The 141,757-nt window shown below is 33.3% G+C and overlaps 18 protein-coding genes, 3 long non-coding RNA genes and 2 pseudogenes across 28 annotated transcripts in view; 15 read left to right on the top strand and 8 right to left on the bottom strand.

Moving 5' to 3' along the window:
- Positions 1–4,036, top strand: part of LOC123203933 (putative D-cysteine desulfhydrase 1, mitochondrial) — a 5,168-nt gene extending 1,132 nt beyond the window's left edge. For both annotated transcript variants that reach the window (XM_044620421.1, XM_044620422.1), the window contains exons 3-11: positions 64–258; positions 359–469; positions 820–911; positions 1,018–1,110; positions 1,702–1,759; positions 2,192–2,305; positions 2,776–2,873; positions 3,547–3,765; positions 3,875–4,036. In XM_044620421.1, coding sequence (XP_044476356.1) covers positions 64–258; positions 359–469; positions 820–911; positions 1,018–1,110; positions 1,702–1,759; positions 2,192–2,305; positions 2,776–2,873; positions 3,547–3,724 — 939 coding nt within the window. In that variant the 3' untranslated portion in view covers positions 3,725–3,765; positions 3,875–4,036. The remainder of the gene's footprint in view (positions 1–63; positions 259–358; positions 470–819; positions 912–1,017; positions 1,111–1,701; positions 1,760–2,191; positions 2,306–2,775; positions 2,874–3,546; positions 3,766–3,874) is intronic.
- A 917-nt stretch (positions 4,037–4,953) lies between these two features.
- LOC123204450 (pentatricopeptide repeat-containing protein At1g73400, mitochondrial) lies at positions 4,954–7,151 on the top strand. The gene has a single exon (XM_044621107.1). The coding sequence runs from the start codon at positions 5,313–5,315 to the stop codon at positions 7,005–7,007; it is 1,695 nt and encodes a 564-aa protein (XP_044477042.1). The 5' UTR covers positions 4,954–5,312; the 3' UTR covers positions 7,008–7,151.
- Positions 7,152–7,295: 144 nt separating this feature from the next.
- Positions 7,296–9,597, top strand: LOC123204451 (UPF0481 protein At3g47200-like). The gene is made up of 2 exons (XM_044621108.1): positions 7,296–7,770; positions 7,860–9,597. Exons 1-2 carry the CDS (start codon positions 7,686–7,688, stop codon positions 9,290–9,292), a joined length of 1,518 nt encoding a protein of 505 aa, XP_044477043.1. The 5' UTR covers positions 7,296–7,685; the 3' UTR covers positions 9,293–9,597.
- A 2,913-nt stretch (positions 9,598–12,510) lies between these two features.
- On the top strand, positions 12,511–14,614 carry LOC123204448 (DNA polymerase epsilon subunit B-like). Of its 2 annotated transcripts, none has more exons than XM_044621106.1 (3): positions 12,511–14,015; positions 14,096–14,169; positions 14,388–14,614. In XM_044621106.1, the coding sequence occupies exons 1-3, from the start codon at positions 13,946–13,948 to the stop codon at positions 14,484–14,486; spliced, it is 243 nt and encodes an 80-aa protein (XP_044477041.1). In that variant the 5' UTR covers positions 12,511–13,945; the 3' UTR covers positions 14,487–14,614. The 2 variants fall into 2 exon arrangements, with proteins under 2 accessions (XP_044477041.1, XP_044477040.1); XM_044621105.1 differs by having other exon boundaries at positions 14,096–14,195.
- LOC123204377 lies at positions 14,610–15,436 on the top strand (annotated as a pseudogene).
- A 4,473-nt stretch (positions 15,437–19,909) lies between these two features.
- Positions 19,910–21,160, bottom strand: LOC123204376 (UPF0481 protein At3g47200-like). The gene is made up of 2 exons (XM_044620980.1): positions 20,679–21,160; positions 19,910–20,594 (listed from the first exon to the last, which is right to left on the bottom strand). The coding sequence occupies exons 1-2, from the start codon at positions 21,158–21,160 to the stop codon at positions 19,910–19,912; spliced, it is 1,167 nt and encodes a 388-aa protein (XP_044476915.1).
- Positions 21,161–21,521: 361 nt separating this feature from the next.
- LOC123204449 lies at positions 21,522–23,567 on the bottom strand. Its single transcript, XR_006499563.1, has 3 exons — positions 23,369–23,567; positions 23,207–23,266; positions 21,522–23,117 (listed from the first exon to the last, which is right to left on the bottom strand). It is a non-coding gene; the product is annotated as an uncharacterized LOC123204449 (long non-coding RNA).
- Positions 23,568–28,502: 4,935 nt separating this feature from the next.
- Positions 28,503–29,966, top strand: LOC123204375 (UPF0481 protein At3g47200-like). Its single transcript, XM_044620979.1, has one exon. It carries the CDS (start codon positions 28,503–28,505, stop codon positions 29,964–29,966), a length of 1,464 nt encoding a protein of 487 aa, XP_044476914.1.
- Positions 29,967–32,491: 2,525 nt separating this feature from the next.
- On the top strand, positions 32,492–36,136 carry LOC123204374 (annotated as a pseudogene).
- A 1,744-nt stretch (positions 36,137–37,880) lies between these two features.
- LOC123204373 (UPF0481 protein At3g47200-like) lies at positions 37,881–39,501 on the top strand. Its single transcript, XM_044620978.1, has one exon. The coding sequence runs from the start codon at positions 37,881–37,883 to the stop codon at positions 39,240–39,242; it is 1,362 nt and encodes a 453-aa protein (XP_044476913.1). The 3' UTR covers positions 39,243–39,501.
- Positions 39,502–61,659: 22,158 nt separating this feature from the next.
- Positions 61,660–63,219, top strand: LOC123204372. The gene is made up of 4 exons (XM_044620977.1): positions 61,660–62,412; positions 62,493–62,728; positions 62,839–63,019; positions 63,136–63,219. Exons 1-4 carry the CDS (start codon positions 61,660–61,662, stop codon positions 63,217–63,219), a joined length of 1,254 nt encoding a protein of 417 aa, XP_044476912.1.
- Positions 63,220–69,257: 6,038 nt separating this feature from the next.
- LOC123204869 (transcription factor MYB52-like) lies at positions 69,258–70,865 on the top strand. The gene is made up of 2 exons (XM_044621673.1): positions 69,258–69,938; positions 70,258–70,865. Exons 1-2 carry the CDS (start codon positions 69,824–69,826, stop codon positions 70,782–70,784), a joined length of 642 nt encoding a protein of 213 aa, XP_044477608.1. The 5' UTR covers positions 69,258–69,823; the 3' UTR covers positions 70,785–70,865.
- Positions 70,866–75,594: 4,729 nt separating this feature from the next.
- LOC123204457 lies at positions 75,595–85,634 on the top strand. Of its 2 annotated transcripts, none has more exons than XM_044621120.1 (8): positions 75,595–75,857; positions 76,534–77,748; positions 79,317–80,682; positions 81,819–82,098; positions 83,022–83,129; positions 83,214–83,492; positions 84,168–84,311; positions 84,823–85,634. In XM_044621120.1, the coding sequence occupies exons 2-8, from the start codon at positions 76,587–76,589 to the stop codon at positions 85,009–85,011; spliced, it is 3,528 nt and encodes a 1,175-aa protein (XP_044477055.1). In that variant the 5' UTR covers positions 75,595–75,857; positions 76,534–76,586; the 3' UTR covers positions 85,012–85,634. The 2 variants fall into 2 exon arrangements, with proteins under 2 accessions (XP_044477055.1, XP_044477056.1); XM_044621121.1 differs by lacking the exon at positions 75,595–75,857 and adding an exon at positions 75,972–76,206.
- Positions 85,635–86,378: 744 nt separating this feature from the next.
- Positions 86,379–93,500, bottom strand: LOC123204371 (protein Rf1, mitochondrial-like). The gene is made up of 2 exons (XM_044620975.1): positions 91,753–93,500; positions 86,379–89,445 (listed from the first exon to the last, which is right to left on the bottom strand). The coding sequence occupies exons 1-2, from the start codon at positions 93,356–93,358 to the stop codon at positions 86,675–86,677; spliced, it is 4,377 nt and encodes a 1,458-aa protein (XP_044476910.1). The 5' UTR covers positions 93,359–93,500; the 3' UTR covers positions 86,379–86,674.
- A 172-nt stretch (positions 93,501–93,672) lies between these two features.
- On the top strand, positions 93,673–95,432 carry LOC123204905. The gene is made up of 4 exons (XR_006499643.1): positions 93,673–94,434; positions 94,516–94,599; positions 94,687–94,785; positions 94,874–95,432. It is a non-coding gene; the product is annotated as an uncharacterized LOC123204905 (long non-coding RNA).
- Positions 95,433–96,765: 1,333 nt separating this feature from the next.
- LOC123204146 lies at positions 96,766–101,044 on the top strand. 2 transcript variants are annotated; one of them, XM_044620723.1, is made up of 4 exons: positions 96,766–97,367; positions 97,835–98,053; positions 98,619–99,001; positions 100,302–101,044. In XM_044620723.1, the coding sequence occupies exons 3-4, from the start codon at positions 98,861–98,863 to the stop codon at positions 100,767–100,769; spliced, it is 609 nt and encodes a 202-aa protein (XP_044476658.1). In that variant the 5' UTR covers positions 96,766–97,367; positions 97,835–98,053; positions 98,619–98,860; the 3' UTR covers positions 100,770–101,044. The 2 variants fall into 2 exon arrangements, with proteins under 2 accessions (XP_044476658.1, XP_044476659.1); XM_044620724.1 differs by having other exon boundaries at positions 98,488–99,001.
- A 6,573-nt stretch (positions 101,045–107,617) lies between these two features.
- LOC123204636 (organic cation/carnitine transporter 1) lies at positions 107,618–109,254 on the top strand. The gene is given in 4 exon segments (XM_044621407.1): positions 107,618–107,916; positions 107,919–108,038; positions 108,207–108,539; positions 108,745–109,254. Coding segments are annotated over 4 exon segments (921 nt in total). The 5' UTR covers positions 107,618–107,702; the 3' UTR covers positions 108,999–109,254.
- A 688-nt stretch (positions 109,255–109,942) lies between these two features.
- On the bottom strand, positions 109,943–113,429 carry LOC123204635 (methyl-CpG-binding domain protein 4). 3 transcript variants are annotated; one of them, XM_044621405.1, is made up of 4 exons: positions 112,366–113,429; positions 110,676–110,872; positions 110,506–110,554; positions 109,943–110,371 (listed from the first exon to the last, which is right to left on the bottom strand). In XM_044621405.1, exons 1-4 carry the CDS (start codon positions 113,209–113,211, stop codon positions 110,342–110,344), a joined length of 1,122 nt encoding a protein of 373 aa, XP_044477340.1. In that variant the 5' UTR covers positions 113,212–113,429; the 3' UTR covers positions 109,943–110,341. The 3 variants fall into 3 exon arrangements, with proteins under 3 accessions (XP_044477340.1, XP_044477341.1, XP_044477338.1); XM_044621406.1 differs by having other exon boundaries at positions 110,686–110,872; XM_044621403.1 differs by having other exon boundaries at positions 109,943–110,554; positions 112,366–113,424.
- An 815-nt stretch (positions 113,430–114,244) lies between these two features.
- On the bottom strand, positions 114,245–119,703 carry LOC123204920 (rhodanese-like domain-containing protein 8, chloroplastic). Of its 2 annotated transcripts, none has more exons than XM_044621726.1 (8): positions 119,309–119,703; positions 118,620–118,673; positions 117,394–117,543; positions 116,843–117,005; positions 116,323–116,414; positions 115,883–116,007; positions 115,289–115,561; positions 114,245–114,812 (listed from the first exon to the last, which is right to left on the bottom strand). In XM_044621726.1, the coding sequence occupies exons 1-8, from the start codon at positions 119,645–119,647 to the stop codon at positions 114,668–114,670; spliced, it is 1,341 nt and encodes a 446-aa protein (XP_044477661.1). In that variant the 5' UTR covers positions 119,648–119,703; the 3' UTR covers positions 114,245–114,667. The 2 variants fall into 2 exon arrangements, with proteins under 2 accessions (XP_044477661.1, XP_044477662.1); XM_044621727.1 differs by having other exon boundaries at positions 115,883–115,986; positions 119,309–119,702.
- A 696-nt stretch (positions 119,704–120,399) lies between these two features.
- Positions 120,400–122,259, bottom strand: LOC123204902. The gene is made up of 2 exons (XR_006499642.1): positions 121,138–122,259; positions 120,400–121,046 (listed from the first exon to the last, which is right to left on the bottom strand). It is a non-coding gene; the product is annotated as an uncharacterized LOC123204902 (long non-coding RNA).
- Positions 122,260–123,373: 1,114 nt separating this feature from the next.
- Positions 123,374–125,567, top strand: LOC123204602 (ankyrin repeat-containing protein BDA1-like). Its single transcript, XM_044621354.1, has 2 exons — positions 123,374–124,529; positions 124,604–125,567. Exons 1-2 carry the CDS (start codon positions 123,837–123,839, stop codon positions 125,429–125,431), a joined length of 1,521 nt encoding a protein of 506 aa, XP_044477289.1. The 5' UTR covers positions 123,374–123,836; the 3' UTR covers positions 125,432–125,567.
- A 2,667-nt stretch (positions 125,568–128,234) lies between these two features.
- Positions 128,235–129,523, bottom strand: LOC123204370 (ankyrin repeat-containing protein BDA1-like). The gene is made up of 3 exons (XM_044620974.1): positions 129,481–129,523; positions 128,509–129,029; positions 128,235–128,408 (listed from the first exon to the last, which is right to left on the bottom strand). Exons 1-3 carry the CDS (start codon positions 129,521–129,523, stop codon positions 128,235–128,237), a joined length of 738 nt encoding a protein of 245 aa, XP_044476909.1.
- A 243-nt stretch (positions 129,524–129,766) lies between these two features.
- Positions 129,767–131,540, bottom strand: LOC123204601 (ankyrin repeat-containing protein BDA1-like). The gene is made up of 2 exons (XM_044621353.1): positions 130,833–131,540; positions 129,767–130,732 (listed from the first exon to the last, which is right to left on the bottom strand). Exons 1-2 carry the CDS (start codon positions 131,457–131,459, stop codon positions 129,899–129,901), a joined length of 1,461 nt encoding a protein of 486 aa, XP_044477288.1. The 5' UTR covers positions 131,460–131,540; the 3' UTR covers positions 129,767–129,898.
- Positions 131,541–141,757: the final 10,217 nt, after the last annotated feature.

Raw genomic sequence — 141,757 nt, 5'->3', positions numbered from 1 at the left:
TGGAACTAGTGGAATCTGATATTTTTGGGTCAAATCTGAGTTAATTTCTTAATGATATTGCAGCGTGATGACCTTTCAGGCATGCAATTGAGTGGTAACAAAGTGAGGAAATTAGAGTTTTTGTTGGCAGATGCAGTGGCACAAGGTGCTGACTGTATCATTACCATTGGTGGAATTCAAAGCAATCACTGTCGTGCTACTGCTGTTGCTGCCAAGTATCTGAATCTTGACTGTTATCTAATTCTTCGCACCTCTAAGGTTAAGATCTTTCATATCGATATTTATTTAAGTTATGTGGTAGATAATATTCTAGAACAAGATATTTGTTGATGCAAAAGGATTAAAATTATTGCTGCAGGTTCTTGTGGACCAAGATCCTGGATTGACTGGCAATCTATTAGTTGAGCGTTTAGTTGGAGCTCATGTTGAACTAATCACAAAAGAAGAATATGGAAAAATTGGCAGTGTGGTTTGTCTTTTGCCTTTTCTTGGAGCAAATTCATGTTAAATCATGGCTAGTCATCTATTTCTATTGACACGAAGCAGTTTGGATGTAGGATATATTTCATTTTAGATGCTCATGTAATGCTTTAACTGTTTGTGTGGATTTCAAGTGGCTGAATTGGTTTCAAGTTGTCTTTCTGAAATTGTTGGGATAATGGTAATGTTGATTGATTGACAGGGCTTTTTATCTAAGTTGCGTCTTTCCAAATTCGGGCATTTGTATTCCTAGATCTTCTTGTGATATCACTTAATTAATAGCTTGTGATTGCAAGTATTGCAACATAATTTTGATGACCCACTACTTTTTGGTATCAGACTCTTACAAATATTTTAAAAGAAAAATTGCAAAAGGAAGGAAGAAAGCCATATGTTATTCCTGTTGGTGGATCAAACGCCTTAGGAACCTGGTGAGATGGGTTGCTAGCACTTCTTCATCCATTTGTTCTTGCAGCCAAATTCTTTGCTGACACTATCAATTGGTCAACATTCTAAATTGTCTTTTACTTTGTGCAGGGGCTACATTGAAGCTATTAGAGAGATAGAGCAGCAGCTTCTGATGGGGGCTCAAAAATTAAAATTTGATGATATTGTTGTAGCATGTGGCAGGTTCTAGTTCTACCCTTTTTCCCTTCTCCTCTCTGAACTTTTCTTCTTTTGCTTTGACTCTGGTAAATTAATTTAGGAATATGTGTGTGTGTGTGTGTATATATATATATATGAATGATAGGACGGATTGTGGACATAACCACCATTACCATCTGATTTTGCTGCCAGAATTTAAAAACTAATTAAGCACTGACCAAATTTTATGTCATTATTGTAACTTGATATTTATGCTTCAAAAGTGGACTGATGATATTTCATTCCTTGAAAGCTATAATTTAATTTTTTTCCTCAGTGTTGGCAAGCTACTCAATGCTGAACATATTTGGTGATTATTTGTGCTAGCAAGCAGATTTAAATGCTGTAAGATAAAACAACAAACAAGCCTTATGAATGGAAAACTAGGGGTCCATGAGCACTATTCTCAATTATAGTGTCATTTCCTATTGCATGGCCTTGCTAAGCCGTATTTGGCCTAGTGAGCGTGTATTACTCTATTGTTGCCTATAAATCTTTATAGCTGGCATGAGTACTTGCATCAATTATAAAAATGATTTCCTCAATTTGATTTTTTTTCTGATTCTTGCTTTCCAGTGGTGGTACAATTGCTGGGTTGTCATTGGGGTCATGGCTGGGAACATTGAAGGCAAAGGTATATTTTCATTAAAGAAATTATGGGTTTAATAATTGCACCCACTTTGGTTTGGCCTTTCACCTTGTTACCCTTGGGTTTTGTTTGCCACACAGTCTCCCCGTTGATTTAAGTATAGATGTGAAACATGTGAATAGTAGCACATAAAAATAAAAGAAACAAAAGTGAAACCTTAAAGATTTGTCTTTTAAGTATTAAAATATAAATGTTAAAAGAAATTTAATTTCTGTATATGTGCTTGGTGAAGTGATTTTTTTGGTGTTATATAATGATACCTATTGCAATAAAGAGACCAATGTGTCATACATTGAACAACGGACTGACAAACTGAGGCAGGAAAAATCAAAAAGGTTAAATTTTCGTTCACTACAGATTTATATTCTACTATCAACATGTCAATTTAATTTATTCTATGTTCCATATTCTTTCTAGGTTCATGCATTTGGTGTTTGTGATGACCCAAATTACTTCTACGACTTTATTCAAGGTCTACTTGATGAGCTCAATGCAGGTGTTAACTCACGTGATATTGTTAGTGTTCAAGATGTAAGTTTATTTTCAAAATGCTTTCTGAACATATATTGCAATGGCCTTTCGGTGTTCTATAGCTTACCTACTGGTCCTCTGGTTCAACAATATTAACATCATGTAAGAGTTAGTGATACCATCTACAATATCTAACATTGTGTAAGTGAAAAATGATGCAATTTGTCATTACTAATTTTTGTCATGGAAATCTTTCCATGTGGCAAAGTTTTATTTTGGGTGCCAAATTACCGGTCCCTCCAGCATGCAAGTTTTTCACATTTTTAATAATAGCTGAGCTTCATTGTTATGCCAACTTTTTACACCTACGATACTAACACAAGATGGAGACTGATTCTTCTAGTTTTACGTCATCTGTGTAAATTCTGAGGATTTGAAACTGCGTTTACCTAATGCATCCTCGAATATCGTTTATTCTTTGAACAGTCATATAAAAAGGTTTACTGATTTTAAGTGTTGTATTCCCACAGGCCAAAGGTCTGGGCTATGCAATGAACACTACTGAGGAGCTCAATTTTGTTAAAGAAATTGCTACAGCGACTGGTGTTGTTCTTGACCCAGTTTACAGGTACAATTATCTTATTCCATGAGACTATGACAATTACTAATAATAGCTCAGGCTTCAGCTCTCTTTATGGTGTTTCTGTGTGTGCATTGCATATGTTCTTCTTTTAATGTGAGGAACTTTCATACTGTATAAAGACTCATAAAGGGCAAAAATAATTATATTTCCTTCAAAGGGTGACCATATTTTGCTCATGGCTCTTAAAGAAGTTGCAGTGATTGACTGTGCAACTCAATGTTGAGTTGATTGTTTGAGTTTGCAAAATGGATCTTGTTTTGTCACTCCAATGGAGCTATTACCATTTAATAGGTTCCTATGTCTCAATTTGTCCCCCAAACTATGGAAGTATAGTTTTGAAAGTTTTAATTACATTATGGAATCCTCTATTATAACTATTCTTGAAATCAATTTTAACTAAAGCAGTAATCAGTGAATATTTGATGCTTGCATTTGATACTTGAGTAACTGCAAAACTAATGTCTCGGTAGATTGGCCCGGCCAGTGACAGTTTAGAGACCAAGCATTACTTTCTGAACCATGTCAACTGAAACTCATTTACTATATAACCCATTTTCCTCTCTGTCACTACATGAGAAATTTTCAACCATTCTTTGGTTGATTCAATCAATTTCTTCTGGTTGTAAATTAAATATTTTCTTGTGATTATTACTATCAGTGGAAAGGCTGCTTACAGAATGTTGAAAGACATGGCTGAGAATCCAAACAAGTGGGAAGGAAGAAAGATCCTCTTTATACACACAGGAGGGCTGCTGGGGTTGTTTGATAAGGTCAATCAAATAGCTCCTCTGGTCAAGAATTGGAATCGGATGGATGTAAATGAGTCCATTCCTTGACAAGATGGTATCGGTAAAATGTTCCAAGGCAAAAACAAAAGGTAGTTTTCCATATTAGCCAACTTTTTTATTTGATGTTAATAATTTAGATTGTATATAAGAAATTCCTGGACTTTTTTGTTTACTTCTTTCAACTTGTGGTTATTGCAGGTATAAAGCAAGTGGTGGAGCTAAAAATAAAACTTATATGAGTTATAGTAAAATATAGGGAGCCTAAAAGAGATGATAAAATATGGGGAGGTAAAATAAAATTTAGAATTTTTATTGATATTATATATATAAAACAAAACAACACTCGATTTATCTTGATCACCCAAAATTGAGTTATATTTCTTACTTTTTTTTGTTACAATGAATGTATTTGCTAATTTTTCATTTCTTTTGTTATACTGATGAAATGTTGTATAATTTATTTAAAAATATAAGATAATGTGTTTATTTACTAGGTTTTTATCTTTAATATAAACTTTACAAAGATTCTTATTCATAAGAGAGATCTTAAAATGAGTTCAAAACCATTTACAGACTACCCGCTATCGCCACCTGCTTACTATTTGAGCAACAAGACACCCAATGCATTGTTGCTCTACATGTTTTTTTTAATCTATTAAGTTAATTTAAACTAGCTTTGTTACCGCAAAATGATAATTGGCTTCAAAGGAACAAGGGGCAGCAAAGAGAATTTTGTAGTGAAACTAACTTCAAAAAGGAAATTCCGTTGCTGGAAATCAAATCCGGTTCTTCTGGGATGAAAGCCAGACATCCTAGCCACTGGACAACAATGGAGGAATGGAAATTGTTTTTGGAAAATAAATTTAAATCGTAACCAGAAAATTTTCTATTCGGCTCTTCCCTCTTAACTTTTTTGAATGGATTTGATATTTAAATAATGAGTAATGTTATGTATACTTATTTTTTGTACATAATTCATATACATAATGATGTATCATAATGTAATTAGGTGATTTGAAAATATGTGTCATCATATGATAAAGAAACATCTAATCACATGATAATACCCCATCTGTATATATAAATTTTGTATCAAAAATAGGTATACATAGTTTTATTGTTAAATAATATGTTGGGATAACTGAAGAATCCAACAAAGAAAAACAGTGCTTAAAATAATAAAAAAAAAAGATAAATTGTTGACGGTGAAAAAAATTGTTGAAGGAAAAGAAAAATTATTAGTGATTTTGATTTTTAGTTCCATAACACCAACGTGACGAGGGGATTTGGATTGAACCGAAAACCGATTGGAGATTTAATGGTTTAGATAGAATCTATCCCCACTTGCCGTTCTGGGGATTCTGTTGTCATTGTAAAAAATAAGGGGTTTTGTCAATCAGAATAACCAAAGGGGCTTTAACGTTATCCGTTTTCACAAAAGTCTTAAATCTTGTGATTTTGTACCCAAAATAATTTCGTCACAGTTCGTCTTCATCGTAAAGCAGCCGGCCAATCATCAAGTGAGTAACCCTTCTCCTTCCTCCCCTTGAACGCCGTTAAAGCTTACTTTTACTTATTCTTCTTCAATCGAAACGACTGTTCTCACTCTCAATAGCTGTTAATTACTATTTCGCTGATGAGGAGGCTTTGCCCATATTTATATTCTGCAAAAAGGATCCAATTTTTATGCGCAAATGTTTGGGCACTTATTGAAAATCCAACTTTCAATGTTTCATCTTGGAGCCTAAGACCATTACTAACAAACCCAGGTTTAGATTTTATCAAATTGCCTCCGCCCTGTAACCCGCGTTTGTTTTGTTCACAAATTGTGCCTAGTTCATTAGGTCAAACTTCCGAATTTGAATGTGAGGAAAGTGAAGCAAAAAACAAGGGTTTGATGAGTGATGTTGGAAAGTTGTATGAAATTATTGTGGAAAACTGTAATGGGTATGATAAAATGGAGAAAGCACTTGATAGTGTTGGTATTGAGTTGAGTACTGATTGTGTTGTTCAGGTTCTTCAAAGGTTGCATCTTGAAGAGAAAATAGCATTTAGATTCTTTATGTGGGCTGGTCGGCGGGAGAATTACGCCCATGAAGTGAAAGCCTATAATCTTATGATGGATATATTATCCAGTACAAAGTATAAGGTGAAACAGTTTCGGATTGTTTGCGATATGTTGGATTACATGAAGAGGAATGAGAAGAATGTTGTTCCTGTTGATGTTTTGTTAGTGATTTTGAGACGGTATACGGAAAAGCATTTGACTCATGTTCAGAAATTTGCTAAAAAGAAGAAGATAAGGGTGAAGACGCAGCCGGAGATCAATGCTTTTAACTTGTTGTTAGATGCTTTATGTAAATGTGGTTTGGTCGATTATGCTGAGGCCATGTGTAAGAGGGTGAAGAACAAGATCAAACTCGATGGCAATACCTATAATATATTGTTTTTTGGATGGTGTAGGGTTAGGGACCCCAAAAGTGGAATGAGGGTACTTGAAGAAATGATTCAAATGGGTCATACTCCTGATAATTTTACTTACAACACCGCCATTGATACCTTCTGCAAAGCAGGGATGGTGACAGAGGCAGCTGAACTTTTTGAGTTCATGAGAACAAAAGGTTCGACCATGTCTTCGCCAACTGCAAAAACTTATGCAATCATGATTGTGGCCCTTGTACAGAATGATAGAATGGAAGAATGCTTCACACTTTTGGGGCATATGATTAACAGTGGTTGCCTTCCTGATGTTACGACATACAAGGAACTGATCGAAGGGATGTGTCTGGCTGGAAAGGTTGAACAAGCTTATAATTTCTTGGAGGAGATGGGCAACAAAGGTTATCCTCCTGATATTGTTACTTATAACTGTTTTCTCAAGGTCCTCTGTGACAATAAAAAGAGCGATGAAGCGCTAAAGCTTTATGAAAGAGTGATTGAAGTTGGTTGTTTTCCAAGTGTACAGTCTTATAATATGCTGATTTCAATGTTTTTTGAAATGGGTGAACCTGATGGTGCATTTGAGACTTGGTACGAGATGGATAAGAGGGGCTGTGCACAGGACATTGATACTTACTGTGTAATGATTGATGGGCTTTTTGATTGCAACAAAGTGGAAGAAGCATGTTTTCTGTTGGAAGAGGTTGTGGACAGGGGATTAAAATTGCCATACCGGAAATTTGATTCTTTTCTGATGCAGCTTTCAGTGACTGGTAATCTCAAAGCCATCCACAGACTTTCAGAGCATATGAGGAAGTTCTACAATCCTTCTATGGCAAGACGTTGTGCACAGAATCAAAAGCGAATTAGTCGGAGCATAAGAGTGAAGTAAAAAGACTTGAAACTAATCCATTAACCAGTTTTGATTCAGTCTATAATGAGCAACATGAATGAATTGCCGACACTGGAATGCAATACTGATAATCTTGCTGCAATTTTTGGCATTGATCTTGAACAAATAATGCAATATTTTTCGTATATGGTGAAATCTAGTTAAATAATCATGATCAAACATTTTAATTATTAATAAAAATTGATATATTTTATAGAGAGGAATGATATAACTATAATGTATCTGATAAATTTTAATTATTAATTTGAAATTATGGGTTGTTGCAATTCGATGTAGTGTGATTTCGTTTGCAGCTTCATCATTTGGGTCATTCTACATGGCAGGCAATGGAACAGTTAAATTATTGTGATATAATTGATGCCTTCACAGATACATGTATTCTTACCCTTTTACTGAATATCATTTCATCTCTGCAAATTTGTCACTCAGTAGCTTGTCAGAAAAATGTATGTTCGATCCGTAATTCATTAATGAACGACAGCTTGTTCTTTTTTCACACTCACCGCCCTCTTAATTCTGCACTCCCAAATGGCTGGGCAGCATGTTTATTTATTGGAGTTAATGTAGGTCGGCTTAGACGCCTTAAATTCTTCTGGGAAGTTGATTGCAACTTGTAATGCGAATTCTGAATTCTTCTTAGAAGTCGGCAGCAGCTTGATGCATGGGACAGGGTTTGCACGTGCTGTAGTATTCTACATTCTTGAGAGAGGCGGTGGATTGTTTAACAATCCGAACTCACCAAGTATTTTCTACTTTCTAGGAACCCCTACCATGCCAGATTGTAATATGTAAATAAAGCTTTCTTGATTGTCTTTGTCATGCGTTTTGCAGGCACAAACAAGAAAGCAATGAACCCCGTACATAATCGGATTCCCATTCCCAGAGAAGTGTTAGAAAACAAACGGCAACAAATGTCGTCCATGGATGGAGCAAGTTCACGCCATTCGACGAAGGGCAAAGACAAAGAAGCAGTAGAGCCAGAAGAGCTTGCAGAAATCCCTATTACAATTTTGCCAGATAGAAACTCTTTGACGAGGTTTCGCATTGAAGATATGTTGAGAAATATCGAGAAAAAGAGAAATTCAGTTCAATTCTTCTCCTTCATGCGACCTAGTTTTACGATCAACAGTTTCTTTTCAAGGTATATGAAACCTGAGATTGTATCAATCGGTCCTTTCAATAGCAAGGAAAGCAACCATCTGCTTCAGTTCGAAGAATGCAAATGGTTCTTTCTTCACAAGTTCCTTCGCCGGTGTGAGAAAGACCACAGAGACCTGGAGAAACTTCTTGTGGAAATGCAGAGTTTAGAAGATCTTACCAGAGATTTTTACTCAGATTATAAGCAGATCTCCGAGATGCCGGTTGAAGACTTGATCCTGATGATGTTGCTTGATGGCGCCTTTCTCGTTGAGCTCTTGTGCTATCTCAGAAGAGACGATGATCCCATTGTCGTTCAGCCATGCTTGATTCCCGTTCTTGCTAGGGATGTTCTTAAACTTGAGAACCAACTTACTTTGTTCGTTCTCACGTCATTATTCGGTCAATCTGACAAAAAATTTATGAAGCTTGCCTTAGAATTCTTCAATCTTTACTGGACAGGACTCACAATGAGCTTACCGTCCGAACTGCCTAATTGTAGTCATCTGCTGGAACTATTTTACTGGAGTTCAGTTAAACCGCTCTCAGTCAACCATAGCGACGATCAGAAGTATGCATCTACACATTCCATGCAATGCGTCACGGAACTGAAGCGATCAGGAATCAAGTTCAAGCAAAGCAAAGAAGCTGAAAGCTTTCTGGATATAAAATTCAAGAACCGGATTCTCGAAATTCCAGCTATCACATTCAACGAAATGTTGAATTCTGTGCTCATAAATTGTGTGGCCTTTGAACAGTCTCGAGAATTCCGCATCAAGTATTTCAGTAACTACGTCTCTTTCTTTTCTTGTCTCATCAGCCAACCAAGCGACGTCTCGTCCCTTTTTCTTGATGGAATCATCTCAAAATTTTCTGAGGATGACCAATCCATTGCAGATTTCTTCAATAATCTTGGAAGAAATATCGGTTGTGTCAGATACAGTTATCTTTCAGTTGAAATCAAGAATGTTGAGGCCTGTTACAAGAGCGACCGGGCAAGTTTATTGCGCAATTATTTCACTACTAAATGGACAGTCCTCAAAGTTTTGGCTGCCTCTCTCCTCTTGGTGTTTACCTTCATTCAAACTCTCATATCAATTCTGAGTTACATCCGTGACTTGAAATAATGTGGTATTAGGATATGTGCCTCGAGTTTGTATTTGTATCCGTTGGTATCCATGGCAGCATAAGCTTTGGTGACATTATGAGTGTGTTTATGTCGTGTACCTGCTCAATGAAGTGGGACACCTGGGTAATGGTCAACCCCACTTTGTTGTGGCAGGTGCCTATGAATAAGTCTCTTAGATCGAGTTGTTTGTTTGTTTAGTTTGAATTAGTCAACATGGTTGTTGCTTTTGTTGTTGTTTTTGAGTTTTACATGCTTATTTGTAAGAAAAGTTGTTTAAGCAGTGAAATCCCAAACTTTCATCCACTAACTTTCAAAAATCCAAACACCCATCCACGATCAAATTTTTTTTAAAAATTTCAATTAACGTTAAGGGTAAAATTATTAGTTAGCAAAAAATTAAAATTTCATTATATTTTTCTCTCCTATATTAAAAACTTACATTTTAACCCCAACCTAAGGTTTGAAAAGTGATAAAACCCCCCCTAGGGTTTGTTTTGCTTTCTCCGACACCAATTTCTCGTTCCTCAACTGTCGCTGTCCTCCCTTCTCCTCTTATCTCTCTTTCGGTCTCTCTCCCTAGCCTCTTTGATCGTCTTCGGTTGGAGACAACTTAGACGAAGACGACATCTTTGTCTCTCTTATGAAGACACGTCGTCTTCTTTTGAGAGACGAAGACGCCAGACAAAGACCGCTCGTCTTTGTTTGAGATGAAGACTATTTCGTCTTCGTTTCTGGCTGAAGATGGCTGGAGAGGCCAGACAGAGAGATCAGAGGAGAGATAAGGGTGGAAGGGAGGACGACCGACGGTCGGGGAAGGAGAAATCGATGCTGGAGGAAGAGGAACAAACTCTAGGGAGGTTTTTGTCACTTTTCAAACCTTTGGTTGGGGAAAAAATATAAGTTTTTAAATATGAGGAGGAAATTGTGGTAAAACTTTAATTTTTTTTTGCTAAATGACCATTTTACCCCTAACGTTAATTGAAATTTTTAACAGAAATTTGATTGTGGGTGGGTGTTTGGGTTTTTGAAAGTTAGTGGGTGGGAGTGGGACTTCACTATACCTTGGGTGGGAATAAGTCTTTCGGCCTTTTTTTTTTTTTCACTTTTGGGCACAAAATTTTGGAAAGATGAGATATCTCTATACCTAATACCGAGTCTGTGATAGTACTTTTGAGAAAGCTGTAGCTATACATCATGTGCAAATTGCAGTAATCCTTGTTGCCCATAAGTAGCCATGCAAGCTGTAGAGTCATAAGCATTAATGTTGTTGATTGCACTAGACATTCTAATAGTGATTTTGTTATAAAGGTAATTACATGTGGATTTCCTCGATTGGATGACAGAGATAAGTCACTTGAGCTACTTGTAGCCTTGTAGGGCATGACTTCTCTGGTGCTGGTATACTAACTGAAGAGGAGACACTATCCTTAACATTTTTTGCCCATATTCAGTGCTGCAGATGTAGAATATATTAGTTAATTATGGTTTTCCCATACTTTTTCCGTAGTTCAGACTTGCAGATCTGGAAAAGAGAGCAATGAATGACATGTTTATTATACTCTCAGGTATTTGGTTGGATGATGAAGAGGTTAACCACAACCTATAGTACTTTTTCTTCCCCTCTTATCTTTGCTGCATTGCTTAATCATATCACTATCTTGTTCTTAGAGAAGGTTATGGGAGAGCTGGAGCTTGTCCTCAATGGTTTTAAGAGTCATGAGGTGGTTCCTTCTTTATTTGTATTAATGGGAAACTTTTGCTCTAAGCATGAAATGAACTTAGGAACAGGAAGAGGGAAGTAATGTGGGCTGACCTAATTTGGCATAAAAAACATATTCCAAGGCATGCTATTATCCATTGGCTTGCTATCAAACAAAGACTCCTTACTCAAAATAAACTTTTAAGTTTTGGAATGGTTAATGACGCAACGTGTGTGCTCTGCAAAAATCATGATGAAAGCCTAAATCACTTCTTCTTCCTTTGTGATTTTTGCCTGGGGGGGCAAGGGAGGGGGGATGTTGTTGTCCAGGAAGCAATTTTGGGAAAATGCTGCTTAAAATACAGTGCTTGACCAAACCATATTAATGAAACAGCGTTGGCATGGAGAGGAAGCCATTTGAAGTTTGTTATGGGAAAGTTATGTTTGGAATGTTTACCAAATTTGGAAGGAAAGAAACATCATAATTTTTCCAAGAAATGCTTACCTAGAGAAGTCATTGTGGAAAGGATAAGGTGGCTTGTTAGAGACAAAGGGGCAGGGTTGTCGAAGTTTCCTTCTTCTAGTGTCCATGTAACTATTGCAAAAAATTGGGGTCTTCCGAAATTGTATCAAAACTTTTCACTCTGAGAGTTCAATGTTTGTTTAGTTCTTGAGTGCAGGTTGACTTTGCTTGGCTCTAGTCTATCCTTTGTTGTGCCTTGGTCCTTCTCCCTGCGGTTCTACTCATTTCCTTTATTAGTTTTGTCAGTATTGTTGTTTCTTCTTCTGTTTTTGTCTGATCCAGCAGGTTTCCCTCCTGTGGCTGCTTCTGTTTGCTTTGGCTGGTTCATCTTACGGTGGAGTTTTCTTGCGCTGTGGAGCCTTGTTATCGGCCAGGCTGCCCTCTGTGCCTTCCTGGTAATCTGCCATCAGGGGTCTCTGTCCTTCAGCTCTGCCTGCTGCATGTTCCCTCTCCAATTGCTTTGGTGAAGCTGGGCTGTGTCTTTTGTTCCGTTTCTGGGATTCAGTCTTCTTCTTCTTGCTTCTGCTTTTGTGGTTCTTCTTTCTGGTCCGCTACTTGCTGCTGGTTTCTTCATGGATTCTGGGTCTGCAGCTTGTTGCTTGCTTCTTCTTGGTTTCTTCAGCTAATCAATGGTGGGATGGAGCTTGGGTGGTTTCTGTTCCCCTGTTTTTTCCCTGATGGGTGTTGATTCTGTATTCAGTGATCTGCAGTTTCTCCTTGGCTTTCTGTTAGTCTTCTTTCATCCTTCTGGCTGCATGGTTTGCCTCCTGTTTTGGCGAGAGTTTTCTGCTTCTGGTTGTCTTGGTGTGCTGCTCGGTGCTCCAGTGTATGGCAGAGAAAAATTTTGATGGATACCTGGACAGAGCAACTCTATTGCAGAACTACTTCCTGGCCAGCACCTCTGCACTCAGTTTAATTCCCAGCAAACCAACACAACAGCAGTAGTTTCCAGCAATAGAATAGGAAATACAATCAAGATAGTGAGTGAAAATACGTATTATCACTCACTATCTTGATTGTATTTCCTATTCTATTGCTGGAAACTATGTATTATCACTCTTCGCATGTGGCTTCTTTTTCATTTATGCCCCTTTCGTTCCTCATAGTCGAAGCCATTGTTGCTTCCTTTTCGGGTGGATATATGAGGCAGAATGCTCTTGGCCCACAGGGGTCTTTCCCTTATCCCCTGTCTCCCTTCCCACTGTAGAATCACGCAGTTCCCTTAGGTAACGTTTAATGGTTTCAACACTAGCCTCTAATCCTTCCATTCTCTGGTTCATTTCCCCTGTCTTAGAGCCTATGTGTCCCACCTGCTTCTTCACAACTGTCAACTCTTTCTCCACCATTTCCGCCCCACACTCCATCCTAGTCATGCTCTGATACCAAGTGATGGATACCTAGACAGAGCAACTCTATTGCAGAACTCCTTCCAGGCCAGCACCTCTGCACTCAGTTTAATTCCCAGCAAACCAACACAACAACAGTAGTTTCCAGCAATAGAATAGGCAATGCAATCAAGATAGTGAGTGAAAATATGTATTGTATTGAATACTTCTCAATAAAGTTTACAAAAATCAATTCTTCAATAAAATGACTATTTTCCAATAATACTGCAATTCAGTTACAATTTCAGAGATTGTATAATCTGCAAAAATCACAAATACACAACTGAAGCACTACTGTTCATGCTCAGCTTCCGAGAGACCCTCACTCTCCCTCCAATTCTTCTGTTTTGTACACCATACTTTCTCCTGCAGCACCTGCTCCCTTTTCTTCTTTTTCCTCAGCTACTCCCTTCTTTTTTCCCCAGGCTGTGCCATTTTTTCTTATTTCCTGTGGTTGGATTTGCAATAGAGTGATGGCCGCCTGTTCCAATTGCCTGCTTCCAAGTGTCTTTTCCTTTTTACTCTCTTTTTTCCTGCAAGAAATATATATATGAGTTCTAACAAATCTCTTCTGTGTTTGTGCTTTGGCTGCTGGTCTCCCTGGGGCCTTCGTGCTTCACAATTTAGATGAGTGTTTTGCTGGGCATATATTTTGGACTTCTGGTTTTTGTGTGTTTATTTTGGACATGTGCAGTAGAGACTTTGAGTTATGATCTGTATTGTTAAATTTTGGGTTTGTTGCAAGTGTTGGACATATATTTAGGTTTGCTTCGTTGTATGCTAGTGTTCTGCTGTCCTCTTTCCCGAGGATGGGCTTAGGCTATTTGCTTTTAGGCTTGTGTTTTGGGTGGAATGTAAATATTTACTTAAATAAAAAAACTTATGCTCTAACCCATTTAACCTATCCTTTCATTCCCTTTCAAGTCTCAAGTGAGGGAACTATTTTTCCATGTTATATCTCACACTGTGGCTTTTGTTTGGGCACATTAAAAGCAATAACGTGTACTATGAGTCGGCAAATAGCAGTTTGGCAAGTTAGGGCAAATGATTGCGGATCATCCACATTTAAAAGAGCGCAGTCGGTTCCTATTTATTCCTGGTCCTGATGATGCTGGTATATTAAAATGGCTACTTTGCTTTCTTCAATTCTGTGATGCATAAGATTATTTTTCGTGATAATTCTTGTTTTTACAGGTCCATCAACTGTTCTTCCACCGTGCGCTTTACCAAAATATATGACTGAGGAGCTTCAGAAATACATCCCAAACGTAATATTTTCCAGTAATCCTTGCAGGTTGAGATCACTGATCGTTTCAACCTCATGGATTCCTTTCTTTCTTTAATCTGTAAATGGTATTTGAATAATTGTTTTGGTATTGAGGATTCTGAGGCTGTTATGGCTTTTAGAAATGTGGTGTGTTCTGAATTAGCTATAGCAACTGATGTGTATCTCATTGGTATAATACGTTTCCTCTTTTGAATTCAGAATAAAGTTCTACACCCAAGGAATCCCGTTCTTTCACCAAGATCTTCTGTACAGAATGCGCCGTTCATGCCTGGTTCCTCCATCTCAAGAAGAAACTGAGGATCCTTTTAAGCATGTATGCTTCCTCTCACAACCCCACTCCATGACACCCTCAATACAAATGATTAAAGTTTGATGTATGGATTATAGGTGTTGTATTATTCGGCCAATATTTTGTAAGTTTTTGTTGCAGCGTGTTGCTACCATAACACTGCCATTGATACCTTCCGCAAAGCAGGGATGGTGACAGAAGCAGCCGAACTTTTTGAGTTCATGAGAACGAAAGTTTCGACCATGTCTTCTCCAACTGCAAAAACTAATGCAATTATGATTCTGGCCCTTGTACAGAATGATAGAATGGAAGAATGCTTCAAACTTTTGGGGGCATATGATCAACAGAGGTTGCCTTCCTGATGTTACGGCATACGAGGAATTGATTGAAGGGATGTGTCTGGATGGAAAGGTTGAGCAAGCTCATAATTTCTTGGAAGAGATGGGCAACAAAGGTTATCCCCCTGATATTGTTACTTATAACTGTTTTCTCAAGGTCCTCTGTGACAAAAATAAGAGCGATGAAGCGCTAAAGCTTTATGAAAGAGTGATTGAAGTTGGTCGTTTTCCAAGTGTACAGACTTATAACATGCTGATTTCAATGTTTTTTGAAATGGCTGAACCTGATGGTGCATTCGAGATGGCACGAGATGGATAAGAGGAGCTGTGCACAGGACATTGATACTTACTATATAATGATTGATGGGCTTTTTGATTGCAACAAAGGGGAAGAAGCATGCTTTCTGTTGGAAGTGGTTGTGGAGGATTAAAATTGCCGCACCGGAAATTTGATTCTTTTCTGATTCAGCTTTCAGTGACTGGTAATCTCAAAGCTATCGACAGACTTTCAGAGCATAGGAGGAATTTCTACAATCCTTCTATGGCAAGACATTGTGCACAAAATCAAAAGCCAGATCTGGCTGACCGACGTTCAAGAGTTGGAAAAAGAGACCATTGAAGCATGGTGATCCATCAGGAAAACTTTATTGTTGGCGATGACATTAGAGATTGAAAATTAAACCCTATGGGGGGAATGCTATTTTTTAAAACCTAATTTAGGAGGGAAACGGTTAGTTTTTAGAGGTTAAAAGAGAAAAAAAGATAAAATTTTAAGGAGTTAGAATTCTGTTAATTTTAATCGTTTATAGGTGGATAAATTAAATTTTCAAAGTTAATAAGAAAATTTTTGAGATAATAACATCCTTTGGGTGGGAAATAGTCCTTTGGCCTAATGAGAATTATATTTTGATGGATGAGCACCCCATTACCATTGTAATATGTCTTGAATTAAGAATTGATGAGGAAAATGACTTTCAATTTATCATGCTCTAGTAGTGGGCTTCAATTGAGCTAATTTGGTTTGAATTGGTGTTTAGTTTGATTCTAATCAAATTCAAATTGAAATTTTAATTAAGTATCTTGGTTGGATTTTTTTTTTATGATATTATTCATTTTGTTAGTGATACTTTTTGAATCTAGTTAAATAGTTATAATTAGTTTTTTTAGTTATTAATATAAATTGATATATTTTTTAAAAAGAAAATAATATAACTGAAATTTATATGATAAATTATATGATTTTAAAGGGTTTTGTGGTTCTTTTGAAATGATAACATAATGATTTAAACTTTTACAATTTTTATTATTACCATTTAAAAAAGAACATCACACTATAATATATCTCTATTACGTAACCATAGTGTAACAAATAATACAATATTTTTCCGTATATGGTGAACTCTAGTTAAACAATCACAATCAAACATTTTAATTATTAATATAAATTGATATATTTTATAGAGAAGAATGATATAACTATATCGTGCCAGATAAATTTTAAAATTTTAAAGTTTTAAAGTTTTTATAATTCTTTTCAAACAATAAAATAATAATTAAAAATTTCACTAATTTTATTATTACGATTTAAAATAAAATTTTAAAGGAGTAACATGTCTTCACTTAAAATTTTAAATGGGTAACATGATATAATATGTCTTCACTTATAATGTATCCTAACTCTTTTGGTGCTTGTCTTGATTCAAACTCTCATCAAGTTTGCTTACAGATTGGATATGTCTTTATTTATAATGACAACAATATCATGACACTTTATCGAACAAAATTTGATTGTAACATTTTTAAATCATTTAGATCAATTTTAACTCTCTGTGAAGTTATACGAGAATATATATGATTATGATTTATCATTTATATTACACCTGTAATATATGTAATCTTCCTTTCACAATAAACACTCATTTCATATTATATAAAAACAATACAATATGTATTATCTAAATTAAAGGATGATATATTAAAGGAGATAGGCTAAAATTTTTTTACACTCATAAGTTTTAGTAGAGTTTAAAGATTAATATTAAACACATACAATCTAATGAAAATCTTATAAACTTATTTACTAAGATATTACTGTTATTAACATTTAAAAAATTAATATATAACGTTGGTATATAATGACTTAATAAACAATTATATTAATTCATACCATTCCATTATAGAGAAAGATATATTTATTAGGGAAATAAATTTTTAAAATTTATTATATATCAAATAAAATATATATTATATTTTTTTTATTAATTATTCAATTACGTTAACAGTAATCATTAAAATTTTTACTTCTTAAAAAGGTATAATACGATAAAATGACACTATTATTGGTCAGTGATGTAACAAAAAATATAATATTTCCAGTTTCTAGTGAAACCTAGATAAGCAATCACAGCCGATCTTTTTAATTATTAATACAAATTGATTCTTTTTAAAGTAAAAATAACATAATTAAAAGATATATGATAATTTTTAAAATTTTAAAGGTATTTATAATATTTTTAAGAGGATAAAGAATTATCTTTCATTGAAGTTTAGTTACATTCTTAAAATTATATTTATAGGGTTAAAATTTTTTGTTAGAGATAGAAGTAAAATCCTTATTTTATAAATAATATTAAAAAAATATAACATTCATTATATTTTTCTTCCTAAGTTTTAAAAATGAATATTTCATCTCTATCTAAAATTTTCTAATTTTAAAAAGTAATATTTTTTTTCCCCCCATATTTTAGGGGATTTTTTTCTCCGATCACTACTTGTAGTGTCGACAATCTATTCTCTTCACCCTGGACCATTGGTCGACACACATAAAGTAGTGTGAAACTAATCTCTTCATTGAAGACGAAGAGATCCAATGACAAAGACAACGGAGAGATCTTGTCGTCGAAGAGACAATGAGGAGATCTTTGACGAAGAGATTTAGAATCTCTTTATGGAATCTCTTCGTTGTTGGATTTTTTCGTTTCCAATGAAAAGATCCATTTCAAGTCATTTTTTGTGCATTGACCAACGATTTAGGAAGAGAGAGGAGATCGTCAGCATCGAAGATGATGGCTAAAAGGGTGAAGAAAAAATTTGAAAGAAGAATATATAATTTTTCAAAGTTAAAAAATTTTAGACAGAAGTGAAGTTGTTAGTTTTTAGAATTTAAGAGAGAAAAATGAATTTTATATTTTTTAATATTATTAATAAAATCACGATTTTATTTCTAATTCTAACAAAAAAAATTCTAAAAGTAATTATATTATGAGCAATACTATGTGTACCCACTTTGGGTACACAAATATATACACACTCATATGTGTCATCATGTGGTTGGTTATTGTTTTATTCTTAATTCAAAATAATCTAATCATATGATGACACATATAAATGTGTACACATTTGTGTACCTAAAATGGGTACACATAATTTTATTGTTATATTATGGATAAAACTCTAAATTTTTTAAATCTCATCAATATAACTTAAAAAATGTAACTAAACTTGGGCGGACTATAATCCTTCGTCTTTTTCAAGACAATATCATAATAACTAAAATTCTTACTAATTATATTATTATTTTATGTCATTATTACTGGTCAATGGCGTAATAAATAATGCAATATTTCTTATAGGTTACACAATCACAATCAATCTTTTTAATTATTGATACAATAAATAAGGTATATATAACTAAACAATGGACCTGTGGTAGGAAATTCAAGAACAAACTATACTTATCTTGCTTAATGATAGAATAGTAGAAGCAGGTTAGGATAGATATTATTATTCAAGAAAAGATTATACAAAATTAAAGATATCCTCATTTGAAAGTCTCTCATGAAGATCTTTCAGAATTCTCAAAATGATAAAATTCAAGAAAAAATCTTACAAAAATTAATAACAAAAAAAAGTCAAAAGAGGCGCTAAGCCTGTTTCTTGTACGTGTTTTGATCAAAATTGATTGACATTGGAAGAACATAAATATAAATGGACATTTGTTAACGATAAAATTATATATATTTATTTTGAATATATAAATATATATAAATATTTATATGTGTTATTATATGATTAGATATTACTTTATTTTTAATTCAAAATTACTTAATTATGTGATGATATATATAAAAATGTATATAATTGTATATTTTACTAAATTGAGTGACAAAGACTTGATAATAATTTAAAAAAAACCCTGTATTTCAAGGATGGATAAATATTAAAATGTTGCAATATGCAAAATTACATTTTAGAAAGGCATAGCCATAAAATGTGAGCAATACCGTATGTGGAGTTGGATACAGATGAAGACAGTGATCGTAATTCCCCATAAGTGGAAGTGGAAACAGATGACTTTGATGAGTTATGGTAGCAACCAGCTGCAACAGAAACTTTCAAAATATTGGCCAATGATACAACATCTGTAATTCATATGTCAAACTTTAATCATTTGTATTGAGGGTGGTGGGGTTGGGAGAGGAAACATACATGCTCAAAATGATTCTCAGTTTCTTCTATAGACGGAGGAATCAAGCATGAACGACACAATTTGTACAGAAGATCTTGGCAAAAGAACATGAACTTCATTTTGTATTCAAAAGAGGAAATAAATAACATGTTAGATGAACTGTTATGTGCTTCGGTTAGAAACCTTTTAATTGGAAGATTAAGAGAAGATGGATCTATTCTGGTACTGTAGTTCTTATGAATTGTTGTTTTAAATAGTCAAAAATCAAAAGAAAGTTAATAAGAAAGAAAGAAACTTTAATTCGAGGAAAACCTTCAGCATTCAAATTAAATTCAAGAGAGTTGAATATGCTGAAAATTGTCTGATTTTTATTTATCTCTGCCAGACAACTCAAAAACAACTACAAACAAATAACTTCATTGTACAGGTAAGACAACATAAGCACACTCATAGTGTGACCAAAGCTTACACTGCCATGGACATCAACAGATATAGATACAAACTCGAGGCAAATACCCTAATACAACATTTTTTCAAGCCACAGATGTAACTCAAAACTGACATGAGAGTTTTGAATGAAGGTAAACACCAAAAGGAGAGAGTCAGCCAAGACTTGGATGACTGTCTATTTAGTAACGAAATAATTGCGCATTAAACTTGCCCAGTCGCTATTGTAATAGGCCCTAACATTCTTGATTCCATCTGAAAGATAACTGTATCTGACACACCCCATATTTCTTATAAGATCATTGATGAAAGATGCAACGGCTTGGTCATCGTTGGAAAATTTTGAGATGATTCCATCTAAAGAAAGGGATGAGACGTCTTCTGGTTGGCTGATGAGACAAGAAAAGAAAGAGACGTAGTTACAGAAATACTTTATGTGGCATTCTCGGGACTGTTCCAAGGCTACACAATTTGTGAGCACAGCATTCATTATTTCGTTGAATGTAATAGCTGGAATTTGGAGAACTCGGTTCTTGTATTTAATATCCAGAAAGGTATCAGCTGCTTGTCTTTGCTTGAACTCGATTCCTGATAGCTTCACTTCCGTTACACATTGCATGGAATGTGTCGATGCATACGTCTGTTCGTCGCAATGGTTGACTGAGAGCGGTTTAACTGAACTCCAGTAAAATAATTCCAGTAGATGACTACAATCAGGCAGTTCGGACGGCAATGTCATTCCGGGTCCTGTCCAGGACAGATTGAAGAATTCTAAGGCAAGCTTAATAAATTCTGTGTCAGGTTGACCAGACAATGACGTGAGAACGAACAAAGGAAGTTGGTTCTCAAGTTTAAGAACTTCCCTGGCGAGAATAGGAATCAAGGCTGACTGGGCAATAATGGGATCATCAATGACTTTGGAAATTTCGTCTCAGCTGGGATAGCACAAGAGCTCAATGAGAAAGGATCCATCAAGCAACATTATCTCAAGCAAGTCTTGACTTGGCATATCAGAGATCTGCTGATGATAAGAGTAAAAATCTCTGGTACGAGCTTCTAAACCTTTCATTTGTAGAAGGTGGACCAGGTCTCTGTTTTCTGCCTCACACCGGTGAAGGAACTTCTCAACAAAGAACCATCTGAGTTCTTCGAACTGAAGCAGATGGTTGCTTTTCTTGCTATGGAGAGGACCGATTGATACAATCTCAGGTTTCAAATATCTTGAATTGATACTCCAGATCGTGTAAGGAAGTTGCATGGCTGAGAGAATTGAGCTGAATGTCTTTTTTTTCTTATATTTGTCAGCATCTTTGCAACACGACGGCTCCTCAAAGAGATTACTTCTTGCAAAATTGTATTTGGCAATTCTGCATCCTCTTCTGGCACTACCGCTTCTTCCTCCTTGCCCTTCTTTGAATGGCTTGAACATTGCAGATTTCTTCAAAGAGCTTGGAAGAAATTCACAGTGTGTCAGAGGCAGTTATCTTTCAGATGAAATCAGGAATGTTGAGGCCTATTACAATAGTGACCGGGCATATTTAATCTGCAATTATTTCACTTCTAAATGGACAGTCCTCAAAGTTTTGGCTGCCTGTCTCCTCTTGGTGTTTACCTTCATTCAAACTCTCATGTCAGTTCTGAGTTACATCCGTGGCTTGAAATGATGCTGTATTAGGGTATTTGCCTCAAGTTTGTATCTATATCTGTTGATGTCCATGGCAGTGTAAGCTTTGGTCACACTATGAGCGTGTTTATGTGGTGTACCTGCACAATGAAGTGGGATACTTGGGTAATGGTCAATCCTACTTTGTTGTAGCAAGTGCCTATTTAGATCAAGTTGTTTGATTGTTTAGTTTGAATTAGTCAACATGGTTGTTGCTTTTATTGTTGTTTTTGACTTGTACAGACTTATTTGTAAGAAAAGTTGTTTAAGCTATTCCTATAAATTATTTAACAGAGATAAATAAAAATTAAGCAATTTTCATGATATTTTAACTCTCCTAAGTTTGATTTGAAGGTTGAAGGTTTTCCTTGAAGTAAATTTTCTTTCTTTCTTATAAACCTTCTTTAGATTGTGAATGATTCAAAATAAAAATATACAAAGAACTATAGTACCAGAAGAGATCCGTTTTCTCTTAATCTTTCAATTACAAGGTCTCTAACTAAAGCACCCAACAGTTTATCTATCTATAATCAATCTGCTTTTTTCTCCGTTCAGCCGGCGCATGAAAGTGCGACTTCTTGATTTTTTCCTCCCTCACCATCGGAATGGTTGGCCAATGCACAACAGTGCGACGAAGAGACAGAAATCTCTTCGTCGCACCTCCGTATGCCAGCCAGCCAGCCAACCATTTTGATGGTGAGGAACGACCAGCTGAACAGAGGAAAACACTTGTAAGTCGTTGGATGGTCACCGAAGAGGGAGGGAAGAAACTTATTTTAGGGGCAGGGGGAGGATGTTACTTTTCAAAGTTTGAAAAATTTTGGCATGGGTGAATTTATTAGTTTTAAAATTTAGGGAGAAAATATAATGAATTTTATATATTTTTTAATATTATTATTGAAATAACGATTTTGCCTTTAATTATAAATGCAAATTTTAACAGAATTTGTCACATAGTTGACTGTTTGAGTTTTCAAAAGTTAGCGAATATTAGTTCTGAATTACACTATACCTTGGGTGGGAAATAGTCATTTGGCCTTTGGAGGCTTTTAAATGAATGATTTTCTTATACTTAAATCACAGCCTCAATTATCCATAAACTAAATTTAAATCACACTCAACTCCACAGCCGCACAAAACATCAAATTAAAATAGGCCAAAGGACTATTTCACCCCCAAGTTTAAGTGCTATCCCAAAGTTACACCAATGAGGTTTGAAAAACCCAAAATCTTATTCATCCTTTAAAAATCACAGTTATAATTAAGGACAAAATAGTTATTTAATAAAAAATTTTAAAAATATAAGGTTTTGTTCATTCCCCCTCCTGAAATTTGAAAAATTAAAATTTCTCCCTTAGGATTTGCAAATCATGATCAGAGTTGTCAGAGATGGCCGTCTTCGGTGGTGTTGGCTCTTCTTCCAGGCTCAACTCTCTGTGTTGATCACTTCCTAACCACCGATGTAGGTTATTTCCTCTAACGATTTTCAAGTTGAAGGGGGTCAACCGTAATAAAACTTTAGTTTTTTATTAAAAGATGGTTTTAGCTTTAATCTTAACTAAAATTTTTAACGGATAAGTGAGATTTTGGGTTTAACAAACATCACGGGCGTGTCTTTGGGGGTAACACTTAAACTTGAATGGGAAATAGTCCTTTAGCCTAAGCCATTTTAATTTCCCCATAGGATTGAGCTAAATATCCTTCAGCTCTACTTCCATACAATCTATGATAACATTTGTCAAGTATTTAAATAAAGACTATAAATTTTGCTTAAAGTAAAAGCTATAATTAAAAGTTCTGTATCCCACTCACAGATTTATGCAGACCGAAAGTCAGTGCGGGAATTCCCGATGAATCTTCCTCCGTCCTCACCTGTTTGCACCATTTTGAAGCAACATGGTTAGAATTTTGGAAAATTCCCAATTTTAAACAGTGAGCTTTAACCCTAGAATTAAATCAAATGAAATGGAATACCCTATCTCTTTTCCTATAAATTCTTCCTTCTCTCCTTCTTCTTCTTCTTTTTCTTCTTCTTTTTCCTTCTTTTTCTTTTTCTTCTCTCCCCCCTTCCTCTCCTTTTCTTTCTCTCTTTTCTCTCCTTTCTCGCCTCTGCTTCTGTTTTTCCCGTAACGAAGAAGAAGGTAAATGCTTTGTTTAGTGAAATAAAGGAAACCCCACTTTGACCCCATACTTATACACAGTTTGTGATAAGCCCACAAATTTTCGCATAACATAACGTGGCTTTGACTTTTACGCAGCACAATTTACCCTTTAACACAAAATTTGGATATCTCATATTCTATAATACGATACGATATAAAAAAAAAAAACACATATCATGAGATATATAACTAATATGGTACAGTAAATGTATTATATAAAATTATATATATTATCGATATAAATCAATATATTTTTTAAAAAAGTAATAATAAAAATTTTAAAATTTTAAAGATATTTATAATATTTTTTAAAATAATAATATGTTAATTATATTTTTATTATTTTATTTATTAAAATTATATTATATAATATTTAAAATTAAATTTTTGATATATATATATATATATATGATATAATTTCCTATTTAACTACCATGATCAAATAAATTTTAGTGTTTTAGTTTTTCCATTTAGATTTCACATTCAATAATTTCAAGCCGCAATTATCGAATATCAAAGTCAAGATGGAAACGTATTCAAGTACTTTCCAACTGAACATCTATAGCCTTGCCTCTTGAGCAAAACTTAGTCTCTAAGATAAACCTCACTATTCTCAGGGTGAAAAGACTTGAAAATGACTCTGAATTTTTAGTTTGTTGGGTAAAAACTGAGTATGTTTGTACTGAGTATGTTTCACAACAGAATGGTGGTCCCCGTATCTCCCAATTATCCCAATTATTCCGACGCCTTTTGCTCTCAACTGATTCAGTTGATGGATTACTTGGGTTGTCTCCATGCATTTGCATTTTCTTCTTGGGCCTGCGATAGTAAACTTTGGTGATGGATAAATGCATTAATTTGAAATTATGGGTTGTTGCAATTTCATGAAGTGAGATTTCGTTTTCAGCTTCATCATTTGGGTCATTCAATGTATCTACATGGCAGGTAATGGAACAGTTAATTATTATGATCTAATTAATGCCTTCACCAGAAGCTGCAGTCAACTGCTCTAAGACACCGGAAACAAGTGCTTCAGCCATAATCAGAGAATCAAGTAACTGTTCGTACAGAAAAGAGAGCCGAAGAAAAATGAGTTTGTAGATGTGGTTGTAATGAACCGTGAAACGCTGATAAATATCCTTTCAATTCTTCATAACAAGCCAGCCAATATAGTCAACGTGAAGAGGGCAATTCTTAAAAGATTCCCCAACGACGTTGGGTGTACAAGTGTTAACTCAAAGAATTTATGTGACAGGATAATGGACATCAAATTGTCTTGTAATCAATTTATGTGATAGGATAGGCAACGCTACTTTCTGCATTGGGGCATATGAAAAGTCAAAGTCGTGTATTGTTAGTCCAAACGGTGCAAAATGTTCTTCAAACATGGGACCCACACGGTGCAAAATATATATGAATATTATAATACTTAATGTCAAATGTAATAGAGGCGACATAGGCAGTAGAGTAATGAATCACATTATCATGATAGAATATTCATCGCCAAATCAACCATCCAACTACAACCATACTTCAACACACCAACTTCAAAATTACTGCAGTTTTATCAATTATATTATAAGCAAGATCCAACCTATATGAGAAAATTGTATTATCCCCCAATGTGTGGTTGTTTAAATGTCTAATAGGTCAATTTCAGTTTCAACGGTAATTTTCAAGAAACCATGCGTGACAACACTCTATACTTAATCTGGGTATTACACCACCAATTATTTGGTTGTTTTTGTGTTTCAGCTGGTGGAATTCAATAACTCTTGAAGACCGTCAAGTCATAAACACATTCGGTTATAAATTTATGTCCTCTTGTTCAAATTCGAATTTTGATATTGAACTTTTCACTCTGTTTTATAGGTTTATTTAACAAACACGTTAATTTGATTCGTAACTGCCACATAACTCTGGAAATGTCATCCATGCACATGATTTCCCAGATGTTAGATAAGTTCTAGAGCCCTTTACACTATTAAATCCGGATAAATAAATTGTATTGTAAAAGGTTAGGATCAAGTAGAGGAATGTGAGGTAAAAGCAACTGCTTCCACACAGTAAGTGTTGCCTAATTTGTAAGGTATTTATATATTTCTTCGAGTAATAAATGCTTACAAATAAACATGGAGTTATATTATTTATTTATAGCATTGAATTCAAATCATAAAGTTTGTAGAAACCACGATTCCGTAGAATTATGAATTGATTATAAACGGAATTAATATTATTTATGAAACATTGTATAATATATAGTATTATAATATAATCTAAACTGAAATCTTAATTTTATGAAATAAAAAAATAATAAATAATTGAACTAAAATTTTAATTCTATGAGATAGAAAAATAATAAATAATTAAACTAGAATCCTAATATTATAAAAAATAAAAAATAAATATCATATCAAAATCAGACTCAATAAAAAATCAAATTTGATTAGAATCAAATCAGATAGAAATATTTTTAACAAATTTGACATACTATAGTTTCAATCACATCTTCAAAATGAATTTTTAAAGAGTAATGTTACACACAAAACTTTATACATAAATAAGACGTGTCATCAGATAATTAGATAGTTAAAAATAAAAAAATAACACTTAATCACATTATGATACATTATTATTTATATATAAAATTATGTGTAATTTTATTTATTTTGAAATTATATTTAACAAGCCGGTTGGAGGTTTTATAATCAAAATGGTAACAAATAAAATAAAATTGAAACAACGTAAAGAAAACTGTTTCATGAAAATTCGTCGGATAATGACAGTCAACGCAGAAGCAGGAGTAAATGATAAACTCATTTGTCATCTTCAAAATCGATATCCATCTCTATCAAACCCAACCAGAGAGATGGACTGAAGAAAAATATTACTTTCACTGTTTGGTTGTATTAGAAGACATGCATGGTTCCAACTTCAACCTCATTCTTCCAATGTTCAGTCACATGTTGGGCCCGTAACTGGTATGCAAAGTTCATAGCAGAGCATAGCCTCTTGCATAGAGTATTTTCCAGAAAAAATACCGCCGCCAAACGCAAACAAAGACCTTGACAAGAACGGAACGGCAATAAGTGGTGGAGAGCAGTCATAATTTTAGGACATTGGTCCCAGTTAGAGTATAATCTTTCCATATCATTTTTATGTTCTTTGAAAGGATCCTTTGTCATCCCTTAAGAAAATCATCTCAAAATTTATGAGGAAATAAACTACCGCATGGCATTTACCCAGATTAAATGTAAAAAATGTAACAAATCATTTTACTTATCACTCATAAAATTGAAAATTTTAGTAAAAAATTAAACATTTATTATAAAAAATCCACAATAAACATTTATTAATATAAATATGCTATCTCTAATTTCCTAACATTTCATTTAATACCCCATCTATTATTTGAAACCAAAATATTAATTTTATATATTATTATCAAAAACCCTTATATTTTCCTTATATTTCAGTTTACCCCCTAGTATATCATACACTATCAAATGAACCTTATATTTTTTTATAATATCAAAATGCCATATCTTTGCCTACATATTTTTTTAGCACCCTCATATATTGACTAATTTCAAAAAACCCCTTATATTTACCTAACATTTATTTAACACTCTCAAATATTGTCTTTTATCGAAATGCTTTTATATTTTTCTAACATTTCATTTAACACTTTAAATTTATCGAACATTTTATTTAACACCCTCATATATTGTATTATATCGAAATGCCCTTATATTTTCCTAACTTTTCATTTTCAAGCTTTATATTCATACACGGTTTAATATTAAATGCCCCTCATATATTTCTAATATTTTTTTAACACCCACTATTTATTTAACATTTCATTTAACACTCCCATATGTTGTCTTATATGAAAATGTCCCTATATTTTCCTAACATTTCATTTAAAACTTTTATATATTATTTAATATCATAACGCCCCCATTTTTCTAATATTTTTTTAACCCTTTATATTTATCTAACATTTATTTTACACCCTTATTATTTGTCTTGTACCAACATGTCCCTATATTTTTCTAACATTTAATTTAAAACCTTTTTACATTGTTTAATATCAAAATACCTCTATATTTTTTTAACATTTTAATTAACCACCTATATTAATCTAACATTTTTTTTTCACCTTCATATTTTATCTTGTATTGAAATGCCTTATATGTTTCTAACATTCCATTTAAAACCTTTATAAACTATTTAATATCAAAATGATCACCATATTTTTTAATATTTTTTAACCCCCTAATTTATTATCAAATATCCAAATGCCCCTTTTATATACTATATGAACTTAAATTAACAAATAAAATCAAGTTTTGAGTTAAGATTTGTATAAATACTTTTTTCTCACGAATTAATTTGTTTCTATTTGAATTCAGAATTATAAATTTTTTCTTTTTAAACGAATCTGTACTATCAAATATTGAATAAAAATGAAAGTGAGAATGAGAGTTTGAATGATGTGAAAAATATATGTAGGTAAGGGTTTATATAGAAGTTATAAATGGTAATTTTGGCATTTGAAAAAGTTTTGGGGCATTTTTGTGTGAAACTTTGAAAGTGGGGTATTATTACCAAAGAGATGGAGAAGGGGACATTTTTGCTTCATTGAGGGTGAAAGGGAGCATTTACTTAATATCGCACAGCTAGATTCACAATTTTTGGTAAATATGATTTTCCTTCCCCATATGGAAATCAATAAGGAGATTGATAACCCGCACGACAAATTCCCAAATGAAAATTCAATGGACTAGTTCACCAAATTCCCAAATGAAAATTCAATGGACTAGTTCACCACGTGGCATTATCTCATTCGAGCACCTGGAGACTAACAGCCCGAGTTATATATCATCTCTGGGATTATATATTCATAAAGCAATGGACAGCGGCCAAAATTCGAACGGCAACCCATGTCGTCCATGAATGGCGCAACTAGAAGCTATTCAAAGAAGGGCAAAGAGAAAGCAGAAGTGCAGCTCTCATCTATTGTAATCTACAGTGAACAGCCAAAAATCGAACGGCAACCCATGTCGTCCATGAATGGCGCAACTACAAGCCATTCGAAGAAGGGCAAAGAGAAAGCAGCAGTAGTGCCAGAAGTGGGTTTGCCAGAAGTAATCACTTTTACGAGCCGTCGTATCAAAGAGAAGATGGAAAATAACGAAAAAATAAGAAATTTCGATTTCTTCTCACCCACGCGACTTCCTTATACGATCAGGGGTATCTGTTCAAGGAATGTGGAGCCTGAGATTGTATCAATTGGTCCTCTCTATAGAAAGAAAAGCGACCATCTACTTCGGTTCGAAGAATACAAATGGTTCTTTCTTGCTAAGTTCCTTCGCCGGTGTGGGAGAGGCCGAAGAGACCTGGAGCGCCTTCTTTTGGAAATGCAGAGTTTAGAAGCTCGTACCAGAAATTTTTACTCAGATCATGAGGGGATCTCCGAGATGCCAAGTCAAGACTTGATTCAGCTGATGTTGCTTGATGGCTCCTTTCTCATTGAGCTCTTGTGCTATCCCGGCCGAGACGAAAGTCTCGAAGTCCCTGGTGATCTCATTCTCGTTCGGCCATTGTTGATTCCCGTTCTCGCTAGGGATGTTCTTAGACTTAGGAATCAACTTCCTTTGTTCGTTCTCACGTCATTGTTCGGTCAATCTAAGGAAAAATTTATGAAGCTTGCCTTAGAATTCTTCAATCTTTCCTGGAGAGGACCCCAAATGAGCTTACCGTCCGAACTTCCTGATTGCAGTCATTTGCTGGAATTATTTTACTGGAGTTCAGTTAAACCGCTTTCAGTCAACCATGGCGACGATCGGACGTATGCACCTACACATTCCATGCAATGCGTAAGGGAACTGAAGTCATCAGGAATCAAGTTCATGGGAAGAGAAGAAGCTAAAACCTTTCTGAATATAAAATACAAGAACCGGATTCTTCAAATTCCAGCTACCACATTCGACGAACTGATGAATACCGTGCTCATAAATTGTGTGGCCTTGGAACAGTCTCGAGAACGGCACATCAAGTATTTCTGTAACTACGTCTCTTTCTTTTCTTGTCTCATCAGCCAACCAAGAGACGTCTCGTCCCTTTCTTTCGATGGAATCATCTCAAAATTTTCCGACGATGACAGATACATTGCAGATTTCTTCAAAGATCTTGGAAGAAATACCCAGGGTGTCAGAAGTAGTTATCTTTCTGATGAAATCAACAATATTGAGACCTATTACAATAGCGACTGGGCAAGTTTAATGCGCAATCATTTCACCAATAAATGGAAAGCCCTCCAAGTCTTGGTTTCCTCTCTCTTCTTGGTGCTTACCTTCATTCAAGTTCTCATGTCAGTTCTGAGTTACATCCATGACTTGAAATAATGCAGTACTAGGGTGTGGTTCTCTGTTGGTCAAGGATTTCAATGCAGGTTATTTGCTCCTTCAAGATAAAAGTAGGCTCGAATTGTATTAGGCTCGTTGTTTATATTTGACAGCTGATCAATAATTTGAATGCTTTTGTAATTCATTATTGATCAGCTGTCAAATATAAACAACGAGAAACATGATCTAAATAATTCAATTTACTTAGAATCATAGATGACTTAAGAGTCAACTTTCTTCTGAGTATTATCAAGTTTAACATTAATAATTCTTAAACCCTTTGTTTCTTTTCTCCTTTCCTTTTTCAGTGGTAAGAAATTGATAAATTGTTATGACAATAGCAAATTACATCGGTTAATTAGTTGTGCACTAAGCCCATTCTATTTGTCTTGTGACTTACATACTTGTAGGACTAGAAAACATAAGATCAAAAGACTTTGGGTCCGTTTGGTTTGAGGTGCAAAAAAATTATTCTGGTAATCTATTTTTTATTATTTATACTATTTTGTTTAGTTTACAAGTAATAAAAAATTATGGTAATCTTTCATTACCAATGGTGATGTAACATGTAATATAAAAAATAATATGATTATTATTTTCATCTTAAGTATTAAAAAATTATTTATTATAATTATATTTTTATTTAATAATTTTTATGACAAAATTAGCCTTATTTTCAATAACTATAACAAATAATATAAAATTTTTTTTAGAATAATTATATTTAAGGGTATTTAAGTAAAAAAATATATTAGTATTCTTTTATTACTTTTAACTAAACATAATAATTATTTATACTTATATATTATCTAAACTAAATGATCGTTATATCTTATTATTTAGTAATTGATATTGAGTTTTTAAGTTTTGATTCTTTCGTAGTTTTAGATTTAAGAATTATTCAACATTGAATTGACTTAAAGATAAATGAAAAGGAAAATATAATAGGTTTGGTGGGTCGTCCAAAACTATAATTCTGCGTTAATGGAAGAGTGCAATAGAGGTACAGTTGCTGGGTTGTCAATGGGGTCATGGCTGGGAACATTGAAGGCAAGGGTATATTTTCATTAGAGAAATTATGGGTTCAATAATTGCGCCCGCTTTGGTTTGGCCTTTCACCTTGTTACCCTTGGGTTTTGTTTGCCACACAGTCTCCCCGTTGATTTAAGATTTAAGAATTATTCAACATTGAATTGACTTAAAGAAAAATGAAAAGGAAAATATCATAGGTTTTGTGGGTCGTCCAAACCCATGATTCTGCGTTAATGGAAGAGTGAAATGTATTGGAAATTCCTGTTTCAGACTCTACTTATTAATGGAAGAGTGCAACGGAAGAGTGGAATGTATTGGAAATTCCGGTTTCACACTCTAGTTATTACTGGAAGAGTGCAATACAACCGTTCCATGGAAGAATGCGCACCCATGATTCTGCGTGTGCTACAGGCAACGGATTGCCGGTTCCACAATTTTACTAATAATTTTTCATTCTCACTTTTATGAAAATTAATATTTTAAAAAAATTAACTAGAAAAAGTTGGAAATGTTTTTATGAATCATATTCAATTTATATTTTTTTTTGGATAATCAAAAAACTTGTTTGAAAATTAAATCTACGAACCACTATATTAAATATACATGGCCCAATCTACAAGTTTATTCCCTTCGACCCGAAAAGTAAAATTCATATTCTACTTTAATCATCCTTAATTTACTAATTAATCTAAATTAATTATTTTATATTATTATATAATTTAATATATATTAAAAAGGAAATTTATTATCCCTATACCCAAAAAAACAAAAACCACAATATTAGTGAGGCCTAAGTATAATTATATTGAACAGTATTGATGACAAATTGGCATTGAAGTGATAGTTATCAACCTAATTCATATGCATAATTTTTCATTTGAAGATAAAATATTTTTAATGAAATCGTTGTGTAAAAGTTATTAAATAGTTGACACTAAATTCATTCAAGAAAAATGATTTTATAAAATGTTTATCTCACCTACTCCATACAAAATTTATATGAATCAAATTCGTATATTTATTTTTAGTATATAAAATATATACATACATAAATATTACGAAGCATTAACCATTGGTATCACTCATTTTTAACTATTTATATTTTCGTCTCAATTAACTTTCAACGACGAATTATTTATTTATTGGGACAGAATTTTTCACTACCTTAATTAAATTTGTTGTGGTGACTTGTCAAGGTTGTTTGTTCCTCTTTCCTTTAGTCAATACTACTTTTGCCAGGAAGGTGCAAACGTTTCCCTTCAGGGGGGAATGTCTTAAAATCGTACTTGGCAAGTATGAAAGCAAACGGCTTTCTTGTCCTAAAATAGAACTTGACAAGTATTTTCTAGGAACCACCACTTTGCCAGATTCTAGTATATAAATGAAGCTTTCTTGATTGTTTTGGTCATGTGTAAGCAGAAACGAACAAAAAAGCAGTGGAGCTCTCATCTATCGTGATCCACGGTGAAGCGACAGAAAACGAAGGGCAACCCATGTCGTCCATGAATGGAGCAAGTTCAAGCCATTCGATGAAGGGCAAAGGCATGGAAGCAGTCGTGCCAGACAAGGGTGCTGAATTCCAAATGCAAGAAGTTCTCTCTTTGACGAGCCGTCTTATTGAAGATATGCTAAGAAATAGCGAACAAATAAGAAATTCAGTTCAATTCTTCTCCGCCACGCGACTTCCTAATACGATCAGGAGTTTCAGTTCAAGGTATATGATACCTGAGATTGTATCAGTCGGTTCTCTCCATAGCAAGAAAAGCCTCCATCTGCTTCAGTTTGAAGAGTGCAAACGGTTCTTTCTTCGTAAGTTCCTTCGCTAGTGTGAGAAGGACCACAGAGGCCTGGAAAAACTTCTTGTGGAAATGCAGAGTTTAGAAGCTCCGATATGCCCAAGTCAAGACTTGATTCAGATGATGTTGCTTGATGGCTCCTTTCTCATTGAGCTCTTGTGCTATCTCAGTCGAGACGAAATTCCCGAAGTCCTTGATGATCCCATTCTCGTTAAACCATTCTTGATTCCCGTTCTCGCCAGGGATGTTCTCAAACTTGAGGACCAACTTCCTTTGTTTGTTCTCATGGCGTTTTCTGGTCTACCTGAGGCAAAATTAATGGAGATTGCCTTACAATTCTTCAATCTTTCCTGGACAGGACCAAAAATGACATTACCGTCCGAACTGCCTAATTGCAGTCATTTACTGGAATTATTTTACTGGAGTTCACTCAAACCGCTTTCACTCAACCATAGCGACGATTAGAAGTATGCATCTACACATTCCATGCAATGCGTAACGGAACTGAAGCGATCAGGAATCAAGTTCAAGCAAAGCAAAGAAGCTGAAAGCTTTCTGGATATAAAATTCAAGAACCGGGTTCTCGAAATTCCAGCTATCACATTTCAACGAAATGATGAATACTGTGCTCATAAATTGTGTGGCCTTTGAACAGTCTCGAGAATGCCACATCAAGTATTTCGGCAACTACGTCTCTTTCTTTTCTTGTCTCATCAGCCAACCAAGCGACGTCTCGTCCCTTTTTCTTGATGGAATCATCTCAAAATTTTTCGACGATGACAGAAACATTGCAGATTTCTTTAGAGAGCTTGGAAGAAAACGCAGTGTGTCAGAGGCAGTTATCTTTCGGATGAACTCAAGAATGTTGAGGCTTATTACAATAGCGACCGGGCAAATTTAGTCCGCAATTATTTCACTTCTAAATGGACAGTCCTCAAAGTTTTGGCAGTCTCTCTCCTCTTAGTGTTTACCTTCATTCAAACTCTCATGTCAGTTCTAAGTTTCTTAATGCGGTATTAGGGTATGTGCCTCGAGTTTGTATCTGTATCCGTTGGTATCCATGGCAGCTTAAGCTTTGGTCACCCTATGAGTGTGTTTATGTGGTGTACCTGCACAATGAAGTGGGAAACCTGGGTAATGGTCAGTCCTACTTTGTTGTAGCAGGTGCCTATTTAGATCGAGTTGTTTGCTTGTTTAGTTTGAATTAGTCAACATGACTGTTGCTTTTGTTGTTGTTTTTGAGTTGTACATACTTATCTGTAAGAAAAGGTTGTTTAAGCTATTCCTATAAATTATTTAACAGAGAAATCAAAATCAGGCAATTTTCATGATATTCTAACTCTCCTAAGTTTGATTCGAAGGTTGAAGGTTTTCCTTGAAGTAAATTTTCTTTCTTTCTTATTAGCCTTCTTTTGATTGTGAATGATTCAAAATAAAAATATATAAGAACTATAGTACCAGAAGAGATCCATCTTCTCTTAATCTTTTAATTGCAAGTCTCTAAATAAAGCACCTAACAGTTTATCTATCTATAATCAATCTTCTATCATCATAAATTTCCAATAATGTTACTATGCTAATTTTTTACAGTCAGTCATCGACCATTAATCAAAGAATTGTTACTGACATAATATTGCTAATATGATACTATAAACTTTTGTGGGATTTAATTAGTAAGTGTTTTGAGTAAAAGCTCTTCCTGGGAAGGTGATCACGAATCATTTCACATGTGTGTTTTTGGTTGTTTTTATTTTTATTTAAAAAATGCATTTTGAAACTGCAGTTGTCAATTGTTTCTCCAAAAATCGCTTTAATTAAATTCTATAAAGTATAGAAAAAGACAATTTTAACTATGTGGAAGAATTTTTAATGGTGTCAAAAGTGTTTCCGGACAGATTTTGTTATTTGATATGTTGAGATTTATATTTTTTTTCCCTCTGATTTTGTATCTTGTGGCTACTTTGCTTTCAGGCTTCCACTTGCTGGAAATAATTGAGTTTTTACTGTATATTATTAATTAATAAAAAAAGGGGCATAAATTTGAGGTTCCAACAGAAATTCATTTTAAAATGTTAGGGAATGGGTTGGAAATAGTAGTGGTGGCTGTATATGAATCTCTATAGAAATTCAAGTTTGTTTGATATTTTGGAGGCTTTAAAATGAATGATTTTCTTATACTTACTAATATAAGCATACAGGCAGCCTGCCTATTCAAGGTGAGGCTTCTTCTGAAGCAGCGTTATATAGGGTTAGGCTTCTGTTGCTGTTCCAGAGGGTCTGTCGTGATCACCATTTTTCCAAATCTTCTTTTGTTGCAATCAAACTGAGAAAATCATCGTTTTTCTTGACAAGTTATACAAAATCAGCACAGGCTTTTTTTTTTCCCCCTGAAAACACCAGTGTTTTAGCAGAAGGCGAGATGCTTATATAGGGAATTTTTCAGGTTAACTAGAGAAGTATTTCCTGTAAGAGCTGCTATGCATGCACTGTCTTTGACATCAGAAGCATATTGGTAAATTTATACCCGCTTTTAGAGTAGTTTTGCATTGTTTTTGTTAATATTTAATGATGTATTGAAACACCTAGAATTTTTCATGAGAGGACATTTTTTTGGAATCTTGTTGTTTCCTATATCATATTTTTTTTCACTTTTGGGCACAAAATTTTGGGAAGATGAGATATCTTTATACCTAATACGGAGTTTGTGATAGTAGTTTTTGAGAAAGCTGTAGCTATACACCATGTGCAAATTACAGTAATCTTTGTTGCCCATGAATAGCCATGCAAGCTGTAGAGTCATAAGTATTAATGTTGTTGATTGCAGTAGATATTCTAATAGTGATTTTGTTATAAAGGTAATTACATGTGGATTTCCTCCATTGGATGACAGAGATAAGTCACTCGAGCTACTTGTAGGGCATGACTTCTTTGGTGGTGGTATACTAACTGAAGAGGAGACAGTATCCTTATCATTTTTTGCCCATATTCAGTGCTGCAGATGTAGAATATATTAGTTAATTATGGTTTTCCTGTACTTTTTCTGTAGTTCAGACTTACAGATCTGGAAAAGAGAGCAAAGAATGACATGTTTGTTATGCTCTCTGACATTTGGTTGGATAATGAAAAGGTTAATCACAACCTATAATACTTTTTCTTCTCCTCTTTTCCTTGGTGCATTTGCTTAATCATATCACTATCTTGTTCTTAGAGAAGGTTATGGGAAAGCTGAAGCTTGTCCTCAATGGTTTTAAGAGTCATGAGGTGGTTCCTTCTTTATTTGTATTAACGGGAAACTTTTGCTGGAAGCATGAAATGAACTTCGGAACAGGAAGAGGGAAGTAAAGTGGGCTGACCTAATTTGGCATAAAAAACATATTCCAAGGCATGTTATTATCCTTTGGCTAGCTACCAAACAAAAACTCCTTACTCGAAATAAACTTCTAACTTTTGGAATGGTTAATGACGCAAGTGTGTGTTCTATAAAAATCACGATGAAAGCCTAAAGTGATTTTAGCAGGGAGGGTCTGAGAAGCAATTTTCGGAAAATGTTGCTTAAAATACAGTGCTCGACCAAACTATACTGATGAAATAGTGTCGGCACGGGTGAGAAACCAATTGAAGTTAGTTACGGGAAAGTTATGTTTGGGAGCCATGGTTTACCAAATTTGGAAGAAAAGAAACATCAGAATTTCTTGTGATAATAATAATATTATTTATCTAATTAATAATATTATTTATCTCATTAATGACATTTTTTATTAATAATATTATTTATCACACTAATAATACTATCCATTTTATCAGCAAACTTTCAATAATATTTACGTTTAACTCGAATTTGATCCAATTGATCATGATATATTTGAGTCAAACTTTAGCCAATCTATATTTTAGCTTAATTCTAATATGATCTTATTACATCATAATCAAAAGTTCAAGAAGAGTCCAAGAATTGAACTACTTAGGGATTATATTTTTCCGTACTTAGTAAGAAAGTTGAGAGGGAACGGTGAGGAAATAAGATTAAGCAAGTATGAATGATTGAAGAAATATATCATATGATATGATATAAATAAAGATTATTGAGATATATTGAAAATTGGTGTGATTTGGTGAGATATACATATTGATATTTTTATTAAGAGTAGTGCTATATACATAACTTTTGTGTATAAATAACTATATGTTATTATATAATTAAACAGTTTAAAATTAAAGATAAAACAATATTTAATCACATGGTGATACATCATTGTTTGTGTATAAATTGTGCATAAAGTATTATTGTTTTATTAATACTTTAAACCCAAAACCCAAAACCCAAAATATAATTAAAATAATAAAACTATATGTACATATTTTTATTTATAATTTAAGTATACAAATGATATGTTATCATATAATTGAATAATCTTAAATTAATAATAAAATAACACTCAATCACACTCAATCACATCCTCTATATATTTAAATTATGCATAAAAAATATATTCATATAATATTATTTTAATTAAAACATATCCGGAGAAATTTAAAATTTTAATGGCTTTTTTTATTCTTTTAAGACAACAACATAATAATTAAAAATTTTACTAATTTTATTATACTTTTTAAAAGGCATAATATGATATAATATATTACTATTTCTAGTCAATGGTGTAACAAATAATGTAATATTTCCCGTACCTGGTGAAATCCAGTTAGCAATCACAACCATTACTTGGTCTTCTTTATCGCTGTTACTTTCCAGTTTCTACTACTGTTCCTTTCCCCTTAAGTCTAGACTACTTTTGCCACTTGCCAGGAAGGAGCAAACAACCTGCAAAGAAATTTCCAGGAAACCTGCATGGAAAAATTTCCCTTGAGGTGACAAAAAGTTACAAACAACCTTTTCCTTCAGGGGGAAAAAGTAATAAATCCGAACTTACCAAGTATTTTCTAGGAACCACTACTCTGCCAGATTATAATATATAAATAAAGCTTTCTTGATTGTTTTGGTCATGTGTAAGCAGACACAAACACGAAAGCAATCGAGCTCACATCTATTGTGATCCACGGTGAAGAGACAGAAAACAAACAGCAACCCATGAATGGAGCAAGTTCAAGCCATTCGATGAAGGGCAAAGACATAGAAGCTGTAGTGGCAGACAAGGGTGCTGAATTCCGAAATCCATTTTTGCAAGAATTAATCTCTTTTACGAGCAGTCGTATTAAAATAATGTTGAGTAATAACGTAAAAATAAGAAATTCAGTCCAATCCAACTCCGCCACGCGACTTCCTCACACAATCTGGAGTATCGGTTCAGAGAATGTGAAACCTGAGATTGTATCAATTGGTCCTCTCCATAGCAAGAAAAGCAACCATCTGCTTCAGTTCGAAGAATACAAACGGTTCTTTCTCGATAAGTTCCTTCGCCGGTGTGAGAAGAACCACAGAGACCTGAACGACCTTCTTGCAGACATGCAGAGTTTAGAAGCTCGTACCAGAGATTTTTACTCATATCATAAGCAGGTCTCGGATATGCCAAGTCAAGACTTGATTCAGATGATGTTGCTTGATGGCTGCTTTCTCATTGAGCTCTTGTGCTATCTCAGCCGAGATGAAATTCCAGAAGTCCTTGATGATCCCATCCTCGTTCACCCATTATTGATTCCCGTTCTCACCAGGGACGTTCTTAAACTTGAGAACCAACTTCCTTTGTTCGTTCTCACGTCATTGTTCGATCAACCTGACAAAAAATTTATGAAGCTTGCCTTGGAATTCTTCAATCTTTCCTGGACAGGACCCAGAATGACATTACCGTCCGAACTACCTATTTGTAGTCATCTACTGGAATTATTTTACTGGAGTTCAGTTAAACCGCTCTCAGTCAACCATGGCGACGAGCAGACGTATGCATCTACACATTCCATGCAATGCGTAACGGAACTGAAGCAATCTGGGATCAAGTTCATGCAAGGAAAAATAGTTGAAAGCTTTCTGGATATAAAATTCAACAATCGGGTTCTCCAAATTCCAGCTATCACATTCAACGAAATGATGACAATTGTGCTGATAAATTGTGTGGCCTTGGAACAGTCTCGAGAATGGCACATCAAGTATTTCTGTAACTATGTCTCTTTCTTTTCTTGTCTCATCAGCCAACCAAGAGACGTCTCGTCCCTTTCTTTCGATGGAATCATCTCAAAATTTTCCGACGATGACAGATACATTGCAGATTTCTTCAAAGATCTTGGAAGAAATACCCAGTGTGTCAGAGGCAATTATCTTTCCGATGAAATCAAGAATCTTGAGGCCTATTACAATAGCGACCGGACAAGTTTAATGCGCAATTATTTCACTACTAAATGGACAATCCTCAAAGTTTTGGCTGCCTCTCTCCTCTTGGTGCTTGCCTTCATTCAAACTCTCATGGCAGTACTGAGTTACACCCGTGGCTTGAAATAAGGGGGTTTTAGGGTATGGTTCTTGTTGTTTAGATCAATTGCCTGAATGCTTTTAGAAATGTCCATATGTGCTTGTTCAACATAACTTCCTTCAGTTTGTATCTGTATCCGTTGGTATCCATCGCAGTATAAGTGATGGTGACATTATGAGTGTGTTTATGTCGTGTCCCTGCACAAGAAGTGGGACACCTGGGTAATGGTCAATCCCACTTTATTGTGGCTCGTGCTTTTGAATAAGTCTCTTAGATTGAGTTGTTTGTTTATTTAGCTTGAATTAGTTAATATGGTTGTTGCTTTCATAGTTGTTTTTGAGTTGTTTGGCAAAGATAAATGGAAATTAGGAAATTTTCATCATATTCCAACTCTTTTAAGTTTAATTTGGAGGTTGAAGGTTTTCCTCGAATTAAACTTTCTTTCTTATTAACCTTCTTTTGATTATCGACTATTCAAAATAAGAATATATAAGCACCAGAAGTGATCCAGCTTCTCTTAATTTTCCAACTAGAAGGTTATCTAAATTTTATAACATGTTATTTGTTTCCTCTTTTAAATAAGAAATCGTGTTCTTTTGCCAAGATCTTCTGTACAGAATGCGTCGTTCATGCTTGATTCCTCCATCTAAAGAAGAAACTGAGGATCTTTTTGAGCATGTATGTTTCCTCTCCCAACCCCACCACCCTCAATACAAATGATTAAAGTTTGACATATGAATTAAAGATGTTGTATCATTTGGCCAATATTTTGTAAGTTTCTGTTGCAGCTGGTAGCTACCATAACCATCAAAGTCATCTTTGTCCACTTCCACTTATGGTACAATCAATTATATGGAATTATGATCACTCTCTTCATCTGTATCCAACTCCACAAACGTTATTGCTCACATTTATGGCTTGCATTTCTAAAAGGCCAAAGGACTATTTCCCAACCAAGTTTTAATGTAAAGAGAAATACATACCTATAAAATTTAAAAAACCCAAATACTCATCCGTAAGCTATCTTTTACTAAAATTTTCTATTAGAAGTAAGAATAAAATTATCATTTTATCAATATTCAAAAGCAACATTCCCCCCCTTTATTTTCTTTTTCTCTCTAGCCACCGACGACGATGTTTTCAATCCAGAAAACGTCGACCACCAGATCTTCATCTTTCTGATGCAAAAAAGAATCAATGAAGACGCATCTTCGTTAATTCCAGACGATTGATTTGCCTAAATTGATGAAGACTAGTCGATTCATTTGAAATGACAAAGACAAGCACCTTTGTTGACTCTTCTTACCGCCAAAGAGATGAAGAATTGGTGGCCAATGTTTCAAGGGTTGAAAGGGTCATCGCCAATGGTCAAAGATGGTGGCCGGAGAGGAGAAGGAAATAAACTATAAGTTTGGAGAGGGGGGAGAATGTTACTTTTGAAAGTTAGAAAACCTTAGATAGAGGTGAAGTTATTAATTTTTAAAACCTAGGGAAAAAATAAATGAAATTTATTTTTTTACTATTATTGATAAAATAACGATTTTATCTATGGGTGGGCATTTGAGTTTTTTAAACCTCGCGGATATGTATTGTTTTTGTATTAAAACTTGGGTGAGAAATAGTCTTTTGGCCTTTCTAAAATTTAAATTTGTATGTTGGATCATTTTAATATATATCCGTTGTTGAAATACATTGAAAGGTCCAAAAAAAAAAAATCTAAAGTTGTCTATTCCTCATGAGATTTGAAAACCAAAAAATTTGATTCCAAGCAAACAATTTTGAATACATGAATAAGTAATTCAAATTAAAATTTTACAAGTATGATAGAAATTCGAACCTAAGCTTTTTCTTTGAAAATTCTAATATTTCATTAATTTTGCTAATAACCAAAAGACTTATTCCCAACCAAGGTTTAGTATCCCCAAACTCTCATTCGCCAAGTTTTGAAAATCTAAATACCCATCTATCTGTTAAATTTTGATGTTACTATCAAGAATAAAATTATCATTTAGAGATTTTGTTTAAAGAAAAAATAATTTATCTTCTTTTCCTACTTTAGTTTTAAAAACTAATAATTTCCCCTCAAAAAATGCATCCTCCCCCTTTGGCGATTGTTCTTCCTTTGGCATATTATCAAGCCTACCATTAACAAGCTCTCACCCTCCCTAGTGGTTTTCTGATGAGGAAACGCAATGTCTGTCCTTTGTTTGATCCTCTTTGCTTCATCCTCAGTTGTCCACCTTTCGTTGTCCGTGTTTGAGAAAGAATGGCGGCTGTCAGTCTGAAAAGACACTGGAGAAAAGAAAGGAAAATATAAATCCTTGGGGAAAATGTGAGTTTTCAAAACTTGGATAAGGGGAAATTATTAGTTTTTAAAAGTAAAAGGGGGAAAAGTAATAAAATTTAACTTTCTTTTATATTTTTATAAATAACGATTTTATTTTTAATCCTAACAGAGAATTTGAACAGAAATATAGGTATTTGAGTTTTCAAAAGTTAGTGAGTGTTAGTTTGGGTTTACACCAAACCTTGGGTAAGAATAAGTCTTTGGCCCTATTTTTAATGTGGGATCTAAGTTTTATATTTTGTATTTTAGATCTTAACATATATACTACCATACTCTACAGTCTTGATGCTCGTATACCCATATAACTAGTTGTTGAGATTGGATTCCAAATAATATAAACATTAAAAGAATTATATTTGAAAAACTAACCATTAAAATTAAAGAACCCAAAATCATATAAATTTCATCCTAAAAACCCATTGTTTTGATTGTGGGATTATGCTAACTCAGTGGGGCAGGTTCTTGGAATTAGTTTTAAAAAATGCTGAAAGAAAGGATGGTTGCTTTAAGCACATTGCTCATAATTATACTTTAAATTTTTCTGTTGACGCATTTTCTTTTTAACAGTTTACAATTTGCCTTCTCTTGCTTATCACCTTCATGCGTCTGTACAGATGAATAAACTCCTGATGACAGATTCCATTAACCTAAAGCCCCCTTTTGGAAGTCATCTTTTTTTTTTTTGGTTAACTAAGAACTAGCCCGCACTGGTTTAATAGGTAAATTCACAGTATAGTAATTAGATTTACAACTATTGTATTAGGTAAATTAGAGTTTTATAAACGTGACAAAGACTCGAATCCAGATATTCTCTGAAACTCTAATATTTTATCAGTTTTGCTAACTTCTAGGGTTTCTTTTGAAGTCATCTTGCTTCTTCATTTTGGTGCAACCCAACATATTTTATCAGTTTTTACTAAGAATTTGTTTAAGCTTTAATGAAGCAATTTGTAACCAATCTATAAAATTAAAAAAAAAAAAGATTTCCATACAAGTTTTAAATGAAATATGAGCTAAATAATTTGAATTACTTGAATCGTGAATGACTTAAGAATCAACTTTCTTCTGAGTATTGTCATGTTTAATATCAATAATTCTTAAACTCTTAGTTTCTTTTCTTTTTTCCTTTTGTATTGGTAAGAAATTGATAAATTGTTATGATAAAAGCAAATTACTTCAGTGAATTAGTTGTGCATTAATATATGTTTTTACACAAAGATGATACACAATAACTTTAGCTTTGTGGAACACTCCATGGCATGGAATTTGTCCATTTTGTCTTGAAAAATTGTATTTGGAGGTTGTAATACCCCTCTCTAGATACACAGAATATGATCGAAGAGATGTGCATGACTTACTTTGTTAATTAAAGCAACGGATAATTAAAGTATGCAATTTAATGCTTATACAAATACGTACAAAAAGTGCAATAAATTAACTGAATATATATTAAAAACAATTGTTCACAAAACTATGTCTGAAATCGTTATCACAGCAAATCAATGCATAAATTTCCATAATAACTGTACTAAAATCCAAAATACATGAATGGAATAGTAAATAAAAAAAGACAATTTTGCCCCTTACTCTCATATAGTTGCTTACTGGACCACTATTAACCTCGATCTACAAAACAATAAAAAAAAATGCATGAGTAAAAACACTCAGTAAGATGGTGTTCTCTAGACACCTTGCACAAATCATAAAATTGAAAATATACAGTTCCTTTGGTGAAACTCAGTGTGATCACAACCTAGTACTCTCATGCCCTAACACAGGTCATCCACAAAGGTACTAAGACCTAAGTTGATCTCTGCATATCTGATGCCCTGGTGAAAACATATAATACCTTATGTATCTACTCATTATTGTGCCTTGCGCATGGGGTTGGATTCGAACCGAGCCAGCTTGAGCTCAGCTCGAATGAGCCCGAAATAAGCGAGCCCTAGCTGAGCTCAAGCTCGAGCTACTCGCCAGATTTTTTAATTAAAAATTTTGATACAAAACGATATCATTTTGATCAATATGTATTAAAACGACGTCATTTTAATAATGAAAAATGAGTTGAGCTGAATTCGAATTGAGTTCAAGCTTGGCTTTTACAAGCTCAAGCTCAAGCTTGAGCTCAAACTCGAACTCAACTATACGTGAACCGAGCCGAGCTCGAGCTCGGCTCAGCTCAAATCCAGCCCTACTTGCGTATATACCATACAACCTATTTAACTAGTTAGCTATGATAGCTTGATCACACAGGGAAAGTCTGGTCGTAGTCTCTCCCTTACCACATACACTAATTACAAAACGACTATCTAAAAACCATCATTGGATGACCCCTACCACAGGTATATATGTGATACATCTTACTGACCATGTGAGGAACTAAGTGAAAAGGTCATATTCCTTATCATGCGTACCTAAATTGAATTGAACCATGTGGCTAATGTGTCTTGGTGTTGAGTGCATAATGCCTCTCATGGGTATCTCTCATATAACATTACTGCTTTCATGTATCTGATCACTTACGCATACAGTTGATGACTATATAGATATATACCACTTTTCTTAACTTTACTGATCTAAACTCGGATCCAACTCGGTTGGGGTTTGTATTGCCTTTCTCATAGTCGGGCATCTCTTCTGTCTCTAACTATTATATCTTATTTTGCTAAGGTCGTCTTCTATAGTCTTTTTTCCTCTTCCTTATCTTTGCACTTAGCTTAAGGGGAAAATGGTCTTTTTCTAATTTTCAATGTCTACACGAAGGTGTACTAAAGCTGCAGCCCCCATGTACTTCTACAAAAATACAACATCCATTTTTGAAAAGTTACACACGAGCATATGTCTCATATCACATGGTTGTGTATTTCTCTCATTCGATAAATGCGTGAAAAACAAAACTTTTTTACTTTATAAAAGGGATACACAGGTGTGTAGGTTACCTTACATGACTGTGTATTGCATTCTGCACTTTGTCCCCTACGGGTTTCTTCACATTTCAGCTCATCTTTGGCAATCCATCCACATACAATAGGTTATAACATGTCTCTAAACAATTATACCAACTTTTCTCTAAACATGTATACAACCACAACAATCCCAAATCATATTATCATCATCAAACCATACTTTATTGTAACTAACATGTCTTCAAGATTTATAACATCAACAAAGCATAATTGTTACACAGATTAACATATGTAGGAACATTATATCTCCATTAGATCATTCGAAAAACTAGCATTCAATATCATAGAGCGTATATTACTTTTAGTCAAAGTTTTAAACAACCAAGAGGAGAACCAACTTGTCCTCTGTAGATTGCTTTAGTCTTCACATGGCTGCAACTTCCCGCGATCAACAACTTCTTTTGGCAACCAAAATCTCTTCCCTCTCTCCTCTCTCTTTTGGTGTGTGGTTGGGTGCATAAAAACAATGAAAATTTGGTTTACGCCTCTTTTTATATTGCCTTCTGGATGTGACATATGGGCGTGTATACTGCTATACATGGGGCATGTATTGCGATACCCAACTAAGGCATCATTCGATTTTGTCATGATTCTTATCTTATTTCAAATTCAAACTTTGTTGACGATGCACGATTGTGTATACTTACCTACAAAGGAGTGCATCCCTCTAGAAATCCTCAATAAACTTAATTAAGAACAAATGAAAAAACAATAATGCCCTTTGGGCTTACCTGTGGGTGCTATAAAGGTAAACTTTATGAGCTCATTTTGTAGTGCATTTCTTCTTCATGCTATTGATAGAATTTTTTACTACCATAAAGGTAAAGTTTTTTTCTTTTTTCAACTAGGAGATCAATATCATAATGGAATTTTGATATGTTAATTGCAAATTGATATTGAAGCTTGGTTAGCTGTCTTTGTCATGCTACACTTTTTATTCTCATTTAGAGTAGAATTTTTATCCTTTGATACTTGAAGGTTGGGGCACACTTTAGAAGTAATGTAGTAGTGTGTGCTGTAAAGGTGTTGTATTCCATCAAAGGTTAATATAAAAATCCGCCATTAAAGGAATGTATCCATGCCAACAATTTTGATATCAACATCTTTATCTTCTACCTAATACCGACCACAATCTCTAAAGTGAGTTTCACTCAAACCAGTATTTCACCTTTAAGGAGTATTTGGTTTGGATAATAATTTATTATCAAAATTGGAAACTTACTTTAAAGATATATTATTTAGATGATTACTGAATATAAATTATGACTATATTTGATAAAATTGATAGGTATAAATAGTTATTGTGTTTGACTAAAGGTAATAAAAGTATACTAATATATTATATTACTTCAATACCCTTAAGTATAATTATTTTAAAATATTTTTATTATTATTTATTATATAAATTGAAAATAAGATTATTTTTTGCTCTAAAAAAATTAATAAATAAGAATATAGTTATAATAAAATTAAAATTACCTTGGTAATATTTTAATATCTAAAGTAGAGGTGATAATCAAATAACTCCTTATATTACTTGTAATCACCATTAGTAATAGAAAATTATCAAAATTTTCATTACTTATAAATTAAATAAAGTAATGCAAGTAATAAAAAATAGATTATTAAAGTAATTTTTATTATCTCTCAACCAAACGACCCCTTATAATTTTCTTCTTAGTTTTCTCAACCAATTGGCCTCTTTGATTGTAATAATCAAAATCCTGATTGTCATTTATGTTCCCCAAGTGTCAAGATTGTGACGATAGTTGATTTTTGGAGTGGATTCGAATTGAATTGAGCCCGAATTTAGCTTGACATAAAGAGAGTTGAATTTGAGCCTAGGTTTGAACTCGACGAGTTTTGAAAGTTTTACGCTTGATATGACAGATGATGCACAAACTTGACTTGCATGGGCTTGATACTATATATACGAGGAAAATGTTATAGTGACACCAGTTAATTAAAATAACATTGTTTTATTTACATACGTAAACCGCTCATGAGGCTATCAAGCTAAACACCCTTTATGACTTTAGTTTCAGGTTTGCATGGCCAATTGGCCAAAATGACATAATTTTATTTGCATATTTGAATCGCTCATGAGCCTATTGAGTTGAGTCCCTTGTGCCTAGAGCTCAATAGAGTCATATACTCATGGCTTGAACTTAACCTGTGATTGCTTGTTTCAAATTCAAACAAGCCCAAGTAGCAATCGAGTTTTAACCAATTTTGCATGAATTCACCCTTAATAGCAATAGCCTAGAAAATACATATTGTTGTTTGATAGTTAGGTGTACCGTTATTAAGTTAGGAAGCAAAAGGAATCCATCTGAATGGTTCATAAGTTGGTTCCTGGCAGTTTTACAGTTGAGAAAGATTCACAGACCTGTAGCTCAGAAATCCTCAATCTTTTATGTGGTGACTTGACTTCAATCCTGAAGAAAATTAAGAAGCTTATCGAGAAAGAAAGATTAGTTGTTGTATGCGAAAATAGTTATCTAAGAATTGTGTTGATGCTGGTTAGGTAGATTAGTTCATAACAACATTCAACTTTATATTCCTTGCAGGTGTTAGTTTTGTTTGCCCAGAAAGACGAATCAAACTTAGAATATGTTGAGAATTGGTTGAAGGGATGTGTCTGGCTGGTAAAGTTGAGCAAGCACATAATTCCTTGGAAGAGATGGGCAACAAAGGTTATCCTCTTGATATTGTTACATACAATTGTTTTCTCAAGGTCCTCTGTGACAATAAAAAGAGCGATGAAGCACTAGGGTTTTATGAAAGAATGATTCAAGTTGGTTGTTTTCCAAGTGTATAGACTTATATTATGCTGATTTCAATATTTATTCTGCCAACAAACTTTCACCAACATCTACAGCAAGCTTGAATTTGATTCAATTGGTCATAATGGATTCTAGCTAATCCATATTTGAGTTTAGATCGAATCCAATACTATTACATCATAATCAAAAGTTCAAAAGATATCCAAGTATTGAACTAGTTGGAAATTATACCTGCCGGCACTATGAGAAAATAAGATCAAACAAGTATGAATAACTGAGGAAATGTTTTATATGATATGATATAAATAAAAATTATTGAATTATATTGAAAATTGGTGTGATATAGTGAGATATACAATATGTAAGGGATGACATAATTGAAATATATATAATCAATTTTAAAATTTTAAACGCTTTTGTGATTCTTTTAAAAGGATATCTTTTAAAAGGATATCGTAATAATTAAAATTTTACTTTTTAAAAGACATAATATGATATAATATATTACTATTACTAGTCAATGGTGTAATAAATAATATAATATTCCTTGTATTTGGATAGTTCAGTTAAATCAATCACAATCAGTGCTTTTAATATACGAGTAATATTATGTGTTTATATTTTTTATATATATTTTAAATATATAAATGATATGTCATAATATGATTGAATGTTACTTTATCTTTAATTTAAAATTATCAAATTAAATAATATTATCTTTGTATCTTATTTATATATAAAAAATATATCCACACATAATTTTATTATTGATATACTGGCCCCATGATCTTCTTTATAGCTGTAATTACTTCCAGTCAATACTACTTTTACAATTTTTTTTTTCTAACCCCACAGCTACCGTTTGCAATTTTTTACTGACCAAACAACAAAAAAGAAACTACTTTTGCTAGGAAGGGGCAAACGACCTCCAATGAGAATGAAATTTCCAGGAAACCTGCATGGAAAAATTTCCATTAGAGGTATAAAAAAGTTACAGCTTTCCCCTTCGGGGGAAAAGTAATAAATCCGAACTTACCAAGTATTTTCTACTTTCTAGGAACCCCTACTTTGCCAGATTATAATATATAAATAAATCTTTCTTGATTCGTTTGGTCATTGTAAGCAGACACAAACACTAAAGCAATGGAGCTCTCATCTATTGTGATCCACGGTGAAGAGACACAAATTGAACGGCAACCTATGAATGGAGCAAGTTCAAGCCATTCGAAGAAGGGCAAAGACAAAGAAGCAGATGTGCCAGAAGAGGGTGCTGAATTCCTACTGCAAGAAGTTATCTCTTTGACGAGCCGTCGTATTGGAGATGCGCTGAGAAATAGCGAACAAATAAGAAATTCAGTCCAATTCTTCTCCGCCACGCGACTTCCTAATACGATCAGGAGTTTCAGTTCAAGGCACATGATACCTGAGATTGTATCAATCGGTCCTTTCCATAGCAAGAAAAGCCACCATCTACTTCAGTTTGAAGAATGCAAATGGTTCTTTCTTGATAGGTTCCTTCGCCGGTGTGAGAAGGACCACAGACACCTGGACAAACTTCTTGTGGAAATGCAGAGTTTAGAATCTCTTACCAGAGATTTTTACTCAGATTATAAGCAGATCTCCGAGATGCCAAGTGAAGACTTGATTCAGATGATGTTGCTTGATGGCTCCTTTCTCATTGAGCTCTTGTGCTATCTCAGCAGAGACGATGATCCGATGATCGTTCAGCCGTTCTTGATTCTCGTTTTCGCCAGGGATGTTCTTAAATTTGAGAACCAACTTCCTTTGTTCGTTCTCACGTCATTGTTCGGTGAATCTGACAAAAAATTTACCGAGGTTGCCTTGGAATTCTTCAATCTTTCCTGGACAGGACCCAGAATGACCTTACCGTCCGAACTGCCTAATTGCAGTCATTTACTGGATTTATTTTACTGGAGTTCAGTTAAACCACTCTCAGTTAAGCATGACGATGATCAAATGTATGCATCTACACATTCCATGCACTGCGTAACGGAACTGAAGCTATCAGGTATCAAGTTCATGCAAAGAAAAAGAGCTGAAACCCTTTTGGACATAAAATTTAAAAACCGGGTTCTCCAGATTCCGGCTATCACAATCAATGAAATGATGAAGACTGTGCTCATAAATTGTGTGGCCCTGGAAAAGTCTCGAGAATGCCACATCAAGTATTTCTGTAACTACGTCTCTTTCTTTTCTTGTCTGATCAGCCAACCAAGAGACGTCTCGTCCATTTCTTTCGATGGAATCATCTCAGATTTTTCCGAGGATGACCAATCCATTGCATATTTCTTCAATAATCTTGGAGGAAATATGGGTTGTGTCAGATACAGTTATCTTTCATTTGAAATCAAGAATGTTGAGGCCTGGTACAATAGCGACCGGGCCAGTTTAATGCGCAATTATTTCACTACTAAATGGACAGTCCTTAAAGTTTTGGCTGCATCTCTCCTCCTGGTGCTTACCTTCATTCAAACTATCATGTCAGTACTGAGTTACAGCCGTAGCTTGAAATAATGCGGTATTACGGTATGGTTCTTGTTGTTTAGATCAATTGCCTGAATGCTTTTAGAAATGTCCATATGTGCTTGTTCAACATAACTTCTTCGGGTTTGTATCTGTATCCATTGGTGTCCATTGCAGTATAGGTGATGGTGAAATTATAAGTGTGTTTGTGTGGTGTACTTGCACAATGAAGTGGGACACCTGGATAATGATCAATCCCACTTTATTGTTGCAGGTGCAATTGAATAAGTCTCTTAGATACAATAGTCGCAGTTGTTTTGAGTTGTATGTGCTTATATGTAGGAAAAGTTGTATAAGCTATTCCTACAAATTATTTAGCAAAGATAAATAAAAATCGGGCAATTTTTACTATATTTTAACTCTCCTTAGTTTGATTTGAAGGTTTGCCTTGAAGTAAACTTTCTTTCTTTCTTATTAACCTTTTTTTGATTGTTAATGAAATAGAATCAAAATGAAGTTAATGTTATTAATGTTGATAATATTAATTGGAAGAAAATTGAGTTTGATTGAGAGTTTTTGAGAAACATTTGGAGATAAAGAGGAAAAATTATTTGAAGAGACAATAGATCCAAAAATAGCATTTGTGATTGTTGTCTTGGTTGCCATAGATACATAGAAAAGATATAAAGAGTGTTGTTAGGGTAGGATTTTGATAACATAAAAAATTAGGCTTAAATTGTCCTTTCATTACCGTTGATCTTATATAAATAAATATTACAACAACATCAGTCTTATCATATCATACATTAATAATAATTAATCTTTTCCTCAATTCTCTCCCAATTAATATTATCAACATTAATTTCTATCATCATTAATTGTCAACTATTGAAAATAGGGAAACATAAGAACTACAATATCAAAAGAGATGCATAGTCTCTTAATTGGCCAATTAGATGGCCTCTAACTAAAACACATAACTATTATCTATAGTCAGTCTTCTATCATCGTATATTCCCAATATTGTTACTATGCTAATTTTTTACACTCAGTCATCGACCACCAATCAAAGAATTTTTGCTGAGATAATGTTGCTAATATGATACTATAAACTTTTGAGTAAAACCTCTTCCTGGGAAAGTGATCACGAATCATTTCAAATGTGTGTTTTTGGTTGTTTTTATTTTTTATTATAAAAAGTGCATTTTGACTAAATACTATGTATAGAAATTGACTGCAGGTGTCAATTGTTTCAACAGAAATTACTTTAACTAAATACTATAAAGTATAGAAAAAGACAATTTTAACTATTTGAAAGGATTTTTAATGGTGTCAATTTTTTTTTTTAGGGTAAATAATGTATATATAGACAAAAACATCGGATCTACATTAGAGAGTTTGGGAACAAATTAAGCTTGCTTATCCTATTTAGCGGTAGAATAGTAGAAGCAAGCTAAGACTAACATCACTATCCAAGAAAAAACTATGCAAAGCTAAGGATGTCCTCTCTTAATGGTCTATCAAAGTCCCAACAATGATAGGGTTCAAGAGAAAGCTCTTACAAGAACTAAAAGCATCAAATAAACCTAAGAGGTCCTAAGCCAGGACAAACTATACAAAAAATCATTTACATCATATTGCATAGCAAAACAACAATGAAAAGGTTAATGACTATGTCATTGGCATTGCTAGGACAAATTGAGGTCACTTGAAGATCAGGTAGATGACAGGTACTGGGATTGGTCTGAAACAAGAAATTAAGAGTCATCCAATGATCTGCTTACTTTGACAAAAAGGAGTCTGTTGTAAGAATTTTCCAAGATAGTGTGAACCAGGCAGCAAAGAAAATGGTTTGTCCTGTGGGAAGAAGCTGCTGCACAGGAAACATAAGCAGGAACTTGGGACCGCATTTTGGAATCAAGATAGCGTAATTAGGAGCAGCAGACAGCGCCATTTGCTATTGGAAATTGACAGATTTAATCATTTGATATGTTGAGATTCATATTTTTTTCCTCTGATTTTGTATCTTGTGGTTATTGTGCTTTCAGGCTACCATTTGCTGGAAATAATTGAGTTTTTACTGTATATTATTAATTCATAAAAAAGGGGGTTAAATTTGAGGTTCCAACAGAAATTCATTTCATTGGATATGAAAATGTTAGGGAGAGGGATGGAAATAGTAGTGGTGGGTGTATATGTAGCTCTATAGAAATTTAAGTTTGTTTGATATTTTGGAGGCTTTTAAATGAATGATTTTCTTATACTTAATAATATAAGCATACAGGCAGCCTGCCTATTCATGGTGAGGCTTCTGCTAAAGCAGCGTTAGATAGGGTTAGGCTTTTGTTGCTGTTCCAGAGGGTCTGTCGTGATCACCATTTTTCCAAATCTTATTTTGATCTCCTCCGCCTTTCATGTCTTTTTTGGTTCACATCTATGAACAGGAAAAGTGTGGCTTTGTTTTGGTGTTGCACAGAGGCGTACTGTTCAATCTCTAGCTGGGCAAAGAGGGAGAAGATGGGTCATGGGTGTGATTTCCCAGTTGGAGGATGGCCACTTCTACTTGGAAGATCTCACTGCGTCAGTAGAAATCAATTTGTCTAAAGCAATGTCCTTTATCTACTTGTATTTTTGACTATTTTATCTTTTTCTAGAATTAGAATTCACTTTATATGTTTGTACGACATTCTGTGATGCAATCAAAACTGAGATAGAAAATCATCATTTTTCTTGACAAGTAATACAAAATCACCACAGGCTTAATTTCAGAAAACACCATTGTTTTAGCAGAAGGCGAGATGCTTGTAGAGGGAATTTTTCAGGATAGAGAAGTACTTCCTGTAAGAGCTGCTATGCATGCCTTTGACTCTGACATCAGAAGCGTATTCATAAATTTATACCTGCTTTTAGAGTTTTGCATTCTTTTTGTTAATATTTAATGATGTATTGAAACACCTAGAATTTTTCATGAGAGGACATATTTTTGGGATCTTGTTGTTTCCTATATCATATTTTTATTCACTTTTGGGCACAAAATTTTGGAAAGATGAGATATCTCTATACCTAATACCGAGTTTGCGATAGTAGTTTTTGAGAAAGCTGTAGCTATACGCCATGTGCAAATTACAGTAATCTTTGTTGTTGATTGCAGTAGACATTCTAATAGTGATTTTGTTATAAAGGCAATTACATGTCGATTTCCTCGATTGGATGACAGAGATAAGTCACTCAAGCTACTTGTAAGGCATGACTTCTTTGCTGGTGGTATACTAGCTGAAGAGGAGACAGTATCCTTATAATTTTTTTGCCCATATGCAGTGCTGCAGATGTAGAATATATTAGTTAATTATGGTTTTCCTATACTTTTTCTGTAGTTCAGAGTTGCAGATCTGGAAAAAGAGAGCAATGAATGAAATGTTTGTTATACTCTGTGACTTTTGGTTGGATAAAGAAAAGGTTAATCACAACCTATAGTACTTTTTCTTCCCCTCTTTTCTTTAGTGCATTTGCTTAATCATATCACTATCTTGTTCTTAGAGAAGGTTATGGGAAAGCTGGAGCTTGTCCTCAGGAGGTGGTTCCTTCGTTATTTGTATTTATGGGAAACTTTTGCTCTAAGCGATACAACCTATCTTTTAATTCGTTTTCAAGTCTCTGGTGAGGGAACTATATGTTCCTGTGTTATATATTACACTGCGGCTCTTGTTTTGGCATATTAAAAGCAATAATGTGTAATATGAGTTTACAGACAACAGTTTGGCAAGTTAGGGCGAATGATTGCAGATCATCCACAGCTTAAAGAGCGCAGTCGGTTCCTAATTATTCTGGGTCCTGATGATGCTGGTGTAAATGGCTACTTTGCTTTCTTCAATACTCTGATGCATAAGATTATTTTTCCTGATAATTCTTGTTTTATCAACTGCATGTGTATGGTTTTAGAATTTAATCATGTTTTATAAGTCATCAAAATTGCTGACATCAGAAGAACATAAATATAAACTGACATTTATTAATTCCTTCTCACAGATAGTTTTAGGCGATAAGAGTGAGCAGAAGGCATTCAAATGCACTGGAATTACTTGTTTCAATCCTGGTTCTTCTCAAGTGACTGTACTTTTGTAGCATATCATCCATGTACTCAGGAAGTTGAGTTTTCAGCCTTGTGAGTATAAAAGGAACCTCATTTCTTTTTTAAGGTTGAGTAGGCAACATGGAAATTGAAAATAATATTTATTGTAGTTTAACCAAATTTTCATATTGAATATGATACAAACCTGGAGATTTGGCTTAAAAGAGATGGTCGCTGCTCTTCAGTTTCCAGAATTAACACCAGTATTCCCAACCAAGTTCAAGCACTCTGGAACAAAGGAAGCAAACATGAAAAGATGTATTGAATTAATGTAACTCACACAACAATGAATAAAATGATATTTGTATTAAACAATTTTTTCAAAAAATGAAATACAATAGTTTGTCAATTTGTTCTAGCACTCCATTTACATAAACTCTCTGAAATTTATAAAGGAACAAAATGAAAAGGCGATTTCAACAAAGTTTTTCTCCCGAGGCTGGAAACTCTCCTCTTTTTGTCCTCAAATTTCTTTTCTGCCTTGCTTTCCTCTTTCTAGGCCTATATCATTGCACTCCTCAAATTGCCTTGCCAATCTTGCCCTGTCAGCTCAGCTCTGAAAATCCCAATGGTCCCAACAGTTTGTTGCACCGATTGTTGCCTCTCTGTTGTGCCTTCATTTGATGAGTGTTGGTTTGCTGTTGTTTCATTAGCTTGTTGGTTGTCATCTGTCATCTCCCAGCTACTGCCATGTGTTCTAGCCTCTTTTTTATCTTTCTTCCTACATACAACTTAGTCCTAACATTTCCCCACCCATTCAAAAGCACCCGTCCTCAAGGTGCAATTAAGAGATAAGTTGGTTGGGAGTTTTATATGATTCCCAAGAACTTTTGAAATTTAGAAGATGTGCCCATTTAATTAGAATTTCTAAGTCACCCAGTGGGAAATATTGATAGTCTAATTCCCTCTTCAGTTGTACCACTAATTCAACTTTTTATTCGAGCTTGTTGGCTGATCACCAAGTCCATAAGAAGAATCAATAAACAGTTTAATTTTTCCAATACTGCAAAACATCGATAGTGATACCAAAGGCTTTCGAAGTAAACCAATAACACTTGATGAAAGATTAACAAACAAATCATAGGATTGATGGTTTTTGCACTTGTGAGGAGAATAATGAACGCTTAAATTTTTCCAACCATACAATATAGGGAGAAGACCTTCAACGATCATTTGATCGTGACCAAGTTCATGAAATGTGTATCCTTTACTCTTCGTTGCTAAAAATAGCTCAAACCCTTATGCAAAATTCAATGACTGAAAGCAATGCGTCCTAACTCTGGTGTATATTATGAAATTTAGAAAATGATCAGATTCCTTAAATTCTTTCAAAATCATCCATGCTTCCTTCAATCGATTTGCCTCAAAATCCCATTTACAATAATATTAAACATAATTATTTGCGAAACAAATCCATGCATTTGTGAATTCCTGAATAACATCATGACATTATTCGTAAGCCAAAAGACATATTTCCACTCAAAGTTTGTTGTAACGCCAAATTAGCACTACTAAGTATTAAACATCCAAACTCCCACCTGTAAGTTGTTAAAATTAATAAAATCAATTAGTTTTAAGAGTAAAATTATCATTTAACTAGTAATATATTAAAATAATAAAATATTATCCATCTCTCTCAAGATTAAAATTTAAAATGTTACATTTTTTTTCTTAGGGTTAGTTTTTTTCCTCTCTCCCTTTTTCGATGTCATCTCTAATAGGCCTCTCTCTCCCTCCTTTTTTCTTCCCATTTTTAGGTATTGTCTTTGGACGAAAATGAGTCTTGGCTAGAGAAAATAAATAAACCCTAGAGGGAAAAATATAATATTTCAAAGTTTAATGTTAATGATAAATTGTTAGTTTTTTAAACCTAAGGGAAAATAGATAATATTTTATTATTTTAATATATTATTGGTTAAATAATGAGTTTTCTCTTGAAACTAACTGGTAACATTAATTTTAACAGCTCACGAGTGAAAGTTTGAGTCGTAAGAGAAAGAAGAAAAAACCTATGGAGAAAAGTGAAATTTTCAAAACTTAATTCTAGGGGAAAAATTGTTAATTTTCCCGACCAAATGAGGAAAATGATATAAATTTTTAAGATTTTAGGGTTTAGTGATAAAATGATGATTTTACTCCCTATAACTAATGTTTTTAGTTAAGCTTAATAGTTTGTGGATAGGTATTTGAGTTTTTAAAATCTCGTGAGTGTATATTTGGAAATAGACTAAACCTTAGGTGGTAATAAATCTTTTGGCCTTATAAAATTTTTGATGTGGCATCTTATATACTAAGCCTTAATTTATTAAATATATCCCAATGAACTTGCCTGTGCAATTATGTTTTGTGGCTATTGTTCCAATGATAGGCTACCTCAGTGGTGTATGTTCTTAGGATTAGTTTTCAAAAAGCCAAAACACTATTCTCACCCAAAATTTAGTGCAACGTTAAACTCTCATCTGTTGAATTTTGAAAATCTAAATACTCATTGATTTGCTAATTTTTTTTGTTATTGTCAAAGATAAAATTGTTATTTAAAAATAAAGAAAGAAAAATTTATCTCTTTTTTCTACTTTAATTTTGAAAAATACAATTATTCTCTTAACTTAAATTTAAAAAATTATTTTTTCACTTCCACTATATAGGATTTTCATATTTTAGAGTTAACAACCGCTCATTCAAAGTTTAAAAGATTGCACTTACACCTTAAAAAGTTTATTCTCTCTTTCTAACAACTTTTTTTCTCGACAATTCACTTTAGTACATCATCAACCCATCAATGACACCTCTTCTCCCTCCCTGATGGTTTTCAATGGAAAAACCACTAAAAATCTAGTCAAAATAGTTGGAATTATTGCACAGATTTGGGGAGCCTCTTTGACACTTGAAGCTCCACTAATTTTGGGGAATATATCATCTGATAGTGCTTGTTGTACAATGAAGAGAACTCTTGAATCCTTTATCCAATTGTCCTCTAACACCTTTTGTTCAACTTTCGAAGAACTAGATGTCTCTTTTGGAAAACTGAACTCGAATTTGACTATATCCCATAAATTTTGGGATTGAAAAAACATTCTCATTTTAGTGCACCAATAATCATATTTGTTATCAGTGAATATTAACACTAGGATCGAGACAGATAGGTGACTCATATTAGCCATAAAGATAGATTTCCAAGAGTGATTGAACCTAGAAAAGTAATAACTGTGTATAACTTAATATACATAAAAAAAAGTTCCCAAGAAAGACTAGTGGGGACAAAGTCTCTTTTAAAACCAACCTCTTGAGATAAAACTTCTAAATATGCATATAATCAGAAAAATTACTTACTAACCTAAATCAAACTCTGATACTATTGTTAGGAAAATAAATAGAATAAAATTTTTAATGAAAGAATCTATAAAAATAGAAATTTCTATTAATTCAAATGAAGTATGGGAACTTGATTACTCCGCGAAGCACTCACAAATATAGAAGAGAAAATTTTGTTGAAGGAAATTTTTGATTGATGGATGATTTTGCAAATGAAGTAACATGCCTATTTATACTTTGCATAGGCGGTTTACATACAATTAAGAAATGGATTTTACTTAGGCGGTAGGTTCATTGATTGGCTAAGTGTTGGCCATTTCTTCTTTTGACAAATGCCTCTACTAACTTGAAGATTAGTGGCCCTTATGTCTCTCAATGCATCATGTTTATCAAACATCAATGAAATGCTGACACTGGAATGCAATAGTGATTGTCTTGCTGCAATTTTTGGCCTGGATCTTGAACTCGAATGAGCTTTTGAAGGTGTACCGCAGCATTGTAGAAAATAGATGATTCAGTGTAAGAGTTCCTATCATTTCATATTTTTCAATTTCATTTGCACATTCGTTTAACAAGAAGAAGAGATACCCAGCATACATTTATTTGTGTCTGGCTTTGGGGGGTTCATGTTTAACTATAAAATTGGTCAATATCGAAGCAAATTATGCAATATTTCTCTTATCTGGTGAAATCCAGTTATAAACAATCCTAACCACTCGTTTTAATATACAGGCCTCATGATCTTCTTCTTCGCTGTTACTTCCCAGTTTCCACTATTGTTCCTCTCTCGTTCAAGTCAATACTATTTTTGCCTGGAAGGTGCAAACAACCTGCATTGAAATTTCTCCCTTGAGGTATCAATAAGTTGCAACCTTTTAATAAATCTGAACTTACCAAGTATTTTCTAGAAACCACTACTTTGCCAGATTATAATATATATATAAAGCTTTCTTGATTGTTTTGGTCATGTGTAAGCAGACACAAACATTAAACCAATGGAGCTCGTGAAGAGACACAAACAACCGGCAACCCATGTTGTCCATGAATGGAGCAAGTTCAAGCCATTTGAAGAAGGGAAAAGACATAGAAGCGGTAGTGCCAGAAGAGGGTGCTGAATTCCGAATGCAAAAAGTTATCTCTTTGACGAGCCGTCGTATTGAAGATATGCTGAGAAATAGTGAACAAATAAGAAATTCAGTCCGATTCTTCTCCGCCATGCGACTTCCTCATACGATCAGCAGTATCAGTTCAAGGCGTATGATACCTGAGATTGTATCGATCGGTCCTCTCAATAGCAAGAAAAGCGACCATCTGCTTCAGTTCGAAGAATGCAAATGGTTCTTTCTTCATAAGTTCCTTCGCCGGTGTGAGAAGCACCACAAAAAGCTGGACAACTTTCTTATAAAATGCAAAGTTTAGAAGCGCACCAGAGATTTTTACTTTGGTCATAAGCGGATCTCCGAGATGCCCAGTGTTAGAAATTTATTGAGCCCCATAAGTGTTAAGAAATGTCCAATTTACTATATTTATATACCACTCATATATATATATATATATATATATATATATATATATATATATATATATATATATATATATTGAGTTTATTATATATAAAACTCTTTTTTGCTAAAAGATTATTTCCCACCCAAATTTTAACTCAATCCTAAAGCACACTTATGATAGTTTAAAAACTCAAACACCAATCCATAAATTAATTTTTATTACAAATTTCAATTATAGAAAAAAGTAAAATAATTATCTTATCAATAAACCCTAAAAATTAATGTCATTCCCCCCTCTCCCCCTCCCCCTCCCCCTCTCCCCCAAGTTTTAAAAACTATTACTTTACCTCATTTTCAAAGTTTGAAAAATTAAAATTTCACTTCTAGGGTTTGTTTTCCTTTTCTGACCACCATGATTTCGACTGATGACCGACATTTTTCACCCATCTTCCATCTGACCATTATGGACGATCACTTACCACCCCGAAAGACAATACTTCGTCGTCGTCCAAATCTAGATATTCAGATGCTTTGTCCAACGTCATCATCCTTTATTAGAGAAGATCAATTGACGATACTAGGGGAAAATTGGCGAACGCCCTTCATCCTTCATAGGAGAAGAATCGTCGGTGACCACCGGATAGGAAACCTATAAATTGGGGGGGCGGGGGAAGTGAATTTTTCAAAGTTAAATTATGGGGGAAATTTATTAATTTTCTAAATTAAAAGGGAGAAATAATATAAATTTTTCGGGTTTTAGAGTTCAATGATAAAATGATGATTTTATCATTGCCTTTAATGAAAATTTTTAATAGAAGTATGTTTGGTTTTTTGAACGATCATTTTAAACTGTTAAACCCACCTATTTGGTTTTAACCTCTAATGCCATATTAGAAATTATATTGTACCAATAAATGTGGAAATTGAAACTTATATTATATATCACTTATTTATACATTAATTTTATTAGATATGAAACTCTTTTTATAGTGTCCAACACTAAGTTAGGACTTGATTTAGATGATGTTGCTTGATGGCTCCTTTCTCATAAACGATAACATAATAATTACAATTTTTCTAATTTTATTATTACCTTTTAAAAAGAAATAACATGATATAATGTCACAAAATGGTGTAACAAATAATATAATATTTCTTTTATCTGGTGAAATCTTCTAGTTAAACAATCACAATAAATCCTTTTAATTATTAATACAAACTGATATATTATCACTATCAGTCCTTTTAATTATTGATACAAATTGATATATTTTTTAAAAAGGGAATGATATAACTATGATATATTTGATAAATTTTAAAATTTTAAATGTTTTTGTGGTTCTTTTAAAATAATAATATAATAATTAAATTTTTTCATAATTTTATTATTACTGTTTAAAAAGAAATATCAAGATATAATATGTCTATATTATTGATCAATAGAGTAATAAATAATGCAATATTTCTCATATGGTAAAATTTAGTTAAAAAATCAAAATCAGTCATTTTAATTATTAATATAATTTGATATTTTTTTAGAGAGTGAATGAAGTAAGTATAATGTATATGATAATTTTTTAAAATTTTAAAGTTTCAATGATTCTTTTAAAATGATAGCATAACAATTAAAATTGTTACTAATTTTATTATTATAATTTAAAAAGGAATAACATAATATAATGTTTCTTCACTTAAAATGTATCATGACCCTCTCGGTGTTTGCTTTGATTCAAACTCTCATAAGACTCATTCGCAGATTGAATATGTTTTTATTTATAATAACAACATCTTCGAATTATTTAAATTGATTCTAGCTCTCCATGAAACCAGCATAAAATGCATATAATTATGATTTGTCATCTATATGACATCCATAATACATGTAGTTTTCTCTTCACAATAAACACTTTTTTGTATTATATGAAAACAATAAAATATGCATTGTCCAAATTTTTTTGCACTAATGAGTTCCAATAGAATTGAAAAATTGATATTAAGCAAATACGATATAATGACAACCTTCCAAACTTATTCACCCAGATACTATTGACATCAACATTTAAAAAATTAGTGTATAACATTAACATGTAACAGTTCATTAAACAACTAAATTAATTCATATCATCTCACTACAAAGAGAGTGATATTAGTTAAAAGGAGCAAATTCTTGAAATATGTTATATACTAGCCAAAATATACATTGTACTACTTTTTCATTTATTAGGTTTTGTTTCACTAGGTTTTTGTAACACATTCAACATCACTTTATCATATATCAAATGGTTTCGTTCTTTTATTTTTTATTTTTCTTATTAGGTTTTTCCTTAATTTTTTTTATTAGGCTTGGGCAGCAACATTAAATTTTGGACAGTGGAAACAGCTGATGTCTGTGCCCCCCAACCCCTGCTTTAGACACACACTTCATCACTTGCGATATAAATTTTACACAGCTTTCGTTTCTCATCCTTACACTCATCAATATATTTTTCAATATTTCTTTTTGCAATATTTAATTATTCAATTATGTTCGCAACAATTATTAAAATTTTTATTTATTTTATTATTACTTTTTAAAAAGTCATAACATGATATAATATGTCATTATTATTGGTCAATGCTGTAACAAATAATATAATATTTCTCGTATCTAATGAAATCTAGTTAAACAATCACAAAGGTCCTTTTAATTATTAATATAAATTAACAACCTGCAATGAAATTTCCAGGAAACTGCATTGAAAATTTTCCCTCGAGGTATTAAAAAGTTACAACTCTTCCTTCATTTCAGGGGGAAAAAGTAATAAATCCGAACTTACCAAGTATTTTCTGGGACGCATTTCTTTGCCAGATTATAATGTATAAATAAAGCTTTCTTGATTGTTTTGGTCATGTGTAAGCAGACACAAACATTAAAGCAATGGACCTCTCATCTATTTTGATCCACGGTGAAGAGACAGAAAACAAACGGCAACCCATGTTGCCCACGAATGGAGCAAGTTCAAGCCATTCAATTAAGGGCAAAGACGTAGTAGCTGTAGTGCCAGACGAGGGTGCTGAATTCCGAAATCCATTTTCGCAAGAAGTAATCTCTTTGACGAGGCGTCGTATTGAAGACATGTTGAGAAATAGCGAAAAAATAAGAAATTCAGTCCAATTCTTCTCCGCCATGCGACTTCCTAATACGATCAGCAGTATCAGTTCAAGGTATATGATACCTGAGATTGTATCAATCGGTCCTGTCAATAGCAAGAAAAGCGACCATCTGCTTCAGTTCGAAGATTACAAATGGTTCTTTCTTGATAAGTTCCTTCGCCGGTGTGAGAAGGACCACAGAGACCTGGGCAGCCTTATTTTGGAAATGCAGAGTTTAGAAGCTCGTACTAGAGATATTTACTCAGATTATAAGCAGATCTACGAGATGCCAAGTGAAGATTTGATTCAGATGATGTTGCTTGATGGCTCCTTTCTGATTGAGCTCTTGTGCTATCTCAGCCGAGACGAAATTCCCAATGATCCCATTCTCGTTCAGCCATTCTTGATTCCCGTTCTTGCCAGGATGTTCTTAAACTTGAGAACCAACTTCCTTTGTTCGTTCTCACGTCATTGTTCGATCAACCTGACGATAAATTTAAGAAGCTTGCCTTGGAATTCTTCAATCTTTCCTGGACAGGTCCCAGACTGACGGTACCGTTCGAACTGCCTAATTGCAGTCATTTACTGGAATTATTTCACTGTTGTTCGGTTAAACAGCTGTCAGTCAACCATGGCAACGATCAGACGTACGCATCAACACATTCGATGCATTGCGTAACGGAACTGAAGCTATCAGGAATCAAGTTCACGCAAAGAAAAACACCTGAAACCTTTCTGGATATAAAATTCAAGAACCGGGTTCTCCAAATTCCAGCTATCACATTCAACGAAATGATGAAGACTGTGCTGATAAATTGTGTGGCCTTAGAACAGTCTCGAGAACGCCACATCAAGTATTTCTGTAACTACGTCTCTTTTTTTTTTCTCGTCTCATCTGCCAACTAAGAGACGTCTCGTCCCTTTCTTTCGATGGAATCATCTCAAAATTTTCCGACGATGACAGATACATTGCAGATTTCTCCAATGATCTTGGAAGAAACACGCAGTGTGTCAGAGGCAGTTATCTTTCTGATGAAATTAAGAATGTTGAGGCCTATTACAATAACGACCGGACAAGTTTACCGCGCAATTATTTCACTACTAAATGGAGAGTCCTCCATGTCTTTGCTGCCTCTTTCCTCTTGGTGCTTGCCTTCCTTCAAACTCACATGTCATTACTGAGTTACAACCGTGGCTTGAAATAATGTGGGTATAAGGGTATGGTTCTTGTTATTTAGATCAACAACTTGAATGCTTTTAGAAATGTCCATATGTGCTTGTTCAAGATAACTACCTGGAGTCTGTGTCTGTATCCATTGCTTATACTGGGACAGAGACATTATGAGTGTGTTTATGTCGTATACCTGCACAATGAAGTGGGGGCACCTGGGTAATGGTCAATCCCACTTTATTGTGGCAGGTGGATTGAATAAGTCTTTTAGATAAAGTTGTTTGTTTGTTTAGTTTGAATTAGTCAACATGATTGTTTTTGAGTTGTACATATTTATTCGTAGGAAAATTTGTTTAAGTTTTTCCCATAGTAGAGATAAATAAAAATCAAGCAATTTTTATTACATTCCAACTCTCTTGATTTTGATTTGGGGGTTGTAGGCTTTTCTCGAACTAAACTTTGTTTCTTTCTTATTAAGCCTTTTGCGATTGTCAATCTATTTTCTCTATTTCGTCCAATTACACGATCTCTACATAACAGTTTATCTATCTATCATCGTAAATTCCCAACAAATGAAATGGTGAAAGATTAGCGAAACAATAGATTGAACAGGTTTAGGAAGCAATAATGAGTATTTTTCAAGTATTTCTTGGTTATACTTGAAAAGAAGTTTCTTTAGTTAGTTGTGTTGGTTGTCAATTTATTCAAAGAAAAGAAGTTCTTTTGCATCATTATGTCGATTACTGTTAGAACACTCCAAAGATGATACACAGTAACTTTAGCTATGCGGAATGCATCATGGCATGGAATTTGTCCGTTTTGTAGGGTTTGCACGATTTAATTTGGTATGATTTGATAGCTTTTTTTTTAAAACAAAATAAAAAAAACCGTTTAAAAAATTTCTAAACAAAATCAAACCAAACCAAACTTTAAACAATGGTTTGAAAAAATTATAAATAAAACCAAATTATTTCAAGTTTCAAATCAAACTAAATCAAATCAGACTGAGAAAATATAGTTTAGTCTTATTTGAATTACGGTTTGAATATATTAAAATCATTCACTTTTAAATAGATATTATTTGATAAAATTAATTGAATTATAATTTTTTAGAACATAATATAAACATATAAAATAAATGTGAAATATATATATAATATTCATGTAAAGAAAATGAAAAAATAAATATAAAAAAAGTTATATACTTAATTGTTTATTGAAAAATTCTATCAAAAATAGCTATATATATGTAATGTTAAAAAATACGAATTATGGTTTGGTTTGGTTTAAAAATAACTCAAATTGAAAACTGTTTTTAAAAAATTTATCAACCCAAACTAAACTATTTTACAATCAAAACAAACTGTAATTAAGTTCGGTTTTACAGTTTGAACCAAATTACGCAAACCCCTACTATTTTGTCTTGAAACATTTTTATTAGGAGGTGAGCTTTGTGATCACATTACATAAATCCGACACTTCAGCCGAAAAAAATGGTTTTGCAGTGCATTTCTTCTTGATGCTATTGATAGAATTTTTTACTACCATAAAGGTAAAGTGTTTTTTTCTCTTTTCAACTAGAAGATCAGTATCGTAGTGGAATCTGTATATGCTAATTGCAAATTGATATTGATGCTTAGTTATCTGTCTTTGTCATGCAGCACCTTTTTTCTCATCTAGAGTAGAATTTTTATCCTTTGACGCTTGAAGGTTGAGGCATACTTTAGAAGTACTGTAGTTGTATGTGATGTAAAAGGTGTTATATTCCATCAAAAGGTTAGTATAAAAATCCCCATTTAAAGGAATGTATCCATGCCAACAGTTTTGACATCAACATCTCTGTCTTCTACCTAATACCGCCCACAATCTCTAAATTGAGTTTCACTCAAACCAGAATTTTACCTTTATGATTTTCTTCTTAGTTTCCTCTACAAATTGGCCTCTTTCATTGTAATAATCAAAATCTAGGTTGCCATTTATGTTCCAAGTGTCAAGATTGTGGCGATAGTTGATTATGGGGTGGATTTGAGCAAAGGTGAGTTCAAGTTTAGCTTAGTATAAGGAGATTTTGAAGGACATAAGCTCAAGTTTGAGCTTGAAATGATAAGATTTCATATTATAGATACGAGCAAAAGATTATAATAACACCAGTTGATCAAAACAACGTTATTTTATCAATATACATAAACTATTTATGAGCCTATTAAGCTAAACACCTATATGGCTTTAGTTTGAGCTCGACTTGCATGGGCATAGCTGGCCGAAATGATGTTATTTTATTTGCATACTTGAATCGCTTGCGAGCATATTGAGTTGAGCACCCTTGTGCCTAGAGATAAATAGTGTCATATACTCATGGCTTGAGCTTGACCTATGATTGCTCTCTTTAAGCTCAAAAGAGCTGAGCTAACAATCAAGTTTGAGCTAAATCGATTCGAATCAAGTTGAGTGATAGGCTATAAAATAGATATGGCAGTTTGATAGGTAGTTGTACTGTTCTTGAGTTAAGTTTAAGAAGCAAAAGAAATCCATTTGAATGGTTCATAAGTTGGTTCCTGGCAGTTTTACAGTTGAGAAAGAGTCACAAACTTATAGCCTCAGAAATCCTCAGTCTTGTATGTGGTTACTAACTTCAAACCTGAAGAAAACTTAGAAACTTATGGAGAAAGAAAGATTAGTCGTTGTATGCGAAGACGGTTAGCTAAGAATTGTGTTGATGCTGGGTAGGTAGATCAGTTCATAACAACATTCAATTCTATGAAATAGAACATTGTATTCAATTCCTTGCGGGTGTTAGTTTTGTTTGCCCAGAAAGACAAATCAAACGTAGAATATGTTGAGAATTAGCTTTAGAAAGTTGAGAGAATTTGAAGTTCTTGTAGAAGTAAGGCAACTAACTCTTCGGAAGTCTTAGATGTAAAGTAGGTAGAATAGGTAAACAGTTAAGAGGGAACAGGCTCTATTATTATCATATGAAAGCTTACTAATGGTTGGGATTATGGTTGCCGAGTGACAAATCCAATTGTGTATAAAAAACTTAATTTTCACCTAATTTTTTTGTATTATTTGTCATTTCATATTGCAGGATTTTACCAATATATATAGATTTGTAGTATTTTATCTAATATGCTTATCGTATTATACTGGTTTTTGATACATTTTATTGTTCTCCATGCGTATTGTATCATATTATATGATGTATATAGTGTATCGTATGATACCAATAACTGTAATTAAGATTGTCAACCTACTTAGAGCAATCTAATAAAAATATGTTGGGTTTTGATTTATTAGCTTTTCTTTTTTGTAGAGTCAATTTTGAGTCTAGTCCAAATACAGATTGATTTGAATCTATAATGATTAATTCGAGTTGGCTTAAGATTTTGTTAAAAGGTTATTAGTGAAGTTAATAGTATCATCAACAAAAGGAATAATTTTATCAATGAAATGAACAATATTATCTTATATAAATAGTACCATAGAAAAGGAATTTGAACTGAGTTATTGAACTTAAACTCTAATTTGAATCCAGTTCGAATTGAGCCTTAGTGTTTTTCAGATAGTAGTATGACATGATTGGATCCTCCATCACATTAACGGCAGATAGGGTTACCATAGGAGTTGTAAAACCACCTTGAAAGTAGGTAGGTGAGTCATTTATTGAATCTATTTATAGTTCATAGTTATTAATAATGAAGTGAACATTTATGATAGAAATGCTGACAGTTGAAGAAAAGTGTTTATGTCTAGTAGTGACAGTTACGACCAACAAGAAAGGTGGCAGCAGGGGAAGGCAAGGCAAGGCAAAGCAAGAGGTGGTGGGTGAAAGATGAAAGATGGCTTTCTCTTGCTACTTTTATTACAAGCAATATCTCCTACATTTGGTATGAACGACAATGGTAGGCCAACAGTCAAACCAAGACTCCTTTTTTCTTTTCATATTATTGTTGCTTATCATAATTTATGGAGAAATTAATTACAAAATAAAATAGTATTAATTAAGGTGAGAGATCATTAATTCAAAATTATCTAATTATATGACGATACATTATTTAGTTATTCAATTAGACACTCAAAATTAAGTGTATATACTTTATTGATAGCATGTAATATTGGCTTGGGTAACATGAACTTTGGTGAGATTCTAATACCTCGAAAACTTAAGTTCCTTGCGAGGTTCGAAAAGCATGAATTGGGTTACATTAGACTAAGTCGAGTTTGGATATTGTTTAGTTCGAAATTGATTTGATTATAAAAAAGTTAGCTCAAAATTGGATAGAATTAAATAAATTGAGGTTCAAGTTTGGTTTGAAAATTATTTTATTTTAGATTCAATTTGAGCTAGTTTGAACTTAAACGCTCTAATCAGTTTAAACTTGATTTTTTTTATAAAAACAACTTTAATCATTATTTCGAATTCAACTTATTTGATCTAGGTTTGAATGGTTTGGATCAAATTCAACAATGACTTAGGGTGTAAGATCAAACTTAGGATTGTTATTAATGGAATAATTAGTGTCTCATTAAAATTTTAGAAATTATTATTATTATTATTTTGAAATTTAGAAACATAAGAAGAAATTTCAAAAGTTCGTTAATTCTACATATTTGATTTAATAAATTTCTGTTTTGACTATTGATTGAAGATTTTTAACAGAGTCTTTTTCAATTTGTTGACTACAAAAAGTTGTGCAATAATTAATTATTTATTTTGGATAATTAATTGTTTATTAGAGATTCAGTTAATTTCAATTTTAAGTTACTTTCTAACCTGAGAAAAGTAACAATTAAGTATACTTAAGCTAACTAATTAGCATCATGATTACTCTAAATCAAATTTCAAAACCATTAAAATCATGTGGTATTTTTTTTTTCTCCATGTTAATTAATAAATTACTACAAACAAAAAGCTTGAGGATTCTCTTATTTGATTTTTTTTTTATTTACATACAATTAATAGTAAAAACAAAAAAATTATTAAATTTAAAGAAATATAATGTTTGAAAAAAATAAAGTTTTGATGTAATAAATTAATTAGATATTATTTAATCCGGTTGAAACTTAAAACAATAAAATTATGTGCATAAATAATTATGTGTCATTTTGTAATTGAGTATTGATTTATCTTTAATTTTTAATTATCATTTAATTATATAATGACATATCGTTTAATTACTTATATTAAAATATATTATAAAAAAGATTAAAAAATACAATTAAATTGAAGTGAATGCCAATCTAACCAATTGGGTAGGATTCAAGTTGCTTGAATTTGGATTAAATGACCCAAATTTGAATGAAAGATTTAAGTTTTTTCGTAAAAATAGTTGAACTCGAATCAATTCAAATATTAAAGTTTGAGTTTTTTAAAATCAAATTTAAAATAAAATTATTTTCAAATTAAATTCGAATCTTTATTCATTAATCTTAAGTTAATTTTTTTGAATTCAAATCAATTTAAATTAAATTTTATTTAGGTACAGTATGAATTGAATCTGATGGTATTATAATTAAGTTTGACTGAAATTAGTCTCTTCTCCACGTGCAAAACAGAGATTAATTAGCAGCAAAACTGTTAGCTAATTAGGTTTGAAAGTTGATCATAAAAAATGAAGTCAAAATTTATACGTATGAAAACAGAAGTACGTACCTTCTCATGCATCTTTTATATTTAATTATTATTTTTAAATACATTGCATTTACATCATTGTGTGCATGAAATTAGGGTTAGATTCTATCCAAATCAAACTTAATTATAATCTAATTTTAGATTAGATTGAATTCGATTTAAAAATAATTTAATTTTAAATTTAATCAAACTAATTTAATCTTAAATAATTAAATAGTTCAAACATGATTCATTTTATAAAAACAAGCTTAATTTTTTGATTAAACTTAAATAATTCAAATTAAATCCAACCTAACACGAAATATCTTAAGGTTTATATGTCCACGATTAATTTAAAAAAAAAATCCATTAAGTCATGAAGTTTCAATGTAATTTTGCACATTATTTTGATAAATTATACATCAATTTTTGTATTTAAATTAATAAGTGACAAGAAATAACAAAAAATATATTTAAAAGAAGTAAGGTGTAATAATAATAATAATAATAATAATAATAATAATAATAATAATAATAATATGAAAAAAGGTGGGTTATAAGTAGGTTAGAAACTAGCAGAAGATGTTGAAAGCAGAACCAAATTCACCCTACCAAGCAACCTCTCCTTCTCAATCTCATATAACGGAAAGCACTTTCTCCTTCTCTATATCTTCCCTTTGATCTCAATTTCCTTTCACTTTACTTGTTTCTCTGATCTTCCTCTTCTTTCTCTTCTTCCACTTTGATCCAAAACCCTAAAACTTTCCTACATATATATACATGCATCGCCTGAAACTCCCCTCAAACCCCGTTTAACCTTTTAACTCTTTGATTATATTGTCAAGATCTTAGTGGGATTCTGGTTGTTCTAGATTGATTGAATTTTGAATTTTTTTCAGTACATAGAAGCATCACTGATGTATCTTTCCTCGCTAGGTTGCTTCTTTGATCTTTGTGTTGTTAGGTTATAGATATAGTTGAGTTTAATCTAGCTATTTTTAATCAAGTTCGATCATCTTCTTCATTGGAAGAGTGCAGAGGCATCGTGTACAGTGAAAGAATTAGAGGAATATTGATTAGGGTTTTCTACAGTTTGATTGATCTTCAGCTGCCTGTGTGAGATTATTTCTACATATATGCATATATCTATGTATATGTATTGAAGATCAAATGTGCACCAGAGGACATTGGAGGCCAGCTGAGGATGAAAAACTTCGAGAGTTGGTGGAACGTTATGGCCCCCATAACTGGAACGCCATAGCTGAAAAGCTTCAAGGCAGATCAGGTAATTAGTTAATTAATTAAATTTAAAAGTCCATTTCATCTTATTTCCATATTTTCTCTCTGTGTTAATGAATAATCCACCAGGGTTTGATTCAAAATCAAGTTAATTAAGCAAGAAAAATTGTGATTAATTTATGCGCAATGATGGGTATACACCTTAAGTACACCAAATGTATAAACAAACGATGTATTATTATGTGATTAAATATTAATTTAAAATCAATCAATCATATAATCATATATCACATATATATTTATTTATATGGTTTTATTATTGATTTGTTAATAGTTGTGATTATTATTATTATTATTATTATCAGGGAAAAGCTGTAGGTTGAGATGGTTCAATCAACTGGATCCAAGAATCAACAGAAGCCCTTTTACAGAAGAAGAAGAAGAGCTTCTTTTAGCTTCTCATCGGATCCATGGAAACCGCTGGGCGGTGATCTCGAGACTGTTTCCAGGACGAACTGACAACGCTGTGAAGAACCATTGGCATGTCATCATGGCTCGAAGATGCAGAGAAAGATCAAAACTTTCCGCCAAAAGAGCCGCCCAAACTCTCCTAAATAATCATTACAGCTTACCTCGTATGCATCCTCATCATCATCATCTTCAGCATTATCAAGCACCAGCAGGTTTTAATATAATTGAAAACAATGGAGATGAGAAGAATCGAGGAGTGGAGTTTTACGATTTTCTGCAAGTGAACACGGATTCAACCAAGAGTGAAGTGATTGATATGTGTAATTTTGCGAGAAGGGATGATGAGGAAGTCAATCAAGAAGCGAGAGAGCTGCGACGAAGCTCGCAATTTATCGATTTCTTATCGGTAGGACGAGATTGATTAATTGATGTTCAGAGCTGTAGCTATGTAGAATTTTGATGGAAATTGTCTTGGAGAGGAAGATGACATGCCACTGGAAACGAAAATAACTTGCACTTTCGTTTCCAGTGGCATGTCATCTTCCTCTCCAAGACAATTTCCATCAAAATTCTACATAGCTACAGTTCTGAACATCAATTAATAAACTAACTATAAAATGAAGTTCAATTAGTTATCAGAATGTGACAGAAGAACTATAGATGTATTATATATTTATGTTATTCATTTTGATTGCATGTAGGTAGAATTATATATGCATACAGAGATATATGAAGAAGAAGAAGTTGTAGTTTGTGTTATATTGTAAAGAGCAATATTATTTACACTCAGTTTTGGGTATCTAATTAGATACTCAGATGATTAGATATTATTTTATTTTAATTCGAAATCATTCGATCATATGATGATATATTATCATGTGATTGAATGAATATTCAAATTAAATGCATATAGTTCTATTGTATTGTAAAACCGAGTCTTTTAATCAAGAATGTCAAGCTGAGGATGAAATCAAGAATTTTAATCTCTTGTCTCTTGGAACTACCCATCATCTGCATATAAGCTGGTTGTTACATAATGACATATTAGTCATTTGATACTCATTATAAGTATGAGCAATACTATGTGTATACAAATTTTGTACATAATTTAGATATATAAATGATTTATCATCATATGATTGAGTGTTATTTTATTTTTAATTCAAAATCATTCAATCATTGATGACAAATCTTTCATGTATCCAAATTGTATATAAAAAAAGTGTATACATAGTTTTATTATTATAAGTACATATAAAAACTAGAAATAGAACTGATGGTGATATAGAGTTATATCCTTGTAATGTTACTAACTGTTTATGTACAGCCATCTTAATTAAAGGAGAAATTGTTTTCCTTCATTTTCTTTGTTTCCTTTTGAGAATATGAACCTGAAAGTAAAGAAAATTTTTTCATCTTTGGCATATATGAGACCGTAGTCTCTCTATTCAGTCAAATATGTGTTTGGATCGGGTAATAATTTTATTATAAAAAATGAAAGATTATTACAAAGATAGATTATTTAAATATTACTATATAAATTATCATGTATAAATAATTATTGTGTTTGATTAATAATAATAAATAAATACTGAGATACTAACATTCTTTAATTCCCTTAAAAGGTAATGAGTATAATTTAATATTCTGTTTTTCTAATTAACATGTCTTATGTTAAAGTATTAAATTTACAGTATTTTCTAAAATATTTTTCACATTAATATAATTTATTAGGATTTTAATGCCCTTAAAAGATTAACGGTATCAATTAGTATACTTCATGCCACAAAATGTGATATTTCGATAGTTCTTGATATTTTAAGTATCCCCTAATTCTTTCATCTCTAAAGGATTTTCTTGAGTAATTACCCAATAAGTAATCGAGTCGATACAAAAGGCCTATTTGGCAATTTCCTTCTGGTTTTATAGTATAATTATTTGGTTCTTATGTCTCTAATTTGAGCTTTGGCTACCAATGCAATAGAAATTAATATATGCAAAGGGCTACATTTAGTCCTCACATGGGATAACCCATGCGGAGATGTTGCTTAGTTGGCTCTAAGAATACATGAGGTATTAAGGGATTTTTACAACTAGTAGCTTAAACTTTTATCTCTTATAGTACTTTTTGCACATGTGGTATCACAGCCACCAGGGTTTAAGTCTCATCGAGAGTGGGAGTAGGCACATATGCAAAGTAAAACCCATATTTAATCCTCACGTGGAATCCGTATAAGGTCTGAAGAGATTCCTCTAATGCGTAAGCTTTTAGCTCTAATGGTACCTTGTGTCCATGAATCCAAATAAGATTCATATTAATTTATTTATATTTATTAATATCTAATGTTTATACATGAAATATTATTGTTTTTTTAAGAAAAAAAGTATGTGTATTTATAATAAATATAATTCTTTTAGTTTGAATGATGATGTGTTATTATATGATTAAATGATTTTGAATTAATGATAGATATATCATGATAACACATCATTGATATATCTAATTAAATGTTCAAAACTAAATGCAAATTATTTTATTAAGAGTCATGCTATATATACAAACAATGTACATAATTTTGTACATATGCAATAAATGTCACTATATGATTAAATAATTTTAAATTAGAAATAAAGAAATAATCAATTATATGATGATATGTTATTAGTTATATATATAGTTTTATTATTTTATTAAGACCAAAAGACTTATTCCCACCTAAGGTTTGGTGAAATTTCAAACTTCTACTTGTTAACTTTCAAAAACTTAAATATCTACTATTATGTTAAAAATTACTGTTATGGTTAAGACTAAAAATATTATTTAATTAAAAATTGATTATATATTCTCTAGTTTAAAAATCTAACAATTCTGTCCTTTCCCCTTGTAAGGTTTAAAAAGTAACCATTTCCTTTTGGCTAGCTTTTATCGTTACTCTCCTTCTCTAGTGCTCCCTTTTTCCTCTAGATTGGTACAAACAGAGCATTCAATTTCATCGAAGCAGGAAATAAGACGAACCAATCCCAATCTCTCAACCCTAATGACAATAGACGGTGCACGAAGGAAGATGAATGAAGGTAGACGATAGATGAAACCCAACCCTAATGACAGTTTGTCTTGATTTAAAACCCACTTATAGGTTTTAGATCCAGTTATTGTTCCTCAACGAGGGACAAAATTAGTGATGTTAAAAGGGAGGGGGAATACAGGAGAGAGAGAGAGTGTATTGGGAGGAAGAGAGAGATAAAAAAAAGTTCATCGAAAAATCTAAAAAAAAAACCTTAGGGGGAAAATAGTCACTTTCAAACTTTAAATAGAAAAAAAAATTTTGTATTTTTAAACTAAAAGGGTAAAAATATAATAAATTTTTATTTTTTTAATATTTTAAACTAAATAACATCTTTACTTTTAACTCTAATAATGAATTTTAATGAAAGAGAAGTATTTGAAAATTAATTGATAAAAATTTTATATTTCACTTTACATTAAATCTTTTTTAGAACGGAATAGCATATTACTGTGGAATATACGACATGGACTTCCCTTTACATTTCAATTTTACCTTTAAACCAGGCCCACCAGGGCCCAAATCATCCAGTGCCGCACATTTAAATTGATAAAAGCATCGTGATTTGAGTCAAAGCAATAGTGACCCTTGGATCATGTGACTAAATACACTTAACACCACTAATCACGAGGCTAACACCATTGTAAATGACAAAATTATTAGTTTTACTTGAATATTATTTTATCTAAAGCATCATTTTCTACACTTTTAACCCAACATCATTAAGCGGATAAATTAGACAATAACTTAATCACGTCATTATTGTAAATAATTAATTACACGTAATTAATTATTTTTCATCGTGACCGTCCATTTCATGATAATTAAAAATTAGTAAAAAATAACCAAGCACGGGAGGGGTACTAGTGAGTCAATAAATGTTATTATTACTAGGCTGAATTCTTTTTCTACCTAAGCTTTCATAAACTAACATTTGTCACCCTTTAAATTTGAAAATTTTATTTTCCCACCTATCATCCACTTTATTTCTTTCTTTTCTTCTTTACTCTTTTTTAGTATCTTCTTAATCCCCCCTCACCCTTCTTCCCCCTCTTTTTCATCCCTCCTTACCATTGGCATAACAATTGTCTCAATAGTGTGTTTCGAAACCAAATTCGACTTTAATTAGTTTTTCATAGGTCATTTATGATCTCTAATTTTTTTGTTGAGAATTCTTTCATAACTAAAGATTATTTTTTGTATCAATATTAATGATTAAATATACTACTTATTTGAGGAGTTATAATGTTGTTTTTCAATTTTGTATGGAATATTATATATAATAAAATTTTTCCGTGTTTTCTTGAAACTATTAAAGTTTGTATGGGTGACTTTTGCATATTTAATTTACTTATTGTTATAAAAAATTAAAATACAATTTGAGGTGAATTTTGATTGATTTTAAAAAATTAACTTTAACCATTTAACAATCCAATATTATCAATGAATAGATGGTATTAGATTGGTTTCAATTGAATAAAAAAACCAAAACTTAAGTTTTTTTTTTAGCTCATAGACTAATTAATTAACGATGAGCATATTTATTAATTGATATCAAATCATAACCGATTGTATGTTAGATTCAACTTTGAAGGCTATTAAGAGGCTAGATTCAATCTCATTAGCTACTAATAATCTTTATTTAAGTACAATCAATGTCATTGTAATGAAGCCTCTATGGGTTTTAAACGATAATTATGAAAAAACGATTGTCCAATGAAACTTCTATGTGATTGTACATAATTGATGTTCTGTTGATGTATGCATAATTGATTGATGATGTTGGTTATATGGGCAAAAGACATGTTGTCAATAATTTAGAGAAGACAAATGCATGGGTGATGATGGTGAGTGGTATAGATGACAAAGTCGTAAAGGTGCCAATCGATTGATGATGAAGATCAATGGTATTTCCATAATTCTAATAAAATTAAGACAAATTAGTAATTGACATACATATTAAGTGTTTAGGGTAGTTTTTTAATTTTACTATAAAGACAAATTAGTAATTTACTGTGAAAGTAAATGGTTCTATTAATGGAACTGGATGATAAGGAGATAAATAACTTTTCAAACTTAATGGAAAGAAATATTATGTCATCAAAGTTCAGGGTGGAACCGTTAGTGAGCCTTGTTATTGGTACTATGAATGATTTTCGAAGGCATTTTGTTCTGGTCCCATTAACACCAGACTCGAAGTCACCTGGGGGAGAGAGAAATAAAGAGAGAGATGGAGAGAGTGTGTGTGTGCAGGCCAGAAGCGAAAAATTATATTCAAAACTCCAACTCAAAAAATATGCACATTGAAAAAATATTACGTAAAATTTAAAAAAAAATTCTTGGAAATTTATTTGTAGTTTATTTTGATGTTATTGTCCATTTTGTGACGGCTATGGGTGCCACAAACATTCTCATTTCCTCTTCGATCTGTAAGTGAATTCATTTCGACGTGATTAACATTGGTTTTATTCCTTTTTTCATGATTTTGAATCTGGGATTGCGTTTAATTTTTTATTTGGTTTTGATTTGTGAAAATGGGTTTGAAGCCTAGAGTTCAGGAGGCTTAGGGTTTGAAATTTCTAGGGTTTTGCTTGGACGGGTGTGGATAAGTGGATCTTTGCATCAATGGGATTTGATTTGTGGGGCTTCGCGGAATTTTTATTTCTGGGGTTTTTGGGTTTGGCGAGAAAATGTGCGAAATGGGAATGATTTATTGTTTTTTTATTTGTATTTTGAGATTTGTTGGAGACGTTGAAGCCTCATTAAAGGGATGTTTAGGTAATTTAGAGTGGTAAAATTGTTTTTTGCGTGTTTTAAGTTTTGAGTTGGGTTTTGGAGAAGATTATGATGTGTTATCTCTTTGGTGTGGATAAAAAATTGTGGGAAAAATAGTAATAATAATATTATTATTATTTATAAAATTTGAAACAAATACACACTTTGGTAATGTTGTGAGTTACTGTTTATCAGCCTTGTTGGATCAGTTTCTAGTTCTGCAGAAGCCATAACAACAGGAAATATGTTTTTATAAGGAAAGAATACAGCATTAGGAAATAACATAATCGGATTTTGATATATCATAATTTTCTCTGTGGGGTGTTTCAGGTTTGGTGCATTCTTCATTCTAGTGCCTGCTTTAACAGTGGTAGTTGTTCACGATGGCAGACACAGGCTCAGTTGATGTGATTCTGGAGTTTTTGAAGAGAAATCGCTTCACAAGAGCTGAGGCAGCTTTGCGCAGTGAGCTCAGTAACCGCCCTGATTTAAATGGTTTCATTGAGAAACTTAACTTTGATGAGAAAGACTCAAATGAGGTGTTGGAAGAGAAAAATGGGGGCAAACCAACAAGTGAGAATCAAGGTTCAAGTTCACGAAATAGTAGTGAAGTTTCAAAGGAATTGATTGTGAAAGAAATTGAGTATGGGGCTGGTAGAAATGGGTCTGAAAGCAGATGGAGAAATGCTGCTTCTAGTGGGGAACGTAATAAGCCTAATGAGGCTGTTGGGGCTAATGAAAAGAGCTTCACATTTTCCAAAGGTGCAGGAGACACTGTGATGGATTTGTACTCTTGGAACAATTACAGTTCTATCAATGGACCTTCAGATTCTAACCGAAAGGATGGTGGAAGTAGTAACAATAACTTCCCAGAGCTTCAGATTCCTGAACAGTCAAGATACCATACAAGTGAAGTTCCTGCTTCTGGTGAAAAGAGGACTTCATGGGTGGAAAGTACTAGTAAAGCCAATGCAGAATCCAAGTACGAAAAAATTCAAACAAATGAATCAAAGGTTGTTGATCAGCAACTTAAGACTGGTGTTACATACTCCAAACAGAGATTTGGGGACAACCCTTGGTCAAGAAATGAGGAATCAACAAATTCATCTTCAGATTTGTGGAAAGACTGTTCTGTCAAGACTGTGTTTCCATTCTCTAAGGGGGATGTGTCTACCAGTTATGGCATCATTGCTGCTTCGGACAAAAAGGAAGGCAATAAGAAGACAGATACAGGTGATGTGCGAGCTGCTATTAAGCAGCAGGTGGATGAGGTTGGAAGAGCTTTGTACTTTGGGAAATCTCAGGGGAATTCTGAGCAGAAGAATATGAGCAATGTAATTTTTCCTCTAGCTTCTGATAATCCCAGGGAAGAGTTCCCTAGGCTGCCACCAGTTAAGCTGAAGTCAGAGGACAAGTCATTGAATGTTAATTGGGAAGAAAAGTTCGAGCGCGATGTACCAGGTGCAAAGCTCTATAGTGCTGATAGTACCTTACATATAGGGTCATTTTTGGATGTTCCTATTGGACAAGAAATCAACTCTGCAGGTTTGTCATATGATAAATGATTGGATATGCCTAGTTTTTTTAAACAAAAAATGCTCATTTTACTGTCTACTTACTGTATTTGGTAGATTACATAGAGCACCTTTCATTTACTTGTTTCAAACTGTTATTATCTTCCTAGATTTCTGACTTGGTGTTTATTTTGATTGAAAAAGTTATATTTATGGCTCACTTTGTTACTTCTGAAAAAGAGAAAATGTATGTTCTATTAAATTCTTTTCTTTGCATATAGTGCAGTCATCTAATTCATTGCATATGGTTTCAAAAAATATATTGTGGGTTCTTGTGAATGACCAAAGAGAAAGAGAGAGAGAGAGAGAAGGGAAGCATAGGCTAAACCTTGCTTTAAACAACATTCCTGATCAACCTCTGAACACCTGCTTCAATCCACATGCCACCTAGAAAAAATAAAAAAAATAGAAAACCTCAAAATATTATTCTTCCATGCTGCCAAAGTAGTTTTTTCTCTTTGGTTGTTTCCTATGAAGTTTCAAACTTGTTATTTAGGTTTTATTTTGGCATCCTTTCTTCTGAGATTGATTTTTATAAATGAGGATTAAACCAATCTTTGATTCTTTTGTTCAATTATATTTGAGTTATATGATGCCTAGGACTCTCACACCAATGGCATGCTCTTATAGTTTTTCCTCCTTAAATATCCTTATACCATTTTAGAGTCTTTTCTGTGCTCTTCTTTTATTGTAATCATTAAATGGGCCCCTAAGACCTAAGTTCTTTTTTTCAGCTCTGGTTGTATTAATTCTTAATCACCTCCAAACCAGCTTCCCCTTGCAAAATATCCTTTAAAAGTGACTTAATATCATTTATATTTATTCTTTCGGTAGTACAGTAATTATTGTTGACACAAAGTTATTATGCTTGCATCTATGAATTTCAAGGTATTGTTTCTTTTTTATGGTGTTGTAAATTAAGTTCTTTTTATTTATTGAAATTGAACATCTAAATGACACCTCTTGGCCTGTTCATTGTTTGATTTCTGATTAAATTACTTGTTTAGCCTTCCTTTCCCCCTAATCTTATTGTTTTAATATATAATAGAAATGGTTAAAAATGAAAGGGCATACTAAGCATGTATATTCACTAAATGATTTTCTTTGTATCTTATCCTGTTAAAGGACATTGTTTCATCTTCTATATGTTCACTCGACATTTTATATTCAATATTTTGAGACTTCCATTAAATAAACGGATCTTCATAATTGCATCTACTATGCACTTATATACTGCATAGCAAATAATAGTTGATGGCATATTACACCAGTTAAACAGATGATTTTTTTAGTTGTTATGGTACAAAAATAAATAAATAAATAATAAAGATGTGTGGCACATTAGTTGTCAGTAGTTGTTCTCTCTTAGGTTTGTATGGGACATTTTTAAGCAGAAGCATGCTCACTTGTTTGCTCCAGATTATTAGAGCTTTATGAAAAAATTTTATCTTCTTTCAAAATCCTGCTTTAGGATATTTTCTACCTCTAAATTTTTTCTGCAGTCCTTGATGGAATAACTTCTCATTTTTGATGACATAGGTGGAAAGAGGACTGGAGGAGGCAGTTGGTTATCTGTTAGCCAGGGGATTGCAGAGGATACATCTGATCTGGTTTCTGGTTTTGCTACTATTGGTGATGGTTTGAGTGAATCTGTTGACTATCCACATGAGTATTGGGACTCAGATGAATATGATGATGATGACGATGCTGGATACATTAGACAACCTATTGAGGATGAGGCATGGTTTCTGGCTCATGAAATTGATTACCCTAGTGACAATGAAAAGGGAACAGGACATGGGAGTGTTCCAGATCCCCAAGATAGAGGTCCGGCAAAAGATGAGGATGATGACCAATCTTTTGCTGAGGAAGATTCATACTTTTCTGGTGAACAGTATTTTCAATCTAAAAATGTTGAACCGGTTATGGCTTCAGATGATCCTATAGGGTTGACAGTGACTGAAATATATGAGAGGACTGAAAAGGATTTAATAGATCAATATGATGGACAGTTGATGGATGAAGAAGAGTTGAATTTAATGCGCTCAGAACCAGTCTGGCAGGGATTTGTTACTCAGACAAATGAACTGATTATGTTGGGGGATGGAAAAATTGTGAATGAGTATGGTGGACCTCGGTTAGATGATATATGCATGGATGATGATCAGCATGGTTCTGTTCGGTCAATTGGTGTGGGAATCAACAGCGATGTAGCTGAAATGGGAAGTGAAGTACGGGATAGCTTGCTTGGTGGTAGCAGTGAAGGAGATCAGGAGTATTTTTGTGATCGTGATGTTGGAATTGGTGGTTCCAGACTGTCTCATCATGAATCTGACAAGAAATATATTGACAGAGCAAGCAGGGATATAAAGAAAACAAGTAAACAAGATTCCAGTAAATATGTGGTTATGAATGATAAAGGAACATGTGCACAGGTGAAAAATCTTACTGATGTGGGATTTTCGTTTCCTCCCCCACTAAGAGATGGGCAGTTGGTGCATGCAAGCTCTAGTAAATCATTATGGTCGAGCAACTGTGATCCTGTTACTAGGAATGAAACAGATGAACAGTTGAATGCATTGATGGGGCCTGATGACATGCTTGCAACACGGAGGCAAAAAAGCAGTGATTCTTCAACTGTTAAAAGTTGTAGGGATGAAAATAATGCAAGTGCTGTAAGATCTGAAAATTCTTCTTCCTCAACATTTTCAAATTACGGTTATAATGAAAGAGAGCATGCCAAGAGAGAAGGGGATGAAAAAATTAGTGCTATAAGGGAAGAAGATCCAGGTGCCTCACTTGAAGCTGAAGAGGCAGCTGCCGTCCAAGAGCAAGTGAGGCAAATAAAGGCCCAGGAGGAGGAATTTGAGACTTTTAATCTCAAGATTGTGCATAGGAAAAACAGGCATGTCTCCTAAAAGTACATTTTACTTGTCAATTACTTGGTCATGTTTTTTTTCTGGCTGATTTTGCATATATAGTTGCTGGATTTACATCTAGATTGAACTTTAAATTGCTGTTGCATGAAATTTATGATTTTCTTTTTGCTATTATTTCATTGATTTAAATTGATATACTGTGAAATAGTCTCTTATTTTCTCTGGCTTCCTAACTCATCAGCAGCATCCTTAAGCATCTCTGATAATAATTTACCATTAGTGTTGTACATTCTGATGATTGCCGGATGGGCCCTTGCTGGTTGTCTATTGTACCCCTTCCTTTTACCGTTAACAAAAACTTTACAAAGCACCAAGATTCATGCACTTACTAGTCTACCTTGAAAATAGTGATAGAGATGTTATAAGTGGAGAAAGGATGATACGGGTTTACTTTCTTGGTTAGCTAATCATAAATTGAGTTGCCTTGTTACATCTAAACCTATTGTGAAACATTCATTCTTTGGATTTGTATTTTCCCATTTTTGCTGGGGTTTTCAGGAGCTTTCCAGTTCGGTGAATAATATTTTGAGGTTATATTTGCAAAAACATGAGAAATTTTTATTTTTGAAATAGCAATGGAAGTCTTCCTATTGGAAGTAGTTGATTTGTAAATTTTCTAAGGAAATATGATATGCAAACTTTTATTTATTTATTTTTTAAATTTCAAGGTATTGTGTAGATGTATTACCCCTTCTCTGATTTTCTATTTTCATTGTGCATATTTAATGTACATACCTTTCCCAAATTTCATCCTTTAATATGGTTCAGCAGCTTCTTGAGAATAAAAGGTAGGGCTGTGCTTTGCGCTGGCAAAGAGGACCCTCTCCTGCAGGAGGGAAAGGATGCTTTAGAAGTGTTTAAATTATTATCTTTCATTTTTATAAGTACTCTGACAAATTAAATGACTCTTCTATACAAAAATACTTTTCTCTTCAAGTGTTGTCATGTAGACTCTGGTGAAAAGAATTGCTTAATAACATTTTAGATGGAAATCCATGCATTGTGTGATGACAGTTGCGCTTTTCATATGGTAAACTGCTGCTATTAGCTCGTTCGATTTCAAAGGACTTTTTTGCCTAAAGTACTTGCTTTTTGTTCTCAGAACTGGTTTTGAGGAGGACAAGAATTTCCATGTTGTTTTAAATTCTGTAATAGCTGGTCGCTATCATGTTACGGAATATCTTGGATCTGCTGCTTTTAGCAAAGCTATACAAGCACATGACCTGCATACGGGCATGGATGTTTGTGTGAAAATCATAAAAAACAACAAGGATTTTTTTGACCAGAGCCTTGATGAGATAAAGCTTCTCAAGTATGTCAACAAGCATGATCCTGCAGACAAATACCACCTTTTGCGCTTGTACGATTACTTCTACTATCGAGTAAGTAAGAGTAATGCTTTGTTGTAATGTCAGTGCTCCTTTAACTTTCTCTTTGTCCATATACTAGTGCTAATGCCTCTCTTTTGTTTTTAACATTTTCTATATATCTATTAACATTTCACTTATCACTGAGAATTGGGGTGAGATTTTTCTTACATGCTAACATCAACAACACCTTGGGTTGTCTTGACTAGTGTAAGGCGTTTTGGTTTCAACAAAGAGGTAATGGGCTGAACTCTCCCTTGGAGCTGGCAAACTTGGGATATAATATCCTGCTTGTTCTTGATGAACAATATTTAGGGTCTTGCAGAAATCCTCAGTTTAGAATTAATTTTCTTACCAAAGGTCAAGGCAATAGAGGGTATCCAAAAGAAGAGCGAAAATTCTAGTACTGATCTCCCAATATGTGTGGTTTTGTAGTGCAGACTTTCAAGACAATACATCTCACTACTTTTTTCCCAAGCTTGATAATCTAATTTTTCATGAGTGCTCTAATAGTTTTCCAAAGGTTTAAGGACATTGTTTGGTTAATGTATGATCATTCTCTCTCACATCAGGGTTCTAGTATATTGCATTTTATTCTTGCATTTATTGGAGAATGGTTATTAAAAAGACATGAAGATTTCTGAACTGATTGAAACTACCTACTGCTATTTGTCATTCTCTTACCGCATGCATGTTTCTAGTAATTTGCTTATTTGCTGGAGGTGAATGGTTCTTTGAGCAAAGTTATATCCTATTGATATTCTTAGCAAGATGTGGCATCTATCTAAGTTTTAAGGTTTAGGGTTTAAATTATTCTGTGAGAAGTGCACTAGTATGTGATTCATACATTGTCTAGTCTTTTGTTTGCTGAAGTGCTACTAGATGAGCCTGTAGCTCATGGTGAATTAACTATTTTCTGACTTCCTGTTGTTTTGCAGGAGCATTTGTTAATAGTATGTGAACTTTTGAAGGCAAACTTGTATGAGTTTCATAAATTTAATAGAGAGTCAGGAGGGGAGGTCTACTTCACAATGCCAAGGTTGCAGGTCAGTTGGGTTCCATTTTCAATGACAAAGTTTATATTTATTTTTCCTGATGTTTTTTAATCTCTCAGAATATTTTCTCTGCAGTCAATTACAATCCAATGTTTGGAAGCTCTTCAGTTCTTGCATGGTCTTGGCCTTATACATTGTGATCTGAAGCCTGAAAATATATTAGTGAAAAGTTATAGTAGATGTGAAGTGAAGGTCATTGATCTTGGGAGTAGCTGTTTTGAGACAGATCATCTATGCTCCTATGTTCAATCAAGATCCTATCGTGCTCCAGAGGTTATCCTGGGGCTTCCATATGATAAGAAGATAGACATATGGTCGCTTGGCTGCATATTAGCAGAACTTTGTACTGGAAATGTAAGTATAATAAGCCTTTCAGGGACTAATTATTATTATCATTATTATTTCCTTCATTGTGTGTGTAGTATAAATCATAAGATGCTATAGGTTTCTTATGCGACAATTTGATGGCAGTAAAGGTGCTGATGAGATACCAATTATTCATGGTCAGAAGTATTGTAACCGGCTGCAAATTTTTGTCCTAGAGGCTTTTCTTTTTTAAATTTTTTAATCTTCTCTTTTTGGAGAATATAATTTCTGATGGTTGGAGTTCATTAATGAAATACTGATGTGTGAAACTAATTTATTTGACTCACTTGAACTAAATTTTTTGCTGAAATGCTGTTTGTTAGGTTATTGTTGCATTGATTTGTTGTTATATGGCCTCGACAACAATGCATGTGTTTCTTGGGAATAAATTGTGATATTGATCCTGAAGTTTCTTATCTAAGTGAATTACATGCAGAATTGAATTCAAATGTGATTCTTGCATTTTCTGTTTTGAATATTTTTCCAGTCAGGGACTCGGGATTATCTGAAGTATATATATCTTCTATTTGCCTGTGTAATTTACAAGCCGGTTGAAATGCATGATACAATGAACATATCTGTAGTTATTTCAGCTGAGTTTTTATTGTTATTTCTTTTAATATTAGGGCAGTTTGGTTATGACTAACATGTTCCTGGATGTAGGTCCTCTTCCAAAATGATTCCCCTGCAACGTTACTGGCACGGGTGATTGGAATCATCGGCCCCATTGAACAAAACATGCTTGCCAAGGGACGGGATACATACAAATATTTTAGTAAAAATCACATGCTTTATGAACGGAATCAGGTAACCACCTCTCTGGTTTTGAATAATTTTGTGAATATCTCATTTTTTTTTTTTTGTACTTTTTTAAAATTCTGTGAATGTGAATGTCCTGAACTCTCTTATTACTCTACTTACACACTTGTTTTAGCAATCAGTCTAGGATAGATGACAGTATAGTGCCATGAGGCAAATGAGACATTTAACAGCTTCTTGCACACCTGCCACATTCTAATTAACCTTAGAGGGGGAAAAAAAAAAAATCAAAGATAGCATTTGAGGGGACAAGATATTTTTATCTGGATACCTGTTTGATGGAAGCTTCAGTTGAAGTGCGATGATAGAACTCAATCTTGCAAGTATTTATTTTGTTTTATGTAGCATTTTCCTACTAATTGTTTGCTCAAGTATTATGTCATATTTGTCTGACGTTATTCCGGCATTTGTTCGATACAGCAATTCTTTAACAGTGCATGTCTTCTCAAGTTGTATTTTCTAAATAACTCGTTCCTTGCCATGCTCTTTAATATTTCAGGAAACCAACAGACTTGAATATTTGATACCAAAAAAGTCGTCCTTACGGCACCGATTACCAATGGGGGACCAAGGCTTTATCGACTTTGTAGCTCATTTGCTTGAAGTGAATCCTAAGAAGCGACCTTCTGCATCTGTGGCTCTGAAGCACCCATGGCTATCATACCCTTACGAACCCATATCAGCTTGAACCATCAGAAAACTCTCTTGGTGAAGCATTTTGCAGCTGCCCTCAAGTGTTTTTGGGTTTTGGGTGTTGTCTCCATGAGAGGGAAGGAACTGCATTTGATTACTAACTCAAAACCGGTCATCTGTTTAAAAAAGTGATCTTCAAAGGTTTTTTTTGACCCTACACACACACACCAACACAAAGCAGTTGAATGGTGTGATTGAATGTTGGTGATGTATCGTGTAATTTCTCATTAGTAAGAGTGTAATCTTGCACGTATCGTGTAATTTAGGGATTCCTTCTTTGCACTTTGTTTGATGTGGAGGTAGGGGAATCTTGCATCTTGTTGTACATGATGTGTGATAATTCTTTTAGGTTATTTAGTAATAGCTTGTGAAATACCTGCTGCTTGTCGAATTTTGTTTGGCTTTTGACAAGATTTTACTGCTCTGTATCACAAGTTTGGAGCAGCAAGTCCAGTAAGAACCTTTCATATGTGCCTTCTCCGCAATTGTTGTATCGGCAGGGCTCTCTTCTGGACATTATTTGGCATCATGCCATTATCCGCCTAAAAATTTAGTTGACATCTTTGAGCTTTGGCCTTATTATAACCTGATATGAAACCAATGTAAGATTATCTTTCAGCTTCTGTTTCAATTATAATTCATAGATTCTTATTATACAGTATTGAGAAAAAGTTGGTGGGAACAATTGTTTTGAGATGGGTTGAGTTCAATAAAACTATAAAGTTAAAAAATAAATATTAATTTGTATATTAATGAGTATATTTAATATTATTTGTTTATGTAATAAATAATCATTAAATAATGTATTTAGCAAATATTTTGTCTTGAAAAAAGTTTAAAGCATTTTTTTTAAATAATTAAAAAATCCCTAAAAAAACTAGAAGTTTTTAGGATTTAAAATAATTATATGAATATTTTTTAAAAAATTTTGATAACTCGGTGATTTGATTGCTTTGACACTACGGTTTAGTTATAATATAACACTATCTATAATTTAATATTGCATCAATCCAACCTGATAATTAAAACAAGTTTTTATCATGACTCAAACCCAATAATTGAATCGATCAAAACCAATTGAAACAATTGAACCAACCAGTCAGAGTTTTAAATCAGCGATAAAACTATGTGTACCCACTTTGGGTATATAAATATGTACACATTTATATGTGTCATCATGTGATTGAATAATTTTGAATTAAGAATAAAACAATAACCAATCATATGATGACACATATGAGTGTGTATACATTTGTATACCCAAAGTGGGTACACATAGTATTGCTCTTAAATCAATGCTTCAAATTAAATGATTTTGTTAAAGAGCTGAAACCTTACATATACATAAAATCAAATTCAAACTTTCACACAAATCAAACTTTTACTGAATCTTCATCATGTTAATCATAAATAATTCATAAAATCTTTCCTTGGCTTATACCCCAAGTAGCACATATCTGCAAAAACTATCAAGTGTCATCTTTGCCTCATGGCAGTATACTCTCAGAATATACAGAACTTGCCGCCAAAAAGAACCAATAAGAATGATTAGAGCAATAAGGTAAGTAACCAAAATTGAAATAAGAAAAAAAAAAAATTGTCATGCCGACTCCTTGTTGGCTTTTTGACAGGAAAAGAAGTCATTTCCTTGTATAGACTCATTGCATTCTCCCAATTTCCTGGTTCTTGCGGTTGGCATTGATCAAAGTACTGTATTTAATGTCAATCTTACACCCATTCTTCTCCATAGAAGTTAGTAGCTCACTTGCTTCATCATATCTGCCGATCAAGCAAAAACCTTCCATCAAAGTGGTATAAGTTTGTGTGTTTGGTTGCAAACCTCTTCGACTCATCAATTCTAACAACTCATTAGCTTCCTCCATCTTCCCCGCCTTGCAAAACCCACTTATCAATGTATTGAATGTCACTAGATTAGGTTGCAAACCTTTCTGAATCATTAGTTTCAAATACCCCATAGCTTCATCTACCTTCCCCACCTTGCAGAGCCCACCTATCAGAGTGGTATATGTCACCACATTCGGTTGCAAACCTCTTTGAGTCATTAGTTCTAGATACCTATTAGCATCCTCCATCTTCCATTCATTACAAAACCTGTTTATTATTGTATTAAAAGTCACCACGTCAAGCTGCAAACCTATCTCGCTCATAAATTTTAACAAACCATCGACTTTGTCCATCTTCCCCACCTTGCAAAATCCACTTATCAATGTATTATACGTCACCACATTAGGCTGCAAACCTCTTTGCTTCATCAATTCCAACAACCCATTAGCTTCTTCCATCTTTCCCACCTTGCAAAATCCACTTATCAAAGTAGTAAATGTCACCGCATCAGGCTGCAAACCTCTTTGAGTCATTAATTCCAAACACCTATTAGCATCCTCCATCTTCCCCACCTTACAGAGACCGCTTATCAATGTATTAAACGTCGTTGCATTATGCTGCAAACCTCTTTGCATCATCAATTCCAACAACCCATTAGCTTCCTCTATCTTCCCCACTTTGCAAAGCCCACTTATCAATGAATTAAACGTCACCACATCAGGTTGCAAGCCTCTTTGACTCATCAATTCCAGCAGCCCATTAGCTTCCTCCATTTTCCTCACCTTGCAAAGTCCACTAATTAATGTATTGAATGTCACCACATTAGGCTGCAAACCTTTTTGACTCATTAAGTCCAATAACCCATTAGCTTCCTCTATCTTCCCCACCTTGCAAAACCCATTAATCAATGTTGTATACGTCACAACATTGGGTTCCAATCCTCTTTGACTCATCATATCTAGCAACCTATTAGCCTCCTTCATCTTCCCCACTTTGCAAAGCCCACTTATTAATGTTGTAAAGGTCACTACATTTGGTTGCAAACCTCTTTGACTCATCATTTCTAACAACCCATTAGCTTCCTCCATCTTCCCCACCTTGCAAAATCCACTTATCAATGTACTAAACATCACCACATCAGGTTGCAAACCTCTTTGAGTCATTAATTGCAAATACTGATTAGCTTCCAACATCTTTCCCTCCTCACAAAGCTTACTTATCATCGTATTAAAAGTCACTACATTAGGCTGCAAACCTTTTTGAGTCATCATTTCCAACAATCCATTAGCTTTCTCCATCTTCCCCACCTTGCAAAACCCACTTATTAATGTTGTAAAGGTCACCACATTAGGTTGCAAACCTTTTTTACCCATTAATTCTAACAACCCATTAGCTTCCTCCATCTTTCCCTCCTTGCAAAGCCCACCTATCAATGTATTAAATGTCACCAGATCAGGATGCAAACCTCTTTTAATCATTGATTTAAGATACCTGCGAGCTTCCTCAATCTTCCCCTTCTTGCAAAGCCCATTTATTATTGCATTAAAAGCCATCACATTTGGCTGCAAACCTCTTTGACTCATCAATTTAAACAACCTATTAGCTTCCTCCGTCTTCCCATCCTTGCAAAGCCCAATTATTAAGGTAGTAAATGTCACCGCATTAGGTTGCAAACCCATATTTTCCATCTCCTTAAACAAGAGCTCAGCCTCCTCCAAATTTCCAACAAAACACCAACCGTAAATTAGAGTGGTGCAAACAACCACATCTGGCTTAATTCCCATGCCCCTCATTTCCGAAAACAAATCTTTCGCCTTATCTATCAACCCATCTTTACAAAGACCATCAATAACACTACTATAACAAAAAATATCAGGCTTGCAGGTATCACCGCCTTCACCATTTCCATTAGTCATTTCTTCAAGTAATTTAAGGGCAACAGATGTTTTACCTGTTCGACACAACCCATACATCAAAGTTCCATAAGTAATCTCATTAGGTCTAACCCCAAAGACAATCATTTTCTTCAAAAACTCCATAGCCTCCGTACTCCTATTCTCCAAGCACAAACCTTTAATCAAAGAAGTCAAAGTCACAGCATTTGGGTCAAAACCCAACCTCAAAATCCTCCCAAAAGCAACAAAACCATCACAAACTCGACCCCCATGACAAAAACAATTAATTAAGATATTCAAAGTAATTAAATCCGTCAGCAACCCAATTGAATCCGCTCTCTTGTAAAGCAAAACAACATCTTTATAAAACTTATTCTTAGCAAGGGCTCCAAACAACAGACTGAATGATGACGTGGGAGGAGGGGGTTTCATTTGAATCATGTATCTAAAGAAATAGCGCGCTTCATCAAGAGTAACGTTACCTTCTTTACAATCTTTATGAAGGAATTTATTAAGCTGGGATACCTTACGTGCTGAATCTTCTGGTGTAGTTGTAGTTACTTTACCTAGTTTTCTGAATGATGAACGAGAAGAAGAGGAAAAACGACGAATCGAGCTTTTGAGCACCATTTCTGCGTCGGCGGCGCCTTGGGGATATTTCGGAGGTTCAAACAGGCTCAGTCTTATGTCTGTTTAAACCATCTTATAGCTTTACACGGAGAGTCACATTTTCACTTACTAAGACTGAACACTACCTGAACTTCAAAAACGGATTTTCAGCCCCTTGAATTTGAGAAGTTCAATATTCGTCCATTAAGGCTGAATAACTGGTTACTACCTGAACTTTAAAAAACGAATTTTCAGCCCCTTGAATTTGAGAAGTTCAATATTCGTCCATTATCTACCACCCCTTGAATTTGAGAAGTTTCAATATTATTCCATCATCTACCTCTCGTTCAGGAATCACCACTATTGCTACAAACATTGCGCTTGCAAGCTATAGCATGCTTCAAGAATCAGAACCCTTTATAAATATTTTATTATCTGATAAATTAAACAAAATAACATTAAAAAATAAACAATAGATTACAAAATTATCTCACAAACCAAACTCAAGAATACTGACAGACTAAGATTGTTTTGATTGTATCAACTTTAGCTGAAAATGTTTCCTCTCCTCGATATATATCTTCATGTCCCTTCAAATTGATTACTCTTTCTAAAGCAATGTTTTTGGAATTATACTAAATGTCAATTTGATGAAAGCGGTGATCCGGTCCAATTAATAGTCCGATCATTTGATTGGTGCGCATATTAATTAATTATTTAAAAATAATATTTAAAACAATTTTGTATGTTTAATCATTAAATATATTATCTAAATTATTTTAACCTAAAATAAACTTAGTTGACGTTATTTAAGCGTAAAATTTATATATGAGATCATGTGTAAATCCCACTGACGAATTTTTGGCCAAATCATATTCAGGTTTGTACTCGGTCTAACCATACGAACTGTTTAGTTCAATCAAGTGTAGTTTCAAAAACAATTTTTCAATGAACCGTAACTATTTTTCTTAACAGGTGACGGTTGAAACAATCATACTAGTTGGTCGGATCCGGTTTTTAATATCACGCTCTGAAAGCTCCATCCACCAAACTCTTCCTCGAATTTTTGTGTTTCTTTCATAAGTTAAGAGTGAATAAATCTCTTGAACTGGCTTGAAAGTGTGCGATATCTAGATTCAACTACTGATGGCACACAATGCCTTTGGAAAAGAAGTAACCAGCCTGATACTAGAACTAAAATTTCAATTTCAGCAAGAACAAACTTAAAACTGGAAGCAAATCCATATGAATTTCTAACTAGATTCTCCAGGAAAGAGGTGCATAGAAGGAGATCCTACTGTAAAATAAGACGTTGTAATTTGCATGTGCTTGACACTTCTATATACATGGTGGTATGAATATTGGGAAAACTGTGGCCATTGAGTTTTTCTTTTTGAAGCAAAGAGCTAGTCCTGTTAGCCTGTAAGTGTATGCTTCAGACTGGGAATCATCTAAGAAAACTTCATACATTCCTCTTTTGATGCGTGTTAAGTGAAATTAATTTAAGCGTTGAATAACATTAAACCCAAAGCTCAAAAATGTCAAATAAAGAGAGCTCAGGTGATACAACATAACAATTGCAGAGAAAGGCATACAAATGAAAGGGTCTCCTGGCTTTGCTGCTCAAAGTTTTGATATAGATAGAGCAGCAAAATATTTTGTCAAAAGCCAACCAAAATTGAATAAGCAGCAGGTGTTTCATAAGCTCTCACTAAATAACCTAAAAGAATTGGCACACATCATGTACAACAAGATGTAAGATTCCTCTACCAACAAATCAACAAAATTTCATCATTAAATTATAAGCTAAAGTAACCAGAAGAAAAAGTTGCTGGTCTAGATTCAGAAATTCTCCTCTTTGTAAACGGTTGGTTAGGAAACGAAGTATCAGTAGAAAATCAAAGCTCTGCCATAGAATTTCACCATCTATATCTTTTGGAACCAGATTTCGAGAATCCAAGAGCTCAGCTCTATAAGCACCAGTAGAGGTGGTGTTAATCATCCAAATGACCTGCCATCAACATTCCTACACACCATGCTACCATTTCGTTGAAAAGAAATTTTGAGCCCTTGCCATTGACAGGTGTCTCAAGGTTAGTGCTCCAAACAACAGTTATCTCTTCTCAATTGGTGAGCCAGATTGAGAACCAGAAAGCATTCTCACCAAGACTATAAAAGCCACAGGTGTGTGTTCTCTCTTCAACTGATAGAGAGGCCTCTTTGCAACAAGTTTTGGCTTTCTAATTTTCCAAGAGATATGAATAAGGAAAGAACAATGTAAGAGCTGGACAATTTGAAAACATTAAAGCTTGGTGTCTCATTCTCTGCTGGCAATTTTTGTTCAAAGTAGTAATCTCACAAGCACTGACCATCCATCAAAGTGGTCTAAGTATACGTTTTTGGTTGCAAACCTCTTTTAATCATCAATACTAACAACCCATTAGCTTCCTCTATCTTCCCTGCCTTGCAAAGCCCACTTATCAATGTCCTAAATGCCACCAAACCAAGGTGCAAACCTCTTTGACTCATCAATTCTAACAACCCATTAGCTTCCTCCATCTTCCTCACCCTGCAAAGCCCACTTATCAATGTAGTAAATGTCACCACATCAGGTTGCAAACCTCTTTGAGTCATTGTTACAAACAACCCATTAGCTTCCTCTATCTTCCCCTCCTTGCAAAGCCCATTTATCATTGCAGTAAAAGTCACTACATTTGGGTGCAAACCTCTTTCACTCATTAATTCCAACAATCTATTAGCTTCCTCCATCTTCCCTACCTTGTAAAGCCCACTTATCAATGCAGTATATGTCACCACATCAGGTTGCAAACCTCTTTGAGTCATCATTTCAAACAAACAATTAGCTTCCTCCATCTTCCCCTCCTTGCAAAGCCAATTTATCATTGTAGTAAAAGTCACCACATTAGGCTGCAAGCCTCTTTCACTCATCAATTCCAACAACCCTTTAGCTTCTTCCATCTTCCCGACCTTGCAAAGTCCATTTATCAATGTAGTAAATGTCACCACATCAGGCTGCAAACCTTTTTGAGTCATTAATTCTAAATATCCATTAGCTTCCTCCATCTTCTCCACCTGGGAAAACCCATTTATCATTGTATTAAAAGTCACAGCAGTTTGCTGCAAACCTTGATTTTCCATCTCAATGAACATGCGCTCAGCCTCCTGCAAATTTCCCAGAAGACACCAACCAAAAATTAGAGAGTTGCACACAACCACATTTGGCTTAATTCCCTTACCCCTCATTTTCAAAAATAATTCTTTCGCCTTAACTATCAACCCATCTTTACAAAGACAATCAATAATACTACTATAACAAAAAATATCAGGCTTGCAGGTAACACCGCCTTCACCATTCCCATTAGCCATTTCTTCAAGTAATTTAAGGGCAACAGTTGTGTTCCCTGTTCGACACAACCCGTTAATCAAAGTTCCATAAGTAATCTCATTAGGCCTAACCCCAAAGACAACCATTTTCTTCAGAAACTCCATAGCCTCCATACTCCTATTGTCCAAACACAAACCCTTAATCAAAATATTCAAAATCACAGCATTTGGGTTAAAACCCCATCTCAAAATCTTCCCAAAAACAACAAAAGCATCACAAACTCGACCCACATTACAAAAGCAATTAATTAAAATACTAAAAGTAATAAAATCTGGCAACAACCCAATTGAATCCACTCTCTTGCAAAGCAAAATAACATCTTCATAAAACTTCTTCTTAGCAAGAGCCCCAAACAACCAGTTGAATGATTTAATTTGAGGGGCAGGTTGCATATGAATCATGTAATCAAAGAAATAGCGTGCTTCATTAAGAGTGAATTTACCGTCTTTCCATTCTCTTTTAAGGAATTTGTCAAGCTGGGATACCTTATGCACCGAATCCTCTGGTATAGTCGTAGTTACTTCTACTTGTTTTGAGAATGAAAAAGGAGAAGAAGAAAAACGACGAATCAAGCTTCTGGGCACCATTTCAGCATCGACGATTCTGGGTTTTTTGGGGTTCAGGCTGGCATGATGATTTGAAGGTTTACATATAAATACTACAATAACACCGGGAATAGGTGGGATAAATGTATTTATCTGAAACCTGTAGGGTTTACAGTTATTTTACAGAACCAAGGGCGAAATCAGTGTTGAATTCGGTTTGATAATTTTGTTTCGTATTTATTAAAATAATACTATTTTAATTAATTTGTATTAAAATTTTTTTAAACACGTGACTTTAATAAGTTGAGCAGTATAAAATTCGAACTTTTTTCGATTCGTACAAACTTACTCAAAATCCTCTCTTTTCTCGGTCTTCAACCTTGACACCAAAAACAGTCCCATAAACACTATCACCTTTGCTCCACTGGTTTCACTTACTCTGGAACTCGAACCGGACGTATAATTCCACTCGCTAGCTCATAAAACGCTACGTTTCATAGCTCGATCACCTCCCTCTCAATGTCAATTTCAGTCTAGGGCATAACAAAAAAACCTTCACAGTTCCACAATGACGCTTCACTCTATCATAATTCAAAAGCTCCTGAGCACAAACGCCAACCTGGGTCGGCGTGTAGCGGCCCGCCATTTCAAACAGTTCACTTAGGGCATGCGTAATGGCATGGCTGTAATCGATTGGACAAAACCCTAATTTGTCTCCGAAACGCCTGCCACTTCATCTCTCTGTTGGCGCAACGCCAAGCAACGTTTATGTTAGTCAATACGAACCCTTTGTTCGACGAAATCATACTCCAAATAACCAAGAAGATCGGGTGTTATAACCCCAACATGAACGCACTGTGGCGAATGGGGGATTTTTGACAACAATTCTGGATTTATATATTTTTTTTCAGGTGGGTGAATCTGCAAGCCATCAAAAGGCTTGTGGATACTGATGAATTAAAGATGGAGAGTCTTTCTATTTCAAAGTTACCATTCTCTTATTACCCCCTGAGGGACGCGAATTCATTAAACAAGGAATTGACAAATCGCTGCTGTTCCAGGAGGCATATTATGATCAACTTAATTTGCAAGACACAGCAGCTTGTTCAGCGATTCGGGTACTCTCTTATATATTACATCCCTGTGTTCTATACTTGTAACTTGTACTGTTTCTGATTATCGTTTTTCGATCAAGCCAGTTCTGTGATCACACTATTGGTGTCAGTGTCCCTCCATCTCGATAACTTCCAATGAATTCAAGATCAGACTTACTTCTTCTCCAGGTGACACTACAATATCATGGTGCAACTGAAATAGTATACACAAATGCTTATTTTTCACTTTGTCAATGACATTTATTTATTCTGCAGTCAGATTTGTACTCCTCTGTGGATGGGGTCTTAGTTAGAAATAATGCGAGAAATAATCCTTTAAATCCTTCTATCAAATTAGGACCTGAATTTGAAAAGGTGAAATTTTTTCTATGACCGATAATTTTTTTATTTTCGAACAGATTGCAGTTATTATGTTCTGAGTTTTTATTTCTTTCTTTCTTAGGTCAGTGACTTCCTAAGTCGATTTAAGTCCATTCCTAGCATCAATGGCTTGATAGCTTGAAAGTGGCCTGCGATGTCTGGTTTGGGGCTGGTATAATGCTCAAGGTATTAATTTCATACCTTCTGCAGCCGTGTCTTTTTACATATGAGGTCTTCAGATCAATCCCACTCGGACGGAGGCTGGGGCTTTTCCGGTTTCAGACAATGGAGACTAGTACTCTCATTGTAATTTTGTCTCTACCACCGTTTTATCGTTTTTTTTCCTTTCTTACTTTTCATGGAAGAGTAAATATCTTCGCTAAATCCGGGACGAAACTAGAAGTTCCTGATGGTGCAATGCTGGAAAACAAGGTAAATAACTGAAGTAGCAAGGCTATGGGATGGGAGGGTGTGGCGGAATCGGTTCATATTCCAGTTTCTCAGGGGATCAACGACGACGCAGACATTTGAGAAGGATCTCTTTCAAAGCCTTTATGTTACAATTTTGACTTCATATCACCATTGGCTTTGTAGCTTTCTTGAATGTATAAATTTATGTTGAGGACTCATAAAGAAGAGTTTCACATCTAATAAACTTAAGTAAAATGATTGGTATATAAGTGTTGTGGATTGGATCTTAATATAAATCAATTGGTTTTGTGTAACATGGGTTTCAATCTGCACACTTGTAATACTTGTTCCTGGATATAAGTGACAACGTACCCAGCCAAAAATCGGCTGAGCCAAAAAGGCTAGGTTTAACAGCCTAGGTGCTTGCACTTAAGCGGGGGTGTTGAGGACTCATAAAGAAGAGTCTCACATCTAATAAACTTAAGTAAAATGAGTGGTATATAAGTGTTGTGGATTGGACCTTAACATAAGCCAATTGGTTTTATGTAACATGAGTTTCAATCTTCACACTTGTAAGCCCAATTTATATTTCTGACAATTTACAATTGAATTATTTGCACTGGATCTAATTATTCGATTAGGTATTTATACTATATAATATTATGCGATTAGTTGATTTTTAATTAAAGATAAAATAATATTTAATTACATGATAATATATCATTCGTTTATCTTATTAGATATTCAAAATTAAGTATACACAACATTATTTGTAAATTTATACCCAATTATCGTTACAAGAGATAAAAGGATAATCAAAATTCTAGAGCTTCTATTTAATACATTGTTAGGAATTGTTAAAAGATTATAATGTTATTGTATTCTAAGAGTGTAAACGAGTTGAGTTGTTTATGATTCAACTCGCTTTGAGTAGTTGATAAGTTTGATGAACTTCTGCGCTAATGATTTGGTTCAAATAAAATAAAATAAACTAAAAAAGTTTCAAATTTCAGATCTTGTGTTTAAGTTTGATATTTTATTATCTTATTTTAAATATAAGAATAATTGATAAATATATGAGTTATCAGATTTATATTGAAATTTTAAAATTTGAGAGGTTTATATGTAGTTTTTAAGTCAAATTCTAACTAAATTTTTATGTCTCGAGCTCAATTCGAAATCTTATTAGCTTGGTGAGTTTAAGTTTTATATTAATGTAATTGAGTCCAATTTAAACCAAGTGCTCAATAATATGAAATAGATATAAGTTTGAGCTTAGTTAAAGTCAAATCTGGGTTAATTTAACATCTAAATTGTTTGAGAAAAATCAAAGAAAAGATAAAATTAGAGTAATTGGAAAAGAAAAGTAAATCCAACTATGGTTCAAACCGTAGTAAATTCAAATCAAAATCTATTCTAATTGAGTTTAGTTAATTTAAATTGAGCATTGATTCAAATTCGAGGTTACATTGTTCGAATTAAATTTGCCATTAAAAAGAAAAAAATTAAAACAAAGAAATGACAATAATATGTTTAGTCTTGTACAATTTGTTCCCTGACAGCAGACATTTGATTTTTTTACAAAGGAGTCCCTTCTCAGATTCCCGCCCCCAAGATCACTCCTTTGACTCTCTGGTTCGTCTTCTTCCTCGAAACCAAAAACCTTCTCAAATGCCTTCTTCATCTTTGGAAACAATCATCTACAATCGCCACTTGGGCTTCTTAATTTGGCAGTCAATCTCTTCCTCTATCATCTTTCTTCTCTTTAAGCTCTTCTTCCTCCCTACAGCCTCTTCCTTCTTCTCCACCCTTTTCGCTTTCACTCTCTTCCTCTTTTCCCACTTAACTTTCTCTCTTTCTCTCTCTCTCGTTGCCTCTCCTGCCCCCACGCGCCCCTTTCCCCCCTCCACCTCCTCTTCTCCCCCTTCTCTTCATGGTCTCTCGATTTCCGCCGCCGCGCCCTGCTCTCTCTCCGCCTCGGGATGTTTGTGGCCGTGGTCGCCTTGTCGGGTGGCATGTCTGTGGCGTGTGTTTGTTGGGTGAAGGATTAAGACGGATTTGAATTTATTTGGAAGCTGGGATTAAGGGGTTCTATTTGCGGCTTTCTTTATGGTTTGTTGTATGTTTATAATCGGAAATGGGTTTTGAAGTTTCCCGTTGTTCAGGTTGGTTTTTTTTTTTTTGAATCTTTGATTGGTCTCGTTCATATCATTTTGTAATGCTGGCACTGAAATCCTTGATCGGTATACGAAGCAAGATATGTTTCACGTAAACTGCAGTGGCTTGGGGTTTTGAAGTCCAGTTCATTGAAAGGGTTATGATGAATTTCTATGTTATGGAACAAAAAATGCAAAAAAGAAAAAAAAAGTTATATTTTGTTTTAAATGCATTGGCGCAATAAACAACTTTAACTGAATTTATGATATTAGTTGATATTGACACAAACTGTGTCATTTTACAAGTCTTAGATTTCCATATGTTTGTGGAGCTTGGAGAATAAATTGGGCTAGAATTAATTTTTAATTTTTTAAGGTCTTGAGGATTCTGATGAGTGTTCTTCATTGTGGTGTTCTTATGTTCGTTAGCCTTCTTGTTGTGAAATGATCATTGATTTTATATGTCTGCGTTGCAGCGTCTCCCTTTCTTCAGGTTTAAGGTGGCAATCTGTGTTGCTATTAGAAAAGCCTTACAGTTTTCAGCTGCAGCGTACTTGTTGTCAGCGGTGATGGTAGTTTTTGAAGCAGATTCTGAGAATGTAACCTTTGGAAAGTTTAGTACTGAGCAGATTATGTTTTACGTTGGGATTTTTTCTGTGTTCCTTTGTTGGGAATTAAGTCACCATTTACATCAGGTTAGTTTTTATTTTTATTTTTCAAGTTAAATATCTTCTGATCCAATTAGAATGTATTGGTTGTTTCAGGCCTTTAAAAGATCTCAGTTTTCTGGTTTTTGAATTTCAACTGCTGCTTCATAGCTTTTCTGTTTTCTATTAATAAATAACCGATTGCAGGAAGAACTAAGAATGTTATTTAATGTGTAATAGATACGCAAAGCTTCTTGTTGAAAAAATATAAAAAAGTGATGGGTCAATTCTGTAACATTTTGGCCAGTATGAATGTCAGAAAAAGAACTTTGGATTGTTTTAATATGGAATTCTCACCTGCAGCATCTGTTTGTCATGTATGATATTGAGTGTAATCCTAATGCAGTATATGGTTGTAGTGTATGTTTTTGAATTTAATCCTAATGTAGTTTTTTATCTTTTAATCGTTACCATTTCTGTAGTTGTTGGGCAATGGTTTTGTGACTTCATATAAAGAAAGGAAATGGATGGCAGGGGACAGGGTTGTGTCTTCCTTTAAGGTTCTTTTGCTGTGCATATACATATTATGCAATATCCTTACATTGCTGTGTAGGTGCTTCATACAAAAAGGTTAGTATTTGCACCACCAAAAGGAACAGCAGCAGCTGAAACAAACCCAAGTGAGCCTCTTCTTGCAGCTTTGGAGGAGAGCACTTCAAGCTCTGTTCTACAGTATCTGGCATATCTTGATCTCTGTATGGTTTGTGAGAAAAATGTTGATACTTGGCGGCGAGTTGCTTTCTTGAAGAAACCAGTGAGACTTACAAAAGAGTAATAGCTGTATGCTTGAGGCCTATGGAACAGCTTGCAACAAAGCTGAGTGAAAGTATGGAAGCTGGTTCTGTTGACAAAGCCTGCGACCTGTCCAGACAGTTGCAGGTGCCAACTGACTTGCATGTAGATCCAAAGTCATCTGAGCCATTGGACAACTTCCAGGTATAAGAAATTGTTGTTGATTAAACTTATGGGTGCAATTTAATATATTCATGTGCATATGTTGGCAGTTGATAGCTTATTTAATTTATCATTATTATTTTTAAATCTTGTGCAACACTACCCTGTTGGTTTTTTATAAGCAAGTTCGGAGGATCTATGTCATTGTTACTGCAGTCATCTTTCTGGTCTCTGTACTTTCATTCTTTCTTTTGAATCCAAGTTAATGTGAGAAAAAGGTGGAGCTGCACATATGTGTCTTTTTATGTGGTGGATTTGGGGAAGGTAAAGAGATTGTGAGGTAGAAAATAGTGGTTTGACCTTATTGGAAATGGAATTCGGTTTGTGTAGTTTAGTTGAAAGAATCTTGCTTTCTTACAGAGGAGTTAGGGGTTCTAGTCATTGTCAATGGACATGTATTTTTTATGGAAGCAGCTTGTTTCAGTGTTGCATGAGTCAAAATAGTGTGATCTTAATTAGATGTTTAAACATCATCTTCTCTCTGTCTTGTGCCATTACTTTAAACTTATGGTGTAATGTTTCAATGGCTTCAAAGTACAAAATGGGTTGTGCGAAGATATGACATTTCTTTGAATAATACTCTATGGGGAGGGAGAGTACAAGACTGCTTGTTCCCTTCTTTCCCCTCTGTAACTCTTTTTTTTTAAAATGAGTAATACAAGTTTATTCTGTTTTGATGCTTGCAAAAAAATAAACCAAAAAAAAAAAATAAATAGAGGGAGTCTTGACTATATGATGCATTTGAGTTCCACAAAATAATATCTTGGATTAGCAAATTAAAATTATGAAATATGTATTCAGGTGTGTTGTCATATTAGATGCTCAGTATTTGTTGTATGGTGCAGAGAGATGTTAGGCATTGTTTAATGGTATTAGAGGGTTCTGTTCAATTAGCTTGAGAAGTGGTCTGAATTAATCTTTGTTTCCTCTCTTTTGTTTTGACATTGTCAGAATTCTCCATGCTTAGTGAAGTACTGATTATGTGTTGTCCTTGTATTGCTTCTATTTGCATTCTGGCAAAGGTACTAATGTATGTGAAGAATAGAATCACTTGTGCTGCTGTTCATGATTCTTTTTTTTTTTTTTTTTTCCATATTATTATGTTTTGATTCTTAGGGTACTATTGTACAATCATTCAATACTCTTGGAATAAACTTTTCATCAAGGCAACTTTTGTGCTTTAGATTAGCTAGAATTAAAGATTTAGGTACGTTTGAAGTATGTTTTATGTGAATTATGATGACAAATCAACTAATTCAATGACTTGGGTCAATTTATGCAGCTATGTGCTTGGTGTGCCCAGGCAGTTTCTTCTTTGACTGCACACTCACGCAAGGTAGACAGGTTTGGGGTTGCTCAACTTTCTGGTAGCCATGCTGCTGTTATCACTACCCTTCTGTTCTGTCTGCTTGCTGTTGAAGCTTTTATGGGGAAAAAAACAAATTTGCAACCGCCTCATCATTTGATGGGGCCAGCTGGTATTAAATGGGCTGCACTGGACACAGGCAGAAGAGACATTGGAATGGGTAAGAAGAGAAGTGGCCACCTACATCCAAAAGCATATGCCATGGCTGATGTTCTGAAGACCTCAATCTATTGTATTGTCTCTGCTTTCCATGATGAGATGATTAGTAGTGCCAAAGCCCATCTTCTTGAGAAAGATTGGCTTGCCGTTGGAAAGCCTCTTTTTGGCACTCGTGAGCTGCTCTTACAGAAACTGCAACATTTCCTGGATTTTCGAGCATGCTAAGTGCTTCCTTGCCCCATGTTAACAGTTGTTTTTCTTCCCCAATCAGATCGATGAATAGTGCGAGAAGATTTTCTTTTGGCTTTGGCTTTGGGAGAACCGGTAATTGCATTTTTCTTGTAAGGAATACTCAATACCATCTAAAATAGTTAAAGTCTACAACTGATACAATACAAAATGAATTCTGTATTTTAGAGTTAGAAGTTACAAAAAGATCATTTTTACTACAATGTATCTTTGTAGTCATGAATCAATACAAATCATAATTATCTTCATAATCACAACTCAAAACAATTTTAAATACTCCATAAAATGAAATTTTTCTGGTCATAACTAAGTTTCCAAATATAAACAACGGAATAATTAATGTTACCAATGTGCCGTCAGATTGTTTTTTAATCAAATTACAGAAAAGGATGTCAAAAAAATAACTGACTGCCACATAACAAATACAAATATCATTATAATCTAGGGATTGCAAGATAGGGTCTCTTCTTGATCCCTGCAGGAGAAACCTTTCTACATTTCTAATATAAGGACAATGGAAAATCTTCTTCTTTTCAATGTGGAAAAAAATTTCCTCCCCTCACCCTTTTTCGCCGAGAATATTTTCTTCTCTTTTCTATCCCAAAAAATAATAATAATGGAATATATTAGATGTCTATTTATATTTGTAATAATTTAAAATTTTAAAAGTATTTTATTATTTAAGAGTTTAAAAGATAAACTGAAAGGGGACAACCCATTTATATATATATCTTCGTCTTTAACTGTTGGGATTTAGTTGGCCACACCCCCATCCCAGTTCCTATTAGAGAATAGAGAAATTGTGAGTTGGAACCTAGTTTGGAGAATTGTATTAGTATCCATAGCATCATCCATTATGAAATTATAATATTATTAATGAAGTAGTATAACTAGATTGGCGCTTAAATTTTGACAAACTAACAAGGAAATGAAAGAGGCTTAACACGTCAAGAAGCACTTCCCTAGGCAAATTTAGGTGCATGTTTGAGGGGTAAGTCGCCTCTAATAAACAGCAAGACTCCCACAATTTTGACAGAAATTCCAAACAAGCAATAATTTGGGAAAATTAGATGCTTAGATCCCAAGAATTATTCTTTTCCTTGATTCCACATTTTGTGGGTTTTGTTCTACTTAGTGGTTTTGTTTTTCTCTAAGTGGCTTTGTTAAGATGATTAATTAATACATTAATCACTAATTATTAACATGATAGTGCGTCATGCACTCAAGCTAAAAGATCAACTTAGAATCTAGAGATTTTATTGCTATTCCATTTTTATGAAAATTAGGTAATTACATAAATAACATGATTTTGATTTAACAAAAAAATGATTATTTTTTCATGTAGACATGATAAAATAGAAAGATAATTTCACAAATGTCAAGGAGTTTATTACAGTAAGAGGGAATCTTAATTCTAATTTGACCCACATGTGAAATTGTGGTGACAAAATCCTTCACAATTGCTCCCATGCCAAACACCATTAAACCATGATGTCCCTGATGACAACATTTCAAGCATCAATAGCAAAATCCTTGTTTGACTGTAAATTCGGAAGATGGATCCAGACAAAGTGTTTAAATTCAATAAAATTATGTATACCCAAATTTAAATATCTAATTAGAGTATCAAAAAAAATATTATTATATAATTAGTTGATTTTAAATTAAAGATAAAATAACATTCAAATATATAACAACATATTATCTGAATATTCAATTAAATACTAAAAACTAAGTCCATATAATATTGCTCCCCTAGATTCTCTGTGTCTTCCATATTGCAACCTAGCAATACTTAAGCTGATTTGCTAAATTAATTGAGCCAATTATCGAGGATCACATCACATTTATGTGTCATAATCACATCACATATACTTTTACATGGAAAAACACCGACAAAAGATGGAGAAATTTTTTACTATGAAATAAAGAAGATTGCATGATAGAGTTGAGGCTATTTTTGTTCTCTCTATTTTGTGGTACACTCTTTTTTTACATGAACTTTAATTAAACTTTTATATGAAAACCCTAATTGGCAAATATTTAATATATATATTTGTATGTTGTATGTTTACAGTATGTCATACATGTTTTGCATGCGGATTGTTCTTGTTTATCTACTAATTACTCTTATTCTACTTGTTGATCATCACATTTACTTAAGTGTAATAAAAAGTTTATCCATTAACTCATAGGATTTATGCTACAAGGGCTCTTGAAAATTTATATCTCGAATCCACACTTCTTAAATGGGAAATTGAAATTTTTAGCACTATTTTATTCCGTGTATACAAAATTGCCACCTACCCTAAAGCTTTCACAAATATACCACAACAGTACTCACCTTTCCCAAAATACCCCTCTTCAATTTTTTATACACAAATTCTCTCTCTTCTTCTCTGCAACTTTTTTCTCTCTTCTTCCTCTTCTTCCAAAGTGATAAAAGAATCACTCTCTCTTTTTCCTCATCTTCAAAAACAAAAGTAGTAAATCACTTTGAAGAATTCTTCAGATTAAGAATTCTTCAAAGTAAGGATTTAAAAAAGAAAAGATCAACCCACAAAAAAATCAGCTACATCAATTTTATATCCTGGAAGAAATGACCATAAAAAAAATCATTTAGTAGGATTTAACTGAAAAAAAAATTAACATTTAAGGATTAAAACTGAAAAAAAAAAATTTGAGATAAACCGAAAAAAAAACAAACGTAGGCGTGAAATTCTGGAAATTATTCCTGTGCTGTACATATAAGGAATATATTATAATATTATATAATATAATATTATAATAATATATATTATATTATATTATTATATATAATAATATATATAATATAATATTTTATTATAATATTATAATAATATTAAAATATATTATATTATTAATAATTATATATTTTATATATATATATAAGTCGCCAAGGGTTGGCGATTCCTCCAACCATTTATACTAATATATTATATATATTATTATATTAATATATTAATTTTTTATATTATAATATATATAAAGGGTTGGTGACCGCCAGCCCTTTATATTAATATATATAATATATTATATTATAATATTATATATTATATAAATAATATATTATTATATTAATTTTATATATTATTATAATATAATATATAATATTATAATATAATTATAATTTATATTATACATAATATATTATAATATAATTATAATATTCTAATTAAAAATATAATATAATATATTAAATATAATATATTATATAATTATAATTATATATTATAATATATTAAATATAATATATTATATTAATATATAATATAATTATATATATATATAATTAAATATATATATATATATATATATATATAATGGGTTGGCGGAACCCTTTGCCTTTTAATATCTGTGAGGGTTGGCGTCGCCAACCCTCTGCTTGCTTTATTTTTTTTGAAGGTTAAAAAAACAATTGGCCAAACAATTATATTAAAATATATTATATATTATATTATTATAATAATATATTATATTATTAATAATTATATAATAAAATATATATAATATTATAATTTAATAAAATAATTATATAATATTAAAATAACATATTATATTATTAATAATATAATATTATTATATATATTATATATTATGTAATATATTATAATTATATAATTATATATTATATTTAATATATTATAATATATAATTATATTATATTATATTTTATATAATATATATTAATATAATATATAATTTTGTTACCAAGGGTTGGCGGCATCGCCAACCCTTGGTTTATATATTATGGCACCCTTGGTTTATATATTATATATATATTATATTATAATATAATACTGTAGCCTTTTCATTGATATGGGTCCTATTTCTTTATAAAATACAAAATACAAGTATTGAAATACGCACCCTTTTATGAAATAAAATAAAATATATTATATATTATATAAAATGGCAAATAATATATACATATATTATATTATATAATATTTTTTGGGAAATTCTGGGAATTATTACGCCAACCTTATATGTATATATATTGTTAGATTATATTATTATATTAATATTATTAAATAATATTATATATAATATATTAATATTATATATTATAATATATAAAATAAAATAATAATATTTTATATTATATAATATATATTATAATATATATAATATATAAAATATATATTATAATATATTTACAGTAAAGGTTGGCGGATTCCGCAAACCCTTATTAAGTATTATAATATAATATATATATATATATATTATAATATATATTATATTATATAATATTATATATTATAATATTATTATAATATTATAATATATTTTATATATTGTTAATAATATAATATATTATATTTTTATATTATATTATATTATATATTAATATATAAGATATTATATTTAATATTTGTAATTATATAATATAATATATTATATAATATATATATTATTTATAATTATATAATATATAATTTATATAAAATTATATAATATAATATTATATATTATTTATATAATATTATTATTTGTATATATTATATATAATATTAAATATTAAATATTATATATATAATATATAATATATAATTACCAAAGGTTGGCGGGGTCGCCAACCCTTGGCGTCGCCAAAGGTTGGCGATGCCGCCAACCTTTGGTATTATATATATATATATATATAAAATATTTTATTATAAATATTATATATAATAAAATATATATAATTATATATTATATATAATAAAATATATATTAATATATTATTATATATTATAATATATAATATTATAATATATTTTATATATTATTATTAATATTAATATATTATATATAATATTTATATAATATAATATATGTATATATTATTGCCAGGATTGACGAAAACCCTTATCAGTTTATTTTATATATTAAATTATATAATATTATATTATATAATATATAATAATATAATATAATATAATTATATTATAATATAATATAATGGGTTGGTGTCTGGTGACGCCAACCATTTGCTTGTAAAAAAGTATTATGGGTTGGCGGAAACGCCAACCCCTGCCAACTATTTTTAATTTTTTTTTCCAGTTTTCTTTTTAATTAAATACCCAATCTATCGATAAGATTTCCAGTTTTCTGAACTCTGAAATCTACCGAATAAGATTTGCCAATTAGTTTTTTTCTTCAGTTTTTTTTTTGACAACCTTTTTTCACTTTTTTTTTCAGTTTTTTTTTTTAGTAAAGAATTGTTAATCTGAAATCTATTTCCCTTTTCAGTTTTTTCCTTTCTTCTTTTATTTTTGAAACATTTATTCTATTTTCTACATGATTATTTTATCACTTGAAAGATAAGAAAGAGGAGAGAAAAAAGTTGCAGAGAAAAAGAAAGAGAGAATATATGCTTGAAAGATTAAAGAGGGGTATTTTGGGGAAGGTGAGTACTGTTGTGGTATATTTATGAAAGCTTTAGGATATGTGATAATTTTGTATACACGGAATAAAATAGTGCTAAAAATTTCAATTTCCCCTTCTTAAATTCTAATAACTTCTTTCAGAATTCAGAGTACCATTATATGTCAATATCAGTCTTTTCAAACAGTATTTCGCGGTTTCACTATGAGGTAACATTTGATTCTAGTATTACAATAATTTCTTGCTTCAATTTATAACTACTTGATTTAGTGCCAAGAAATACACTCCAAACAACCCACAGAAGCCTCTCCATTCAGAAAATCATGGAAGAGGAACAAGAGCTCATTGCTCAACAAGCAGCAGGACTCAACATAAGTTCAGTAGAGAAAGGCTCTGCAACTGCAGCCAAGCTAAAGCTGACGGTTGATGAAGTTATAGAAGGATACACTGGCTCCTTGGGGCCATCTCAGATTTTGCATGTGTTATTGGTTTCTTTGGCCTGGATTTTTGATTCTCAGAGCACTTTGGCGACGATCTTCAGTGATGCTCAGCCGTCTTCGCGGAGATGGAAAACCGGCTCTTTGTGTGACGGAGATTGGAGCTCTGCAGCTTCCGTTTGTGGGTTGCCGCTGGGGACTTGGGAATGGATCGGTGGGAAGACGAGCTCCACCGTTGCAGAGTGGAGTCTCATTTGTGACCTCAAGTTTCTTCCTGCCATTCCTGCTTCACTTTTCTTTATTGGCTCTCTTCTGGGTATGTTTATAAAATGAAATGCATCTATTCATTTATTTCATATTATTTTTCTACGTTGATCTTGAAGGTTAATACTCATTACATCCCTTGAATATTTCCAGGTTCGAGCTCAGTTCAGTAGGGTAAATGCATGCAAGACTCGAGCTTGAACTTCATGAGTTTGGGAGTTGTAGGCTTGAGTTTAAGATAGAATTGTTTGACTCGAGAAAAACTATCAAGGATGGCTAACTTGACTTTCAAGAAGAAGGCTCGAGGAGCTTAGCTTAAGCTTGCGAGCGCTCACTGATTTGAGGAAATAACCTACTCGAACTCGGTTTGAGTGAAAATAGGGTCTTGAGTAGCTTACAAACAAGTCAATTCGATTACAACCCTATACATAATTAAGTGGTCTTGCATATCATAGTTATAAAAACAAGATCACACCGGTTTGTGTGATAAGTTGGACCATTACCCACAGCAAAAACGGTTCTGTTTCACTTGAAAATTGTTTTTGGAGTTAGGCTAAATTGAATAGGGTAATTTGGACGGATAGATCGGATAAAGAAAATAAGGTTTGACCTAGTTAGCATAAAAAATTATATTTATTTTTTAATTTATTGAAATAATTAACCAATCTGATCACTTGTTAAATTGTCCAATCGTCATTTGGATTAGACTGCCTCCTCCAACCTTTGCAACTTCATTCCTCGCTTCCCTTTCTCCAAACATTTGGATTTATGCTTTGCTTCGCTTTTCCAACGGCTTTTCTCGTGCCAGAATCGGAATATGCTGCCTGGTTCTCTCCACAGAAGCAGTCGGCCATGGCGCGGCCAAGTTGGGCAGTACGGCCTTTTCTTCTTCACAGCCGGCTTTCTTTCGCTTCCCATGATAGCTTATTCAACAAGAACCTGTTGGAGGACACTTTACAAGATTCTATCCCTTTTCCCTATCATTTACTCCATCGTCTTTCTCCCTTTTGTATCTGAATCGCCTCGGTGGCTGCCGTCATGGGGCGAAGCAAAGAAGCTCTGGACGTGTTGAAAAACTTTGCCAGGCTTAATGGGAAGAAGCTGCCATCGAATTTGAGCCTCGCCAATCCGAACAAGACTGGATGCGATGAAGGTATATTTTCAGAAATCTTTCATGATAACCAAACTGGAAAAAAAAAAGTTTGAAAAATTCCAAAACCAAAACTTTTTATCGGTTTCATTCGGTTTTACGGTATGAATCGAATTATGCATATGCCTGATAAAAATTAATGTTTCTGCCTTACTCTGTTATCTGTAAAAGACCCTGCAGAAAGATCGGCGGCTGGTGCAGACGAGAGCTTGTGGAGGACAAAATGGGCGGCTCAGAGAATGATTTTGGTTATGGTTACAGGATTTGGAGTTGGGTTTGTTTATTACGGGATTCAACTGAACGTTGAAAACCTCAACTTCGATCTCTACTTGTCAGTTGCCTTCAATGGATTAATGGAGATTCCTGCAGTCATCATTGGAACCATTCTCTTGAGCTTCACCAACAGGCGTTCTCTCTTTTCACAATCCGCATTTCTAGCCGGAGTCTCCTGCCTTCTCTGCATAATTTTCTCCAACAATGGCGGCCAAAACCGAACACATGGAGGTAGTAATAAGGAAAGATCATAATCAAAATAAGCATAGGAAGATTATAGTTAACACCTTTGATTCGGTCTAGTTATGATTCTATCTAATTCAATTTGATTTTGATTCAATAAGATTTTGATTTGATCTTATTTGTTGTATATTATTTTAAAATATAATTACTTATAATTTTGTCAATAATATTCATTTAATTCATGCCTTATTAGGTAGTCGGGCTCAACTCACCATTGAAGCAATTGGGTTCATGGCAGCTTCAACCGCCTTCGATGTTTTGTACATTTACAGCGTCGAGCTCTTCCCCACCAATGTCAGGAACTTGGCAGTGTCGTTTCTGAGGCAGGCGTTGATGTTGGGGGCTTCAGTTTCGCCGTTGCTGGTTGTTCTTGGCGGGCTGAGTCCCTCTCTTTCGTTTCTCATATTTGGTGGGTTTGCAATATTGAGTGGAGTTCTGAGCTTGTAGCTGCCGGAGATGAAGGATGCTCCGCTCTGTGAAACGCTGAAGATGCAGGAAGAAGAAGAGAAACGAACAAGAAAATTATCAGGAGAAAATCAAGTGTTTGAAATTGGAAATTGTTAGAGTGATGATAATATAGAAAATTTGTAGAAATTAATTCATCGAGGCTTTGCCAAAATCTGCTCTGAAAAAAGTGTTCAAGGTTCTGCTGGGTTTTACAAAATGTTTAGGAAATAGATAACGGGGATGTCTGTGCTCATTTCTAAAATATATGAATTTTTATGTAATTTGTAATACCTCTTGTCTAAATTATCCTTCAACTATTTCTTCCATGAATACAACAACCGATTTAAGTTGATTTTGAATAAAAGATAACTCAAACTTGATTTAAATTCAAAACCATCAACTCGTTACAAGTTTGACTTGCTTGAGTTGGGTTTCCAATAACATTGAAGAAAAAAAAGTTTTGTCCAAGAAAAAAAAGAATTGTCGACAAAAGAAGATCTAGTAGCGTAGTACTAATGATACATCGATCTCAATCTAAAACTTTAATTCAAATTTGATTTATTCAAATCAAACAACAATCCAACGGTTGAAAACATGTGCCCTCTATAGGTAGAACAGTTAACTAATGTGGGGTAACCCAAATCTGAGTTTTAAGGATATGAATTTGAGATAGATATGACAAGTAATGTTTGAGATTAGACTTTTAATTTATACAGTAAATTGACATAGTTTTATATAGCAACACCAATTGATGAAAATAACATTGTTTTATCTGAATGCATGAGCTTATCGAACTAACCACTTCCATGGAATTTGAACTTGATATTGTCCCATGCCCATGGCATGAGCTCAAGCTTGATCCATGACTGCTTGTTTTAAGTTCGAATGAGTTGAGGTGACAATCGAGCTTGAGACTTAAAATCCTCTCTATGTCACAATGATGATGGTGAAAATGATGAGGTATGGTATTTAGAAGTTATATGTGCAAATTGAGGGTTGCTTGGGAAGAGTAGTTACAGGAAGAGAAGATATGCAAAGTGGTAGAAGAACAATGCACGGAGATGTTAAAATTACATACTGCAGCTTGTAATGCAATCCTTGCCAAAGCTCAGGAGAATCAAGAACAATCGGAACTGTTCAGAAGGCTGTCGCAGTTTGATCTACTTGTGCAAGTCTGCAAGGCCACTTCAACTGGTCCCCTGAACACTAAGATTGAATTCGATCTGCGTTGCTCAAGCTCGAATTCAAACTCAGATTGAACTAGCCAAATAGAAGCCATTTTAAAATGCTTAAAGATAGGGCTTCCCTGTAGTAAACCAACTGTGAATACTAGGAGAGATGTGCTAACCCAAGATTCTTTTCTCTTTACTCATCTGATAAATACGTAAATGTTTCTCATCAACAGTTTGGTGAACCCGTTCAAAGAAAGAAACAATTATCACAACGAACTTTTGATACTATCAAGAAATTCCCAGTAATAATTTAACATGTGATCAGAAGGTCTCACCCGATCCCACTTCCCTGTACAGAAAATTGCGTATGCATCGGCTGCATACCTGCCCAACCAAAAGTGGCAGCAAAAATATGAGTGCCTAATGAGATGAATTGAGATATCATGAACACAATCATAGCACATAAATTTTGGATCAAGCAAAGAGAGATGAGTTGCCAGCATACTTTCCAATACCATGAAGCTGAGTTACATGTGTCCAGTCCTCCCATAAATACTCCTGTGAGAATCGTTGTATCATCAGTGCCCTCTTCTTTTGAAGACCTAGAGTTTGTATAATCTTTTCAATCTCCTCAGGGGCAACCTCAGTTGCAGTCTTTGCATCAGGACACAGAGTGAAAAGTTCTGATATTACTCTTCTAGCCTACAATAAGATCATAAACTTCTTTAAAGATATCTACTATATTATGCAGGAGTCTATCCATTCATCCCTATATATACCAAAGACTTCAAATGGCAATTAGAGAAGTTTCTGGTGGATAAAAATCATAGAAGTTTTCTGGTTATTAAACCCACATATTGGTCAGAAGAAAAGTCTAACATAAGCAGCCATACATTTTAACCTACAGCCAAAAAAAGGAGAATTTAAGTTGAAAAAAGTACCTATACTCTCTATTTGACATACAGAACTGGCTAGAATTCTTTTCCTGTATGGTCAAAGGGAGAGCTACCCCATTCTTCTGGTTCTATACAAGGTCATCTAATCCAAATTACTTCTTGCAGAATATATGATCTTTCCCACGATGGTAAATTTGATGCTAAAAACATAATTTTATGACCATAAGTAACTAAGAAGAACACTTGAAATCTGCATAATAGACTTTCTTAACTATTTTTGCATCTATCATGGACCATAATTATTTCCTGGTTCCTGATAACTCTGGCCTAGCAAGAATGAAGTAACTGTGTACATGAGTATGCAAGTATATTAAGGACAAAACATACTTCATAATTTTATTGAATACTCCATTCTCTATGTTTTTCCAAACTGTACCTCACAGTATATATTCCTTCATCAGTTCATCATACCGATTAATGAGATAGGAGTTTGAAATGTATGTTGACCTTCAGGCCGGCAAATTCTATTCCAATGGCTGTACAGTTAAATTCCCAAAACCAAGGGTAACACCTAGTTAACTCAATAAATTCCTTGCATTTAACAGGTGAGCTCAATCAAACCTCATTCACATGGGAAGAGGAGTTTACAAGTATGAGAGTAACCTTCCTTTATGTAGACATAGGCTTAATTAATAGACCTCCAGTGACAAGGGCCAGGAATAAAATCATATAATTAGACTTAAGTATGAACCTACAAAACAGATGCATTTCAAAATGCAACAGATGTCTCAAAAAGAGAGTAAAAATATCCAACAACTGCAATCCCCATCACTTCATGACCATCGTCATTGTCTCAACTATTCTACGCAGGAAATGTTTGGGAAAGTAGTGGATACATGCTTGAAATTGGCAAAAAATCCCCAAATTAACATGATCAAGTGAAGAAAATACCTACCAGTATATAGAATTTCCATTGATCAAACAACAACTTAATCACTTATATGACAACTAACTTCTTGATTAATCCAAAACACCCACCAGTATAGAGAATTCTCATCTCCTAAGCAGAGCACATAATAACAGGAAACTTCTTTGGAACGCCTTTCTTTGTCATATAAGTTTGCCAGTTGAGCAGACAAGTATGTTAGAAACCTATATGTTTCGACTGTATAACTTTCATCTAATTACTAAAGCCACAAGAGTTAAATACACGCATCTCACTAACATTGCAAAATTTCATCTTAATACGAAACTAAACTAAAGCAACAGCATACTATAAGAGAAACAACAACATTATACCTGAGTGCCAGACGTGCGGTTGAGAAGCATACATATGACCAAAACCCTCCAAGGATCATGATAATGATCCTCTTGTAAAAGACCATGCTCCGATCGAGGAGGCTTCCAAGTATTATCCAAACTTTTTCTTTCATAAGCCTCATCAAACTTCTGATAATCACAAGAATCAGGCTTCTGAAAGTAAGGTGAAACCTTTATGCGTTTCACCTTCAACTTTGAAGCTTTACAGCCATTCATAAAATAAGGTGAAACCTTTCTCACTTCTACTTCCCTTGCAATTTTCAAACAACTATTTCCAACTTGTTCTTCTCCCAAGCCTTCATAAATTGGTGGTAAAGAATCTTCTAAACAAGCTTTCTTCTCATTCTCTTTCTTCTCCAAGGGTTTAATTTCCCGATTAGTAATTCCCTGGTAAATTAACTGAGACAGGACGTCCTCAGGACTTGGAGCATCACCGAAATTACTCTCCGTCTTCACCACCGTCTCCTCCGCGGTTCTCCGCCGTCTGGACCGCTCCGCTCTTCTCTTTCCACACCAGTCACCGCAAAGAACATTAGTATTAATCCTCTTCTCCTGTGAGTTATCAAAGACGGAACAAAACCCATCTCCAGTAACAAAATTCACGTCTTTCCCATCGATCACACTCTTTGTTTTCTTCCGTTTATTTGTCTCAGCCGCCGAACTCGAGGGTTGTATCTGAAAAAACCGAGAAACAACTCGGGCCTTTCTACGCTTTCTCTTTGTGGCAGGAGATGAGGACGCTTCATATTCTCGTTCTCTTCTATTCTGCTTCCTTTTCGTAGATTTCTTAGCGTACTTGGGCAAATCCTCTTCTGAATCTTCCATTAACAGCCATCCACAACCAATTGAATGAGCACGAGGGCACACGGTAAAGAGAGAAATTGGGTCCTCTTAAATTATTTATCTATAAAAACAATCAAATTTCTGTGAAACTTTTCTTTCTTTTTATTTCTGATAAATGATTTTGTTTTTATTTTTCATTTTTTGCTGTCGAATAGAATTTCAACTTAAGGAAAAACAAAAGCCTAATCTGTGACTTCACCAGGCACAATTTGTCAGTTGAGAAAATTTGATTAAAGTAAATTTAGTTATTTTTTTTCCAAAATTAACATGATTTAAAGTTAAATCACCAATTATAATTGATCATAAATTTTGTTATTTATTATCAAATTGAATAATTGATTAAATATTAACGTGTAATAAATGGGTGGAAGGACTGCTCAAGGGTAATTGAGTGACAATAGAGAAATAACAAAATATAAGTTTAAATCCCTTCAAACAGCGTATCAAGATTAAATCACTAGATTTGAAAGGTTATATAATAGAACTTCCTAAGTTTTAGGAATTGAAACCTATCTTATATAATGTAAAATACCCTAATGTTTTAAGTCTACCAAAGTTGGATTTAAACTAAATTGAACTCAAACATGAGTTGACTTGAATTTGGTTGAATTCAGTATAATTAACTCAAATTGAATTCAAATCAAATTTGAATTGGTTAAAGATATTGTTAGAAAGTCACTGATAAAATGAATAAAACTATTGACATAATAAATAATACCACCAAAGTGATGAAAACTTTTTCGGAGAAAGATTCAAGTCAAACTCAAATGGAACTATCAAACTGAATTGTTTACTTGAATTCGATTCAAGTCTAATCAAATTGGCTTGGTTCAAGCCCATCCCCAAGGGTCTACCCTGTTTTTTTCTCACCCCTGGCAACTAGGGATATCAGTAAGATGGTGCAGAGATGACAATGGCATTGCTCTGACCCATATATAAATTAAGCTTGAAGCCCCTTGATTCAAACCCATAAAAGCAATTGTTTATAACTGGAAATGGATTTGGAAACAGGAGATGAAAATGGGAGACGATGTAACCATTTCAATACCAAAAAAGTATGATAAAAAGGCATCAGAAGGCCATTAAAAGTCCAAAGAAATCTATTTTTCATGTTCCTATGAACTAAACCAAACAGATACCTTGTCTACAAGCTCTGAATTACATTTGAAAGCTTACAAATTAAAATCTCCTATATAACAGTCTGGCCTAGATCATTCATCTTTGCATATACCAGAATGTGGAGGTGCCGAAAGCTGAATGCACAATGCAGGTCATATTATTTCCTCCTCATCATGCCAATATCTTGGTAGAAAAATAAATTTTGAAAATTATCAGTTAAAACCACAGGCTGCATTGTCCCAGTTAGTAGATTCTCCCTAGAGGAACACCTAAAAACTTGCCCACTTTGCTACATTGCATAAAGGATATGGCCAGAATGTCAGCTTGTTTGCAGTTCTGAATCTCGATATACATGCCATTTTTGGTATCTTTCATGTCCAGGAAGCACCGGTCTAAGTCGAGGGGCAGTAGTGCAATTTAAACAGCAACATCCTTGTAAAGTCTTCACGCAGCCAGAACAGCATCTGAACAAGAAACACAAAAATAGGTTTGGTTTTAAAGCGGTGAATGCATGCAAAATAAAATACCCTGTACAAAGGGTTGAACATTTAACCAAAAAGATAAACAGTAGAAGATGAGTGCCATTGTGCAAAAGTGATAACAGAGATTTGAAGAAAAAGCAATGGAGTCTCCGGTCTTCTAATCCATGCATGAACTTCTTTTAAGGATTTTCAGTTCTCTGATGATGAAATTGCAAAAAAAACAACAAAAATACTAAGACATATCATGAAAGAACATAATCAGGATTTTGTTTCAGGGGATATGAGCAAGATAAACCAATTGGTCTTTATTTGATCAGAAATTTGAGGTTCTCATAGTCAAGATCATGAAAAAAAGTGAAACTCCAATGAACAATGCATCTACCATGAACTGGCTCTACAGAGGACAGTTATGAAAGACAAACTGCAGTAGAAAATGGAAAGAGAGAATAGCGACTTACAGAAAGAGAAGGTTGCAGTCAAGATTTGCACAGTTTCGATGCCTTAACTCAGAAATTTGTGAATCACATATATAGCATGTAGCAAATAGATTTTCAAAAACTTGTCCAATCTTGCTAGCTTGCGTCATAGCTCCAGGCCTGTAGGCTGCAGGTGGGAGAGAAAGTCGAGAATCGAACACAAACAAATTCCCAACCCACTCTACAGAACCTTCATTCTTAAGATAGTGAGAAACACCTCCCTTCAAAGTGTACAAATTTTGGAAACCCCTTTGTCTGCCAAAAAAATTTGAACACATTGTAAAAGGGAAGAAAATTAAGCTTGTTATATTGTTGAGGTAAATTGGAAGAACCCTGGAGATAAATTGTAGTTTATATTTCTCTCAGTATGGTAGACAACTAAACTAAAGAACTCTTATGCAACATAAAACTATTTATATGTTCATAAATATATCTTTGACAACTCTTATAAGACCTATAAGAACTCTATGCAACAGAAGGAAACAATCTAATTGAAAAGTATATCCAGATTGATATAACACCCTTAACATCATGAAATTATTAAGGCACGGAAAAATGAAGGAAATAGAGAACTACCTTAGGATGGTAGAATATACATCACAGCGTATACCTCCCGTACAATACATTAAAATATCTGTCTTTTCTTTATCAACTTTTGCTAAAGGATCAGAAGCAAGAGCCTGAAAAAGGGAAGGTGCTGACTGCATAAACAGAATCATAACCATCTTACCAGAAACAGAAAGTGATATTTTTCTAACATGATCAAAGGATGCACAATATAACATAGTTTTCCAATAAAAGTGAAATTATAGCATAGCTCTGCAGGAAAGAAACATAATCCAAGTCTGCATATCATGCTTTTGTTAATTTTTATACGTGGTTAACCTTATAGATGCTACGCCATCAGTGTAGTTTTAATAGAACAATGCAACCTGCAACACAACTGAATTTTACAAGTTCTTAAACAACGTTAGGAATGCTGGCAGTGACCTCCAGCATACAAAGGTTGGTCATACCTCACTTTGAGATTGCCCAAATGAAGTGCTCCTAAAGCAGTCCACATCAGGTCGTTTTGCACCATCAAAATGACCAATATCCCATTCATAACCTGATTAAAAGTTATTACAAAATCTTCACTCTTTTTAGTTGATTGATGTTAAAAGGAAGAAACCAAAAAGAACAAGAAAAAAGAGCAAGAGAAGGAACGGAGAGAAAAGAGGAAAAAAAATAGAGAAGAAGAGGAGACAGGATACCTGGTTCTTAGTGGTTTACGATGTGATAGAAAGCAACTAATGCAATGTGCTTTTCAATCATGTCTTTCCTAAAGCTTACCATATTGTTTTATAACCTTAGATATTACTAGGTCTACTATAGTTTAAATCTCCATCTAACAGCTTAAGTTTTACCTAGTAATAGTAGTATTATGCCTGAGTGTTCCAAACTTCAGTGGCTATTCAAAAAATTTGAAACAAACATATAGCTAAATCCCAACAAATATGATAGATGAAAAAAATACAGCATACTTAAAGTAAATACCGTTTCTCACATCCAATAGAATCAAGTTGGAATTAAGATTTGAATTCGATGCTTCATCACCATCCTTTACTGCTTCCAATCTCTTTCTCCATTCAGATGGTTCTAGTGGTGTTGCACGCATTGAGGGGTCAAGCAAAGGAAGATGTGAAATACCTCCTTCCAACTGCAGAGAATACATCGATTACTTTATAAACACACAAATACATACACATGCATGCATATCAGACACACAACACCAACAAGAGCTACAACTTTACAAGTGGGAAGAAGCTGTGAATTATATATGTAATGCTGAAAAATCTCTATGGCAAAGAAAAAAGTTCACGTTAAGGAAAATATACAAAAAATTAATTACAAATTAGAAATAAAAATACAACAAAATCTTGGTTAAAATTTTTATAAGAAGACATAATGACTCAAGAAAGTTTGTCTCTATCAAATTTGTAGGTGGCAATACTTGATAAATTCACGATCAGTGAAGTAAGATAGTTTGTACAGAATTATATGATGTTGCACCAAAGAAAAAAAAAAATGCAAAATATATATCTTGCCTGTACAAGTGAGGGCTTATACCGCAGCTTCAGTTTTGGAAAGGCATGCCCATTTAAAGCTGGAGATATCTGAACCAGTATATCAGAAAATTGTTCATCTTTCTTTAACCATTCTACATAGGAAAGAGCATCTTTTGATGGCCCGCTGTACTGCAGAGAGAGAGATGAAGTGAATCAGAGGAAATATTCAGGCAGATGTTGTGCAAATGTAATTAATAAGTCAGGGAGATAAATAATCATCACCAGCTTTATCCATTATGGCCCATCCAGCTGTGAAGTTAACGCTCTAACATGGTGATATAGTGTTACATAAACAGGAAAGAAGTACATTTCCACAAATTTCAAAGGAACTAGTTTCCAGCAAGATTTGCCTCAAAAAAACAGATAGAGCCCCAGGCCAAAAAATAGTTATAATTTGCTTTTCCAACTAATGAGAAAGGAATCAAGTTGCATCAATCATCAAATATCTGTAACATCCATGTGTCAATCAATTAGCCAATCAATAATATCATAGTTGGCTATTTTAGCAATTTTTTTTTTCAGTAGTGAAATTTTCATGGTTAATTTATCTAACAGACAATAGTGTGGCATAATTGAGTCATGAACCAACCAATATGAGGACTCATACATGTACAAAAATTCATGTTGAATCGTACTCACTGGGGACCAGTTAAGTTGCACCTGACTCAATGAGTTCTAACATTACCTTAATTTAAGCTTAAATTACAATAATAAGAAGCATATAAACATGGTAACTGTAGCAGGAACTTGATTAGACCAAATCAAATTTCATTTCAAAGAAAATTGGCCTAATAACACATATACTAACCTCATCCACAAAAATGAAAGCATTTCTGAACATTCATAGGCATAGAGTACTAGCATCCTATGGCATTCCTTCTAATTAACCATAGAAAATAGATAAGCCCAACATAATTACTTGTGATCAATCAACGCAATGGGTGAAAGAGAGAAAGAGAGAAAGAGAGAGGACTCATGATGCAAATATGAGATGATTCACAAATGCAAGCAAACTTGCACAGCATTATGAACAATATGGACACCCCGTGCACCCACAGAAACACAAGCAAACATATGCACATCCACATGACTAGTCTAACCCACACATTGCACATGGAGGATCATGGACACCAGCCACTAAAAAAGATGAGGAAGAAGAACTATATGAACCATGAAAAATATGATTTTGAGAAAGAAACATATACCTGTGCATTAATACCTTGTTCATTCAAATATATCCGGCCATGTATGTTGAGATCCTAATAGAAGAATAAAAATTTTCTGTTGTCAGTTACTTGGTTAGTTTGATAAACTGAATGAATTTCACAATTTTTATTTTACTGAGTGATGATCAATAATGATATATAAGGTATGGTAAATGGTCTAAAATAGATACTTCATTGATCATAATAAAGAAAGAAATAAGGAAAGAAGTGAAAAAGTCATTGAGAAACATTGCAAGAACAGAAAAACATTCAGGCAAACTTTTCATATCTATACAAGGCATGGCACCAGATTTTTAACAATAATTAAGACATAAACAAATTATTCAGAAAATTTTAATAAAAATGTTTGAAAAAGTTGGCTCTGCAACCTTGGTATGCTAGCAATTCCTTGATGTTGGATCAAATTGTTCCCGTTATATTACTAGGATTGGAATACCAAGCCAGCCACAAATCGAATTTTAAACCAATTCATCCCAGAAACATTAGTGGTATTGGAATCCCAACACCACAGCCATCCCCACAACAAACTTTAACTCAAAATCTTATCTTTAAGCACCAAAAAAACATCAAAACACCCGGAAAGCAAAATCCGCAAAAAATAATAAATAATTATGAAATCTTTAATAAGAGCATAAATGCAAATGGGAACTTAGAATCTTATAACGAACCTCCAAGAACGCGAGGTGTTTAGCAACTTCCACTTCCGGGTCTTTAACAAACACAAACTTGTAAAAATTCACCACCAGGAAATCCCCATTATCATCATCATTATTACCATGACTCTTTGCGCGGCGTCTCCTATTGTTGTTCTTATTGACGCTTGCGCTTGTCTCTCTTGGTGGCTGTGACTGCAAGAGGGAAGCTGAACAGCAAGCAACTCTGAAGTGGGCGGTCAGCTGCTGCTTCAAGAAGGGCTTAAGATTGGTGTGAATTGTTGTTGGGATTGAGAAGATTGGTGGTGGTAATAGTATGAGCGAATGAAGAGCTTGATAATGTCCTCTCATCATCTCGCACCTCCTGCTAACTCTCGAGCGCTCGCTTGCCTTACACCCTTATACCGGGTCAACCCGATTTACACCTCCTAGACCGGGTGATCCGACAAAATGATGGATCCGAGTCTTGACATATCCGGTTGATACCGGTTGAACTATGGTTGAAATTCATTTAGTTTTTATTCGATTTAAATTCTTTTAACTTCAATTTGAATCAACCAATTATTTAAAAAAAAAGGTTAATCACAAAATATTAAATATATCCATAATTCAAACTATAATATCACATAATTCTCTTTAATTTGTATCATATAAAAAAAGTCCATCAAATGAGAAATATATATATTTTTTATAATAAAAATTTTTATCTATATTTATTGGACAAATAAACTCATGATATACCTATTATATTAAATAAATCAAAATTTTATAAGTACAACAGAGATTTGAATCTAAATTTTCATTTTGGAAGTATGCTCTACCACTTTTGTTAATGTTTGAGGTTGTCAAATAAGAAATATTGCAATCTTCAATTTTATTAAAATGTTGGTTGTAATATTATATATATATATATAATTTTTAATATTTAATTAAAATTTTTAATTATATATAATTATAAATTAAAAATAAAATAATATTTAATTATATTATAATATATTATATAAATATCTATTTAAATATTTAAAATTACATACAATATGTACAATTTGGAGATGAATTGAGTTGAGAAATCCCATTGTAATTTGCAAGTTCCAAATATAGAAAAATAATGCGGAAGTACCAGCAAAGATGTCATTGTGATAATGGTTCTGTAAAATGGGAGGCCGGTTACGAGAATCGAAATTAAGCACGAAGACATAAAAAAGGCCAAAGAATTAAGTGTAAAAGATAATAGCTGGCTTTCGGACTGAGAAATCATCTTCCCTGCAAAGTGTCCATAAAACTCTGCATTAGGGATGTCGGTGATGGAGTCAGTGTTAATGGTGGCGGTGGTGTTACGGATACCAGTAGTGTTGTTTGCATGCTGCAGATTGCTATCCTCCGGGGGGGCTTAGTGCAGCTTGATAGATGGTTGTGGCTACCAATATAGCCACCACAAGTAGTACATTTCGGACTTCAAGAGGAACTTCATCAACTCTTTGGTAACCTAGCGAGGATCCTGCTTGGAATCGATAAGCCTCCAAAAAAGTACTCAACTAGTGAAGTTTGTCCTGAACCGAATAGATAACGACTTACTTTTGTAAGACTTGTATAGGATTCAGATGCTCTTTTAGCTTTAGCAGCAACTAGAATGTCCCCCAACTGCTGCATCTTCCAAACCTTGACCTTGGCGATCATAGAAGATGTCCAAAGCTGTGAAACTTTTACTGTTCTTTTTATTTACTTTCATACATCCAATCAACAACTTCACGGCCTTTATTATTAAGGAGAAAGAAAATATTAGAAGCTTATTATATAAAGAAAATGAACAAGCAGTTAAAAACATATATGGGATGCTTACATACCTCAGGTTGATTTGCATATACTGCAGTATGCAATGCATTGTTTCCTTCCTCGTCCTTCGAGTACAGCATCTCTTCTTTGTTAAAGCGTCGAAGCCATCCTTACAAGACTTTAACTGCTTTGAAACTCCCGTCTTTTAGGGCGACATGGACAGCAGTTTCAGCTTTAACAGTCAAATCTTCGATTGATGATGGACAAACATACAAAAAGTCAGCCAAAGTTCATCGTCTAGTAGAGCTGCATAATGAAAAGGAGTAACCATCCCCCTTGCTTTAACACGGACAAGCCCACTGTCATGTTTTACCAACCATGTTACAACTTCCTGGTACTTTTCCTCCAAATCCGAATCACGGGGAATAAGCCCTTCCTGCACGTGCTTCCCCTCCAAAGCCAAATGGAGGGGGCTAAACTCAAGATGGTCTCGCTTCGAAGCAAATGATGGCATTAAGTTGAGTATTTCCTTGGCGAAATGGATCTTTCCTTGGCTTGCAGCTGTGTGTAAGGGAGTTGCACAAATGGGATCTTATCAGATCCTCCAAAACATGCGGATCCTCCGCAAGTATTGAAAATAATGCATCCTCATCTCCTCCGGCGCCAAGATTCTGTAGCCTCTGCAACCTCTCAGCTTCCATGCTGTATCTGGCCATTCTACAATTTTTCTTCAGATTATGGTGAACAATATTGCAAATCTTTTAGTACCACAGAACAGAAACCGTTTCTTCATTTTTATGGAGAACTTGGTACGCGATAGGTCAGATCATTCATACCATAAAATTAAAAAAAAGAAAAAAAGAAAGTGTTGTAGACTTCAATCTTGGAGTCTTTAGATAATAAAAAATCTATTAATAATTTGCATCCAATTGACATCACTTGCTTATACCGCAGAGGACGAAGAGGCCTTGGTCTCATCATTATCGTTTGGGACGGCAACTCGTTTGGATGACACTCATTGTCCAGATGAAGGGCTCCTTCTTCTGGATTTTTTGATCTAAACAAAGGATGTTTGGATTTTGTTTGGAAAGAGAGGGCTTCGAACTAAGAGGCATCACTGGAGGAAGAGGCATCGTCAGGAGAAAGAAAGACCAGCTATCGTTCTCCAAAGATGATGATCAGAGTGGAGAGAAAAAAGATCCTAAGTTTGAAGGATGTTACTTTTCAAAATTTAAAACTTTAGATAGAGATGAAGTTACTAGTTTTTAAAATTTAAGAGAAAAATATAAAAAATTTTATGTTTTTTAATATTTTTATTAAATAATAATTTTACCTTTAATTTTAATTGAATCTATAACCGAATTTTTTGCATAGGTTAAGTGTTTGAATTTTTAAATATTAGAAATAATCACTTTAATTTTTACTATACTTTTGGCCCTTCTGAAACTCCTTTTAAATTTCTCTCAAAGTCTTGTCACTTCTAAACTTTGAAATGTTTTAGATTGTTTGACTATTTAATTGTTATTAAAATGACAAAAGGAAGTTGTTAGGGAATCAGCCACCCAAAAAAGGTTGTTAGGAAATTCAGGTGAAGTACCTTGAAATAAAAATGAGTTGCCCTTTTTGAAAAGGCCAAACAACTCTTTCCCACCCAAGTTTAAGTGTTGTCCAAGACACACCTATAAGGTTTGAAAACCTAAAATCCTATCTATCTATTAAAAATTTCAAATAAGATTAAGGATAAAATTGTTTTTTAATAAAAAACTAAAGTTTTATTACTTTGACCCCCTCAGCTTGAAAATTTCATAATTTTTTTTCACTTGAAATTTTAAAAATAAAAATTTCCCTCAAGATTTACAAATCATGGTCGAAGTTGTCGAAGACTATTATCTCCGACAACACTGACCATGATTTGTAAATCTTAGGGGGGAATTTTTGATTTTTTAAACTTCAAGTGGAGGTTGAATTATGAGATTTTCAAGTTGAGAGGGAGAAATGTAACAAAATTTTAGATTTTTAAAATTTTTTATTAAATAATTATTTACCTTTAATTATTATTATGATTTTTAATTGATGAATAAGATTTTAGATTTTTCAAACTTGTTAGTGTAACTGGGGATTGCACCTAAACTTGGGGGTGAAATAGTCGTTTGGCCTTTTGAAAATGAGCCATTACCAACTCCCACATTGCAGTGACGACTCAAAAATAAAGATACAAGTCTTATATTTTTTCTCTGTAATTATTGGCATGGAAGCCCCACCTCCATAATGCAGTGAAGACTCAGGAATCAAGATACAAGTCTTAACGTTTTTTCTCTGAAATTATTGCCATGGAAGCCCCACCTCCATACCATCATGATTCATGACCTCACCTTCACAACTTCCACTCCCGGTCCCCACTCCATCTTATCACACCTGATTCTTTAGCGAACCAACTCAATACAAGTGAGCTAAGGCAAATTGCTTGCAAATATGATGGAAGTGATACTGAAGACAGTTTCGTTCACAGGTCTCTCTCATCTAGGCTTTTATTCATATTGGCAGAATGAATAGAGAGCATCGAAATTCGTGGAAGATTGACCATATGATGGCAACGTTAGTCTTCTATGGCTCTGATATTTTGGAAAATGAGAAGGAATACTCCAGAAGCTGTCGAAAGCATTGACCAAGACTCACTCACTGTTTCGATACTTCTTCGTTGCTTCTTATTCGAAGATAGGAATCTGCGGTGCACTAGGCAAACAGTAAGTCATAATTTTCATTCTTATAAATGCCACTACTGTTACTCCTATTATTGAAACAAAATTTGGAAAAGATTTCTTCAAACAGCCACAAAGACATGGATGAGAGGTTGCAGAATTTTGCCGTGGAAGGAAATGTGGACGCATTTTTTTCAGTACTTGCAGAGGACCCTTATGTTTTGGAGCGTATTGATCAAGTGCCATTTGTGACTACTCCCTTGCACACAGCTGCAAGGGAGGGAAAGTCCCACTTCGCCAAGGAAATATTGAACATAAAGCCTTCATTTGCTTGGAAGCGAGACCATCTTGGGCGTATTCCCCTCCATTTGGCTTTGGAGGGGAAGCACCTGCGGGAAAGGCTTAGTCCCCGTGATTTGGATTTGGAGCAGAAGTACCAGGAACTTGTAACATGGTTGATAAAACATGACTGTGAGGTTGTCCGTGCTAAAGCAAAGGGGATGGTTACTCCTTTGCACTATGCAGCTCAACTAGACGATGAATCCAGTTTGGCTGACTTTTTGTATGTTTGTCCATTATCAATCGAAGATTTGACTGTTAAATCTGAAACTGCTGTACATGTCGCCCTCAAAAACGGGAGTTTAAAAGCCTTTAAAGTCTTGCTAGGATGGCTTCAATGCTTCAACAAAGAAGAGATTCTGAAGTGGGAGGACGAAGAAGGAAACAATGCATTGCATACTGCAGTATCTGCAAATCAACCTGAGGTAAGCATCCAATTTGCCTTTTCATTTTCTTTACTTAAAGCTTCTAATATTTCCTTCTCTCCTCAATTATGAAGATGGCGAAGCTGTTGATTGGATACATGAAAGTGAATATAAAGAACAGTAAAGGTTTGACAGCCTTGGACATCTTCTACGATCGCCAAGGTCAAGGTTTGGTAGATGCAGCACTTGGGGACATTCTACTTGCTGCTAAAGCTAAAAGTGCATCTCAACTCCATCGTCCTTCACAAAAAACTTCACTAGTCGAGAACTTTTCTTGTGGCTTATCGTTTCCAGAAAGAATTCTGAAAAGATTTTCGCCGGGTTACCGAAGCGTAGATAAAGTTCCTCTTGAAATCCGAAACGTGTTACTTGTGGTGGCTATATTAATAGCCACAGCCACATATCAATCTGCACTAAGCCCGCCCGGAGGATATTGGCAAGATGACGGCAATCTGCAGCCCGCCAACAACGCTGGTATCAGTAACTCCACCACCAATGCTATCAGTACCAGCACCAACACCATCTTTAATACAGAGCCTTCAAAACAACGTGCAGGGAAAATCATTCTGAAGTCTCCTTTACAATTTATTTTTTTGACATGTAATTCCTTGGCTTTTTTTCCATCTGTGTGCTTAATTTCGATTCTCATAATTGGGCTCCCATTTTATCCAGTCATTGTCTTGTCGACATCTTTGATGGCACTTTCGTTTTATTGTGCTGTTCTTGAAACTTTTAACTTCAGGAGAAAAACAATTTCCTCCTTGTTTGGCATTTTGGTGGCTGTAGGTTATCTTGCAAAATATTATATCCCATTTTTTTTATCTTATCAACATGCGAAGCTCAAACTGCATGGCCGGCGGAGGAACCTGCGTTTGGGAAGCTTTGAACAACCTAAGAAGTGAAGTCAGCTTTAACTAATGATAGTGAATTTGTATATTTTTGCTCCCTGTTATTAATGTTTTGTTGTTAGAGTCAGCATTGTTTGTAATGTTACACCTGCTTTGAATATATTTAATGGAGTTGTTTCTTTCATCATTATAACAGGATCTCAACTCAATCACCTCCAAATTGCTTCTCTGTTTTTGTTCCAGATTTTTCTTCATAAGATGCCTTTAACTTTCTCACTACCAATTGTCACCAGAAGCCAATGGCTCTGAACCCAAATGCCATGTAGCAGGGCAGTTCTGGTGAGACAAAACCATCTCTGAAAGAGCTGAATAGGCAAGAGTTTGTAGGAAACACTTGGTATATGATTATTGTAAGGATGTAGCCTATTATCCAATCATCTTAAAACATGTCAGTTTGTGTCTTTGAAATATCACCCAATCTGATACAACAAATGTGTTACGACTACTGAAATAAACATGGCCAGTTACGAAGCACTCAAAGGCTTCGTAACTATGAAATGGACAAGGGAGTTATGAAATGGACAAGTATAAAAGAGACTGAGGAATGAGAGGGGCAGAAAATTTGAGTTTATGCAGCTTATAGCTGTGAGCACTTTTAGTGATGATTAGAATAAAATCTTGCCTATACTTATTTATATAGACCGAGGTGAGATTTATAATTGGAAGATGAATAAGTTTGTAAATGAGAACTTAGAATCTTATATATAACTAACCTCCAAGTGCTTCTCATCGTCTAGGACCTCCTGCTAACTCTCGAACGCTCGTCTTTTTTAGTTTGGTGATTTCTAGTTACACCCCTAGACTGGGTCAACCCGATCAAAAAGATCGCTCCAAATCTTGATAGATCCAGTTGATAACAGTTGGACTAGGGCTGGAACTCAAACTAAGTTAGTTCAGTTCGATTTGAATTCGAATTAAATTTAAATTAAAAGAGATGATTTATTTTTAAAACTGAATTAAACTCTAGTTAAAAGGAGTTTGATCCAACTTGTGAGTGGAGATTGTCAAAACAAGAATATCGTTTTATCAATATATCGTAAATTTAAAGAGCAATGTTATGTGTATCTATTTTTTGTATACAATTTATGTACACAGTGATGTGTCATCATATAATTAGGTGATTTTAAAATATGTGTCATTATATGATAAAGAAGCATTCAATCATATGATAACACCTTATCTATGTATATAAATTGTGTATCAAAAATTGGTATACATAATTTTATTGAAATTTAAATCATAAATATAAATAAAAAATTTGAGTTGAACTCAATCTAAACAAAATTGAACATTTTTTTTATTAGAATTAAACTCAAACTATCATTAATTTTGACTTATCAAACTTGAGACGAGTAAATTACACCCATTTACAATCCTAATTATTTAAATTGATCAATTATTTAAAAAAATTAGGGTTAATTGTAAACTATTAAATATATCCATAATTCAAACTATAATATTACATAATTCCCTTTAATATGTGTCATGTCAAAAAAGTCCATCAAATGGGAACATTGTAGTCTTCGGTTGATGAAAATATTATTAGCATTAATATTATATACACACAATTTTGAGTATTCAAATAAGTATTTTAAGGATATATGATTATATGATTAAATGATTTTAAATTAAAAATAAAATAATGTTTAATTACATAACAATATATTATATGAATACCTAATTAGATGTTTAAATTTACACACAATGTGTATATTTTGAAGGTGATTGAGTTGAAATCCCATTGTAATTTGTAATGTTTGAAGACTTCATGGTTTTAATAACAGAATTAGACCCGACCCGTCAGTTCAACTGATTGGAAAACAGTTTTTCAAGTTAAACCAGATTAAACCAATTTGAACAAGATTAAATTATGCGATTCAAACAGTTAGACCTAATAAAAAACTGGGATTTACCTGATTGTATAAAAATTCAATTTTTTTAAATTGATTTTTAAGACTTAATTTCAAAACCCATTTATCAATTTTAATAATGTATATAATCAAACTAGGTTATTTTGATGTTAGATTTTGTTTGCAGTAAACAACTTCATTAAATATATTCACCGCAGGTGAAACATTAGAAACAAGGCTGACTCTACCAACAGTGGCAGAAAAAAAATCTAAATTCACTATTACTAGTTACCGATGAGTTCACATCTTAGGTTGCTCAAAGCTTCCCATACGCATGTTCCTCCGGCGGCCATGCCGTGTGAGCGTCGAATGTTGGTGATTTAAGAAAGTTGTGATATAACATGTTGGAATTAAAATTACAAGCAGAAACATGGCAAACAAAAGGATTACAGAGGAACCTCCGGTGAATTTAGAAGTTTCAGTATAGAAAGATAATACGGAAGTACCATCAAAGATGTCATTGTGATAATGATTCTGTAAAATGGGAGGTCAGTTACGAGAGTCGAAATTAAGCATAAAGATATAAAAAAAGCCAAAGAATTAAATAATAATAATAATAACTGGGTTAAAGACTGAATAATCATATCCCTTGCAAAGTGTTCAGAAGGCTCTGCATTCAAGATGTAAGTCGTGGTGTTACTGATACCAGTGTAGTTGTCTGCAGGCTGCAGATTGTCATTATCTTGCCAATATCCCGCGGAGGGGCTTAGTGCAGCTTGATAGGTGGCTGTGGCGGTCAAAACTGCCACTACAAGTAGCAGGTTTCGGACTTCAGGAGAAACTTTATCAAAGCTTCTGTAACCCTGACTAAATCTTTTCGCAATTCTTGCTGAAAACGATAAGCCCCCAGAAAAGTACTCAACTTGTGAAATTTTTCGTGAATCTCTTCAAGACGGACGATGCAGTTGAGATGCAGTTTTAGCTTTAGCAGCAAGTAGAATGTCCCCAACTGCTGCATCTACCAAACCTTGACCTTGGCCATCGTAGAACATGTCCAAAGCTGTCAAGCCTTTACTGTTCTTTTTATTCACTTCCATACATCCAATCAACAGCTTCACCGCCTTTATTATTGACCAGATAATCAAATATTAGAAGCTTAAGTAAAGAAAATGAGAAGACGAAATGAGCTAGCAGTTATAAACAAATGGGATGCTTAAATACCTTAGATTGATTTGCAGATACTGCAGTATGCAATGCATTGTTTCCTTCTTCGTCCTTCCAGTTCAGGATCTCTTCTTTGTCGAAGTGTAGAAGCCATCCTAACAAGACTTTAACTGCTTTGGAACTCCCCTTTTTGAGGGCTACATGGACAGCAGTTTCAGATTTAACAGTCAAATCTTCGATTGAAGATGGACAAACATACAAAAAGTCTATCAAATTGGATTCATCGTCTAGTTGAGCTGCATAGTGCAAAGGAGTAACCATCCCCCTAGCTTTAACACGGACAAGCTCTCTGTCATGTTTTATCAACCATGTTACAAGTTCCTGGTACTTCTCCTCCAAATCCAAATCACGGGGACTAAGCAATTCCTGCAGGTGCTTCCCCTCCAAAGCCAAACGGAGGGGACTATGCCCAAGATGGTCTTGCTTCGAAGCAAATGAAGGCTTTAAGTTTAGTATCTCCTTGGCGAAATGGATCTTTCCCTCCCTTGCAGCTGTGTGTAAGGGAGTAGTCACAAATGCTACATATTTTTTAGAATATAAATAAATATATATTTGATATTTTATTATATAATTAAATATTATTTTATTATTAATTTATTCAATCGTTTAATAATATACATTAAATATATATTTATTTATAAATTTAAGATAAGTATAAATACTTTTATTGTTTTTGTCACAGTAATCTTTTTCATCCTTATAAAGCCACGCTTTTCTATCTTCAACCAAAATTCAGATGTTAGTTAAAAATGATAGAAATGTTTCATTCAAGAAAAGTGTTGACTCAAGAACAAACTGCTTCTCTCTTTTGGTTCCAGATTTTTATTCTTAAGATATCTTTAACTTTCTCACCACCAATTATCCCCAGATACCAATGGCTCCGAACCGAAATGCGATGTAGCTGGGCAGTTCTGGTGAGAAAAAACCATCTCTAAAACAGCTGAATAGGCATGATTGTGTAGAATGCACTTGGTATATGATTATCGTAAGGATGCATTGGGTATTTGGACATTGTATCAGTAAAAAATCGGATTTGACCTAATCAACATAAAAAATTTAATTTTATTAAATTAATTTTTAAAACTTAATTTCAAATTTCATCTATCAATTTTAATAATATATATAATCAAATTAAGGTTATTTTGATGTTAAAATAATTTACACTATATTTAAATGATAAATCATTTAAAATTATTTTAAATATTGTTTTTTAATCATTAAAAGATCATAACCAGTCAAGTAGTCTGGCCGTTTGTACGAGATAAACAACTTCATTAAGTATGATCAATGCAGGTGTAACGTTACAAACAATGCTGACTCTACCAACAAAACATAAACCAGTGGAAGCAAAAATATATAAATTCACTATTACTAATTACAGCTGACTTCACTTCTTAGGTTGTTCAAAGCTTCCCAAACGCAGGTTCCTCCGGCGGCCATACAATGTGAGCTTCAAATGTCGGCGATTTAAGATAGTTGGGATAAAATATGCTGGAAAAATAATTACCAACTGAAAAGTGATAGAGAATAAGGCTATGAAGACACCTCCGTCGAATTCAGAAGTTTCACCTATAGAAATAAAATACGGAAGTACCATCAAAGATGTCATTGTGATAATGATTCTGCAAAATGGGAGGCCAGTTACGAGAATTGAAATTAAGCACAAAGACATAAAAAAAGCCAATGAATTAAATATAAAAAATAAGAACTGGAAAAAATGTGTCGGTGGAAAAATCATATTCCCCGCGAAGTGTTTAATTTCAAAAGGCTTCCTATTAAAGTTGTCGGTGGTGGTGTTATTGATAGCAGTGGTGGTGGTTGCACGCTCCGGATTGCCGTTATCTTGCCAATATCCTCCGGGGGGGCTTATTGCAGCTTGATACGTGGTTGTGGCTATCAATATAGCCACCACAAGTAGAACATTTCGGACTTCCGGAGGAACTTTATATAACTTTAGGTAACCCAGCCCAAAAGTTTTTGAAAAATTTCCTGAAAACGACAAGGGCCCAAAAGAGTTCTCAAACGGTGAAGTTTCTTCTGAACCTCCTAAAGACGGACGATGGAGTTGAGATGCAGTTTTAGCTTTAGCAGCAAGTAGAATGTCCCGGACTGCTGCATCTGCCAAACCTTGACCTTGGCCATCGTAGAAGATGTCCAAAGCTGTCAAACCTTTACTGTTCTTTTTATTCACTTTCATACATCCAATCAACAGCTTCACCGCCTTTATTATTGACCAGATAATCAAATATTAGAAGCTTATGCAAAGAAAATTACAAGGCAAATTGAGCTATCAGTACAAAACATATGCTATGCTTACATACCTCAGCTTGATTTGCAGATACTGCAGTATGCAATGCATCGTTTCCTTCCTCGTCCTCCCAGTTCAGGATCTCTTCTTTGTTAAAGTAGCGAAGCCATCCTAACAAGACCTTGAAGGCTTTCAAACTCCCGTTTTTGAGGGCGACATGGACAGCAGTTTCAGATCTAACAGTCAAATCTTCGATTGAAGATGGACAAACATACAAAAAGTCTGTCATATTGGATTCATCGTCTAGTTGGGCTGCATAGTGCAAAGGAGTAACCATCCCCCTTGCTTTAACACGGACAAGCTCACTGTCATGTTTTATCAACCATGTTACAAGTGCCTGGTACTTCCTCTCCAAATCCAAATCACAAGGACTAAGCCGTTTCTGCAAGTGCTTCCCCAGCAAAGCCAAATGGAGGGGGCTACGCCCAAGATGGTCTCGCTTCCAAGCAAATGATGGCTTTAAGTTGAGTATTTCCTTGGCGAAATGGATCTTTCCTTGGCTTGCAGCTGTGTGAGGGACTTGTAACAAATGGGATCTTATCAATATCCTCCAAAACATAAGGATCCTCTGCAAGTACTGAATATAATGCATCCACATTTCCTTCCATGCCAAAATTTTGTAGCCACTGCAACCTATCATCTTCCATGCCGTAGGCGGTCACTCTACAGTTTTTCTTCAGATTATGGTGAACAATATTGAAAATCTGTTACCAGAGAATTGGAACGCTTTCTTAATTTTTATAGAGAACTTGGTACGCGTTGGGTCACATCATTGATACCATGAAATTTCGAAGAAATTAATGTGTTCTAGACTTAGTCTCTTTAAATTATATTTAGTATCTAAAATTTTAAAAAAATAATAATAATCTACATCCAATTGACTTGACTTCATCCAACAAAATGTTTAATGTATAATCTAAATTAATTTTAGACTTTGAAGTTTGTGTTTCATGTGAATGACCCTCAGACCTCATATAACCTAAATTAAATCTGTATCAAATTTTCTAATCATAACTCAATATAACTTGAATTAACCTAAAAATATCGATTATTTATCAATTGTAATGTTTTTAATGTTTTAATTTCTTCCTTTATTATCTTAATCTATAATTATTAAAACACATAATATAAAAATTTTGTCACTTTTAAACTTGAAATGTTTTAGATTGTTTAACTGTTTAATTGTTATGAAAATGACTAGAGGAAATTGTTAGGAAATTCAAGTGAAGCTACCACGAAATAAAAAGGAGTTGCCCTTTTTGAAAATGGGTCACTGCCAACTCCCATATTACAGTGAAGACTCAAGAATCAAAATACAAAGTCTTATGTTATTTCCCTGATATTATTGGCGTGGAAGCCCCACCACCATAACTTCATGACCTCAACTTCACAACTTTCACTCCCGGTCCCACTCCACCTTATCCAATCTCTTTTTTTTTTTTTTTTGGACTAAATCAACTTAGTTTAAATCTAACTTTTGTTATGAGAGGTGTTACACATAAAGGATGTTGTTGGTTTGATCTTGCACATGGTATCAAAGCTTTGGAAGAAGACTAATGTCATAATTTTGTATCTAATATTTCAGAAAATTCGTCGCTATCTACTTCTATTGTTAAGGTGATTGAAACCCTAGATGAGAAGTGTTTGACAACAAATCAGCTTTAGTTGTATTGTCTTCAAGCTTTTAAGCGGCCTCACCCAAAATTATACGAAGTAACTATTCTTTTTAGAAGTAACAAGTTTTGCTTGTAATTAAAGCTCATGATCTTGGAAATCATTTGATTGGTTTGTCGATATGTCCACCTCCATTTTGTTATGTTCAATTAGATGAACCAAACTCCAATTTAGGTTTAAAAAAAAAACCCAAATCATAATTATGTGTTTTGGGAAGGAATTGACAAGATGCTTGTTAGTTCGTTGTATCAAGAAGCAAGAGTATTTACTTCAATCGCAAAAACTTTAAGGAGTCGTTTGGTTCTAGAGATTTAAAGATTACCTTGATTATCTATCTTTTATTACTTACATTACCTTGTTTGGTTTATCAGTAATAAAATATTATCAAGAATAAAAAATTACGATAATCTTCTATTACTAATACTGATGTGACAGGTAATACAGGTGATAATGTGATTACCGTCTTCACTTTAAGTATTAAAATATTATCAAGGTAATCTTGATTTTATTATAATTATATTATTATTTATTAATTTTTTGAGATAAAAGTAAATTTATTTTTAAATAATATAAAAATATTTAAAAATAATTATATTCAAGAGCATTTAAGTAAAATAATTTATTAGTATTCTTTTATTACTTTTAACTAAACACAATAATTATTTATACCTACCAAATTTTGTCAAATATAATAGTTATTTATACCCAGTAATCTTTTAAATAATTTATCTTTAAGATAATCTCTTTATTTTGATAATAAAATATTATCTAAACCAAATGTCACATAATAGGCAATTGTTGTGGCTAAGGTAATTTATTATTAAGAAGCTAAAATTATAATAAATAATTGTAAAAGAAAAGGAAAATTGAAGAGCAGGTGTAGTGAGTACGATATTTGGTTAGGAGAAAGAAAATATATTATAAAGTTGAGTAATATTATTGTACATATATTTTTAAGTATATATACAAGATATTATCATATAATTGAGTATTATTTGATCTTTAATTTAAAATTATTTAATTATATAGTAATTTTTTATTTGTATATTTAATTATATTATTAAAAATATGTATAAATAATTTAATCATTACAGCTAATGAAAAATCGAATTTGATTTGATCTGCATAAAAAATTCAACTTTTTTCATAACTGATTTTTAAAACTTAAATCCAAGTCTCCTCTTTCATTACATCTAATAAAAAATGGTCATTTAATTTAATTTCTCAATCATTAAACTCAATTTATTTTAATATTAAAATATTATTTTGTAGAAGTTAAACAATCCATCATCAGTCAAATGGTCTCAGTGTATATTTGAAAGAAACAACCTGATTAAATATATTCACTGCAGGTGAAACGTTACAAACAGTGCCGACTCTAACAACAAAACATAGACTAGTGGCAGCAAATTTATATAAATTCACTATTACTAATTACAGCTGACTTCACATCTTAGGTTTTTCAAAGCTTCCCAAACGCAGGTTCCTCCGGCTGCCATGCCATCTGAGCTTCAAATATTGGCTATCTAAGAAATATGCGATAATATATGTTGCAAGAAAAAATACAAACAGAATGGAAATTACTAAGGTGCTGTTGGTGCAGTCAATAGTTTCATAAATAGAAAAATAATACGAAGCCGCCAAAAAAAGCATCAATGAGATAATGGTTCTGTAAAATGGGAGGGCAGTTACGAGAGTGGCAATTGAGCACAAAGACGCACAAAAAGCAAAAGTATTAAATGTCAAAAATACTAATTGGCATGAAGACTGAATGATCATGTCCCCTGCAAAGTGTTCATAAGGATCTTTATTAAGGATGTCGGTGGTGGTGTTACTGATACCAGTGTTGTTGGCTGCTGGCCACAGATTGCCATTACCTTGCCAATATCCTCCGGGCGGGCTTAGTGCAGCTTGATAGGTAGCTGTCGCTATCAATATAGCCACCACAAGTAATACGTTTCAGACTTCAATAATATAATGAAGTCCAGGCAAGATAACATTTTTTTCACCCAAAATCAAAATCAAACTCCGCATAAAAAAATCTAATGGTGTAATGATAAAATAGTAATTTTATCATTTATTAATTAAAAAACAAAAATTTTTACATATCCAATATTTTAAATATGATAATTTAACCTTTAAAATGTTTAAAAATTGATATATTAATCTCTAAAATTTTTTCAAACCTCCATATATTTTTAAATTATTATATAGCCTGGATAATTGTAACATGACTTTTACACTCATAATTTATTGTTCAATTCTTTGGGATGTCATTATTATTTTCGAAACTATTGCGGGTATAATAACATTTTTAAAATTTCAAAAGACCCAAATTTTTTTTTTTCAAATTTCCCCTAAATAAAAAAGACTCTAATATTTTTAAAAAATATAGCTTACCCTTGATAAACGATTATATCAAACTCAGTAAAGATATCTCATATATAGGAAGAAGAGGTGAAGATGAAAAAAAAAAGAAATAAACAGTTTGTTATATAATTTTGATATTTAAAATGTTAATTTTTTATTTTTTGTTAATTTAAAGTTGTATAATAATTTTGAAAAATGAAATAGTAAAGTAAAAAAAAAAATGATTTTATTTAAAAATGACAATTCAACCCATCAAACTAGATTCCTGGCTTGTCTTTCTCCTACTGAAAAAAGAATTTTTCAATAGAAACAAAGATGAGAATGAAAATGAAGATAACTAAAATTCCTATAATTAAAGAGGAAGATAGAAATATCTCAGGTCTTTCTCCTTTTTTGTTTGTCTCTTATCTTATAAATCTTTTCAATTTTTAAATATTAAAATATCTTTAAAATTATTAAATTATTATAAATATATAATAATATTTAATAAATATTTTAATATTTTATTAGTGGAGATGAGAATGAAAATGAGAAATAAATTTCTCCGGTGGGAAAGGGAACGAAGATTCCTTGATATTTCTGGCACTCCTCCATTCATACTACCTTGAGAAAAAAGGGTTGACCTTTAAATTTCTCTGTGTCTTGTCACTATTAATCTTGAAATGTTTTGGATTGTGTGGCGATCTTTTAACTGTTATGAAAAGACAAAAGTTTTTGGGAAATTCAAGCGGAGCTACCGTGAAATTGAGTTGCCGTTTTTGAAAACGAGTTATTACCAACTCCCATGTTGCAGTGAAAACACAACGGTCAATATGCAAAATTTAGGTTTTTTCATTGAAATTATTGGTGGGTCATGAGGCCCCACCAACGTAACTTCATGACCTCACATCCACCGACGTAACTTCATGACCTCACATTCACAACTTCACTCTCCTTGCCACTCCACGCTATCACACCTTATTCTTTACTGAGTCAACCAAATTCAAATTTAGTTTTCTAGATAGAGGTGATATTCAGAAGGGGTGGTTGTTACGTGTGAGCTTAAGCAAAATTTCTTGCAAAATGAATGATACTGATTTTAAAAACATTGGATCTAAACTCAAATTTGAACTTGATCAACTTAGATTGAATCGAACTCGTACAACCTAGTATGAAAAAAAGGTTCTACATGATTCATCAAAAGCTTGGTGAATGGTAATAAGAAAAATTCAATGTGGAATATTATTCAACAAGTTGCAAATTTGGTTGTGGGAAGTGAAAAAAAAAAAAAAAACTGAACATAATTGAATATAATATGTGTTTTGAGGAAGAGTGATGTTAGAGTGTACTTAGTATCAAATAATGTTGGTTCTTGGTAGTGGTTCCAGTAAGTTGTTTCTTAATGAAATGGTTGCACAAAGGTCCATTTCTGTGATTGCTCCTGGTTCCCGGGATGCTGCTTTGTGTTTCAGGTGTGTGCCGTTTGATGCTTCAAACTGATGGCTGGGCTTTACTTGCTGTCTTTGGCTTCCTGCCATGGCTGGATAGGCTGGGTTCATGGTTAGTTTAATTTCAGATTGTTGTCTCTAGTACGATTTCTGTTATTTAAGTGGTTCGTTTTTGGTTTGCAATTGTGTGTTTTAGCCAATAGGCTCACGTTGACTTGTACCTTGAGTGATTTTTGGCTCTCTTATGGGATGCACTTGGGTTGTATTTGCGGCCCTTTTTCTGATTTTTTTTAAGTATACATTTACTTTGGTGCGTGCAAATAGGAAAAGAAAGGTTGCTATAGGATTCTGGATTCTCACTGCAGCAAGTTAGCAATGACTCCAAAGTAGCCCAGAGGGACGGTTGAGTGGCATAGGGGCGTGACATTAAGGGGACGTTTGGTTTGGATAATGTTTTATTATCAAAATAGAAAGATTACCTTGAAGATAGATCACTTAGAAGATTACTGGGTATAAATGGTTACTATGTTTGATAAAATTTGGTAGGTATAAATAATTATTGTGTTTGATTAAAGGTAATAAAATATTACTAATAAATTATTGTACTTAAATACCCTTGAATATAATTATTTTTAAATATTTTTATATTATTTATCATATTAATTAAAAATAAATTTATTTTTATATCAAAAAATTAATAAATAATAATATAATTATAATAAACTCAAGATTATTTCAGTAATCTTTAAATACCTAAGGTGAAGGTGGTAGTCAGATTATCACTTATATTACCCGCCACGTCAGCATTGGTAATAGAAGATTACTGTAATATTTTATTACTGATAAACCAAATAAGGGAATAAAAGATAGATTACCAAAGTAATCTTTAAAAACTCCAACCAAACGCCCCTTAAGGGGTAACATTACCCCACTCAAATAGAGCTCCAAAGGGGTGGTCTAAGGGCTACTTGAATGTAAAAAATGTAAAATTTTTAAGAGAAAGAGTTTGGATTCAAGATCTTTTGACGTTATATCAAGATCAGACTCTTAAATTACATTATACAATAGTTGTAAGGTGAGTCCTAGATCTAAAATTTTATTTTCAACAAAAGAAAAAATGATTCAATTTGAATAAAGCTACTCAGTACAAAATAAAATAAATTTCTCTATCTTGTCACTTTTAATCTTGAAATATTTTGGATTATTTCACTATTTAATTATTTAATAAAATTATATATAACTATTTTAAGTTTATAATTGAATATACATTTGATATGCATGATATATGATTAGATAATTTTAAATCAATAATAAAATCATATATAATTATATAATATCACATATAAATATATATATATCTATTTATATTAAATATACATATGAGGAAAAGAAGTTGGTGGGAAATTTAGGTGAAGCTAACACGAAATAAAAAAGAGTTGCCTACTTTGAAAAGTCATTACCAATTCCCAAGTTGCAGTGAAAACACTAGGATAAAGATACAAATTTTTTGTTTTCACTCTGAAATTATTGGCATGGAAGCCCCACCACCGGACCTTCATGAGGGGAATGATACTGAAGGTGAAGACTGATTCGTTCACAAGCATCTCTCATTTAGGGTTTTAATCTTCTTGACGGTATGAGCAAAGTGCCTCGAAATTCCTGCAAGATGGACCATATAATGGCGACGTGTCTTTCATGGCCTTGATATTTGGGAAAATGAGAAGTACTCCCGAATCTGTCAAAAGCATTGGCCAATATTCTAGGTTTTGATGCATCTTCGTTGCTTCTTATCCAAAGATAGGAATCTGTGGTGCTCATTTCTCCTGTGTCCTGTGCACAAGGCAAACAGTGACTCAGAATTTTCATTCCTACAACTCAAGTACCACTACTATAATTGACAGAGAATTTGCAAAAGATATCTTTAAACAGCTACACAGACATGGATGAGAGGTTGCAGAATGTTGGCATGGAAGGAAATGTGGATGCATTATATTCAATACTTGTAGAGGATCCTTATGTTTTAGAGAGTATTGATAAACATAAACCTTATCTATCAAATTTAAATATGTATACTATCAAAATTTACTTGATGTTAAAAAAGATTGATATATTCGATAATAAATAATCAAAATTATTTTAAATATCATTTTTAAACAGTTAAATATTTTAACCACGGATCAAATTAGGGATGAAAAAATTATTTTAAGATCTAATTTTGGATAGAAAAATGTGATTCACTCTAAAAAATGAAATGTGATAGGGTGGAGTGACGACTGGGAGTAGAAGTTTTGAACGCTAGGTCATTAAGTCATGGTGATGGGGCATCCATGCCAATAATTCCAGAGAAAAAAACATAAAAGTTGTATCTGGATTCTTGAGCCGACATGGGAGTAGGTAATGACTCATTTTCAAGAGTGCAACTCATTTTTATTTCATGATAGCTTCACCCTAAATTTCCTAACAACTTCCTTTTGTCATTTTCATAATAATTAAACAGTCAAACAATCCAAAATATTTTAAGTTTAAAGTAACAGGACTGGGGAAGAAATTTAGGAGTTCCATAAATAAGTATGAAGGTACAGAAACAGAAACAGAAACACAAAAATGTGAAAATATCGAAACTGAAATGTTTAACGTAGTTTCTCAGAAACACAAAAGATGAAAACAAGGGAAAGAGTATAAATATAAAAAATATAGAGGGTTTCTCATATATATGCCAACTTTTATATAAAATATACAACAAACTATATTTCTTTAAAAAAAATTGTGACAACTTTTTAATAACAATAAAGTGTGCATTCAATTAACTTGATTTATGAACTGACAATCAAATACAGTATATATCAAATCAAACAAAGCTAATTTTTGAATGTTCATTAATAGTTTTGGTTTTATACCAGGGCATTTTGGTCATTGTACATAAATTGGGTATATTGGTTTTGCGTTAATGTATTTGGGAAATTATGTTTAATTAGATCATAATTTGGGTATTTAATTAAATTTCCTTTAAATTTATTTTTCTGTTAAAATAAATTAGATAATATATCTAATGATAAATTATATAAAATTATTTTTAATCAATTAAATAATTTGATCACCGATCAAATGGTCTAATCGACCTCTGGACCGGATCCACATATAGTCCAGCTCTGCAGGCAATGTAAGAAACATCTCCGCTAACTATATGTATATTCAGAGCAGGTGTAGCATCATAAACAATGCTAACTCTATCAACATAACATAAAAAATAGCAGCAACAGCTGAGTTCACATCTTAGGTTGTTTAAAGCTTCCCAAACGCAGGTTTCTCCGGCGGCCATGCCAAGTGACTTTCCAACGTTGGTGATTTAAAAAACGAAAAAGGAATATAATATGCTGCAAGAAAACTTACAACCAAAAAAATTAATAAACAAAGGCCCCACAAAGTAACTTTCGGTGTAGATAGATAAAACAAAGGCCCTAAATTTTTATATGGCCTAACCAAGTGCGCCTAATCATTTTGTTGGATAAAGTGAAGGCAATTGGATTTGGATGTAGATTATTAATGTCGTTTTTTATTATTTTATATACAGTTTCATGAGTCTAACATTAGATGTAAAATGTCACATGAGTTCTGTTTGATGTAAAATATTCCATGAGTCCCCTTTGATGTGAAATGTTCCATGAGACATCCTTTAGTTGTAATTTGTAAAACATCATATAAGTCTTCATTCAAACGCAAATTATGACGTAGTACTTCAATTGAACTGCATGTATACTGTAGATAGGACTCCAATTAGGGTCCACTTAATTAAAAAATATTTTGTTATCAAAACTTAAAAGATTATTATAAAAATAAATTATCTTAAATATTAATAAAAATAAATTAATAATAAGTTTAGACAATGAATATTTATAAATAATTTTTGTATTTGATTGATAGTATTAAAAGAGATATTAGTATATTATTATTTAACGAATTAAATATAAGTAATAAAAAATATAAAAATTTATTATACCAAATGCACACTTCCGAGTTTTTGTGAACAAATGAAAATTTTTTTACGGTTTATCCAAAGTGTCAAGCCATGTCAATTCGTGGCTCAGTGTGGAATGTTGATGATCGGGCTACACAAGAAGGGAAAATAAAGACAAATCGGAGCCACTTCCCATTTGTTGCAACCTTTCGATCGTTTGAAATACTTTTTTTTGGTTATATTGTACAGAAACAAAACAAAAATACAGTAAACGAATTTTAACAATAAATGCAAGGATTTTTAGACTAAAGATAATGATATAATCTTGATTCAATGCAACATTCTTAATTAAAGAAAATGTTTAAATTAAAAAAAAAACCTAAAAGATATGTTGATTACAAGATAAATAAAGACATGACAAACAACTCTTGACATCAGATTATAAGCTGTTAAAAAAGAAACAACTAACTTCCTAAAAGCTTCATCTTTTCTCTGCAGACTCATTCTTCATTTGCAACTTAACAACATTATCTACAGTCCTCCTCAGCTCATGTTCTGGTCCTGTTGACAGCTTCACACATCAGCAGTCTACGTCAGTCTAATGCAGCGGCTTCTGAGGCATTTTGATGCAGATGTTGCAATGAATCAAGATTATATTATTATTTTTCAGACTCAAAATCCTTGTCTTTATTATTAAAATGCTTTTCGTATATTTTTGCTTCTTTTTTTTTTTTCTGCCCAAAAGAACAATAGTTTTGGTCGAAAGCTGATGACGTGGAAACCAAATGAGGTGTAGCACGACAGTTCTGATGGGATAAGCCATCTTTTGAGAGAGCCGAATAGGCACCAGAGTCACCAACTCAACTGGGTTCGTAGAAGGCACTTGGTGAATAATTATTGTGTTGTGAGGATGCAACTCGCTTCAATAAATATAGCATTGCTCTTGATTGTTATGAAAATGACGAAAAGAAGTTGGTAGGAAATTTAGGTGAACCTACCACCAAATAAAATGATTGTCAATAAATATAACAGGTCAAAGGAAATTTGGGTGAAGCTACCATGAAATAAAATGATCCCACCACCGTAGCTTCATGACCTCGCATTTACAACTTCCGCTCTCTATCGCCACTCCACCCTATCACACCTCATACTTTATCGAATCAACTAAATTCCAATTTAATCCTCTTAAGAGATATTACACAAAAGGGATAATTGTTCCATGTGAGAAACAATCCGTTTGAAAGAAGGGAAATTATTAAAAATAGACAAAATTAAAGGGGTCAAAGCAAAATTGCCCAAAAAATTTAGGTTTAAGCAAAAATGCCCATGTTTTGTGAAATGACGAAACTACCCCCATATATAAAGTTAACAAATTTTCACTGTACAACGGAGAGAAAATTCCAAAGCTTCCCACCTCCCACGGCAATCCCACGGCGAACGTCATTTCCGCCGATTTTCTTTTGTTCCGACAACCGAAAATGGCAAATAAGGTTAGTATGTCTCCCGTAATCT

Source organism: Mangifera indica, chromosome 20, assembly GCF_011075055.1.
Source record: "Mangifera indica cultivar Alphonso chromosome 20, CATAS_Mindica_2.1, whole genome shotgun sequence".
Classification (NCBI taxonomy): Eukaryota; Viridiplantae; Streptophyta; class Magnoliopsida; order Sapindales; family Anacardiaceae; genus Mangifera; species Mangifera indica.
This window is presented reverse-complemented; position numbering and strand designations above follow the sequence as displayed.

Coding starts and splice junctions, on each gene's coding strand:
- LOC123204450 (XM_044621107.1), top strand. CDS start 5,313: ATGAGGAGGCTTTGCCCATATTTATATTCTGCAAAAAGGATCCAATTT.
- LOC123204451 (XM_044621108.1), top strand. CDS start 7,686: ATGCATGGGACAGGGTTTGCACGTGCTGTAGTATTCTACATTCTTGAG. Junction 7,771..7,859: donor TAACAATCCGAACTCACCAA/GTATTTTCTACT, acceptor TGCGTTTTGCAG/GCACAAACAAGAAAGCAATG.
- LOC123204448 (XM_044621105.1), top strand. CDS start 13,946: ATGATTGCGGATCATCCACATTTAAAAGAGCGCAGTCGGTTCCTATTT. Junction 14,016..14,095: donor TCCTGGTCCTGATGATGCTG/GTATATTAAAAT, acceptor TTGTTTTTACAG/GTCCATCAACTGTTCTTCCA. Junction 14,196..14,387: donor TTTTCCAGTAATCCTTGCAG/GTTGAGATCACT, acceptor TTTTGAATTCAG/AATAAAGTTCTACACCCAAG.
- LOC123204376 (XM_044620980.1), bottom strand. CDS start 21,160: ATGTTCAAGCCATTCAAAGAAGGGCAAGGAGGAAGAAGCGGTAGTGCC. Junction 20,595..20,678: donor TCCTTTCTCATTGAGCTCTT/GTGCTATCCCAG, acceptor TATTCTCGCCAG/GGAAGTTCTTAAACTTGAGA.
- LOC123204375 (XM_044620979.1), top strand. CDS start 28,503: ATGTCGTCCATGAATGGCGCAACTAGAAGCTATTCAAAGAAGGGCAAA.
- LOC123204373 (XM_044620978.1), top strand. CDS start 37,881: ATGAATGGAGCAAGTTCAAGCCATTCGATGAAGGGCAAAGACATAGAA.
- LOC123204372 (XM_044620977.1), top strand. CDS start 61,660: ATGGACCTCTCATCTATTTTGATCCACGGTGAAGAGACAGAAAACAAA. Junction 62,413..62,492: donor CTTCAATCTTTCCTGGACAG/GTCCCAGACTGA, acceptor TCGGTTAAACAG/CTGTCAGTCAACCATGGCAA. Junction 62,729..62,838: donor TCTCGAGAACGCCACATCAA/GTATTTCTGTAA, acceptor CGACGATGACAG/ATACATTGCAGATTTCTCCA.
- LOC123204869 (XM_044621673.1), top strand. CDS start 69,824: ATGTGCACCAGAGGACATTGGAGGCCAGCTGAGGATGAAAAACTTCGA. Junction 69,939..70,257: donor AAAGCTTCAAGGCAGATCAG/GTAATTAGTTAA, acceptor TATTATTATCAG/GGAAAAGCTGTAGGTTGAGA.
- LOC123204457 (XM_044621120.1), top strand. CDS start 76,587: ATGGCAGACACAGGCTCAGTTGATGTGATTCTGGAGTTTTTGAAGAGA. Junction 77,749..79,316: donor ACAAGAAATCAACTCTGCAG/GTTTGTCATATG, acceptor TTGATGACATAG/GTGGAAAGAGGACTGGAGGA. Junction 82,099..83,021: donor ACGATTACTTCTACTATCGA/GTAAGTAAGAGT, acceptor GTTGTTTTGCAG/GAGCATTTGTTAATAGTATG.
- LOC123204371 (XM_044620975.1), bottom strand. CDS start 93,358: ATGGTGCCCAGAAGCTTGATTCGTCGTTTTTCTTCTTCTCCTTTTTCA. Junction 89,446..91,752: donor GCAACCAAAAACGTATACTT/AGACCACTTTGA, acceptor TGGTTTAAACAG/ACATAAGACTGAGCCTGTTT.
- LOC123204146 (XM_044620723.1), top strand. CDS start 98,861: ATGGAACAGCTTGCAACAAAGCTGAGTGAAAGTATGGAAGCTGGTTCT. Junction 99,002..100,301: donor AGCCATTGGACAACTTCCAG/GTATAAGAAATT, acceptor CAATTTATGCAG/CTATGTGCTTGGTGTGCCCA.
- LOC123204635 (XM_044621403.1), bottom strand. CDS start 113,211: ATGGAAGATTCAGAAGAGGATTTGCCCAAGTACGCTAAGAAATCTACG. Junction 110,873..112,365: donor ACCGCACGTCTGGCACTCAG/GTATAATGTTGT, acceptor ATCTTATTGTAG/GCTAGAAGAGTAATATCAGA. Junction 110,555..110,675: donor CAGCTTCATGGTATTGGAAA/GTATGCTGGCAA, acceptor TTGGTTGGGCAG/GTATGCAGCCGATGCATACG.
- LOC123204920 (XM_044621726.1), bottom strand. CDS start 119,647: ATGATGAGAGGACATTATCAAGCTCTTCATTCGCTCATACTATTACCA. Junction 116,008..116,322: donor TTGGGCAATCTCAAAGTGAG/GTATGACCAACC, acceptor CTGTTTATGCAG/TCAGCACCTTCCCTTTTTCA. Junction 114,813..115,288: donor GACTGCAACCTTCTCTTTCT/GTAAGTCGCTAT, acceptor TTTCTTGTTCAG/ATGCTGTTCTGGCTGCGTGA.
- LOC123204602 (XM_044621354.1), top strand. CDS start 123,837: ATGCCACTACTGTTACTCCTATTATTGAAACAAAATTTGGAAAAGATT. Junction 124,530..124,603: donor TATCTGCAAATCAACCTGAG/GTAAGCATCCAA, acceptor TCAATTATGAAG/ATGGCGAAGCTGTTGATTGG.
- LOC123204370 (XM_044620974.1), bottom strand. CDS start 129,523: ATGTCCAAATACCCAATGCATCCTTACGATAATCATATACCAA. Junction 129,030..129,480: donor TTACGATAATCATATACCAA/GTGCATTCTACA, acceptor AAAAATATGTAG/CATTTGTGACTACTCCCTTA. Junction 128,409..128,508: donor TATCTGCAAATCAATCTAAG/GTATTTAAGCAT, acceptor TCAATAATAAAG/GCGGTGAAGCTGTTGATTGG.
- LOC123204601 (XM_044621353.1), bottom strand. CDS start 131,459: ATGATAGGTTGCAGTGGCTACAAAATTTTGGCATGGAAGGAAATGTGG. Junction 130,733..130,832: donor TATCTGCAAATCAAGCTGAG/GTATGTAAGCAT, acceptor TCAATAATAAAG/GCGGTGAAGCTGTTGATTGG.